Raw genomic sequence first — 140,087 nt, 5'->3', positions numbered from 1 at the left:
TATAGAACGCTAATGGAGTAAGTGGTTCTAGTCTAACTACTGAGGTTATCTCCATTTCAATATTCCAATCATTAATTCAGTTCCTACTTTTCCCACTAATTTATTGTGTTTACTGAAAATGAATTGAAAGAGTCTAGAAGTGGAGAAAAGAATGAAGAGAAGACTTTTCTCTATACCGAGATTTGTATTATTAACCAATTACAAGAAGTTCACATGCAAAAAAAACTCTTCGAAATTAAGTAAGTGAGAATATAAAATATTTGTATATTTGTGAGTATAAAAAATAAGAGAGTTGAGGTGAATATTTCCTTAAAGTTATCACTTATTTATAGGTAATTTTGTATTAAAACAGTTAATAATACATTAAATATTTTTTATGAGATATAAATAAGTTTTATAATAATAACTTCTAATCCCTAGTAACTAAGTTATGGTTATTTTTTTATTAATATCAGTTAATTATTTTTTATGATTGTTTGAACTAAGGGTGTGACTTGATTGTTTAGTTCAAGTTTGATCAATTTTCCCAATGCTTATTTGAACACGGGTTGTGATTTGACCATTTGGTTCAAGTTTGATAAATTTTTCGGATGTTCGTTTAAAATCGAATAATAGTACTTGATCGTTTGATAAAGTTTCTCGATGTTCGTTTGAACTCGGATTGTGACTTGACCATTTGGTTTAAGTTTGATAAAAAAATTCAATGTTTGTTTGAAATCGAATAATATTACTTGACCTTTTGGTTCAAGTTTGATAAAATTTTCCATTGTTCATTTGAACCTAGGTTGTGATTTGGCCGTTTGATGCAAGTTTGATAAATTTTTTCAATATTCGTATGAAATTGTATTATAGTATTTGATTGTTTGATAAAGTTTTTTGTATGTTTGTTTGAATTAGGACAATAACTTGTAATAAGTATAATCGTAAACAATTATGTGTTAAAAAAAATTATTTCAAAAGAATAAGCCTCATTAAAACCTTACCTGGAAAAAAAAACCCTTCTTAAGGATAAAAAAATTAAAGTAAGAAAAAATAGTACTTCATTCAAGTTCAAAAGGAATCATAGGGCTACATCATGTGTCAAACAAAAAGGTGTTTCTCTTGTATATGTGTTGGGGGTGTAATGATATCCCCACATTATGTTGGATATCTCTTTGAACACCTCCCTTTCTTGTTGGGTTGCTTGACCTCACCCTTGAAAACCTTTGTAGAAGCCTCTTTTATGACCTCCTTTCTAGTGTCCTCGACCTCGACCCGACCGGGTTATCCTCCGAAACAAGACTATTTTTGTTGTACGAAGTGGCCAAGAACACCTGATCGGATAAGTACTTCAATCATATCTTGTACCTTCGAGTGTGTAAGGATGAAAACTTTTCAAGTTAGCTTTCATCGTCCCATTCAACAGAGGGGTTGGAACTGCTTATTGTTCAAAGCTCCAAGTCTCCCTCCATGATGATCTTGGTGTTGGGGTGTAGCGAGGGAGACACTTTTCTCGAGTGGATGGTCTAAGGGAGACACTCGTGTACACGACATGATCTCGATTACCCTAAGTAGCTTGATGATCACTACTCCTTGTTGCGAGTTGCTCTTGTAATGCTTGCATTTTCACTTGGTGTTGTTGAGCCAAGTGTTTAATCTCTATTTGGTGTTGCTGCTTCAGGGACTCCATATCCTTCTTGAGTTTATCTTGCATCTTCCCGAGTGTCGTTTCCATTACTTTCTGCATATTCTCCTCATTCCTGCGTAGGAGTGCTTTAACTTGAGTTGTCATTGTGTTGTTTGATGGAGGATTCATCTTGGTTTTGTGAGATGAACTGGGTAGTTGTCTAGCTATTTCAAGATTTTTGTGGACCAGGGAAAATTTTTACCCAATTGCATCAAATGTTCTTACCAAATATGAATTAGGAGAGTTTCGAAGTGGAGAAAAAAAATGAAGAGAAGACTTTTATATGGATCGAATTTTGTAGGGTTGACTGATCACAAAAAGAGAAAGATGTTCGACCTGCAAAAAACTGTCTGACAGTCAAGTCAACAAAAATATAAAATATTAGTGAGTATAAGAGATAAGAGAGTTGATGTAAGATTATATTAAATAATTATTATGAAATATAAATGAATTTTATAATAGTAACTTATAACCGTTAATAATCAAATTATAGTTCAATTGTGTCTTAAATATTATATTAAATAAATGATTATCTGCCTTAATATCATCGAATCTTATTAATTACTTTATTTTAAATAAATTAAATCTGTGATCACTAGTTAAAATTGACAATTCAATTAAGTTCACTTACTTACTTTGCTTGCGAATCCCCTTTCATAAACTCAATTACGCACACAAGTTATATATTCTAAGTTTTAACCTTCAATCGTAGTTTCAATTTAACATAAAACCGATGAAAGCAAGCCATGCTATTTGAAGAATTATAAGTTGCATTACATAAAATTCAAAAAGTTACAAATAGATAATGAATGTTATGATATTAAAACTAGAATGTTATTTTTTTTCACCTTGAGTACCATGCTATAGTGTTTCAATAATGAAAGTTTCATATTTTCAGGTCTTGTAATGTAATTAGAAACTGATCTTTAAGAAAATAATAAACAAAATGCTTTTCCACACGATTAAAGATGTCAGAAAACTGTGAATCAAAACAATATTGGTAACTAAAACTGAGTTTTCATTAATTCTTTACAATATCAAGCAGTTCAGTTGGACATTGATTGCAGCCTGAAATATATTTTTGTACAACTCTCAACTCAACACATTTGTTCTTCTCTTAACAACTTTCGCTCTTACTGACCATAATTTTGACAAACAATACTTTGCATCCCCAACAGATCAAACAAATTCTGGTTTTCCCATTCATCAATTGGGTGGGGAAATTGAATTAGCAACCTTTGATAATATTCAGCAGTTATGTTGCACATTGGTTGCAGCATAAAATATACGACTCTCAACTCAACACATTTGTACTTCTGTTAACAACTTTTGCTCTTACTAACCAAAATTCTGACAAACAATACTTTGCATCCCCAACAGATCAAGTAAATTCTGGTTGTTCCCTTGATTAATTGGGTGGGGAAATTGGATTAGCAACCCTTTCTAATAGCTTTTTACACACTCTTAGATTCAAATGTCAAAGGATAAGAAAACTAATCATGAAATGGTATGTCAGTAGGCCCGAAATATGGCATCAATCAGAATCAAATACAGAAGAAAAAAGGGCAAAAATATTTCAACAGCTTTATTCTTGAATTTTATTGTGTACATCAAAGAAAAGAAGTTCCACTAATTTGTATAAGGAAAATGGGTTTAACAATTTATCGATATTAAAAGGAATCTATAAGGAGAATGGGTTTAGCAAATACAGATAAAGACAAGCATACTGTTTCTCAAGAATACACTGTCTCCTACAAGGGGAAGAAATGAACATAGTATCAGCAGACTACATCGTAGGAACCAATTCTTACTGTTACTGTTATACAATGCAAACTTATGACCAGATGCAGCAGAAAGACAATGGACATGACCTCCTTCATAAATCATTTTATCATCAAAGCCCCTTACGAATGCCAGTCAACTGGTTCACAAGATCTTTTTCTCCAGATTTTATAAGGATATCGATTGCACCATCTTTGTACGGAGGTTGCAGTGGAACTGATTTCTTAAGCATTATCTTGGCCAACTTTGTGGCCTCCGTCAGGTGGTTTCTTTGACAAAGGCCAACTAAAATAATAGAATAAATACCATTGTCAATGGTAGACAAACATCCCTTATTCTCCATTGCTTCAAGCAAGTGGAATCCATCCAATACCTGGTCCTTCATACAGAGCTCCTTCAGCAAAAGGCTAGATGCCAAACTATCAGGTCTGACATCACCAGAAAGCATTTCCATGAAGAGCTTCTCTGCTTCGTCCAGCTTTTTAATCCTTATCAAAGAAATCACAAGTGAACTGCAACAATTACCATAAGAAACACCGTGTTCCACCACAAACTTATCAATCAACTTGTAAGCTTCTCCTACACGACCCTCAACACAAAGTCTATCAACCAAAGTAAAAACAGTAACATGATTTGCATGGCACCCCAAAGCTTTCATTCTATCCAGAATATCCAATGCTTCCGCCCACTGACCTCTCTTACAGAAACTTTGAATCACAGATGTATAAGTAACAACATTTGGACTACAATCCCCACCTTTCTCCATTTCATCCAACAACTCCAATGCCATTTCCATAGATCCAGACCTACACAAGCCGTCTAAAATGGCTGATAAAAGCACCAAATTGGGTGAACATTTATGTACTCTCATAACCTTAAGAACAGAATAAGCATGCTCAGGTCGACCAGCATTACAGAATCCCTCCACTATTGCCATGTACGTAATAAGATCAGGATAAAGACCATTCAAACTCATCTCCCCGGTCAACTTCTCAGCCGTTTCAATGTCGCCATTCTTGCAACACAGCCTAATAACCACATTATACATCACAGTGTCAGCACGGATGTTGAAACTCTGCTCCATCTTCCTCAACACCCACAATGCCACGTCAGCTAGCTGAGCTTCTTTGCACAGCTTCAGAACCTCCCTGAACATGTTGACAGTGACTGAACACCCTTCAGCCTCGTAAGACAGAACGACATCACGAATAATTTGGGGATTTTGTTGAATCCCTAGCAATTTGCAAGCTTTGCTGTAGGTGTAAGCACTGTGCCTGTAGCCAGATTGAAATCCAGCCCAAACGAAGAATCTGACACCCAAAAGAAGTTGCTTGGGATGACAGGAGTTGAGAACTTGGATCACACACCGAGAGTCGAGTTTAGGCTTAACCTTGGACAATGAGTTCTCAACGCCGCCATTGCTTTGGTGGAGATGGGTACAGAGGGTATCGGCCATGCCCATTCGGTGGGTGGAGAAAGGAAGGGTTTTGAGTGCGTGGAAGCGCGGGAAAAGCCGAAAATTTACAAATTGGGGCATAGGGTTTGTGGATGACAACGAAAAAAGACAGAACAGAGGAAGGAGTAATTGATTTGATTACCAGTGGCTGTGCTTCTGTCTCTGAGAAAGGGTTATTTCTTCCTTCTTCCTTCCACACCGCTCCCAAATCCATTGCTTTTTTTTCCAACATCCTCCGAATAATTAATAATATAATCTTAAATAAAAAGGCACTAATAAAATATATTTACTAAGTAAATATATTTGGATGACTGTGTATTTGTCAAATATAGAACATTAAAAATAATATATCATGTTAGGAGTTTCTTTATGGATCTCTATGTTTTCTTCCTGCACCCCCATAATTTTTAAAATTCCAAAATTAGTCATGATTTTTCTTTTATTTGAAAAATAGTACTAGCATTTTTTGAATTACGGATTTTGAAATCTGGAAACATGCTATAAATTTGGAAGATTATCGAACTCATCAATTAAAATATTTACGGATACATATTTGAGAGTTTTACGGATTCAATATTCTGAAAGATAAAAAAACAAAGTGGAAACTTCCTCTTCCATAAACCTAGTAAACTGCATTGTCTAAAATCACAACAAATGTATTGTGAAAATAAAAATCTGCAATAAAAATAGAACTGTAGATTAAAAAACAAAAAAAAAATTTACTTACCTTTTTCTCTGAACAGAAAACCATCAAGAGAAAACCACCAAACCACCACCAAGTCGTTGAAGACACTACCTATCATTACCAAAAGAAATATCCTGTGGGTCCAGAGATGGAGTAGACCACGGTTGAAAGTGAAATGCAGTCTATCTGTATGAAAATGGAAGAAGAAAAAGTAAAGTGTGAGTGTTATGTGCATTTTAGGGTTTTTAGAAAATATAATAATATATTTGTCTTTGCATATTTTGTGGGGTGCAGGAAGAAAAACGAAGGGGTGTAGAAAGAAACTTCCACAGTGTTATATCTCGAAATAAACAATCTTCTATTAAATATTATTAGATTTTAATGGAAAAGGAATTGTAAAAAATTGTAGTTAGCACACGTGTATTATTTATTTTTATTGTAATTATTTAGGATTAATTGGGATAATCCGTAGGAATGGGGAGTAGAAGAGTATTTAAAGTTGAAAGGAGAAAGATGAATTAGGAATTGGGAACGATTTGAATTGGTGGGAGAATGGGGAATTGGGATTGGAATAGGAATTGATAGAGAGAATAGAAGACAATTGATGGCGAAATCGGGATCAACCACTGTCTCTGCCTCTGCAAAGGTTCACCCTTCCAACGATCCCGAACTGGATCCTGACTCTTACGCCCTCGAGAAGTTCAGACTCTACGAAACCAGAGCGGTAATTATCCATTCATTCATCACGCAATACTCTTTTACACAACTGATTGAATTAACCGACTATGGAATTGCAATCGCAATCGCAATCGCAATCGCAATCGCAGAGGTTCTACCTGATCGGAAGTGATCGGAACAAGAGGTTCTTTCGAGTCTTGAAAATCGATCGATCAGAACCGTCGGATCTGAATATCAGCCAAGACCCCGTTCTGTATTCGCCCCAGGAGATCAAGAGCTTGCTCCAGCGGATTGCTGAGGGTAACCGGGCCACTGGGGGTCTCACTTTCGTCGCTAAGGTTTTCGGAATTGCTGGTTAGAATTTCTCCCTCTCTCTCTCTCTCTCATCGTATCTGTATCTATATCTCAATCAATTCCTCTATCATTCACAGGCTGCATCAAGTTTCTCGAGTCTTACTACTTGATTCTCGTTACTAAGCGTAGACAGATTGGTTCTATTTGTGGCCATGCAATCTATAGCATCAAGGAGAGCCAGTTGATAACCATTCCACATGTTTCAATTCAATCTGATTTAGCTCACTCTAAGACTGAGCTCAGGTAGATAACCGTTCCACAACGTTTACCACATCTAACAACATCAGTTTCTTACCATCACCTCTTCTTACTACAGGTACAGAAAGCTTTTGTCTAGTGTCGATTTGACCAAGGATTTTTTCTATAGTTACACTTACCCTATAATGCAAAGTTTGCAAAAGAACGTTTCTCCTAGCGAAGATGGAGGGATGTCGTATGATAATATATTTGTTTGGAATGCATATTTGACACAAGCAATCAGGTCAAGATGCAGTAACACTATTTGGACCATAGCTTTAGTTCATGGTCATTTTAGGCAGGTACGTTGCTTCCTTTCTGCCCTCTATCATTCATGATAGTTCGTTGCCAAGCCTACTTGCTCTTATTTAAAACATGCATTTTTCCTTAAGATCCATGGTAAAATTACTATTATTTATAGAATACCTGCTAGTAGAGCAAGATGAAAAATGTCTGAACTTCACTATTATTGGAACTCGGGATAGAATAACACGTGGTTAGCTTCAATACTCACAAAAGAAGAAGATTGAAACACCCAAACTTAGAACTTTGCTTGTCCTCAAACAAGAAAAATGAAAAAGAAAATAAATACATTTATGATTTTAGAAATATATCACCTCAGCAAGATAAATTTTTAGAAGTATTGACCCCAAATTTCTTTCTGTAGAAATTAAAAATCATGACTATTGACTCGTAGAAATAAACACCACTTATAATTTGTTTTCCTCAACCAAAAAGCATCAGGTGAGTGTTTCACTCAAGTCAGCATAGAAAATGCACAAAACAAATTTGCTCTTTATCGAGGTTGTCTTAAAGTTTTTGGAGACATGAAAATTGGACCCCTTAGTATCTAGGAGGCAAAAAGAAATTACAGGCTAGTAAAAATTTGTGGGTTTTTAAAATCTAGAGGCCCTCAATAATTGGAGGCCTTATGCAAAGGGTCTGCTTGCACGGATTGTTCTATGGGCTCCACCTCTCTTGAAAACACAATAAAAGGTTCATGGAAGGATCACCAAGGTCTTTCTTGACTTGTTATAAGTCCTGACTAACAAACATGGTTTTACACCAGTTGGGAAACAAGATATATATATATATATATATATATATATATATATATATATATATATATATATATAAACTGGGTAGGTTATTGCTTGAGATACCAAATATTTTCCCCTTTTTGGTGGGTGTGATAAACACTCACCCCAAACTTAGAACTCTTACTATTTGAAGTCACACATGCTCTGCTACTCTCTAAGGTGTGGAAAGGATTTGTTTTTCATTAGGCTCAGACGTTCCAAAACAATTTTTTTTCTGTTTGGCTCAATTGGGTAACAAAGTATAATAATACATGTTAGGTTGGCCATTTTAGCTTAGTGGTTATAATTTAAAAAAGCAATGTCTTGATCCTTTCCTCACACAAAATATGTAATCATGAAATTAAAGAGATTGAAGCAAAATAATTTGTATGAAAAACAATGCAAACACTTAGAATTTCAAATTTCAAATCACTATCTCACTTGATTAGGTTGCAAGTGCTAAATTTCTGAAAGATCAAGTCTCATCCATTAATCTCAATGAAAGTCATGTCTCAACTTAGCTTTTGAGTAAATGTATCCACAATTCTAAAATTTCTCATGCTCACAAAATATGAAACTTTTAATAATTTAGAAAAAATTAAAATGAAAAGGAATTAAGAACCTGTGCAACTTCAACGCTCTTTCTCTCTTTTATAATTATTTTCTATTTTTTTTCTCCTTGTACACTCTTTTTCTGTCTCATCCCACTGTGATTTCTTTTTAGGGTATGTTAACTCTTTATCATTCCCAAAGGAGATAGCATTACAAGTCTCTTTAGGCTTGATCTCAAATATTAATAACTAATCTTTCACTTTGATGCTCCGCTAACAACATAGCTAGTTGGTTCATATGTGTCTCCAAATTCTTGATGGATCCTTATGTACTCTTGTAATAAGAAAATTGAGTTAGAGTGTCTTTTTTTCTTGGTAATCCCAATCATATTATCAACTCATTTTTAATTTCTTAAGCAAATGAACTTAAATGCATTGATTTTAATATCAATCTCTTGCAAATTATAATCAATTAATCAACATTATAAAACAAGACTTTTTAAAGATGTCTAATTAAAATCAATCTAGTAGCATTAATTCCAATTAAGTATTCTTTCCACCATTCTCTATTTAAAAGTATTGTCTAATGTCAATGAAATCAAATCCCAATTAAACTAGTTAAAGGTAATCAAATTAATATAAGCATTAAGCATAAAGAAGAATGTGATTGAAATAAATCTTTGATAAATTCAAATTAAGTGTTTCATGAGTGTGTCCCGTTACATCCAACATTGCAGATTGAAAGTTGAACTGTGATGAATGGTTGGAGAGATGCTTTCCAGCCATATCTGTAAGAATTTTTTAGATCTATTTTGCCTATCAAAATTTATGTAGAACCTCTCTTTTAGGTCTTTATCAATAAGAGTTCTAATGGACCCAAGTAATTTATATTAATGGTCTTTCTTATCTTCTCTAGCTTAAGCAAGTTGTTTTCTTCACTTGCTTAAACAAGCATTTTTCCTAGCTTAAGCAAGCTACTCACTTCATTAGCTTCAAGCGATTGACAAGCCTCACTTAAGCGAGTATGATGTGACTTTGTTTAGGCGAGCAAACAACTTACTCAAACAAAAGTCATTCTTCATATATTCTCCTAGGATTGTCCTGGCTTAATCAAGAAGATTTGCACTTTAAGCAAATCTTCGTTGATGTTGCTTAATCAAATCTTCTTTTTTGACCGAATTTTAACTGTTTTATGTCACACTTTCAACAAACCATCAAAATTGCTTTATTTACAAAGATAAAATAGAAGATGGAATCTCTAACGTAATTTTTTTTAAACAATAAAAGTCCAAAAAATAAGAATATATGTTCAATAATCGATGTTGAAAACAAAATTATAACTTGTTGATCTTAATGAGAGAGAAACTCTGGAGCAGAGACATTTTTGTGCCTGTTTGGAATCTGATTGCCATTAACATTTATACAAAACAGCATATACAATCTCAAAAGGAATAAAGAAAGTATTTACAATTGTTGTTTACCAGGTATAGTTTTAAGAAACAAGAGCAAGATGCACATTTTAAAATTAGCAAACCAAGAACAGTTTTTTGTCTTAATTTTTTCCAATCTATACCTAGTGCATGTTGTAATTAAGAAGTTCAATCAATGGTAGTTTGGTAAATTTCCAGTGGCAATTTGGCTTCATTCTCCATGTGTTGGCTTGATCACTTGGATGATAATGAGCTTGGCAGATAGACTATAGTTCTTGCCTCCAATTCTTCTATTTCTTTTGCAGGTTTGTTCATTAATCAGTATCTTAAAGTCTATATCGACCACCCCACCATTGAATTATTTTTGCATTCAATGGCTTGGCTTACTGCTTAATCATATGATAATGGCCTGGTAAAAGCTTGTTTCTGTATGGATCAATTTGACAGAATTTCTGGTTCCTGTATTTGTTTTTAACTTAATGCAATAATGACTGCCAAGTGCTGGAATAACAGTGAGGGATGAAAACAGTATATTTTATTGGTTGATGAGACAGGCACCTGGTTGGTGGTAATTGGAAGAAATGAGAATTGTCATAAAACTTGTTATCCAAACATGTTTTGTTGCTTTAAAACTTACTTTTAAAGTAATTTGCCATAATATATTTTTAAGAAATAATGGTTTTCAAAACCATTTTGAAGTCATTTTTTATGAGTAGTTTTCAATTAATAAAACACAAAGAAAGATTCTTCTAGACTATGTTTGTCTCGTCATTCAATTCCTAACATGATTCTTCTTTAGATTCCATTATGGTGTTTTCCTGTAAATCCATTTCGTAACCACTTTCATACAAATAAGAGAAATTTAATTAGATTCAAATATGAATTCCATTAGAGATAAAATAGAGTAAGTACTACTATAGGGTTATAATATGTTTCAGAACGAGCAAAGCAAAAAAGAAAGGGAAGTAATCAGTAATGCAACAACTGTTGGCAAATTTAGTATTAAAAGGGAGCATAAATTATCAAATTGTGTCTTAGAAATGATTTAATTTGATGAAATTAAGGTTTATATTTCCTAAAATGCAATACATTTATTGAACGAAAACGCAGAAAGGAAAACAATTGTAACATAAGGTTGTGATGAGAGGAAAAATACTGTGGGGATCTAAGTGAACTTAGTGGATATCGAACAAGTTGAGAAGTTCAGAAAGAGAATGAAAGATTATGTAATGAAAGAAGAGTTCTTCAAATGAAACAAAGCAAAGGACCAAAGAGAACAATGAAAATAAGTTTTTAAGCTTACCTAATAAACTTAGGGTGTTTTAGTGATTTAAAACAATTATGGGATGGGCGGGGACGAGACAGATATGCACATACCCTTCCCCGTCTCTCTACCTGATTTAAAAATCAGATATTACCTATTCCCATACCCGTGTCATTTTCAATGTGGGGATTCTCCATCAAAATTTGGAAAGGTTCGACCAATATCTGCGGGTGTGGGTTTATTCGAATACCTAGTATCCTCCATTGCCTTTACCCTCTTTTATTACGTTATTTTGCTGTCCAGTCAATTAGGTTAACTATTCATAACAATTGTTAATTTGTATAATCCAATTTGAGATTTTAAAAAATTGCAGATTCGTCTATCAATTTTTGGAAGGGACTTCAGTGTTTCCCTGATTTCTAGACGATCGAGACATTTTGCAGGGACACGGTAAGCTCTTATTTTGATATTTTATTCATGTTTTCTTACTTTACAATTGATTCAGATGTCATGAATCACTATGATAATTTTAAATTAGATAAATATTCTCTGTTTTTTTTGATTATATTTTAATTTCATCCTTAGGAGTGTTTTGTTAAATTTTTATTTATATATGATTTTTTTTCCAGATACATAATAACTAGATTATTCTTCTCTTTCACAATGATTGATGATTAATGGTAGAACTATCTTGTACATTGAAATTTTTTCCAACTAGGCAACTTGTGTTTTAATTATAGAAATAAGGTACTAATCCTTTATATAAAGGAATATTGAGATTATATACGTATTATTAGGGTTATTTTTTTTATTCCAATATCATATCTTTATTCTGTAGGATAGTTGATTTTAGTGTTTGCAGTGGATTAACACACGGCAATATTATTTGATATCATGAATTTTCTGTATTTTGAATTGATATTTGGTTTTACATTGTGTCTATCTGGCTATAACAGTTGGTTAGATTAATTTTCTGTGTAATGAATTTTTTCTGTGTGCAGTTACTTGAAAAGGGGTGTGAATGATCGGGGGAGGGTTGCTAATGATGTTGAGACAGAGCAGATTGTCCTTGATGAAGAAGCAGGCTCTTGCAAGGGAAAAATGAGTTCAGTTGTGCAAATGCGTGGATCAATACCACTTTTTTGGTCACAAGAAGCATCAAGATTTAGCCCTAAGCCTGACATAATTTGTACGAAATAGTTGAGATTAATATTTATCCTGTTCATTGTTCAATTTTATGCTGTTATAAACTATAATGCAGGAAGTTCTCTTTTGTTGTTTTTTCCCTTTTGATTTCCAGTGCAGAGGTATGATCCGACATACCAAGCAACTAAGTTGCATTTTGAAGACCTTGCTAAGAGATATGGCAATCCAATTATTGTTCTGAATTTGATTAAGGTAATTCGTCAAATAAAAATTAGTTAGTTAGTGCAAAGTTAGTAAATATCTATGTACATGTTAGTTGATTCCTTTTTTCTTTTAGCAAGGGACCTGACTTCTATTTGCATCCTGGTTCTTGTAGAGAAAATTGATTTCTATCCATGTCCCATGCCTCTACCAAATGACTTCCTATTTGAAACTTGAATTTCAATCTAGCAAGTTTTTTTCATTCGTCATATGTAATCATAAATGCAAATGGAAAATGAATAAATATGTAAAAGAATCTGCTAACATACTGCCAACAGTACCAAGCATGCTTGAATTTTTTCCCCTACAGTCTTTATCTGTGAATCCTCTACCGAATATGATTCATTGTTACACGTTTTTGCATTAATGAATTGCTTCTTTTGTAAAATAGAAAATAATTTATAGTTTCTTGTAGCTCATTTAAATGATGAAATGCAGACAGTTGAGAAAAGGCCTCGAGAAATGATGCTGAGGCGTGAATTTGCTAGTGCTGTTGGGTATCTGAACCAAATTCTACCGGTAGAGAACCATCTTAGATTTATTCACTGGGACTTTCACAAATTTGCAAAGAGGTAAGCCTACTTTGCTTCATCTTTTAGCCTCACAGTAGTGATCTTTTCATTTTCCTGCGTTTCAAACTTATATGTGACTATTCTCTATTCTTCTGTGCCGTTTTCAAAGCAAGTCTGCCAATGTTTTGGCAGTTTTAGGAGCTGTAGCAAGTGAAGCACTTGATTTAACTGGTTTTTACTACAGTGGTAAACCCAGTATAATAAAGAGGACCAACAAGAACAATCGAACAAGCACAGGGAGGTATGATCTATCACTGAAATTGTTTCTTGACATATACATTGTTTTTCTTGTTTTTTCATATATGTTTTTTTGGAATTGTAACTCTTAACATGGAATTACATTTTTTGCTAACCAGTATTTGTCTAACCAAGCCCTTTTGTTTTCCAAAAAATAGGAAAGATATGAAAAAAATGCAGGGTCTTGTTACCTTTTCCCCTCATACTTCTGCGATGAGGTTTGAACACCTGCTGCTCTAGAGCCCTCACTGTTAACATATGGTCTTTCCATAATTAAGAGATGTAGAACTAGAAGTCTCAGACGAAAATCATGAAATTAATGAATAAATTCATATCCTTTCTTTTCATGTTTTGATATTACACTTAAGCTTTTGATCTTATACTTCTTAAGCTTTCCTGTGTTATCTATTTTTAGACTTTGAGGAGGAAGATTGCTTCCGGTTATGTCTTTGCTTTTTTTTTTGTTTGTCTTTAGTTTCGGATGATTGAAGAAAAGTTGACTTTATCTGTAATGAATAATGATGATTTCTGATAACAATGGAAAGCTAGGGCTTAGTAGTAATGCCACCCAAGAAATAATAGAATTATACCAGTAGTCATATATGTATGTTATCTCTCCTCTAAGGGCCTTTAAGCCTGGGCTCCATTAGATAAACACATTCTATTGTTACCATATATTTTATTTTGATGGTGTTAAGGTAACAGCAGTTGTGGTGGCAACAGCACCTGAAGAGGCTCTAATTAAAAAAATTTGACAATGTTAAGGAAATGTATTATAAAATCATTTGTCTTCATCTAACTTAAGTTTCTAAGTTTAGTAATTAGAGTCTCTGTGGTCTAGTATTCTAGAATTTTATCCACGTCATCCTTATTCTTCAAACAAAAAGAAGTTGAAGTTCAAGACACAGTAGTTTGTCCTGGGCATTGCTTGTGCTTCAAGTACAAAAAGCATTTTTCTTGAGGGTTGTTTTAGAGATGTGATGCAAAACTTTGGTGTCTTCACCTAACGAAATGCTTTTTGTTCTTCATTCCTTACGTCAGGAGCAATACAGCATAAATAGGCACCCGCCAAGTGTGGCACAGGACTCAGCCCTTTTTGGTGTAAAACAAATTACAAATGGAACCTAAGAACTAACTGCCCAAAATTTTTACTAAGCATAGTAATCTTTGGCTGGGTTTGTCTATGTATTGGGCTGACGGCTAGCAGTTTTATTTTATCATAATTGTAAAAGTGAAAAATGTTGCTTTAGAGAATGAAAGTTCTATTTATATTTTGAACTAATTCTTTATTTTTATAGGGATACTTCACTGAGAGATCTTAGAGCTAGTTCTGGTGATATTGTGAGGATTGGGAACAGTAATGAAATGATAAATTCTGTGGTTAACCGAGAGACTGACTCGAACCATCAGAATAGAAAAGATAATTTTACTAGTGACGCACCACATTTTCAGAGTGGAGTTCTCCGTACCAACTGCATTGACTGCTTGGACCGTACAAATGTTGCCCAGTATGCATATGGTCTTCAAGCTTTAGGACGCCAGCTCCATGCGATGGGTTTGACTGATGTGCCAAAAGTCGATCCTGATAGCAGTATTGCTGCTGCTCTAATGGATATGTATCAAAGCATGGGGGATGCTCTTGCCCAGCAGTATGGTGGTTCAGCAGCTCACAATACTGTATGACATATTTTATGAGATTCTAAATTTATGAAATCTGCTTGACAAATATCTAATCTGCTTATCTGCGACTTCTTCTGCTGTGTTGTTGTAATATATGTGTATGTATTTTGGTGAATGACAGGTGTTTCCGGAGAGGCAGGGAAAGTGGAAAGCAACAACACAATCAAGAGAGTTTTTGAAGTCCATAAAACGATACTATAGCAATGCTTACACAGATGGTGAAAAACAAGATGCAATAAACTTGTATTATTCCTCTGTCCCTTGATTAATCTAGTCTTGAATAAATAATTAATATTTTAAATATATAAGACACTGTTCTTTTGCCAGATTTTTAGGTTACTTCCAACCACATGAAGGGAAACCTGCACTCTGGGAGCTGGATTCAGATTATTATCTCCATGTATCTGGGATTGGGGATGATCAAAGTCCTGAGAAGTGGTGAGTCATCCTAGTTTAAATGACTGATATTAAAATTCCTTACTGATATGCTTCTATGATATGTTATATTCAGCATTGATTTTCTCATTTTATTTTGTATGTAAATACAATTTCAATTGTTTATTTTCCCTATCATTTCTAATTTTCTTCCTGAATTTTTCAGTTCTGAACCGAATCCCAAGCCTTCCGGAAGAGGTGGAATAATATTCACCCCTATACCAGCTTGCAGAGAAGACTTCTTACGGATAAAGTTGACATCATTTGACAAGTTAATCGAGAAGACCTGTAGTACAATTAGAAATGTAAGACTATGCTCTGAACCTGATCAGAGACCAGGTGGGACTTCTGGAAACAGTGGAGTGGCACCTGATGCAGCGTAATTTCTCTTATTCTGAGTTGCTGTTTAATGATTTTATTTCTCGTTTATTGTACTTTTTATAGACTGCTGCCTTTTTGTTGTGATTTTCTGACGTGCATATTTAAATATTGGAATATTTCTTGCCATTCCATTTAAAACCAGATCCTGTAGCTTTGTTCTTATTGTCTCAAGACAACAGTTGCTGACGTGCACATGTAAATATTAGAAATTTTCTTGCATTCCATTTAAGACCAGATCCTGTATCTTTGGTTATTGTTTTAAGACAACAGTGGCTGATTTGTCTCTTCCTGCTTCTTAGTACTTGCTTCACTGAGTTTTATCATTTCTGTTATTATTTCAAAAATAATTTTTTAGGACTGGAAATGTGGGCTTACACTTTGAAAGGAGGCCCAATTTGGAGAGTGTATGAGAGGAGAAACAAGGGTGTGAAGAGAAATGCTGAGGTGGCAAAAGGTGTAACAAAATTAGTTAAGAAGTGAGAGATGTAGTGGAAATATAGGGGGAGGAGAATGAGGAGGGAGGATACAAAAGGATATAGTGAAATTCTGTTATGGCTTGGAGGTGCTAACTTGTCTGGAGGATGCGGTAGTAGGAATCACCATCCTGCTGTATTTTCTGTTTCATTTTGGAAATAATCCATATATTCTCTCATTTTCCCTGTTTATTCTTCTACTTTTTGGGTCTCTGACATAATTGGTCCGCATGCCATGCTGTCCTGTGCTTTTTAGCTTTCAACTAATTTCCGTCAATGCTCAGGAATCTAATTGTGCACTATATAGTTTTCTTTGATTGCTTTATGCATGCCTATTATTGTGATTATGAATAATTCACAGCATGTTTAGTTCAGATTCTAACTAATACAAGCAGCAAAAAGTTGGATTCCTTTAGCTCAACTCCCTCTGATGTCGAACAACATCTAATAGAAGCAAGCCATTAATCATCTTGATAATTTCGGTAGATTGATTAGATGAGAATCTCTCTTGACTGTAAGATTAGAACCTTCATTTCTTGATGAATGTAAATTTTTTGTTTAAACTTGGTTGCCATGTCAGCCACCCCTTCCACCCTAACCATGTACATTATCATTTTGTATGGGAAGTAGTGGGTAGAATTTCTGACTAATGTGAGATGCAAAAGCTATTCTGTGATCTAATTAACTTAAGGTAATTTTGTTGAGTCAATGATTGTTGTTGATCCCCAGTGAGATACAGCTCAAAAGCCCGAATTGGCTTTTCGGGCAGAGAAAGTATGAAGAGGGTTCCTCTGCTGCAGAAGTAGCGTCTCATGAAACTGACGTTGAAGAATCTCATGCTAATGGATTTTGTGACTTGAATTGGCTTTCCTCTGGCAATGATATGAATGAAGAGGACGTTTTCCAAAGGTATGTATCTATCGTTGTGTGACTTCATTGCACCTTCCATTTTTCTGTTGGCTAACGTTTGCAGTGTAGGTTACTACAAACCCATTTGTATGTTTACATTGTGCGTTGTGATTTTTTAGCTCTAGACAGACAGAGCTGCTATGCTGATTAACAGAACAAGCTTGGTGCATTTGAATTTGATCCGTTAAGTTGAGCTAGTGCTCTTAATATTTTAAGTGAAGGATCTACTGTATTCAAAACTACCAAAGTCACCACTAACTATTCTTCATTGGTTGGGAATCCACTGTTGTCTCTACAGGGGCATATTAACACTGTAGACAGTCCCACATTCTTTGTTCTTATTCGGTGCCTTTAGTTTGTTCAGTTTAGTGATGATGCTCTTTTTATACTCTTAATCTGGTAGGTACCTTGCAATGACCTCAGCAAATGAGGCGAATGGCTGGTATGGAGGTAGTCTCCTCGGTGATCAAGATGAAAGCAGTGAGATATATAAACATTATGCTGAGCTATGTCAGGTATGTACTTTAACAGTGAGATATATAAACATGGCCACAGAACTAGTACTTTGTATCTGGACGAAACACTTACCATTGCTTGCTTCAAACAAAGCGCTGTAGCAGGGGTACAGATCTGTCCTTTAGTTTAAGTACATGCTGGGTTAATTGGCATGTTATGTTTCTAATAAGAAATGAAACTTGTATTCAAAATGATAAAGAACACGGAGAGCTGAGCCTTGATTACAATGGAAAAACGCAGAAAGTTGTGGAAACTTTAAAAGAGAGAATACATCTCGGCCCAATGACTACCGTCACCCAGAACAATTAAATATGATGACACTCCCTTCAACATCCCCCTCTCACCCCTTCATACTAGCCCGCACCTTTGCATGGTTCCATGCATTTTCGTTACAAATGCTCTTACATGAGCTGTTAATTGTCCATTCTGTTTGTAGTCTCCACTGCTTCTCAATCAGAATTCCTATTCTCAGTTCAATAGTCATACAAGGACATCCTTTATTTTTAAACCCAATCGACATCTATAACTTCTCTGCATCTCTCTTCTAATGACGTCATATCATCTATAATATTTATATATTTTTTTCTTTGACTGGGTGTCATTTAGCACTTGAGGTGTTCATGTCCAATACCTTTTTCTCTTTACATTGACTGGCCCACTTGTGGGGTTTCCATTAGTTGTCTTTGTGTCTATCTGTAGACAAATTTATAAGTAAACACCTATAAAAGTAATAAATAAGAAAAAGTAAAACAAATTTCTTCATTAATTAAAATTGATTTATGCATAAGTTATAAATAATCTTTATTAATGAGAAAACCTTGCGAAAGTTAATTTTTAACTTATGAAATAGTTATTTATTTTTCTTCTTTTTTTCCTTTTCTAGAAATGTTTATTTTCCTTTTTCTAGAAATGTTTATAGGAAAGTTTATACAAAAATATCTTTTATCATATTTGGGGGAAACCATGGTGTTGGTAGGTAAAAGAAAATATTGTAACTGACCGACCTACTTAGCTGAAGCTATTGTACGATGTTCTGGCACACACGAAAAGTTTTCTAAGAATTCCCTTTTCAGTTTGTATTGTGTATGCATGTTTGCTGCCAAAATGTAGTTTTTACCTCCTTTATCCTTGGCATGCATGCAGGGACCTGCCTTGGAACTTTTCCAAAATGACTCTGAGAGGGAGCAACACTACGCCGATGCTTTAAGCACGAGTTCACATGAAATTGTTAATGATACTACAGTTGCGGCAGAAATGGAAGCAGCTCTAAAGGAGTATGACCAAGTTGGTGCTGACCTTGGGATCATTCCCAGATCTTGTAAATCTTTTGGTGATGATCCGAGTTGGCTTACAAGATGGTTAATTGGGGAAGAAAAAGTACAAAGGATATGATGGGTTATTATTTTGACATGTATAATTTGAACAATTGTTTCTGTACTATTTTAACTCGGATTTCCTTATACAAAAGACGTTATCAGTTTTCTTATCATTGGGCAGGCCTTAGATTTTTTTTTTTTAATTTGAGCACATCTTTTCTCTATAGTTTGCCTTGGTTAGTTCATACTCTAAAACTGTAGATTTTTGTTCCTATACTTTTACTATATTTAGGTTTTAGTTCTTACAATTTTATTCTATTTGTTTTGATCCTTATAATATAGACATTGGTTTTGTTTGGTTTTATTGATTATATCAGATTTATTCTTTAAGATTATTGATTGGAACTGGTCATGGGATGAAGTAGTTGCATATGATCTTCCCGTCACATTCAAGTATGTGCATGATCTAACTGGACAAAAACTACACTATGTTGGTCACGCACAGGTGAATTTCACATTCTACGCTTCCCATTCTTGTTTTTGACTTCTTCAATGTGATGCTCACTGCAGAGTGCTGAATTCCTTTGTAGGAAACTTTGATTGCATTGGCTGCTTTTTCCCAAGACCAATTATTTAACATATTGAGATCAACTTCCTTGCTTAGTCCCATTGCTTAGATGACTTCACCCTTAGCTAAAAATGCAGTTGAAAACATCATTTTTGAGGTATTAGTTATAAAAATGCTTTGATTGTTTGCCAAAAGAAAAAATTCCTTTTAAAATTCAAAAGATTAACATTGAAAATATGTGTTTTTCTCTTTACAGTCGTCATGCAATTTTGGAATCTTTGAATTTAATATGAGAGGGTAAGTAAATCATTATCTATATCATTCATTGTCATTCATTTCTTTGCTCTGTGGTCAGGAATAAGAAGGCTGCAATGTTGCTTCCTCATAGTTCAAACTTTAATGTTGTAAGAAAGTACTAACATGATGTGATTCCACTAGCCATATAGAGAAAGGTTCTTGACCTTCTTAGGAATCACCTTGAGTTGGACAATATAGAGACACTTTTCTTAGAGTTGGATCATTTGTTCTAAGACAAGAACTCACCAAAAACTAGTACCAAATCCCAAACTCATTTGGATGAACCAATTTTAGTCAAATTGAACCAAAAAAGAGGAGAAACTAAAAGGAACCAAACAGAATTGAAATTAAAAGGCAAGAACAGAACATAGGTGCTGGAAAAACAGAAAAACCAAACCAAAAAAACTCAAGAACACAAGACAACATGAACAATTGAAAGAGAAGAAAGGAAGGAGAAGAGAGTGCTCATGAAGATGGAAGAATGTTGGATGAGAGTGATGCCGCCATTTGAGGACTCCAATGATCCATCAAGATAAGACTAGAGAAGAAGGCTCCAAAAGCTCTCCAAAGTTCACTCAAAATTTGAGTAGAGTTTTCTTAGATTAATTCCAATCTGAATTTTACAAAGGAAGCACCTCTATTTATAGCCTAAGGTGCTGAAAAATAGGTGGGAAATTTCAAATAAACTCATTTGAAATTCCCACAAAAAACAAGTCACATGGGAGGTGTGACCTTTTTCTACTATGACACCTCCCAAAAACTACACCTACACCACTCTCCTAAGTCACATGGGTAATGTGACTTTATTTTACATTTTCACACTCCTTTATTTAATAACCACACCTCCTAAAACTATACAAGAGTATTTCAAAGCTTGGCCTTGCCCCTCATGGGATGGACTTGGGCTCTTTGGGCTTTGGCCTTCTTGGGCTTGGGCTTGGGCTTTGGGCTTGGGCCTTATCTTTATTTTATGTCTTCTTTTAATTTTGAGAAGACTAGAAGGAAGAACTTCAAATGTGAGGGTGGATGTCCTCTTCCTCCATTAATAAAACCCTCCTTTATTTGATTCTCATCATACTCCTCGAGTTGGAGAGAATTCGTCCACGAATTCTGAATCCCTGCATATAACAAAGTCAGTTTAGTTTTACAATTAAAAGTGGAAGAAAAATGTAAACATGACTTAGGATTTGTAAATAATGGGATTTCAGAAAAGGAGGTTCTATAAATCGACCAAGTTGGAAAAATTTGTTTGGGAATGATGTGATGTTTTGGAAAAAGACCTCTTAAATGGTGACCACCATTAGGAGGTATGAGCAAATTATCCCTAACAGTTTTTAACCAAGATGGTGGTGAAATAGGAACCTTAGGTAAGGAAAAAGATAAGGAAGGAAAACACCTTGGAGGTGAAAGGATTAGATCCATGTCAACTTGGCCTTCTTTGTCTTTTTCTTTTTTACTTGTGGTAGGTGGGTGAGGTAGGTCTTGTTTTACCTTTTTTATCATTAAGATTTGCTTTTGTGGACAATGAAGAGCTATATGCCCAAAATCTAAACATTTAAAACATTTGATATTTGAAGGTTGGGTAGGTGACTTAGGATTAGAAGGATTTGTAGTAGAAACTTTCTTTGGAAACATGGTTTGTTTGGAAAAATTGGAAGGACAATTTTGAGTAGACATTTTGTTGGCATCCTTCCTAGAAGAGTTGTAGAAATTATAATCATGAGTATTTTTGAAAGTTGTTTTCAAAAGATAGGTTTCTACCTTGATGGCTTGGCGAAACACTTTCTTTAAAGAAGAGTACTCATTTAATTCTACAATTTCTCTAATATCTCTTCTCAAACCACGTACAAACCATTTTAGCTTTGACTCTTCATTAGCATGTATATTCATTTTAGTCAAAGTTGTTTCAAAATCTTTAATGTATTCTTCTACCATCCTATGTCCTTGAGGAAGCCTTTGGAACTTCAACAAGTGTTCCTTCCTAGAAGGAGGAACAAACCTCGCGCGCATACACTCTTTCAAAGCATTCCAAGAAACCACGGGAGGTTTCTTGCGATATATAATGTCCATTACAATTTTATGCCACCATTCTTTGGCATAGCCCAAAAAGGATGAAGAAACTATCCTAAGTTTATCGTCATCTTGGTGGACCCTATACACATGAAAATAATGGTCAACCTCAGTCTCCCAATCTAAATACACATTAGGATCACTATCACCATTAAAACTAGGGACTTTTTTACAAGCAATGTTGAACACTTGGTGATATCTTTGGTCACGGTTATAGCTCTCTTCATGAGAATGATGGTGATGCCTCCTTCTTCTATGTTCTTCTTCACCAAGGACTGAAGCTTTGGAAGGAGAATGCTGTTTGTAAGATGCACCACTTGAATAGCCAGCCATTTTGCAAATAAAAAACAGCAAACACACAAAAACAGCAAACAAGTTAAGAAAAAAAATTAGCAAAAACAGTGAGCTTGGCAATGAAACTGCCGAAGTGAAATGAGGTAGAAAAAAGAGGTCACTCTCAAAGAAATAATGTCCTTGCACCAATCTGATCTTGAGGCCTTGGAATCCTCAAATGAAATATGTCAAAGCAAGCACACCAATCTCAAGAGCAACCACCACAAAACCAATGAAACAATAAAGACAAACAAGAAAAGGTATAAGCAAGGAAAGGTAATTGCAAAAGGAATACTATATGTAAGACAAACTCAAAGAGTAAGAATGAAAGACAATCAAGAAAATAAAGAACTCAATGAGAAAAGTAGGCACACAAAAGAATACTTAAGGAAAAGCACTAGAGTAGATGAAGAAAACAAAAATTTAGCTACTGGAAATTTTTTTTTAATGCAAACTGTGCTTGATATTCACTGATTTAACTGGAATGATGTAGAGCGAACTGGATTATGAAATTTAAACCACAGAAACTTCAAGATGTTAACTCAATAATGGCACTGGAATCAATTAAAAACAGTAAGCCAATTGAGAGAAATAAATTTTTTAAAATCGCTGCCAGATTACCGTATTTTTTTTCGGCAGGAATGTACACTTTTTTTATTTTATTTATCATTTTTTGTGTACTTCATATTTTTGAATGATTCTTTTTTCTATTCTTTTCTAACACTTTGAATATCTCAAATCCAGAATTTCAGAATTTTACAGTACGTAAATCAGTTGAAATAAGGAAAAACAGTAAGCACTTTTTTCAGAAACAGAGGAATCCTAATAGGAATAAAAAACAGGATGATGAACTAGCAAAGACATAATAGAAAATGATGTATTGGAACTTGTATAGGTCTAGAATACAAGTATGAACTCAAATCTAAAAAGAAAATGCACAAAGGATCAACATCAAATCAGAAAATTATATGACACCAAAGCAAGAAACAATCAAAACAATAAAAGTACTACTAGAAGTAATGACATATATGGAATAACATGACTAAGACAAAACTTGACATGATTCAAAAGTTAAAAGACACATCACAAATTGTAACAAGTGAAAGGAAGCTTAAGGTAAACTCTAGGAAGGATAATGCCATTCCAAAAGAGCAACCATACTCATAAGAATTATGAGTGCCATAAACCTTTCCACAAACACTTGGAGCAAAAGAAAAACAGCAAGAATACTCAATTAAAATTCTAAAACAGAAACTTAAATTGCAAGAAATTAAAGAGCTCTTGAAATTAAAGTGCACACAACTCAACAATTAAACAAGAAGAACCTAAGACTCATGATAGAATAAATAAATAAAAAGAATAAAGTGTAATCTCTTTCTTTGTTTTTTTTTATTCCTTGAATGTACTACTTAAAGTTAAAATTTCTTAAAAAGTTTGAAATCATGAATGAATACCATTAAACAAGATGTGTGATTCAAAATTTTGTGATTTACAACACTTTTCTACCAGTTCAAAGAATTGTTTAGAAAATGTGTTGCTAACCTTTCACGTAGAAATAATATTATTTAGAAATGGGAGATACTTTATTATCTTCAACTCAACTCTAGTATTGCTTTTAGGCTTCTGGTTGTGAGTATTAAATTTTAATCTTTAGTTTGTCTTTCACTTGATTTGGTTTTGAAATGTTAAACTAATGGTTTAATGCTATTGTGTATTGGAGTGTGTTGAAGATCATTGTTTTTAGTTTTATTCTCAAGTATACATTTTAGCACTACTATGTGGGCTACTTTTTATATGAACAATCTTTAAAATTTCAATCTTGCTAATAAATTTTATTTTATATTTTTTGGCAGTAGATGATTATTGTTATAGGTAGCATCAAAAGCTCCCAGCTCTTCTTGAAATAAAGTTCACAAAAAAATGATAGATAAAGTTTTTTACTTAATTGTTGACTTTGTAGGATTTGATTGACCAATAATTGTTGTTTTCTTTTACTTATTGTCTTTTCTAAAATTATATAAAAAAAGAAAAATATAAAGTTTCTCTATTGTTTACTTCTTTTTTCTCCACCTGATAATAATTCGTGATATTCTTTTGTCAGTGATATCTCGTGATACATATATGCTATTTTGATTTCCATTTAAACATTTTGATTTCCATTTAAACAAAAATAGTCACACTAGAAAGAATACATAAGTCATAAGAAAATGACTTATTAATTGAAAAATATTAAATCTTTTCAATAACTCACTTATTATTATATTTTTCTATTTCTAATAAGCAGAAGTAGTACACAATAAGCAGAAGTAGTACACTAAGCATAAAACTATAAATAAACATAAAATATAAAAGCTGAACTTTATAAATTAATTTCAAAATTAGTGAACTTAAATATATAAATAAATATAAAATATTAAAGAGTAAGTAGGTAAATAAAATAATATTTTATAATAAAATAAATTATTTAGAGATTAATATATTGACCATTTTCTTGGTATTTATTTAATTTGTTCCTAAATGAGTTTCTATATATTTGGGTCACTCATATTGCGCTGAAAAAAATTCACACAAGTACTTTCATATGTTGTTTGCACCCAGATAAAGAGGCACGTCCATAAACAAATCACAAAAAGAAGATACGGGGAAGAAAAGCCAGGACGTTTTGATTTCGGAAAACCAGTTTTGTTCACTCTGGGTCTGGGACTTACCACGCCTTACTCCTTGGGTATTTTGGTCTGAAATTTTTACCAGACGTTCGTCACTGTGTCTGTCGCGTTTTGGCTGAGATTTGAGCCCCAGATCCGTCCCACAGGATTGACAATAAATTTTTTATTCATCACTGCCAGGGCTGAAAGGAAGGTTTCGTCCAAAATTCAGTGGAGATTCTTACGTGAATTTTCAGGACAAAACTATTTCGGGAGAATTTTTTAGAAATTTTGTGCAGACCAAGGCTATCCTCTACCAAAACTTGTGAAATTTCGCCCTAATTTCTGCAATTTTTTTCCGGGCCCGTATTGCGTTGAAAAAATTCACACAAGTACTTTCATATGTTGTTTGCACCCAGGTAAGAAGGCACGCCCATAAACAAATCACAAAAGGAAAATACGGGGAAGAAAAGCCTGGACGTTTTGATTTCGGAAAACCAGTTTTGTTCACTCTGGGTCTGGGACTTACCACGCCTTACTCCTTGGGTATTTTGGTCTGAAATTTTTACCAGACGTTCGTCACTGTGTCTGTCGAGTTTTGGCTAAGATTTGAGCCCCAGATTCGTCCCACAGGATTGACAATAAAATTTTTATTCATCACTGCCAGGGCTGAAAGGGAGGTTCGTTTGTGTGCGAAACTGTTTGATTTTTTTCGTGGGTGAGTACTCATCCGTTTGACCTGAAATTTGTCGTGTTTCGTCCCAAATTCAGTGGATATTCTTACGTGAATTTTCAGAAAAAAACTATTTCATGAGAATTTTTCAGAAATTTTGTGCAGACCAAGGCTATGCTCTACCAAAACTTGTGAATTTCGCCCAAATTTCAGCAATTTTTTTCAGGGCCTGTATTGCGCTGAAAAAATTCAAACAAGTACTTTCATATGTTGTTTGCACCCAGGTAAGGAGGCACGCCCATAAACAAATCACAAAACGAAGATACGGGGAAGAAAAGCCAGGACGTTTTGATTTCGGAAAACCAGATTTGTTCACTCTGGGTCTGGGACTTACCACGCCTTACTCCTTGGGTATTTTGGTCTGAAATTTTTACCAGACGTTCGTCACTGTGTCTGTCGAGTTTTGGCTGAGATTTGAGCCCCAGATTCGTCCCACAGGATTGGCAATAAATTTTTTATTCATCACTGCCAGGGCTGAAAGGAAGGTTCGTTTGTGTGCGAAATTTTTTGATTTTTTCGTGGGTGAGTACACATCCGTTTGACCTGAAACTTGTCGCGTTTCGTCCCAAATTCCGTGGAGATTCAAACGTGAATTTTCAGGACAAAACTATTTCGGGAGAATTTTTCACAAATTTTGTGCAGACCAAGGCTATCCTCTACCAAAACTTGTGAAATTTCGCCCTAATTTCTCCAATTTTTTTTCGGGCCCGTATTGCGCTGAAAAAATTCACACAAGTACTATCATAGGTTTTTTGCACCCAGGTAAGAAGGCACGCCCATAAACAAATCACAAAAAGAAGATACGGGGAAGAAAAGCCAGGACGTTTTGATTTCGGAAAACCAGTTTTGTTCACTCTGGGTCTGGGACTTACCACGCCTTACTCCTTGGGTATTTTGGTCTGAAATTTTTACCAGACGTTCGTCACTGTGTCTGTCGAGTTTTGGCTGAGATTTGAGCCCCAGATTCGTCCCACAAGATTGAAAATAAATCTTTTATTCATCACTGCCAGGGCTGAAAGGAAGGTTCGTTTGTGTGCGAAACTGTTTGATATTTTTCATGGGTCAGTACTCATCCGTTTGACCTGAAATTTGTCGAGTTTCGTCCCAAATTCAGTGGATATTCTTACGTGAATTTTCAGAAAAAAACTATTTCATCAGAATTTTTCAGAAATTTTGTGCAGACCAAGGCTATGCTCTACCAAAACTTGTGAAATTTCGCCCTAATTTCAGCAATTTTTTTCCAGGCCCGTATTGCGCTGAAAAAAATTCAAAACAAGTACTTTCATATGTTTTTTGCACCCAGGTAAGGAGGCACGCCCATAAACAAATCACAAAACGAAGATACGGGGAAGAAAAGCCAGGACGTTTTGATTTCGGAAAACCAGTTTTGTTCGCTCTGGGTTTGGGACTTACCCAGCCTTACTCCTTGGGTATTTTGGTCTGAAATTTTTACCAGACGTTCGTCACTGTGTCTGTCGAGTTTTGGCTGAGATTTGAGCCCCAGATTCGTCCCACAGGATTGACAATAAATTTTTTATTCATCACTGCCAGGGCTGAAAGAAAGGTTCGTTTGTGTGCGAAACTGTTTGATTTTTTTCATGGGTGAGTACTCATCCGTTCGACCTGAAATTTGTCGCATTTCGTCCCAAATTCCGTGGAGATTCAAACGTGAATTTTCAGGACAAAACTATTTCGGGATAATTTTTCAGAAATTTTGTGCAGACCAAGGCTATCTTCTACCAAAACTTGTGAAATTTTGCCCTAATTTCTGCAATTTTTTTCAGGGCTTGTATTGCGCTGAAAAAATTCAGACAAGTACTTTCATGTGTTGTTTGCACCCAGGTAAGGAGGCACGCCCATAAACAAATCACAAAAAGAGGATACGGGGAAGAAAAGCCAGGACGTTTTGATTCCGGAAAACCAGTTTTGTTCACTCTGGGTCTGGGACTTACCACGCCTTACTCCTTGGGTATTTTGGTATGAAATTTTTACCAGACTTTCGTCACTGTGTCTGTCGAGTTTTGGCTGAGATTTGAGCCCCAGATTCGTCCCACAGAATTGGCAATAAATTTTTTATTCATCACTGCCAGGGCTGAAAGGAAGGTTCGTTTGTGTGCGAAACTGTTTGATTTTTTCCGTGGTTGAGTACTCATACGTTTGACCTGAAATTTGTCGCGTTTCGTCCCAAATTCGGTGGAGATTCAAACGTTAATTTTCAGGACAAAACTATTTCGGGAGAATTTTTCAGAAATTTTGTGCAGACCAAGGCTATCCTCTACCAAAACTTGTGAAATTTCGCCCTAATTTCTATAATTTTTTTCCGGGCCCGTATTGCGATGAAAAAATTCACACAAGTACTTTCATATGTTTTTTGCACCCAGGTAAGGAGGCACGCCCATAAACAAATCACAAAAAGAGGATACGGGGAAGAAAAGCCAGGACGTTTTGATTTCGGAAAACCAGTTTTGTTCACTCTGGGTCTGGGACTTACCACGCCTTACTCCTTGGGTATTTTGGTCTGAAATTTTTACCAGACGTTCGTCACTGTGTCTGTCGAGTTTTGGCTGAGATTTGAGCCCCAGATTCGTCCCACAGGATTGAAAATAAATTTTTTATTCATCACTGCAAGGGCTGAAAGGAAGGTTCGTTTGTGTGCGAAACTGTTTGATATTTTTCGTGGGTGAGTACTCATCCGTTTGACCTGAAATATGTCGAGTTTCGTCCCAAATTCAGTGGATATTCTTACGTGAATTTTCAGAAAAAAACTATTTCATGAGAATTTTTAAGAAATTTTGTGCAGACCAAGGCTATGCTCTACCAAAACTTGTGAAATTTCGCCCAAATTTCAGCAATTTTTTTCCCGGCCCGTATTGCGCTGAAAATATTCACACAAGTACTTTCATATGTTGTTTGCACCCAGGTAAGGAGGCACGCCCATAAACAAATCACAAAAAGAGGATACGGGGAAGAAAAGCCAGGACGTTTTGATTTCGGAAAACCAGTTTTGTTGACTCTGGGTCTGGGACTTACCACGCCTTACTCCTTGGGTATTTTGGTCTGAAATTTTTACCAGACGTTCGTCACTGCGTCTGTCGAGGTTTGGCTGAGATTTGAGCTCCAGATTCGTCCTACAGGATTGGCAATAAATTTTTTATTCATCACTGCCAGGGCTGATAGGAAGGTTCGTTTGTGTGTGAAACTGTTTGATTTTTTTCGTGGGTGAGTACTCATCCGTTTGACCTGAAATTTGACGCGTTTCGTCCCAAATTCAGTGGAGATTCAATCGTAAATTTTGAGGACAAAACTATTTCGGGAGAATTTTTCACAAATTTTGTGCAGACCAACGCTATCCTCTACAAAAACTTGTGAAATTTCGCCCTAATTTCTGCAATTTTTTTCCGTGCCCGTATTGCGCTGAAAAAATTCACACAAGTACTTTCATATGTTGTTTGTACCCAGGTAAGGAGGCACGCCCATAAACAAATCACAAAAGGAGGATACGGGGAAGGAAAGCCAAGACGTTTTGATTTCGGATAACCAGTTTTGTTCACTCTGGGTCTGGGACTTACCACGCCTTACTCCTTGGGTATTTTGGTCTGAAATTTTTACGAGACGTTCGTCACCGTGTCTGTCGAGTTTTGGCTGAAATTTGAGCCGCAGATTCGTCCCACAGGATTGGCAATAAATTTTTTATTCATAACTGCAAGGGTTGAAAGGAAGGTTCGTTTGTTTGCGAAACTGTTTGATATTTTTTGTGGGTGAGTACTCATCCGTTTGACCTGAAACTTGTCGCGTTTCGTCCCAAATTCAGTGGAGATTCAAACGTGAATTTTCAGGACAAAACTATTTTGGGAGAATTTTTCAGAAATTTTGTGCAGACCAAGGCTATCCTCTACCAAAACTTGTGAAATTTCGCCCTAATTTCTGCAATTTCTTTTCGGGCCCGTATTGCGCTGAAAAAATTCACACAAGTACATTCATATGTATTTTACACCCAGGTAAGGAGGCACGCCCATAAACAAATCACAAAAAGAGGATACGGGGAAGAAAAGCCAGGACGTTTTGATTTCGGATAACCAGTTTTGTTCACTCTGGGTCTGGGACTTACCACGCCTTACTCCTTGGGTATTTTGGTCTGAAATTTTTACCAGACGTTCGTCACCGTGTCTGTCGAGTTTTGGCTGAGATTTGAGCCCCAGATTCGTCCCACAGGATTGGCAATAAATTTTTTATTCATCACTGCAAGGGCTGAAAGGAAGGTTCGTTTGTGTGCGAAACTGTTTGATTTTTTTCGTGGGTGAGTACTCATCCGTTTGACCTGAAATTTGTCGCGTTTCGTCCCAAATTCAGTGGAGATTCAAACGTTTATTTTCAGGACAAAACTATTTCGGGAGAATTTTTCAAAAATTTTGTGCAGACCAAGGCTATCCTCTACCAAAACTTGTGAAATTTCGCCCTAATTTCTGCAATTTTTTTCCGGGCCCGTATTGCGCTGAAAAAATTCGCACGAGTACTTTCATGTGTTGTTTGCACCCAGGTAAGGAGGCACGTCCATAAACAAATCACAGAAAGAAGATACGGGGAAGAAAAGCCAGGACGTTTTGATTTCGGAAAACCAGTTTTGTTCACTCTGGGTCTGGGACTTGCCACGCCTTACTCCTTGGGTATTATGGTCTGAATTATTTACCAGACGTTCGTCACTGTGTCTGTCGAGTTTTGGCCGAGATTTGAGCCCCAGATTCGTCCCACAGGATTGGCAATAAATTTTTTATTCATCACTGTCATGGCTGAAAGGAAGGTTCGTTTGTGTGCGAAACTGTTTGATTTTTTTCGTGGGTGAGTACTCATACGTTTGACCTGAAATTTGTCGCGTTTCGTCCCAAATTCAGTGGAGATTCAAACGTGAATTTTCAGGACAAAACTATTTCGGGAGAATTTTTCACAAATTTTGTGCAGACCAAGGCTATCCTCTACCAAAACTTGTGAAATTTCGCCCTAATTTCTTCAAATTTTTTCCAGGCCCGTATTGCGCTGAAAAAATTCACACAAGTACTTTCATATGTTGTTTGCACCCAGGTAAGGAGGCACGCCCATAAACAAACCACAAAAAGAAGATACGGGGAAGAAAAGCCAGGACGTTTTGATTTCGGAAAACCAGTTTTGTTCACTCTGGGTCTGGGACTTGCCACGCCTTACTCCTTGGGTATTATGGTCTGAATTATTTACCAGACGTTCGTCACTGTGTCTGTCGAGTTTTGGCCGAGATTTGAGCCCCAGATTCGTCCCACAGGATTGGCAATAAATTTTTTATTCATCACTGTCATGGCTGAAAGGAAGGTTCGTTTGTGTGCGAAACTGTTTGATTTTTTTCGTGGGTGAGTACTCATCCGTTTGACCTGAAATTTGTCGCGTTTCGTCCCAAATTAAGTGGAGATTCAAACGTGAATTTTCTGGACAAAACTATTTTGGGAGAATTTTTCAGAATTTTTGTGCAGACCAAGGCTATCCTCTACCAAAACTTGTGAAATTTCGCCCTAATTTCTGCAATATTTTTCCGGGCCCGTATTGCGCTGAAAAAATTCACACAAGTACTTTCATATGTTGTTTGCACCCAGGTAAGGAGGCACGCCCATAATCAAATCACAAAAAGAGGATACGGGGAAGAAAAGCCAGGACGTTTTGATTTCGGAAAACCAGTTTTGTTTACTCCGGGTCTGGGACTTACCACGCCTTACTCCTTGGGTATTTTGGTCTGAAATTTTTACCAGACGTTCGTCACTGTGTCTGTCGAGTTTTGGCTGAGATTTGAGCCCCAGATTCGTCCCACAGGATTGACAATAAATTTTTTATTCATCACTGTCAGGGCTGAAAGGAAGGTTCGTTTGTGTGCGAAACTGTTTGATTTTTTTCGTGGGTGAGTACTCATCCGTTTGACCTGAAATTTGTCGCGTTTCGTCCCAAATTCAGTGGAGATTCAAACGTGAATTTTCAGGACAAAACTATTTCGGGAGAATTTTTAAGAAATTTTGTGCAGACCAAGGCTATCCTCTACCAAAACTTGTGAAATTTCGCCCTAATTTCTGCAATTTTTTTCCGGGCCCGTATTGCGCTGAAAAAATTCAGACAAGTACTTTCATATGTTGTTTGCACCCAGGTAAGGAGGCACGCCCATAAACAAATCACAAAAAGAAGATACGGGGAAGAAAAACCAGGACGTTTTGATTTCGGAAAACCAGTTTTGTTCACTCTGGGTCTGGGACTTACCACGCCTTACTCCTCGAGTATTTTGGTCTGAAATTTTTTCCAGACGTTCGTCACTGTGTCTGTCGAGTTTTGGCTGAGATTTGAGCCCCAGATTCGTCCCACAGGATTGGCAATAAATTTTTTATTCATCACTGCCAGGGCTGAAAGGAAGGTTCGTTTGTGTGCGAAACTGTTTGATTTTTTTCGTGGGTGAGTACTCATCCGTTTGACCTGAAATTTGTCGCGTTTCGTCCCAAATTTAGTGGAGATTCAAACGTGAATTTTCAGGACAAAACTATTTTGGGAGAATTTTTCAGAAATTTTGTGCAGACCAAGGCTATCCTCTACCAAAACTTGTGAAATTTCGCCCTAATTTCTGCAATATTTTTCCGGGCCCGTATTGCGCTGAAAAAATTCACACAAGTACTTTCATATGTTGTTTGGACTCAGGTAAGGAGGCACGCCCATAAACTAATCACAAAAAGAAGATACGGGGAAGAAAAGCCAGGACGTTTTGATTTCGGAAAACCAGTTTTGTTCACTCTGGGTCTGGGACTTACCACGCCTTACTCCTTGGGTATTTTGGTATGAAATTTTTACCAGACGTTCGTCACTGTGTCTGTCGAGTTTTGGCCGAGATTTGAGCCCCAGATTCGTCCCACAGGATTGGCAATAAATTTTTTATTCATCACTGCCAGGGCTGAAAGGAAGGTTCGTTTGTGTGCGAAACTGTTTGATTTTTTTCGTGGGTGAGTACTCATCCGTTTGACCTAAAATTTGTCGCATTTTGTCCCAAATTCAGTGGAGATTCAAACCTGAATTTTCAGGACAAAACTATTTCGGGAGAATTTTTCAGAAATATTGTGCAGACAAAGGCTATCCCCTACCAAAACTTGTGAAATTTCGTCTTAATTTCTGCAATTTGGTTCTGGGCTCGTATTGCGCTGAAAAAATTCACACAAGTACTTTCATATGTTGTTTGCACCCAGGTAAGTACTCATCCGTTTGACCTAAAATTTGTCGCATTTTGTCCCAAATTCAGTGGAGATTCAAACCTGAATTTTCAGGACAAAACTATTTCGGGAGAATTTTTCAGAAATATTGTGCAGACAAAGGCTATCCCCTACCAAAACTTGTGAAATTTCGTCTTAATTTCTGCAATTTGGTTCTGGGCTCCTATTGCGCTGAAAAAATTCACACAAGTACTTTCATATGTCGTTTTGATTTCGGAAAACCAGTTTTGTTCACTCTGGGTCTGGGACTTACCACGCCTTACTCCTTGGGTATTTTGGGCTCAAATCTTTACCAGACGTTCGTCACTGTGTCTGTCGAGTTTTGGCTGAGATTTGAGCCCCAGATTCGTCCCACAGGATTGGCAATAAATTTTTTATTCATCACTGCCAGGGCTGAAAGGAAGGTTCGTTTGTGTGCGAAACTGTTTGATTTTTTTCGTGGGTGAGTACTCATCCGTTTGACCTGAAATTTGTCGCGTTTCGTCCCAAATTCAGTGGAGATTCAAACGTGAATTTTCAGGACAAAACTATTTTGGGAGAATTTTTCAGAAATTTTGTGCAGACCAAGGCTATCCTCTACAAAAACTTGTGAAATTTCGCCCTAATTTCTGCAATTTTTTTTCGGGCCCGTATTACGCTGAAAAAATTCACACAAGTACTTTCATATGTTGTTTGCACCCAGGTAAGGAGTCACGCCCATAAACAAATCACAAAAAGAAGATACGGGGAAGAAAAGCCAGGACGTTTTGATTTCGGAAAACCAGTTTTGTTCACTCTGGGTCTGGGACTTACCACGCCTTACTCCTTGGGTATTTTGGTCTGAAATTTTTACCAGACGTTCGTCACTGTGTCTGTCGAGTTTTGGCCGAGATTTGAGCCCCAGATTCGTCCCACAGGATTGGCAATAAATTTTTTATTCATCACTGCCAGGGCTGAAAGGAAGGTTCGTTTGTGTGCGAAACTGTTTGATTTTTTTCGTGGGTGAGTACTCATCCGTTTGACCTAAAATTTGTCGCATTTTGTCCCAAATTCAGTGGAGATTCAAACCTGAATTTTCAGGACAAAACTATTTCGGGAGAATTTTTCAGAAATATTGTGCAGACAAAGGCTATCCCCTACCAAAACTTGTGAAATTTCGTCTTAATTTCTGCAATTTGGTTCTGGGCTCGTATTGCGCTGAAAAAATTCACACAAGTACTTTCATATGTTGTTTGCACCCAGGTAAGGAGGCACGCCCATAAACAAATCACAAAAAGAGGATACGGGGAAGAAAAGCCAGGACTTTTTGATTTCGGAAAACCAGTTTTGTCCACTCTGGGTCTGGGACTTACCACGCCTTACTCCTTGGGTATTTTGGTCTGAAATTTTTACCAGACGTTCATCACTGTGTCTGTCAAGTTTTGGCTGAGATTTGAGCACCAGATTCGTCCCACAGGAATGGCAATAAATTTTTTATTCATCAGTGCCAGGGCTGAAAGCAAGGTTCTTTTGTGTGCGAAACTGTTTGATTTTTTTCGTGGGTGAGTACTCATCCGTTTGACCTGAAATTTTTCGCGTTTCGTCCCAAATTCAGTGGAGATTCAAACGTGAATTTTCAGGACAAAACTATTTCGGGAGAATTTTTCACAAATTTTGTGCAGACCAAGGCGATATCCTCTACCAAAACTTGTGAAATTTCGCCCTAATTTCTGCAAAATTTTTCCAGGCCCGTATTGCGCTGAAAAAATTCACACAAGTACTTTCATATGTTGTTTGCACCCAGGTAAGGAGGCACGCCCATAAACAAATCACAAAAAGAAGATACGGGGAAGAAAAACCAGGACGTTTTGATTTCGGAAAACCAGTTTTGTTCACTCTGGGTCTGGGACTTACCACGCCTTACTCCTTGGGTATTTTGGTCTGAAATTTTTACCAGACGTTCGTCACTGTGTCTGTCGAGTTTTGGCCGAGATTTGAGCCCCAGATTCGTCCCACAGGATTGGCAATAAATTTTTTATTCATCACTGTCAGGGCTGAAAGGAAGGTTCGTTTGTGTGCGACACTGTTTGATTTTTTTCGTGGGTGAGTACTCATCCGTTTGACCTGAAATTTGTCGCGTTTCGTCCCAAATTCAGTGGAGATTCAAACGTGAATTTTCAGGACAAAACTATTTTGGGAGAATTTTTAAGAAATTTTGTGCAGACCAAGGCTATCCTCTACCAAAACTTGTGAAATTTCGCCCTAATATCCTCAATTTTTTTTCGGGCCCGTATTGCGCTGAAAAAATTCACACAAGTACTTTCATATGTTGTTTGCACCCAGGTAAGGAGGCACGCCCATAAACAAATCACAAAAAGAAGATACGGGGAAGAAAAACCAGGACGTTTTGATTTCGGAAAACCAGTTTTGTTCACTCTGGGTCTAGGACTTACCACGCCTTACTCCTTGGGTATTTTGGTCTGAAATTTTTACCAGACGTTCGTCACTGTGTCTGTCGAGTTTTGGCCGAGATTTGAGCCCCAGATTCGTCCCACAGGATTGGCAATAAATTTTTTATTCATCACTGTCAGGGCTGAAAGGAAGGTTCGTTTGTGTGCGACACTGTTTGATTTTTTTCGTGGGTGAGTACTCATCCGTTTGACCTGAAATTTGTCGCGTTTCGTCCCAAATTCAGTGGAGATTCAAACGTGAATTTTCAGGACAAAACTATTTTGGGAGAATTTTTAAGAAATTTTGTGCAGACCAAGGCTATCCTCTACCAAAACTTGTGAAATTTCGCCCTAATATCCTCAATTTTTTTTCGGGCCCGTATTGCGCTGAAAAAATTCACACAAGTACTTTCATATGTTGTTTGCACCCAGGTAAGGAGGCACGCCCATAAACAAATCACAAAAAGAAGATACGGGGAAGAAAAACCAGGACGTTTTGATTTCGGAAAACCAGTTTTGTTCACTCTGGGTCTGGGACTTACCACGCCTTACTCCTTGGGTATTTTGGTCTGAAATTTTTACCAGACGTTCGTCACTGTGTCTGTCGAGTTTTGGCCGAGATTTGAGCCCCAGATTCGTCCCACAGGATTGGCAATAAATTTTTTATTCATCATTGTCAGGGCTGAAAGGAAGGTTCGTTTGTGTGCGACACTGTTTGATTTTTTTCGTGGGTGAGTACTCATCCGTTTGACCTGAAATTTGTCGCGTTTCGTCCCAAATTCAGTGGAGATTCAAACGTGAATTTTCAGGACAAAACTATTTTGGGAGAATTTTTAAGAAATTTTGTGCAGACCAAGGCTATCCTCTACCAAAACTTGTGAAATTTCGCCCTAATATCCTCAATTTTTTTTCGGGCCCGTATTGCGCTGAAAAAATTCACACAAGTACTTTCATATGTTGTTTGCACCCAGGTAAGGAGGCACGCCCATAAACAAATCACAAAAAGAAGATACGGGGAAGAAAAACCAGGACGTTTTGATTTCGGAAAACCAGTTTTGTTCACTCTGGGTCTGGGACATACCACGCCTTACTCCTCGAGTATTTTGGTCTGAAATTTTTTCCAGATGTTCCTCACTGTGTCTGTCGAGTTTTGGCTGAGATTTGAGCCCCAGATTCGTCCCACAGGATTGACAATAAATTTTTTATTCATCACTTTCAGGGCTGAAAGGAAGGTTCGTTTGTGTGCGACACTGTTTGATTTTTTTCGTGGGTGAGTACTCATCCGTTTGACCTGAAATTTGTCGCGTTTCGTCCCAAATTCAGTGGAGATTCAAACGTGAATTTTCAGGACAAAACTATTTTGGGAGAATTTTTAAGAAATTTTGTGCAGACCAAGGCTATCCTCTACCAAAACTTGTGAAATTTCGCCCTAATATCCTCAATTTTTTTTCGGGCCCGTATTGCGCTGAAAAAATTCACACAAGTACTTTCATATGTTGTTTGCACCCAGGTAAGGAGTCACGCCCATAAACAAATCACAAAAAGAAGATACGGGGAAGAAAAGTCAGGACGTTTTGATTTCGGAAAACCAGTTTTGTTAACTTTGGGTCTGGGACTTACCACGCCTTACTCCTTGGGTATTTTGGTCTGAAATTTTTACCAGACGTTCGTCACTGTGTCTGTCGAGTTTTGGCTGAGATTTGAGCCCCAGATTCGTCCCACAGGATTGACAATAAATTTTTTATTCATCACTGTCAGGGCTGAAATGAAGGTTCGTTTGTGTGCGAAACTGTTTGATTTTTTTCGTGGGTGAGTACTCATCCGTTTGACCTGAAATTTGTCGCGTTTCGTCCCAAATTCATTGGAGATTCAAACGTGAATTTTAGGGTCAAAACTATTTCGGGAGAATTTTTAAGAAATTTTGTGCAGACCAAGGCTATCCTCTACCAAAACTTGTGAAATTTCGGCCTAATTTCTGCAACTTTTTTTCCGGGCCCGTATTGCGCTGAAAAAATTCACACAAGTACTTTCATAAGTTGTTTGCACCCAGGTAAGATGGACACCCATAAACAAATCACAAAAAGAAGATACTGGGAAGAAAATCCAGGACGTTTTGATTTCGGTAAACCAGTTTTGTTCACTCTGGGTCTGGGACTTACCACGCCTTACTCCTTGGGTATTTTGGTCTGAAATTTTTACCAGACGTTTGTCACTGTGTCTGTCGAGTTTTGGCTGATATTTGAGCCCCAGATTCGTCCCACAGAATTGACAATAAATTTTTTATTCATCACTGCCAGGGCTGAAAGGAAGGTTCGTTTGTGTGCGAATCTGTTTGATTTTTTTCGTGGGTGAGTACTCATCCGTTTGACCTGAAATTTGTCGCGTTTCGTCCCAAATTTAGTGGAGAGTCAAACGTGAATTTTCAGGACAAAACTATTTCGGGAGAATTTTTCAGAAATTTTGTGCAGACCAAGGCTATCCTCTACCAAAACTTGTGAAATTTCGCCCTAATTTCTGCAATTTTGTTCCGGGCCCGTATTGCGCTGAAAAAATTCACACAAGTACTTTCATATGTTGTTTGCTCCCAGGTAAGGAGTCACGCCCATAAACAAATCAAAAAAATAGGATAGGGGGAAGAAAAGCCAGGACGTTTTGATTTCGGAAAACCAGTTTTGTTCACTCTCGGTCTGGGACTTGCCACGCCTTACTTTTTGGGTATTTTGGTCTGAAATCTTTACCAGACGTTCGTCACTGTGTCTGTCGAGTTTTGGCTGAGATTTGAGCCCCAGATTCGTCCCACAGGATTGGCAATAAATTTTTTATTCATCACTGCCAGGGCTGAAAGGAAGGTTCGTTTGTGTGCGAAACTGTTTGATTTTTTTCGTGGGTGAGTACTCATCCGTTTGACCTGAAATTTGTCGCGTTTCGTCCCAAATTTAGTGGAGATTCAAACGTGAATTTTCAGGACAAAACTATTTTGGGAGAATTTTTCAGAAATTTTGTGCAGACCAAGGCTATCCTCTACCAAAACTTGTGAAATTTCGCCCTAATTTCTGCAATATTTTTCCGGGCCCGTATTGCGCTGAAAAAATTCACACAAGTACTTTCATATGTTGTTTGGACTCAGGTAAGGAGGCACGCCCATAAACTAATCACAAAAAGAAGATACGGGGAAGAAAAGCCAGGACGTTTTGATTTCGGAAAACCAGTTTTGTTCACTCTGGGTCTGGGACTTGCCACGCCTTACTCCTTGGGTATTTTGGTCTGAATTATTTACCAGACGTTCGTCACTGTGTCTGTCGAGTTTTGGCTGAGATTTGAGCCCCAGATTCGTCCCACAGGATTGGCAATAAATTTTTTATTCATCACTGCCAGGGCTGAAAGGAAGGTTCGTTTGTGTGCGAAACTGTTTGATTTTTTTCGTGGGTGAGTACTCATCCGTATGACCTGAAATTTGTCGCGTTTCGTCCCAAATTCGGTGGAGATTCTTACGTGAATTTTCAGGACAAAACTATTTCGGGAGAATTTTTCAGAAATTTTGTGCAGACCAAGGCTATCCTCTACCAAAACTTGTGAAATTTCGCCCTAATTTCTGCAATTTTTTTCCGGGCCCGTATTGCGCTGAAAAAATTCACACGAGTACTTTCATGTGTTGTTTACACCCAGGTAAGGAGGCACGTCCATAAACAAATCACAGAAAGAAGATACGGGGAAGAAAAGCCAGGACGTTTTGATTTCGGAAAACCAGTTTTGTTCACTCTGGGTCTGGGACTTGCCACGCCTTACTCCTTGGGTATTTTGGTCTGAATTTTTTACTAGACGTTCGTCACTGTGTTTGTCGAGTTTTGGCTGAGATTTGAGCCCCAGATTCGTCCCACAGGATTGGCAATAAAGTTTTTATTCATCACTGCCAGGGCTGAAAGGAAGGTTCGTTTGTGTGCGAAACTGTTTGATTTTTTTCGTGGGTGAGTACTCATCCGTATGACCTGAAATTTGTCGCGTTTCGTCCCAAATTCAGTGGAGATTCTTACGTGAATTTTCAGGACAAAACTATTTCGGGAGAATTTTTCAGAAGTTTTGTGCAGACCAAGGCTATCCTCTACCAAAACTTGTGAAATTTCGCCCTAATTTCTGCAATTCACACGAGTACTTTCATGTGTTGTTTGCACCCAGGTAAGGAGGCACGTCCATAAACAAATCACAGAAAGAAGATACGGGGAAGAAAAGCCAGGACGTTTTGATTTCGGAAAACCAGTTTTGTTCACTCTGGGTCTGGGACTTGCCACGCCTTACTCCTTGGGTATTTTGGTCTGAATTATTTACCAGACGTTCGTCACTGTGTCTGTCGAGTTTTGGCCGAGATTTGAGCCCCAGATTCGTCCCACAGGATTGGCAATAAATTTTTTATTCATCACTGTCAGGGCTGAAAGGAAGGTTCGTTTGTGTGCGACACTGTTTGATTTTTTTCGTGGGTGAGTACTCATCCGTTTGACCTGAAATTTGTCGCGTTTCGTCCCAAATTTAGTGGAGATTCAAACGTGAATTTTCAGGACAAAACTATTTTGGGAGAATTTTTCAGAAATTTTGTGCAGACCAAGGCTATCCTCTACCAAAACTTGTGAAATTTCGGCCTAATTTCTGCAACTTTTTTTCCGGGCCCGTATTGCGCTGAAAAAATTCACACAAGTACTTTCATAAGTTGTTTGCACCCAGGTAAGATGGACACCCATAAACAAATCACAAAAAGAAGATACTGGGAAGAAAATCCAGGACGTTTTGATTTCGGTAAACCAGTTTTGTTCACTCTGGGTCTGGGACTTACCATGCCTTACTCCTTGGGTATTTTGGTCTGAAATTTTTACCAGACGTTTGTCACTGTGTCTGTCGAGTTTTGGCTGATATTTGAGCCCCAGATTCGTCCCACAGAATTGACAATAAATTTTTTATTCATCACTGCCAGGGCTGAAAGGAAGGTTCGTTTGTGTGCGAAACTGTTTGATTTTTTTCGTGGGTGAGTACTCATCCGTTTGACCTGAAATTTGTCGCGTTTCGTCCCAAATTCAGTGGAGAGTCAAACGTGAATTTTCAGGACAAAACTATTTCGGGAGAATTTTTCAGAAATTTTGTGCAGACCAAGGCTATCCTCTACCAAAACTTGTGAAATTTCGCCCTAATTTCTGCAATTTTGTTCCGGGCCCGTATTGCGCTGAAAAAATTCACACAAGTACTTTCAAATGTTGTTTGCACCCAGGTAAGGAGTCACGCCCATAAACAAATCAAAAAAATAGGATAGGGGGAAGAAAAGCCAGGACGTTTTGATTTCGGAAAACCAGTTTTGTTCACTCTCGGTCTGGGACTTGCCACGCCTTACTCCTTGGGTATTTTGGTCTGAAATCTTTACCAGACGTTCGTCACTGTGTCTGTCGAGTTTTGGCTGAGATTTGAGCCCCAGATTCGTCCCACAGGATTGGCAATAAATTTTTTATTCATCACTGCCAGGGCTGAAAGGAAGGTTCGTTTGTGTGTGAAACTGTTTGATTTTTTTCGTGGGTGAGTACTCATCCGTTTGACCTGAAATTTGTCGCGTTTCGTCCCAAATTTAGTGGAGATTCAAACGTGAATTTTCAGGACAAAACTATTTTGGGAGAATTTTTCAGAAATTTTGTGCAGACCAAGGCTATCCTCTACCAAAACTTGTGAAATTTCGCCCTAATTTCTGCAATATTTTTCCGGGCCCGTATTGCGCTGAAAAAATTCACACAAGTACTTTCATATGTTGTTTGGACTCAGGTAAGGAGGCACGCCCATAAACAAATCACAAAAAGAAGATACGGGGAAGAAAAGCCAGGACGTTTTGATTTCGGAAAACCAGTTTTGTTCACTCTGGGTCTGGGACTTGCCACGCCTTACTCCTTGGGTATTTTGGTCTGAATTATTTACCAGACGTTCGTCACTGTGTCTGTCGAGTTTTGGCTGAGATTTGAGCCCCAGATTCGTCCCACAGGATTGGCAATAAATTTTTTATTCATCACTGCCAGGGCTGAAAGGAAGGTTCGTTTGTGTGCGAAACTGTTTGATTTTTTTCGTGGGTGAGCACTCATCCGTATGACCTGAAATTTGTCGCGTTTCGTCCCAAATTCGGTGGAGATTCTTACGTGAATTTTCAGGACAAAACTATTTTGGGAGAATTTTTCAAAAATTTTGTGCAGACCAAGGCTATCCTCTACCAAAACTTGTGAAATTTCGCCCTAATTTCTGCAATTTTTTTCCGGGCCCGTATTGCGCTGAAAAAATTCACACGAGTACTTTCATGTGTTGTTTACACCCAGGTAAGGAGGCACGTCCATAAACAAATTACAGAAAGAAGATACGGGGAAGAAAAGCCAGGACGTTTTGATTTCGGAAAACCAGTTTTGTTCACTCTGGGTCTGGGACTTGCCACGCCTTACTCCTTGGGTATTTTGGTCTGAATTATTTACCAGACGTTCGTCACTGTGTTTGTCGAGTTTTGGCTGAGATTTGAGCCCCAGATTCGTCCCACAGGATTGGCAATAAATTTTTTATTCATCACTGCCAGGGCAGAAAGGAAGGTTCGTTTGTGTGCGAAACTGTTGATTTTTTTCGTGGGTGAGTATTCATCCGTATGACCTGAAATTTGTCGCGTTTCGTCCCAAATTCAGTGGAGATTCTTACGTGAATTTTAGGGACAAAACTATTTCGGGAGAATTTTTCAGAAGTTTTGTGCAGACCAAGGCTATCCTCTACCAAAACTTGTGAAATTTCGCCCTAATTTCTGCAATTTTTTTCCGGGCCCGTATTGCGCTGAAAAAATTCACACGAGTACTTTCATGTGTTGTTTGCACCCAGGTAAGGAGGCACGTCCATAAACAAATCACAGATAGAAGATACGGGGAAGAAAAGCCAGGACGTTTTGATTTCGGAAAACCAGTTTTGTTCACTCTGGGTCTGGGACTTGCCACGCCTTACTCCTTGGGTATTTTGGTCTGAATTATTTACGAGACGTTCGTCACTGTGTCTGTCGAGTTTTGGCTGAGATTTGATCCCCAGATTCGTCCCACAGGATTGGCAATAAATTTTTTATTCATCACTGCCAGGGCTGAAAGGAAGGTTCGTTTGTGTGCGAAACTGTTTGATTTTTTTCGTGGGTGAGTACTCATCCGTATGACCTGAAATTTGTCGCGTTTCGTCCCAAATTGAGTGGAGATTCTTACGTGAATTTTCAGGACAAAATAATTTCGGGAGAATTTTTCAGAAATTTTGTGCAGACCAAGGCTATCCTCTACCAAAACTTGTGAAATTTCGCCTTAATTTCTGCAATTTTTTTCCGAGCCCGTATTGCGCTGAAAAAATTCACACGAGTACTTTCATGTGTTGTTTGCACCCAGGTAAGGAGGCACGTCCATAAACAAATCACAGAAAGAAGATACGGGGAAGAAAAGCCAGGACGTTTTGATTTCGGAAAACCAGTTTTGTTCACTTTTGGTCTGGGACTTGCCACGCCTTACTCCTTGGGTATTTTGGTCTGAATTATTTACGAGACGTTCGTCACTGTGTCTGTCGAGTTTTGGCTGAGATTTGAGCCCCAGATTCGTCCCACAGGATTGGCAATAAATTTTTTATTCATCACTGCCAGAGCTGAATGGAAGGTTCGTTTGTGTGCGAAACTGTTTGATTTTTTTCGTGGGTGAGTACTCATCCGTATGACCTGAAATGCGCGTTTCGTCCCAAATTCGGTGGAGATTCTTACGTGAATTTTCAGGACAAAACTATTTCGGGAGAATTTTTCAGAAATTTTGTGCAGACCAAGGCTATCCTCTACCAAAACTTGTGAAATTTCGCCCTAATTTCTGAAATTTTTTTCCGGGCCCGTATTGCGCTGAAAAAAATTCACACGAGTACTTTCATGTGTTGTTTGCACCCAGGTAAGGAGGCACGTCCATAAACAAATCACAGAAAGAAGATACGGGGAAGAAAAGCCAGGACGTTTTGATTTCGGAAAACCAGTTTTGTTCACTTTTGGTCTGGGACTTGCCACGCCTTACTCCTTGGGTATTTTGGTCTGAATTATTTACGAGACGTTCGTCACTGTGTCTGTCGAGTTTTGGCTGAGATTTGAGCCCCAGATTCGTCCCACAGGATTGGCAATAAATTTTTTATTCATCACTGCCAGAGCTGAATGGAAGGTTCGTTTGTGTGCGAAACTGTTTGATTTTTTTCGTGGGTGAGTACTCATCCGTATGACCTGAAATGCGCGTTTCGTCCCAAATTCGGTGGAGATTCTTACGTGAATTTTCAGGACAAAACTATTTCGGGAGAATTTTTCAGAAATTTTGTGCAGACCAAGGCTATCCTCTACCAAAACTTGTGAAATTTCGCCCTAATTTCTGAAATTTTTTTCCGGGCCCGTATTGCGCTGAAAAAAATTCACACGAGTACTTTCATGTGTTGTTTGCACCCAGGTAAGGAGGCACGTCCATAAACAAATCACAGAAAGAAGATACGGGGAAGAAAAGCCAGGACGTTTTGATTTCGGAAAACCAGTTTTGTTCACTTTTGGTCTGGGACTTGCCACGCCTTACTCCTTGGGTATTTTGGTCTGAATTATTTACGAGACGTTCGTCACTGTGTCTGTCGAGTTTTGGCTGAGATTTGAGCCCCAGATTCGTCCCACAGGATTGGCAATAAATTTTTTATTCATCACTGCCAGAGCTGAATGGAAGGTTCGTTTGTGTGCGAAACTGTTTGATTTTTTTCGTGGGTGAGTACTCATCCGTATGACCTGAAATGCGCGTTTCGTCCCAAATTCGGTGGAGATTCTTACGTGAATTTTCAGGACAAAACTATTTCGGGAGGTTTTTTCAGAAATTTTGTGCAGACCAAGGCTATCCTCTACCAAAACTTGTGAAATTTCGCCCTAATTTCTGAAATTTTTTTCCGGGCCCGTATTGCGCTGAAAAAAATTCACACGAGTACTTTCATGTGTTGTTTGCACCCAGGTAAGGAGGCACGTCCATAAACAAATCACAGAAAGAAGATACGGGGAAGAAAAGCCAGGACGTTTTGATTTCGGAAAACCAGTTTTGTTCACTCTGGGTCTGGGACTTGCCACGCCTTACTCCTTGGGTATTTTGGTCTGAAATTTTTACCAGACGTTCGTCACTGTGTCTGTCGAGTTTTGGCTGAGATTTGAGCGCCAGATTCGTCCCACAGGATTGGCAATAAATTTTTTATTCATCACTGCCAGGGCTGAAAGGAAGGTTCGTTTGTGTGCGAAACTGTTTGATTTTTTTCGTGGGTGAGTACTCATCCGTATGACCTGAAATTTGTCTCGTTTCGTCCCAAATTCAGTGGAGATTCTTACGTGAATTTTCAGGACAAAACTATTTCGGGAGAATTTTTCAGAAATTTTGTGCAGACCAAGGCTATCCTCTACCAAAACTTGTGAAATTTCGCCCTAATTTCTGCAATTTTTTTCCGGGCCCGTATTGCGCTGAAAAAATTCACACGAGTACTTTCATGTGTTGTTTGCACCCAGGTAAGGAGGCACGTCCATAAACAAATCACAGAAAGAAGATACGGGGAAGAAAAGCCAGGACGTTTTGATTTCGGAAAACCAGTTTTGTTCACTCTGGGTCTGGGACTTGCCACGCCTTACTCCTTGGGTATTTTGGTCTGAAATTTTTACCAGACGTTCGTCACTGTGTCTGTCCAGTTTTGGCTGAGATTTGAGCCCCAGATTCGTCCCACAGGATTGGCAATAAATTTTTTATTCATCACTGCCAGGGCTGAAAGGAAGGTTCGTTTGTGTGCGAAACTGTTTGATTTTTTTCGTGGGTGAGTACTCATCCGTTTGACCTGAAATTTGTCGCGTTTCGTCCCAAATTCAGTGGAGATTCTTACGTGTATTTTCAGGACAAAACTATTTCGGGAGAATTTTTCAGAAATTTTGTGCAGACCAAGGCTATCCTCTACCAAAACTTGTGAAATTTCGCCCTAATTTCTGCAATTTTTTTCCGGGCCCGTATTGCGCTGAAAAAAATTCACACGAGTACTTTCATGTGTTGTTTGCACCCAGGTAAGGCGGCACGTCCATAAACAAATCACAGAAAGAAGATACGGGGAAGAAAAGCCAGGACGTTTTGATTTCGGAAAACCAGTTTTGTTCACTCTGGGTCTGGGACTTGCCACGCCTTACTCCTTGGGTATTTTGGTCTGAATTATTTACCAGACAATCGTCACTGTGTCTGTCGAGTTTTGGCTGAGATTTGAGCCCCAGATTCGTCCCACAGGATTGGCAATAAATTTTTTATTCATCACTTTCAGGGCTGAAAGGAAGGTTCGTTTGTGTGCGAAACTGTTTGATTTTTTTCGTGGGTGAGTACTCATCCGTATGACCTGAAATTTCTCGCGTTTCGTCCCAAATTCAGTGGAGATTCTTACGTGAATTTTCAGGACAAAACTATTTCGGGAGAATTTTTCAGAAATTTTGTGCAGACCAAGGCTATCCTCTACCAAAACTTGTGAAATTTCGCCCTAATTTCTGCAATTTTTTTCCGGGCCCGTATTGCGCTGAAAAAATTCACACGAGTACTTTCATGTGTTGTTTGCACCCAGGTAAGGAGGCACGTCCATAAACAAATCACAGAAAGAAGATACGGGGAAGAAAAGCCAGGACGTTTTGATTTCGGAAAACCAGTTTTGTTCACTCTGGGTCTGGGACTTGCCACGCCTTACTCCTTGGGTATTTTGGTCTGAAATTTTTACCAGACGTTCGTCACTGTGTCCGTCGAGTTTTGGCTGAGATTTGAGCCCCAGATTCGTCCCACAAGATTGGCAATAAATTTTTTATTCATCACTGCCAGGGCTGAAAGGAAGGTTCGTTTGTGTGCGAAACTATTTGATTTTTTTCGTGGGTGAGTACTCATCCGTTTGACCTGAAATTTGTCGCGTTTCGTCCCAAATTCAGTGGAGATTCTTACGTGAATTTTCAGGACAAAACTATTTCGGGAGAATTTTTCAGAAATTTTGTGCAGACCAAGGCTATCCTCTACCAAAACTTGTGAAATTTCGCCCTAATTTCTGCAATTTTTTTCCGGGCCCGTATTGCGCTGAAAAAATTCACACGAGTACTTTCATGTGTTGTTTGCACCCAGGTAAGGAGGCACGTCCATAAACAAATCACAGAAAGAAGATACGGGGAAGAAAAGCCAGGACGTTTTGATTTCGGAAAATCAGTTTTGTTCACTCTGGGTCTGGGACTTGCCACGCCTTACTCCTTGGGTATTTTGGTCTGAAATTTTTACCAGACGTTCGTCACTGTGTTTGTCGAGTTTTGGCTGAGATTTGAGCCCCAGATTCGTCCCACAGTATTGGCAATAAATTTTTTATTCATCACTGCCAGGGCTGAAAGGAAGGTTCGTTTGTGTGCGAAACTGTTTGATTTTTTTCGTGGGTGAGTACTCATCCGTTTGACCTGAAATTTGTCGCGTTTCGTCCCAAATTCAGTGGAGATTCTTACGTGAATTTTCAGGACAAAACTATTTCGGGAGAATTTTTCAGAAATTTTGTGCAGACCAAGGCTATCCTCTACCAAAACTTGTGAAATTTCGCCCTAATTTCTGCAATTTTTTTCCGGGCCCGTATTGCGCTGAAAAAAATTCACACGAGTACTTTCATGTGTTGTTTGCACCCAGGTAAGGAGGCACATCCATAAACAAATCACAGAAAGAAGATACGGGGAAGAAAAGCCAGGACGTTTTGATTTCGGAAAACCAGTTTTGTTCACTCTGGGTCTGGGACTTGCCACGCCTTACTCCTTGGGTATTTTGGTCTGAATTATTTACCAGACAATCGTCACTGTGTCTGTCGAGTTTTGGCTGAGATTTGAGCCCTAGATTCGTCCCACAGGGTTGGCAATAAATTTTTTATTCATCACTGCCAGGGCTGAAATGAAGGTTCGTTTGTGTGCGAAACTGTTTGATTTTTTTCGTGGGTGAGTACTCATCCGTATGACCTGAAATTTCTCGCGTTTCGTCCCAAATTCAGTGGAGATTCTAACGTGAATTTTCAGGACAAAACTATTTCGGGAGAGTTCTTCAGAAATTTTGTGCAGACCAAGGCTATCCTCTACCAAAACTTGTGAAATTTCGCCCTAATTTCTGCAATTTTTTTCCGGGCCCATATTGCGCTGAAAAAATTCACACGAGTACTTTCATGTGTTGTTTGCACCCAGGTAAGGAGGCACGTCCGTAAACAAATCACAGAAAGAAGATACGGGGAAGAAAAGCTAGGACGTTTTGATTTCGAAAAACCAGTTTTGTTCACTCTGGGTCTGGGACTTGCCACGCCTTACTCCTTGGGTATTTTGGTCTGAAATTTTTACCAGACGTTCGTCACTGTGTCTGTCCAGTTTTGGCTGAGATTTGAGCCCCAGATTCGTCCCACAGGATTGGCAATAAATTTTTTATTCATCACTGCCAGGGCTGAAAGGAAGGTTCGTTTGTGTGCGAAACTGTTTGATTTTTTTCGTGGGTGAGTACTCATCCGTATGACCTGAAATTTGTCGCGTTTCGTCCCAAATTCAGTGGAGATTCTTACGTGAATTTTCAGGACAAAACTATTTCGGGAGAATTTTTCAGAAATTTTGTGCAGACCAAGGCTATATCCTCTACCAAAACTTGTGAAATTTCGCCCTAATTTCTGCAATTTTTTTCCGGGCCCATATTGCGCTGAAAAAATTCACACGAGTACTTTCATGTGTTGTTTGCACCCAGGTAAGGAGGCACGTCCATAAACAAATCACAGAAAGAAGATACGGGGAAGAAAAGCTAGGACGTTTTGATTTCGAAAAACCAGTTTTGTTCACTCTGGGTCTGGGACTTGCCACGCCTTACTCCTTGGGTATTTTGGTCTGAAATTTTTACCAGACGTTCGTCACTGTGTCTGTCCAGTTTTGGCTGAGATTTGAGCCCCAGATTCGTCCCACAGGATTGGCAATAAATTTTTTATTCATCACTGCCAGGGCTGAAAGGACGATTCGTTTGTGTGCGAAACTGTTTGAATTTTTTCGTGGGTGAGTACTCATCCGTTTGGCCTGAAATTTTGTCGCGTTTCTTCCCAAATTCAGTGGAGATTCTTACGTGAATTTTCAGGACAAAACTATTTCGGGAGAATTTTTCAGAAATTTTGTGCAGACCAAGGCCTCTACCAAAACTTGTGAAATTTCGCCCTAGTTTCTGCAATTTTATTCTGGATCCATACTGCATTAAAAAATTCCATAAAAAATCACTAAAGTATACATACGTTGTTTTCACCGAGCTAAAGAAGTTTGTCTATAAACAAATTACAAAAATAATATGATCCAAGTTTGCTTACAAGATGTTTAGCTGGGGAAGAAAAGTACAAAGGATATGATGGGTTATTATTTTGACATGTATAATTTGAACAATTGTTTTGCTTACAAGATGGTTTAACTGGTAAAAAAAGTACAAAGGATGTGATTGGTTATTGATTTGACATGTATAATTTGAACAATTGCTTTTGTACTATTTTAACTCGGATTTCCTTTTACAAAAGACGTTGTCAGTTTTCTTATCATTGGGTAGGCCTTAGATTTTTTATAATTTTGAGCACATCTTTTCTCTATAGTTTGCCTTGGTTAGTTCATACTCTAAAATTGTTGTTTTTTGTTCCTATACTTTTACTATATTTAGGTTTTAGTTCTTACAATTTTATTCTATTTGTTTGGATCCTTATGATATAGACATTGGTTCTAATGAATTGTGTTTAAAGTGCTAATGGTTTTTGCATTTTCAAAAGTTTAGGATATTTAGGGATGAGTGAAAGACTATGAAGGACGAAATGTTCTAAGTTGTTTTTCCTTGATTAAAAGTGAAATGCAAAGATAGGGAATAAACTAACTAAGTAGGACAAACAACGAAACAGAAAGCATGTGAAGATGACAATACGACAGAAGCATGACATAATTAATATAACAAAACTTGTGGTGCTTCTTCTGCTTTGAAGTGGGACAACTCATGGTAGTTTGATATCCCACACGAGTCGGAGGCGCGAAGATGTCATGCAACTCATGATTATGAGGAGGTATTTACCTTCACACGATACCTTAAATATCTGTATGTATTTACTATCTTTTCTACTTCTATAAATAAGAAGTATGTGTGTGTATACCTACCTTAAGTTTTAAAGTAGTGATGATGACAATATTTTTTTAATATTATTCTTCTAAGAAAACTATACAAGATATTAAGCATAACATTCCTATAGTAATATATAAGAGAAGGATATTTTTTATACAGTATTATCTTTATTCTTGCAATAGGGAAAAGTGAATGCATTAAATATGGTAAGAGTTAGAATAATGAAAGAATTAAACATACAATAATATTAATAATTGATTTAGAAGATGAGTAAATGACAAGGCATGGGGAGTTTGAAGAGATGTGAACCACAGAAAATAGAAGAGAGAAAGAAGGCCACAAGGGAAGGGAGAGATAAGTATTTATTAATTTAATAATTGTGAGAAGGAGAAAGGAATTGTAGCCTGAAATGAGAATGAGGGTTTTGCAGTTGTGTTCTTCCATGGCTTTGGCGTGTACATGCAGAGCTCCTCTGCAGGTAGAATTGGGGAAGTTCTGGATTTTGAGAAACAGGAGAAGCTGCAGTAATTTGCAGGTGCAGAGTTCTCGCGGACCCCCGAGAGCCCCCCCTGGAGTTGACACCAGAATCCACTGGGACAACGAGGATGAAGGGTGGATTGGAGGCGGAGACAGAGATAAAAAGAGCAAATCCAGCAACATGTTCGCCGATGATGACTTCTCAGATTTGCTCCTCACCTCTTCTTTAAGCTCTCATTACGAGTGAGTCACTCCCTTCTACTCTGCTACTTTTTCTTATCATCCTTCTCATGCGTCATCATTCACCAGATTCTTAGGAGTATCACCCGATGCGGATTTAGAAGAAATCAAAGTTGCTTATAGGAAACTATCGAAGGAGTATCATCCCGACACAACTTCCCTCCCTCTGAAAAGTGCGTCGGAAAAATTCATGAAACTGAGAGAGATTTACAACGTTCTGAGCGATGAAGAGAGTCGAAAATTTTATGATTGGAGCCTTGCTCAAGAGGCTGCAAGCCGGCACGCAGAGAAGATGAAAATGAAATTAGAGGATCCTCGAATGCAACAACTCAGGAACTGGGAACCTGTTCCTGACATGGTCGATCGCCTCGGTGGAAGGAATATGAAGCTTAGCAATCAGGCAGTCTCTGCCATCACTATTGATGTTTTTATCATTATTTTTTCCATTTTCTGTATCATTTACGTAGTCTTCTTTAGAGAACCATATTACTACTAGATATACATCTTACACAACACAATCAAATATATTACACCATTTCTTTTCTGCTCCAACTTCTCTTATTCTATTCACTCACCTATCAAAATGCAAACATAGGTCACTCATTATAATATAATTAGGAGTTCATTCTTCTCCCTCTTCATTTTATATTTGTTTTGAGTGGCAACATTTACAGGCTTGAAATCTAACCAGTAGAGAATGTTTTACGTATAAATGTTTTTATGTGTAATATAGACTTTAAAGATTATGAGCGTCCAAAGCTTGCAGGTAAGAATAAATGAATTATTTTGTATTACTGGATTATTGATTTATTATGTAATTATTCTCTTTATGATCTTGGTATCTTATGTTAACAGTATTCATTGTTTGAGAGTCAAGTTCTTAACGAACTAATTATATTTTATCCTGTCATTGATCTTGTATTAATTTCATGCTAATACTTTTAGGTGCAACAAACTAATTTCGCTTTTTTTTTCTTATTTTGACGTTCTAAAAACAGTTTTACAAAAATTCATCACAAAAAAGCTTAATTTGTGTATTAACCTTAAATATTTTAAAATATGGAAGGATAGTAAACATGTAAATTCCTAGTAGTAGAGTAATGCAAAGTTTTAAATCAGAATAAATTTGACAAATAAAAAAAGATTGACTGAATTTGTTTAATACCCATTGCCACATTAAAAACTTACACCATTCTCCAATCATATATAAAGTTTTACCACGATGATATACTAAATGCGTATATTATCAAGGTATAATTTTTTTTAAAAGAAAACCAAACTTTCCCTACAATTCCATTCTCATGTATCAATTCCAAAATATTTGATTGGATCACAAGTTCACAGTAATTATGCCACAAGTCATTTGCATTACAATAGTATATACACATTTGTTAATCCATCCAAACGTGCTAAAATCTTTGTCAACAAAAATTTCAACTTGAAATCGTTGTTTGGATCATTTTTCCCATTTTCATTGTTTTAATAATAACGAGTTTACAAACATCCTCTCTCCTCCCCCTTCTTGCCAAAGAAATGAATAAGCATGCATCAAATAAATATGGGAAATTTGATCACTTTGCATTGTTACAAATCCCGAGGTAATATGAACAGTGGCAGATCGATAGACATATGAACAATACCATAAGATCAATAGATATAATATCCACCTAGCACTAGCACTAGCACTAGCCTCTTCTACTACTGCTAAGTAATCTCTGAAGTTGGAAAGCTTCTCCCTGCTCTCCATTCAGTGCTCGTCTCTCTAAGCAGCAAGCAGTGAGCTGTCTAAGTAACCTCTCCAGATAGGACTGCAAGCAATGTTTTGATTCTTTCATATTGGGATTTGTGGACAAAATCATGGCATTTACCGTGTCAGCTACAACTTCTCGCTGCGAGTCTTTTAGAAGATAGCCTACGGAAGATTCTAGAGGCCGTTCATATGCCAGCAAAGCAACACAGTCCTACGGAATCAACAATTCAAAGGCAACAGGAAACAGATGATATATACACAAAAAATTAAGATTCCTCAGTAGGGCTTAAAGCCAATAACAAAGGAGAGAAGAGAAGAGATGATTTAGGATTTAAGGTTTAGGAATTGTTTCGACTAATCTAGTACAATATAATTATTATATGCTGAGAGCACTAATAAGCAAAAAACGTAAAGACATTTGAAATCGACAACAGATATTTGTGAAGCAGAGTAACAATTCCATTATCAGTAAGAAAAATCACCTGAACTAAATCCTTAAAGACAGGCAAGTCATAAAAACTCGACAATTCAATTCTTCCATATCTGACTGCCTCCTCAAGAGCTCCAACCTAAATAATGCATAGAGCCATCAAATACATAATAATAAATTACTCAGCTTCTGTGGCCTATAGGGATTTTGAATCAAAGCTAGAACATCAAAAAGATAAATTAGACATTTTTCAGCAGCAAAAGACAGATAAAAATATCAATTGAGCTTAACTAATTAACAAAATGTGAGGCATGTAACAGGGACTAGCATCTTATGGAATGTGGAAGTTTCACATTAAATAGTATGTATGGAATGTTTGGTTCTCCTTCCTTAATAGTTAGTTTTTAAGGATGGGTTCCTCGAGACTTGGGGGTGCTTATAAAAAATTAAAATAACAACCTAAATCCACATTTACGAATATGTACTAATGAAATACATGAATAAAGTAGGTCAGACTTCCGATAATCACAAAAATAAACATTGAAAGGAATATACCCGAACTAATTCGATAAAATGTTGACAATGAAGCAGAAAGCATGTAGCTGACGTGTTGTCCTGCAGTAACCAGAATTGATTGTCATGATTCCAGAAGTAAATATGAAGAAAGAAGATTCTTACATAAGAGAAATATTAAAATTCCATACATAATTTTATCTGTTATTTGGAACCTTTAAAATAGGGGAAAATTAAATTAGAGTTATGTCTCGAAGATCAAAAAAGTATTTCAAAGAGAAAATCTTAGTCAACTTAGCAATGTACTGTCACCTTGAATAGGTGCAAAAGAAACAATGACAAGGGGCTAGAATTATTGCCAACAGCCAAACTCCTCATAACCACAAATTCTTGGGTAAATACGTTTTCAAATGTGATAAACTCAGAAAGAGTGAACCAAGAGAAATATATCATACCATAACCTCTGTTATGTATGACTCAAACAACAAAACAGAACATGGCAGTTAACAATTTAAGTAAAACTCAGTAATCAAAATTACTTAAAAGAATAAGTTTAAAGCAATTTCCATTATATATAGATTAAAGATGATAAATATGCCATAGCAAACATGATTTAATTTTTTATCAGTTTAATTGAAGTTAGGTTTGCACTATATTATACACAACTGTGACTGAGACAAGTATGTCTGAGAGAACCCACCTCAACAATTTGGGGATACCATTCACGCAATTTACCAAATGCAACATCAAGGTTCCCTTTCCTGATTAGCTTCATTGAAAAGAAAAGATGTAAGCCAATTATGATTCTAAATCAGCAAAACAATAACAAAACAAAGGACAGTAAAACTACCAAATATTTATCACCAAAAACTAAATGTTGACTAGAAAAACTCAACAGGAAAAGAAACTCGCCGGACAAACATTTGTGTTGTATAGTAGTTTCTGAAAAACATCAGCTATAAACAGCAAATGCCGGGGAACATTGGTGGTAAACAGTAATGTTGGTCAGAAATGTCTCTCCTGAATGTCATTGGCAGTGAAGAACAATGACAGGTGGTGAACTATGATGGCAGTGGCAAACAGTGTATTCAGTGTGAATAGTGACAGTAGAGCAAAAACTAGAAACCAGAAATCGTACATAGTTTCTAAAATATTGACTCCTATGAGCATTGGGCTCACAGTTTTAGTTACCTTCGCATTATGTTCTTGATTACTGACAAAAACAAGCGACGGAAATATGGTACCACTCTAGCATCATGTTGAGGACAGAGAAATTGAGAGGGAATATAATGAATTCTTTGTTTCTGGTACACACATGAGTACTCTTATTTATAATGAAAATACAATAATAAGGAACAAAATCAATATCTAATAAAGGGAAATATTTGCAAGATATTTCCCAATCAAACCATATCATATCATATATCCCTAATTAATGTAATCAAATCATATCTCTAAAATAATTAACTCATGTGTAACAATATATCTGCCAGACAAAAACTCTTCACATTGACAGAACATTCATATATAAAACGGAGTGAAGCAAAGAAACAAAGAGTGAAGGTTGTGGGAAAGGAAAAAATTATCTAATGTATAAATAAATTTAGAAGTGATATGAAACAGCTGTGTGCAAGGGGCAAAACAGCACTTTACGTGAGACACAAAGATGGGTGCAGATTTAACAGCATTTTATGTCAGTCAAAAAGTAAAACATATTCACCAAAAAGGAGAGAAAAAAGACGTGGTCATAAAAAAGTGGGTCATCTTAAGCTAAAACCATTTTTTTAATATAAAAAAGTTTCAGAAAATCCCTCCAATACTACCTAGCAGACCTATTTTAGAAGCCTTTTTAAAATTCAGAACATGCTATATCGCCACTATGTTCACAACACTGTAATGCTCAGCTATGGATATGTACATAGCAGCCAAGGGCAACTGTGAGCCACTTAAGCACTATCCCAGCACTAGAGCATGCTATTTGTAAATTTTGTATCCCTAGGCCTTTCTCTTAAAATTGATAAACAGACACCAAAGAAATATCAACAACGAAAATATATTTTGTAGTGTAGTGGATAGAAGGCACACTAACATACATATAAACATTTTAGGTTTGATTTCTTTTTTAGTTTATATGTTTCCACTAAAAGTTAAAAAAAATATATAGTTTTTTCGTCATTATGTTTTCTAATTTAAAAATGTTACCAAAAAACAATGGAAGTGGGGAAAATTACTTTCACTACTACAAAATCCACTGTCATCTTCCTAGTTTTCATTGAAAACAAAATGACTAACTGAACAAGAATAAATCTCATACATATCCCAACTTCAATAGAAGGATCATTTAGAGAGGCAACTAAGGTAACTGCCATGCATACCTCCAAAGTATTGAGGGTTTTACAAGTGAATGAAGTTGACAGAAAAAAATATGACAGTATTATATAAAAACAGAAAGGGGAAAAAAGTGCCCTTCTGGAACAGGTCATCATACTTGTCCAAGGGTTCATCATTTAAAACCTCATGCATTTATGCAGGTGCTTATAACAAGATAATGCAGTTTACATCCTTCCTTTCACAAAATTTTGAGGACAGGAAACAGAAACAAAACAAGGAAACACTTTTGTCATGATTAGAATCTATTTGTACAATGAATTGGAATTGCAGGTCAGAATTGTAATTCCATTTCCAAATTGGACAACATTGGAATTAAGAATTTTGATTTTTATGTTCCGGCAAATAAATATTTAAGATATAAATAACAATTCTAACTTGAATGAGAACTCTAATGGAGGACCGTGGTGCCATCACGGCAATGTGGCAGGTGCCAGTAACAATGATTATTGGCAACAACGATATCCAGAGTATGCCAACTGCAATAGCTTTCTTTAAGTATGCAAGCATGTGACATTGATAAGGAACAATAAAATATAAAATGCTGAATTTAACTTTCAGTTAAAAGGTTCTAAGAACTGAATTTATAATATAAACTAGTTATTTTTTAGTTCCAAGAAAAATATACCTGCCGAAGAGTCTTTCTATGATTTAACGCATATGTAATTTCCTGCTCATCAATTCCACTTTCTTGAGCTATGTATATAGGAGGAACAGTACTTTTACTAGCCACATCAAATGAATTCAATGTATCTTCATAGCCATAGTGCAGCAAGTAGGAGCGGACAATTCTGCAGACAAAAAAAGATATCAAATTTGAGAAATATCGATCACATTTATTTTTTTCTTATTAACATTGGCTCCCATGAAAGAAATGGATGTCTCAGACACCTAGGGTTAAATAGATTAATCTCAACCTTCCTAAACCAGAAAAGCTGCAACTAGTGAAGACCTGTACTTCCTGTAAATTAGTAAACCACAAAAAGGTTTTGTTGTATGTATTGAGCTTAATAAGAGTATCAATCATGTTATATTGTAAACTAATTTACAAATAGTGGACCCTCTATTCTTGCAATTACATTTATCTGTTAAATTTCTCCCAAACAATACAACGGGTATGTTTGAATGGGCTTCTCCATAAGCTCTTCTACAAGAGAAAAATGAGAAGAAGAAGAAGAAGAAAATTAAACAACTTCTCCACAAGCTAAAATTTCATAAGTCAAAAGTAAAAACTTTGGAGAAATTATGAGAGTTTCTGCAAGTTAGTTTAGGCACAAGCCACTTTTAGCTTATGAAGAACCTAGTTTCAATTTTTCTCTCCCAGAGGAGCTTATTATGGAGAAACTCGTCCAAACAAACACAAGATCAGGTCAATCAGAAACAGAAGGCAAAACTGCGGTTCATTCATATACGGTATTCTGCTACCCTACTATATTTTGTTTTCCTCCCTACTAATTCTGGTGCTAGTGGATCTTCTATTATGTTTGTTAGATAAATCACTCTCAATACAATAAAAGTTTGGATAAATTGAAAACAATAGATAAACCAAGTTCACGTATAATAGCAGCTCAATCTATGGTATTATGGTACCCCACTGTTTTCTTCTCACCCCTTCTCAGCTAAAACTAATGATACTGTTTGCCACTAAAGTGCAAAAATTCATCCTATATATAAGCCAGTGGAGACAACAGAGGCGTTGGGTCAGTTCAAGTAGAGTAACCACCAATGAAGTAGTGGGAAACGTGAGTTGCAAATGGTGGCAAAAACAGACCATTTTTTACAGGCTTTTGCTGGAAAAGCCAAAATCTGATCAAGATCATTTTTAACATAAATGTACTCAAACTTGTTAATTTGTCCTTAGTCCTGTAATCTTACCCGGTTACAGACTAGTAACTACAAATACAGACCCAAAAAAATCCTACTTACTAAGGGCATTTATAACTCCTAGTAAGCTTGCACTACTCAGGATTGAAAATAAAGAACATGATCAACTTCAAAACAAGTAATGGAAAGCATAGTCTAACACTGAAGTTATTCAAAGACAATTTCCTCTCACCCGTAACTGACATTTGGTGGCACAGAAATTTCCTCTATTTTCAGTTGCTGCTTCATTCTTTCTTGTGCTTCAAATTCCTAATCCAATAAAATAAATATTTAAGAAAAAAGAATGATAAATAAGTAAATAGCATGTGTAAACTCAGTTAACTTTTAAACAAAAAGGTCACGCGAAATTAATAATTGTAAATGTAGTAAAAATCACATTGAAATAATTTAATCTACCCTTTCATCAAAGTACCATCTTAGATGCATAGCATTTATGATAAGGTTGTCGAAAGATCACGTTTTCTTCTCAAAGTGCTTATTAGATAACCCTAAGGATCAAACTTCTCAAGCATGAGACTAAATATTTGCGATTAATCCAATTGCGAGCAACACAATTGACCTAATAAATATTATTAGGATAGACTTTGATATTATCTTAGAAAGTAGATTGAGATCTAACTCAACCCTACAAAATCGGTTTGTAAGGTAAGGTTTCCACCTTGTTATATGCAATAATTTGATCATATCTTTAGTGAATGTGAAATCTTCAACAATTACAAATATAATTACAACAAATATGTAGAGTTTTCACATTATGAAACGTTATAAACAAGTTTGTATAATACAAATATAAGAACATTGGAATTTTTTAAGAAAATAAATTTATATTTTAAACCATTTTAAATTCATGCTTGCTAGCATACTATGCTTTATGGGGAACAATATCACAGAATAAAAAATTTTAGAACATCTAAGTTTCCCAAATACTAAATAGGTCTCATCCATATAATTTAGCTTTTTTTAAAGTATAGACATCACCAAATATATCAAAACCATGGGATGCAAGGAAGATTGAAAAACATCAAAACCTTAGCCACCAAGTTCTTGCCATGAACACTCTAAGTTATCTTTACGCCCTCCATCTGAACTTATTACTAACATGGCTGTCCAAATAATGTTTCAATTTATAGAATTATATTATTTTTAAGTGTTCAGGAGATCATATAGAGAACTCTAATGATAAACTTACTACACTTATTCTGTGTTAAGTATGTTTAGAGAAAAAGTATGACGTGTTGATAAAAAACTGTTCAGCCCAAAAAACCTTCTTTGCCAAAACTAGGTTAACTAGCAGTATCAGCTTTCCCATCCTCTCCATTCACTATCAATTCCTTGCATTTTCCCTCACTCTGAGCCTCCTGCTACTCCTCATACTGAACACATGCTGAAAAATATTCACATCTGTCACTACATTTGCCTAAATAACTTTCAGGTCAGATGACCACCAAACAATTTCTCAGGAACGTGTCTTATCCTGCTCTGCTAGCTGTGTGTCTTAACATTCTCAATTTTTAAAAATCCGCAGAAGAAAAGAAATTGACGAAGGGTTAAATAAAAAAACGAAAACTAAAGCCAATATTACTATATTGTAACACCTAGCTAGCATCCAATCTGAGGGCAGAAAAAATGAAAAAAGAAAAATAAATATTGCTCAGAACAAGTAGCAAGTAATGCACTGAACAATGAATTCAAACCAGACAAGAACAAACATATAATTTGTCATGATGAAAGGCAACTATTGGATTTAGTAACTGAATTGGAAGTAGATTCAAAGGTTTGACTTGTTGAAAACATACAAATTTAAAAGATGTTAATGTCATTGAATTAGCAAGTAGGGTAACATGCTGAAGTCTAAGGTGAGAAATGTACATAAGAGTAAGGAAAATATAAATACGGCTCTTACTTTTAAGTCAAAAGTAAATGGTTTCTGCCCAAAGTTGACATGCACCCTGTTAGAGATAAATGAAACACACCCCTGAAAAATTAAATACCTCTAGTAACGATGAAAAGAAGGTGCTGTTTGAAAGTAAAGAGTTAGTAGACAACGTTGGCATACTCAAATAAACGAAAATAGGTAAAGAAAGCAGTGGCAGTACAAGTGACATACTCTTCATTTTGGCTATGAACTGCAATAGTAGGAAAAAGGGGACCTTTCCTGTCTTTGGAAACAGAGCCGACAACTTGGCCATTTTTACTGGCACGGAAAGAAAAAGGGAAAAAGTGATATGTTAATAATAGTTTTGCTCTGAAAGAAGAAAGTAGAGGAAGAGTAGAGGAGTAAGTGGTGTACGTGAAAAAGAATTCCTGCGCAGCGTAGTTAATTCCGGCACCAACTACATCACCAGATGTATAGGTTGGGCCAAACGCTTCCCCCTTGCCATGTCCACGGTAAAGAAGACCATCGTCACCATGATATCCGCAGCTATTGGCCTCCCACCTATAAGAAATCAATGGGGTTGGGGTTAGGGTTAGCGGTTAGAAAAAAAATGAAGCACTTGATCAGTGAGTGAGTGAGTGAGCGAGTGAGTGGTGAGTGAGTGAGCGAGTGGTGAGTGAGTGACTGAGCGAGCGAGTGGGTGAGTGACCCTGGCTGCCTTCGCATCTTGAATGTCTCGGAGGTGAAGCCAATGGCAATTTGACCCTTGACGCCGGCATCCTTGACATGAATCTCAAAATAGTAGATGAGGCGTTTGGTAGGAGCAGGCTTGTTGGCCTGAATTACACCGACATCGTGGCCGTGAAGGTTGACGTTGGTGTACTTCACCGACAGCTTGTCCGTGGAGACCACCACGAAGCCACCGGAGCTGTTAATCGTGTTGAGCTCCCTCGGCGGCTCCTCCTCTTCCTCCTCTTCCTCTTTGACCTTCTCCTTCTCCCTCTCTTTCATCTCCCTACCCTTGCACGCTTCTAAGAAGTACAGTCCCAGATCTTGATCTTCAACATTTCGCCTCCTGCTGTTTCCGTTACTCTCACTCATCGCTCTGTCAAAATTGAATTCACGATCACGATCACCTTCACAAACCCTACCACCTTCTATTCTATTCTTCTTTCAATTTCCTTTCCTATTCCGCCACAATATTCTTCCTATCTTTCCTTCAATCCCACACCACCATAACATAATCACTCCTGTTTAACATTAATAACTTATATTCACAATTCATTTTATCATTTTTTATTTTTTAATATATATATTTTTCCTTAAATATATATTTTTTTTTGTCACTTTAAAAAATTAAAGTTTATTCAGTTTGTTCTATTTAAAATTATTACTTTTCTTGTTTGAACAGGTGTCATGCAAGGTTATAAAATCTCAGGATTCTGAATATGAATAAATAAATCTCAAATAAATTAATTTTTTAATCAATCGTATTTTTAAGAATGCTTGCTACAATAAAATAAAATTAAATATTGCAAGTATTTTTCACCTAAATTTTTTTATTAAAATAAAAAATGTTTAATCCAAATAAACCTTGAATGTCAAAGGATTAAACATCCCATCATTCCTTTGAGATTCACATATCCTTCGCAAATTCGGCAGATTTAGATTTTGGTAGTTCAGTTACGGTGGAACACAACAATCAAATACAAACATTTATTTTAAAAATTTAATTTAAATTTAGCCATCCATAATTTAAAAAATATATTTAGAATTTCATAATTCAGAATATATTTAAAAATCATGTAACTTAAAGATATATTTTAAATACTTTTTGATTGTTTCACAATCCAAAAATATAAAGCATGAACTATTTCGATTGTATGGTGTATATAAATTTTTTCCTATTTTATTTTTATACTAATATTTTATTATTTTATTATTTTATTTTGATTATTTTGTATAAATATTTAAATTTAAAATTAGAAAAGTTAGTAATAAATTTGAAAAAAATTGTTACGATTTGTAACCACTATTTAAATAGATACAATTAATTACTGATTTTACTTTTATTAAAACTAACAGAAATATAATTTATAAATTATTTAAATGCTGATATATTGTGAAAACATAGTTAATATATACAAATATTATGTAATTTACAAATGTCAAGCAATATAGTAAATTTACAAATAATAAATTTATTTTTAAGTTTATAAATGCCATACAATTTAATACAATTTACAAATGTCATGTAATATAATTTTTATATCTTTTATTTAATTACATTAAAAAATATATTAAATAAATTTAAATTTATAACACAATAAACATAATTATATTAAATAATTACGTGTTTTATTCTCAAGATTGATAAATAATTAATCTTAATTTGTTGTTACTAATATAAAACTAAAAAAAGAAGAATATAAATAAAGAATTTTGAAAAGAAAAAAAAATTGTATTTTTTTCAATTAATTTTGGTAACTATTTTTTTAAAACTAATAGATTAACCTCGAGAACAAATAAAATAAAATTAAAAAAAAATTTATTTAATAAAGAAGAATATCAGCTTAAAACAGAAAAATAATCAATATCTCCACTCCTGCCAGTTAGGTGACAACAGAATAAAATTTACTTATAATCTCTCCAATCTCCTGTCAATAACAAATAAAATAAATTTTAAATTTAAAAAACTGTTTTATTAACTTATAAAATTATAAAACATCGAAATAGCCAAAATAAATTATTAAAAAAATTATACCAATCTCTCAACTCTCATTTAAGTTAAGTATATAGATAATGTATATAAAGTATTTAACTTTTCTTGTTTCTCTACATTTAGTAGTTCACCCAAACAGTTTTTTATATTTTTCTTCCACTTTCTTTCATTATGTCTTTTTTGTTACTTTTTATGTTTTTATCGTTGTAATTCAATTTTTATATTTCTTATGAAAATCAAATAAATCATAATACTTAACAATCTATTTCTAGAAATAATCTTGATAAGAATAGACAAATTGAAAATTAAATTAAATTTTTAAATTTTTGAAATTAAAGAAATTATTAATGATAATCGCTAATACGCAGAAAAACATGCCAAATATCAATCTTTATTTGATTTTCCCTTTAAAAAATAATTTAATATTTTTTCTTTAAAATACATATATATATATAATTTGATATTTAAAAAATACGAATACACATTTATATTTCATTTAAATTAATATAAATACACATATAATGATAGATATAATAATAATAAAAATAAAATATGCAAGACGCTATTTCAGCTAGTTTATTTTAAAACAGTTTATTTTCTTTTCTTTTCTTTTTTATCTCCAATATCTAAATCTAAAATAGTACTAGGTCTAACAAAATGGTTAACTAAGACAATGTGGAACGTTGTATAAAGCTGTTTAGTTCAACATTATATGTATTTATGAGTATTTTTTATGCTGATATTTATGCGAACATTATCACCACTTTAACCCTTAGTATCTTTTAATGTTAACACGATATCTGAAAGAAACAAAACTTAGGATTTGGTGGCGCGCGTTTACCCACTATCTTCTACACCAAAAACTATTCAATCAACACACCCATGTTGAACCAAACCAAAAACTAGGCAATCTTTTGCCTGTCCATGTAATGCCTCCTCACTCCCTTTTTTTTTTGTGGTACAATCGGTTGGCTGCAATATTATTCAATGAACTTTAACTAGTTCAATGTCATAAACCAACCATGAATTTGGTGGTATTTTGGCAGAGTGTCCTTCACTCTCAGACCTGATACATGCAGATGTTAGAGGTTAAAATAGGAAATTATAGAAAAGAAAATGGTGTTAAATACACACAAGAATTCAATCACGTACGTCAGTGATGGTGGGATAACGAGTCTCCTCTTTTCTCCAACTTGCATGCCTGGGAACCATAAATACGCAGGTATATTTAAATGAGAATAGCCACTAACAATCTTCAAAACACATCCACTACTATTATTGGATTAATTTTATATGGAACCCACGACAACGCGGGCAACCACTCTCATTTTCAACCAATTAATACAGAATTAAGGGGCCTGTTAAAAAAATCACAGGCATTGCTCTAATTCAATAAAACTATAAATAAATGCAAAAACTGGAAATACTGAAGAACAGGGATACAATATCAAAATGACTACCTTCAAGGCCAACATCCCAACCCTCGATAACCTCGCCTTTACCTGAAAAAGGTTAATACTTAATACAAGCATAAATAGTTATTCAGGTAACAAGGTTCAGGTGAATGGTGTTACCAAGGCGAAATTTGAAAGGAGCTTGGCCGGCATTTGACTCAAAGACAGTTCCATTTTCCTTCAACTTGCCAGTGTAATAAATGCTAATCTGTAACCACAAAGTAGTTATTACGTTGGAATCTGCGATGATATGACCTCATGCAAACTTCCCAGACCCCTCATCACTAGCCAAATCCTTGGGGTTTTGCTATTCTTTTGGTTTGATTTATTGGAACTATTATCTAACGTGTTTTAAACCATTTAAATAAACTACCTTTTTTCCTGAAGCAGCGATTTTGCCATCTTTTATCCCCTTCTCTTGTTCCTGAATAACTAGTCCATTTGTCAAAGTTCTAACATGGGAAGGTTTTGCATCTACCCCCTTATTTCTATCCTCCTCCATCATCTCAGTCTCACCACTTCGCTCAACATATACAGCAATATTAGAATTTACAACTTCCCCGTTGCCCTGACTTTTGCTCATTTTCTTCCTTTTCTTAACTTTTCTATTCTCAGATTGATTTCCATCAGGTAAGTCAAAAGCACCATTGTCTACCATCCTGCGCCATAAAAATTAAGAATGTAAGGCTTATAGTATATCTCAGACTAATAGTTGACAATAAACAAAAGAGAGCTCAACATAGATAACTTAAATAGCGAAAATGACAAAGAGATATTACCATTCAGCTAAATGGAAAAATTCATATTGATACTGACCGACAAAAGAACTAGAAAAATTGTCTTAAATGTATTTCAAATCACAACATAATGTGAAGTTGAGTTAAACTTAAAGTCTATTTATTTTCTAAAAAATATTTATAAAAAAAGTTAAAAAGAAGAACAAACAGTAATTACTATCATAATATTAGAGGCTTGTCATGAAATCATATGACAAGGATGAGAAGAAGTGCCTTGCTAGTAGTAGTATTGTTATATATGTAAGAATAATAATTAAAATGAAATCTAATTATTATTCTTACATATATAACAATACTACTACTAGCAAGGCACTTCTTCTCATCCTTGTCAATTTTCTTTCTTTATAATTTATAGCAAGCAGAAAAAGGACTTACTGCTTGCTTCTTAACCAGCCTGTTTTTAATTTTATATAAGAATTTTATTCTAGTTTGCACTTACTTGAAGGGATAATGACACTTTAAGCATAAAAGCTTGAACCAATTCTAGTCGGTATCCAATGATTTATCTACCGAACAGCTAATCTTGGAAATGTTTAAACTTCTTAGTAAGAATTGTTAGTGTACAGCTGACTAGCTGTTTGCCTTTTTTGTCAATGTACATCTGTCTAGTAGTTTGTTTGTATGTTAGTGTACAGCTGTCCAGCTACTTGCTTGTATGTTAATGTAGTCTAACTCAGAATTGTTAGTGTATAATTGCCCATTGTAATATTCATATTGGCCTAAGCAGTAGAACATAGGTGTTAGGCACTGAATAGTGCAAATACTATTAATGTAATATTCATTTCATTGTGTTGTTCAACAATTAACAAAAATTTTCTCATTCAGTTTCTCTAAGAAAACTTGTTCATCTTTTACTAGTTTTTCAAGCTTCTATTGCCAAAATTAATTGTCACCAGTTAAAAAGTTTAGCACAAAGCATGGATTGGTAACAAGATATACACTATTATCTCAGATAGAGAACATAAACAAAACAGATCCATACTTCTCATTAGTTTGCTTCTGATGCTGTTGTTTTTCTTCAGAAAAATTATAAATCACATTTTGTGACCCTGCTGCATCTCTGTTGGTCATGTCCTCCTGGATGGCATTTTCATTATATTCATTGTCACTTTTGTTTACCTGTTCTTTCTTTTTCCCCTTTTTCCTGTTCTTTTTAGGATCCGTCTCAGCAGAAGGCAATGCAACATTGCCTGAAATTTTAACATCCCTGCCAATTTTCTAAAGCATATCAGATATCAAAATTTCATTTCTCTTTTCTGACAGGATGACATAAAATTACAGGGAAAATGGCAGTGGAGAAAATACAGAGTGAAATTATGAAGGCTGGACATTCACAACATGCCATCTTCATCGAGGTAACTACATAAATTCGTTTGTAAGGAGAGATTTCTTGTCAGGTTTTACTTTTACTTCTTTTAGCAGTGAAGGGATTTCATTGAGTATTTAATTGTGAAATGACACACAGACATTAGCAGATGTACTTTCTATATCTGCTATCTAAAGTGATAGGAAAGAACACCTTAGTTGATTTCTACTTGCCAAAATATGGTACAAGAGCACATGTTTATGAACCACTAAATGCATATTAAACCAAGTTAAATTCAATGGGAACCATAATTTCAGATGCTATCCTGTATCAGTATGAAGATATTTAAGACCAACTAAAAATAGTTTTGTTATGTTCGGAAAGATTACGTGTACAATTAAGGGACTTAGCTGTGAGTCTAAAATTTGACAACTCTAGAAGGGTAGTAAGAATGGAATTGTGCAAAGTAATGAAGATGAGGGTGGGCATGGATAGTTAATTACGAGGTCAGGGGTACCTTCTTACCTGGTAAAAGAAATATATTGAAGTGGTAATCAGATGAACATAGCTGATAAAATATAAGGTTTGGACTATAAATTTGAACCTGATTTAAAAACTGACCTTTTTAGCCCAAAGAGACAAAGACCATGTCATAATCAGGCTTGGGCAGGGTTAGCCCGGTTGGTTTTGAGCAACCCACTTCTAGTTTTGTAGAAAATGAAACTACAAACTTTTCATATTAACAATAATTGCACTAAATATCTTCTAAATATAATAATAAATTAACATAGTTATCTGTATTTTATTTATCTGCAACCCACATAAGACCAAGCTTGGGCATTGGTTTAGAACACTAAATTGAATGAACCATTTTAGCCCAAACCAATGTAGCCTATAACCTGCAAATGGACAAGGTAACCCATTTTTCCACCTCTTTCTCATGGCTAGAATTTTTTTTCTGGCCTTTTTCTTCCTTGCTGGTTGGAAGCAGACCAAAGGGTTTGCATCCTCTAAAGAGTCTGTGCTATGGGGATTATAGGGAGAAACTCTTCGGTTCTTTTAATTCAATTGATACTACAGTCACCATCATACTCTACTACACATTTAGTCTCCTAAGAAATTTACTGTGAAATATGTATGGCCTGTATTCTCTAAATAACTTTCATCAGGAAGGCCAACCTCATTGTTCTGCTAACATGCACTATCTAAGGTATCTCGGTTGCAGAAAATACTGGTTTGAGTTGCTGTCATATGTCCAGGTCATAAAGAGTAATTTATCAAATTCTCCATTAACATATATAAATCATGTTGCCGGTTTATGCTATTCAGCAAAAAAAGTATTACTCAGATATATAAACAGAAGTTTGTTAAGAAAAACCTACTCATTAACTGTGTGTTGTTCATTTCTTAGAGGCAGATTAACAAGACTGTTATGATAGCCATCAGTAGCAATTGAATCCATCCCCTCATTAGATCTTTCTTTCCTTTTCTTCTTTGGCTTTTCACCCAGCCCATGATCAACCTGAGAGGAAGACAGTATTTTATCTGTGGTCTCGGTTTCCCTGTTCATAACAAGGACAAAAAAAGATAAACAACCAAACCAGAAACCTTTGCAAATAACACAACAAAAGGAATTACAGTAACTAATCCATTCCTAAACCAAGAACACTTATTTAATATAACAATGAGTTTAATTTTTATGCACTATCAGTGTCAATATTTACACACATTCAATAAAAGAAAAATATCATAGATATGACTATTAAAAGTAGTTATTATAGAAGACGATAAACATAATATGCACAGTAATGTGTGATTAGATGACATGAAACTATATAAAAGTTTTACACTATCATTGCAGTCTAAGTAAAGTCCAACACAAACATATATAAATGGTTGATCTAGTACGTATGAAAGGCTTACATTTCAAGAATGTGAACATTCAAAATTTAGGCCATACAAGCATATATAGATGGTTAATATTAGAAATTGGTTGTAAACATATGATTCCTTATGAAAATCATGTGTATTTGTCTTTAAATATTGATCATTCAAATATTAACTAATGGTCTATATATTACCATTCTCATACATACATACATACATATATATATATATAGAATATAGCATATTCAATATTAGTCTATCAGTTTATTCTGCAAAATGAAAAATATTACACATTCTTATAATACTCAATCATGAATGAAATGCAGGCGCAGTTTTAAAAATCAAGAATTCAAAATACATAATCACTCACTTATCATCAGCATGCTGCTGTTGTTTACCTCCTGCCACAATATCCTGGGTCATCTCTTCCTTTTTTAGCTCATCTATAACATTATCTAGTTTGATAGAATGGCCATTACAGGAGCTCTTTGTCTCTTTTTCCTTTCTCTTCTTTTTCTTTTTTGAATTTTTAATATCCCCAACATCCAGAGATGTGCAAGGATCTACCAAGTGCTTTGATGGCACAGCTTCCCTGTTTCAGCAGAAACATAATTTATGAACAGAGGAGGAAAGAAAAAAATACACATCCCATAACACCTGAGGCTGAGGAAAGCAAGCCTATATTTGAACATTAATTGAGAATTAAGAGGAGTCACCTATGTGTCTGACTATCTAAAAGGACATGCCCAGCCTCTAGATTTGTTTCAAAAGTACTATTTCCACCATCTTCTCCATTCTTGTTGCTGGCAGCACCTGCTCCTATGACAACACTAACATCCTTTTCCTCGTCCACGACCCTTCCGGAGGCTTTATTCTTGTAAAGAGATGAAATAGGTAGGCTATCTTCATTGTCAGTTTCCTGGATTTGGGCATGCATTCTGTCATTGCCAATTATCTTTTCTCCACAACAGCCATCATCATCCGACTCAACTTGGTACCTCTTCCTAAGCCGCCGAAGACTGCCTTTCCTAATTTTTGGTCTGGTGTCATGAGAAGCTTCCTCTGCAATGAGTACAATCAAAACACACAAAAAATACAACATGGTTGAGGTTTTGAATTGGGGCAACTGAAGATAAAATTGCTCGTTTTGTGGAAGGATTGACATTATTATTTGAACTTGCCTTCTTTGGAAATAGGAGATGGTGAGAAAGCCTCTGGAACAATGTCATCATCAATAAAACTATCCTCATAATCCTCTTCATCACTGTAATCAGATCTCTCTGTTTCTGTATCAGCAATATCCTCCCCATATGATTCACTTTGCATTGTAGTAAAGGAACATAAGAGAAAGAAAGCCATTAAAAAAAGTTCAACGGGAACAAGAAAAAAAGATTTATAATTATATTCTCTCTTTTGATAGGCAGATTATGTTATCGTCTAGACTAATCTAATCTAATCTAATACAATACAATACAATGCAAAAGGACACAGAAACACAGTGGAAAATGGAGTATCCAGATAAAGGATGCAATAAAAGTAAAGAATAAGTTTATGTGAAGGATTGAAGGAATAATTTGAATGAATGCAAAATAACGATGGGACATAAGGAGGAGGAAGAAGGGTACGAGTCATCAGCAAGATTGGTGTTGCGGGCAGTGGCAAGATAGTAGCCGCAGAGATGAATGCTCCGAGGGCCAATTACAGAGAGAAGAACTTGATCAACTTCTTCGAGCTCTAAGTTTAATTGCAATGACTCTGAGTTTCCAGGGTAGAGAGAGCAAAGGTATACAGGACTCCTGTTTCCGACATTGCACTGCAGTGTGCTTTTTGTTGTGGCAGTGCCCAACCCCAGAGTGGCCTAAGTTAACATTAAAATCATCAGATTACAGCAATCAAATATGTTGGTTTCTGAAAGATTAATTAACAGCAACACTACCATTACCATTGAAATATGGAGGCGTCCTTTGGAGTCCTCATATTTATGAGTAAAAGGCTTTCCTGGTTTCACTTCCACTCCTGCAGTTCACTCAATGTTAGGTTTCAGACCTAAGAATACTGCAGAAACAACCAGCCAAGGGAAGCTTACCCCAGAAAGCCATGTTTCCGACAATCCCCTCTTCCTCCGCGCCTCCTAAACCCTAAACCCGCTCACAAGGCGTGTCTTTTAGATTTTTGGATAAAAGAATGAATCTTTGTCTTAAAATTTATAATAACAGTAATAATTAATATAATACGTGAGTGATTATTTATGTGCGAATGAAATTAAGTAATATCAATAACAAGTAATTATAACGTCTTTCATAGAGAAGGAAAGTTGAGTGAGCATTTTCTTGCTTACTTATTTAAATGCTACTCATATTCTTCGTTTTCAAGAACTAATGCTGCTTGTCATTGTTACTTTATAATTAATTAGAATGTAAAATGTGAAATAAAATAGAGGACTCAAGTTCATTTTTGTTTTTATAAATTTGAATACTTTTAATTATATTTTTATTAAAATTATTTAATTAAATATTTATTGCTTTTCTTTAGGTATCCTATTTTTTTTTTCTGTAACAGATATAGTAATTATTTCCATCTTTATTTCACTAATCAATATATTTCTTTCTTCTCAATATATAAAAAGATTGAAATAATAATTAATGACAAAATTAGAAAAAAAACTAAAAATATTTTGGACATTGAATATTTAGAATGTAAATAAAAGAATGTTATGTTTATATTTATATTAAAAAATAATAATATGTGGCAGTTTAATGTTTTTGCCTAATATGATAATTAGTAGTAGGAAAGATGGTGGGGTGGGGGATAGTGTAGTGTGGTAGTAAATGGCAACCACAAAAATGGAAAAAGAAAAAAAAAAAAGTGATTGTCCCTGGACGTGACGCGAGAAGAAGAGTAGTTTGTTGAATGATGGAATTTGCATTGAATGTTGGAAGGGTGAGCTGAGAGCGGTGGAGTGGAGTGGTGCATTTGAAGTGTTTGTTGATATAACATCATATCCTATCTTATCTTCTACCTCATACCATGCGCACTCTCTGTCTCTCCTCTTCTCTTTACACTCACACTCACACTCATCTCTCTCGTCTCTCCCCTCATTCTTCTTTTATCCTCACACCCCACACACGCTCTCACTTCCTCACCCCATGCTCCTCCCTCCGACACACACAGAGAGACCCCAAAAAGCAATTGGGGGCCAAGATCAACACTGCCCCCTCCGACTCTGCCTTAAAGCGCTTGTTTAGTCCCAACGACTCCCAAGGAGACGGTGACCCCGCCGACAACACCGACTCCCGCTCTGACTTCCAGGACTCCACCGCCTTCAAGGGCACCCTTTTGGCCGGTTTCTTGCTCCTCGGTGTCATTGGCGGTTTTGCCTCCGTTGGCTATATCTACAGGGACCAGATCAACACCTTCTTAAACCAACTCTCCCTTTTTATTGAAGGTCTCTTTTTCTCTCTTCTTATTTATTTATTCATTCATTCCTATTTCTCCCCCCCAACACCTCTCTGTCTTTTAACCCCCAGGATATGGCCCTGCTGGATATGCATTATTCGTTGCCGTTTATGCTGGATTGGAGGTATCAATTCTTCATATTTTCTTCCATTTTCATTCAACTTCTTACTCTTTACCCAACCCCTCTGTAAGCTTCATGCTACTCACTAAACCACAATAATGCCCATTCACTGTTTGCTTTCATGTTACGTGCCTTCTCTTCTCCAAAACTTCCTTCCCCCTCTTCTGATGTGCATGTGCAATGCTTCTATCTGACTTCGCTTTATTTATGTTGTCCCAGATCCTTGCGATTCCTGCCATTCCTTTAACCATGTCTGCTGGACTTCTATTTGGATCCCTTGTTGGCACTATCATAGTCTCTATCAGCGGAACGGTTAGTCAATCATGTGAAGGGCATGTGGCAATCCTACTTGCACACGAAGTTCATATATAGTTCAATTCAGCTGACTGCATCATCTACGATTTTCTCATTTTATTGATATTTTTTTATGTTAACCAACTACTTAGTATTCTTCGAACTGTAATTTACAGTATACTATTTGGTCATCTACTTGTTAATATTCAACACTTGTAGACTTCAAGTCTAACTTATTTTTGTAAGAGGTTCTCATCCACCTATATGCTATAACATATATATAATTTGGCCATAGCTCTACCTAACTCTAGTTAATGTGATGGGAGATCTCTAACACCTCCTAAGCCAAATTCGAAAATGGGACATCTCAAGCATAAAAATAAATATTTATGATAGCCTTTCTAGGACCATTTTAGAAAATGGACTATAAATGTAACTCAACCTCACAAGTTATAAGGTCTATAATTTGACCATAGAGATCTCCATCATTTAAACATCTATAATTTGGCATGCAAGAGCAAACAATTGCTTATAAGTGAATTATTGGACTGAATAAGATCATATTTTATTTGAAATTGTTATCTGGAAAAGAAATATACAATTTTTTACGGTGTTAATTAAGTCTAGTGGAATGTATATTTTCAATCTAATATTTTTAGGCATTTCAGGTGGCAGCCAGTGTTGCTTTTCTAATTGCAAGATATTTTGTTCGTGAGCGAATTGTAAAGCTAGTGGAAGGAAATAAGAAGTTTCTTGCTATTGACAAAGCTATTGGTGAAAATGGCTTCAGGGTTGTGACCCTGCTTCGTTTGAGTCCTCTGCTGCCATTTTCTTTGGGGAATTACTTGTATGGATTGACATCTGTTAAGTTTATTCCATATGTACTGGGAAGGTACGATGCATATTACTGTCTCTGTAAGATTATCCATGTCTTAAAACTGATGATTGTTGTTACCCAGTTGGTTGGGGATGCTTCCAGGAACTTGGGCTTATGTTAGTGCCGGTGCCTTTGGAAGAGCATTAATTGTGAGTTTGTACTTACTTTTTCTCCCTATTCTTTGTACTCTTGGTTATTTAATCATGATTGGATTACATTTTGCTTTTCATTAGCTTAATGTTTATGTTTCTTTTCCTCCTTTTGTGTTTGTTTTGTGGGAGGGGGTATGAGAAGGTGATAAAGAAATGGATGATGCTTAATTAAAGACATATCAATGTACCGTTAGGTATTGTTTCTAATGAAAATATTACTGTAGTTTTCTATTGGCAATTTCATAAAAACTTTATGCAAAGCCGGTTTTGGGTACCATTGGCAGAAACAATGGAAAACTGAGAAGGTTAGGGCACTGAGGAGGACATAAGTGGTGTTTTAATACAATTTCAGATATTTATGAGTGTCCATCACATTTCATAAGATCAGTGTCAATCTCCTCTCATATGTTGTTTGCATCCATGATTGCAAAGAGGTATTCTTAGTTGGCGTGTAGTGTGAAGAATATGTTAACATTCCTTGGAAAGTTAATTAGTGAGAATAAACTTCCTTTCAGAAATGAAAGCAAAACATTCCTGTGATAGTATAAGGAGCACTCAACAACAAAATGAAACAGTAAGATGATTATAATTTCTGTATGTATTATTATAATGCGGGTATCAAATGCTGAGGAAAGCTGAAGCCAGGGAAGCTTTCAGCTCTTACAGAGATGCTCTATTTTGAGGGACAGTATTTGAGTTAATGTAAAGAAAATAGTTAGGGGCTGTCTTTATATAACTACAGTAATTAGGGATATATATAAATCCTTTTATTTATGAGTCTATCACCAGGTGTGTAATTCAAACACATATATTCTCTTCCATATTCTCTTTTTTTTTTCTCTTTTTCAATGGGAACGTTCACTCATAAATGGTTGAATCAATGCCAGAATCAGTTGTCTAATTCATCTCGTGCTCTTTATTTAACACAGTCTCTATGGTGTGTCCTTGTTTTTTGACAAAAGCCAACTACCAGTGTAGTGCAACTGGTATATACGAAGCCCAATTTGACTAGTGTCATTGTAAGTCTCCTAAAATAATAAGAATCTTAAGAGTGTCTTCAATGCAATAAAACTCACTTGTTAGGTCTTGTTTTACTTTAAATCTTTTGTAAGTTTTGCTTTAATTCAAAAGTCTTACAAGACCCACACTTTTATAATTTTTTATTTACACTCCAATTTTTTACGACTTAAGAACCTAATTTAATTATTATGTTAAGATGGAAAATCCTTCTATACCACATCAGCATCCTTATAAGACCTAGTTCTTAAAATCAAGATTCTGGCTATGATCTATAGATGCTCTAATAATCTTACAAGATGGTTAAAATTATATTGTTGTTTAAGTTATCTGCTTTGTTACTCTGTTTACGGTGTGGGGTCACTAAGATTTTCCTTTGACCCAAAGGATTACCATAAAAGTCAACTTTGAACCTTAGTCTTGGAGGTGCTTGCTGAGTACATCCAAGAGTTGGCGTCACAATGTATGTTTTTTGTAGTTGATTTGGTCCTAGTTGAAAGAGTTGAGAGAAGAAATAAATGGATAGTTATAGAGATAAGCTTTGGAAGTACATGACTTTTTGTTAAGCAGGAAAAGACTTAGAGCATATAGAATGTAAGTTAATCATGAGGTGCATCAAATCTTAGAGGTGAAAATTGGAGACTATACCATAATACAAGTAGCACGGTGAATATATTGGGTCCATCATGCAAAACAATAAATAAAAAGAAAGAGATCTAAAGAATTTAAGCATGGTGGATACACTAATAATCTAAGTAAATCCTAGTGGAGTACAACATGTACGTCCCAGCCCAATCAGACTAATATATTGTAAGACTCCAAAAGCAAAAGGAATCTTTATAGCCTAACAAAATGGTTAAAATTAAGGTGTTGGTTAAATCATCTCCTTTGTTACGTTGCTTACTGTTTTAAAATACAATGTATATTAGCTGGTTTCCTGCAGAATATGTACAAATCTTATATGTTAAACTATATTGAAATGATTTTCTGCCCTTCTCTTTTTCAGTTCATAAATACAATGGTTTTGTTTTACTTTTAATTATGTATGATGGATTATGGAAACAGAGTAACTTCGTTGATTGCTTCTTTAATGTAATTGCTGCTTCTACATTTCAGCAAGATGAATCTGAACTTAGTAATATATTTGGAGGAAACAGTCAGCTTCTAACTCTTGGGCTGGGACTGTTGGCCACTGCATTGGCTGCTACATATGTCACACGACTTGCAAAGGTATCATCCTTTGATTTTTTTAATATTTGATAGCAAACAAAAATGAAAGATTTTCCACTTATTGTCTCGGCAACACTGTCTAATCTTGGGAGTTGGGACAAAGAGTTTAGATTTTGTGTGGTGAAGATGAAAAGAATTTAAGAGTATTATTGACTATTTGGAGCAGTTAGTTTTTTAGATAATTTTTAATTCTCTTGGGAATAAACAGGCATGACTTGTTAAAATTCTATGTGATTGGTCGTACAAATCCCCCCTTCTTTCCACACTGCTGTTATGGTTAATCAAACAAGACACTGGATCACTGCATTAGGATTAGTAACGATAAAACAATAGTGATGTTGCAATTACTTGTTTGTACCGTGTACAAGCTGTTGCATTCTTTTCTCCGTCACCATTAATTAATGCTTTGATCTGACTCACTAATAACTCAACATTTTTAACGTTTTAATGCAGGATGCTATAAAGGACATCGAATAGACCCGCTAGACTGTAGACAAAACCCAGCATTGGGAATGAAGAGAAATTCACTTGAATGATTGGAAACTGATATCTTAGTAAATACACATCGATAATGATAGATGAAAGATAACTAAGGAAAGTAAGTAATAGACCCAGCACGTCCCTTGTAAATTAGAACATTCGTATTGAATTCAGGTAGGATCATTTTGTTTCTTTTGCAATGTCCCCTTCTTCAATTGCACCAACAGTTTGCTTGTGCCATATATAAAATTACGACGCATTAATTTCTTAACGGGCAGCTGTGAATGATTCCATTTTATTTTATTTAAAATGTTTCCCTTTTAATTAGCAACTCAATAGCGATTCATGTAACTGATGAATCATCCCCGATAAGGAAAAATAAGGTGCAGAAATCACGGTGCAGACAAATGGGTAAACGTAAGTTCACAACTGCAAAAAGTCCTAAAAACTCTGAAAAGTTGGTGCATTGTGTTGGTAAAAGCCTCTAATAAAAGGGTGGCCGAATAGTTGTCCTTTTCAAGAAAATAAAAAGGGTGTTGTTTTAATATTTTTTAATTAGTTTGCTTATTTTGGAGTATATCAGGTTTGAACAAGTAATCCATTCTCCAAAGTTTGAATGCACTTAAGATTAATTACTTGAATTTTGTGAAAGTCTAAAAAATCATCCCGTTGTTCCATGTTTAGTTGAAATAAATAATAAATTACGTATACTTATATCCTTATTTATAAGTTCGCTTTTAGTCCTTCAGTTGATTCAAGTGAATATAAAGTCTAATTTTTATTTTGTGAATGTAATTGTTTTTTTTTTATCAAACTGATGGTAATGCAAAACACTCTAATACCAAAAAGTACCCTAAAAAATTATGCAAAACACTCTAATACCAAAAAGTACCCTAAAAAATTACTGACACCGATCGGGACTTTATGTCATGAAGAGCTGGTTAATAACAATCGCGGTTTTTAGACTACATAGATTCATAGTGAAGCTTTACATGAAGTGAATTTTCGAACACAAGTATTTTTTTTCCTGCAAAAATCAGCTGTCAGTACAAGAGACATGGATATACCCTTCCAACAAAGTGGGGTGTTTCCTGCACCCGTCAAAAGTGTTCCTGTATTACAGGAAGAACCAAGGTGTATGTTAGACGAAGCTATAACCGTATTCTCTTCCAAACAAAGTCATCTGCTGCACCACACTAGTTGGCTGCAAGGTCTACCGACCCACTACTTCAACTATACAATAAATACAACTGTATAAACATGTAGTCAAAAAGATTTCTTGTGTTCGGCTTACACCACATTAATTAATTTCCAAAATGCAAGTATCATGCAGCATGAGTTATGTCGTGCTTTTCATATCCCAAGGTCAAATGAAGGAGAACAAAAAATGTCAAGGTTGGGTGAGTGAGATTGAGAGACCGTATCTTGCTTCTGAATGGACAAATCTAATTTCCCTTTTAGAAGCAAAGTTGCTTTCACCTCCAACTCGTCAAGATCGAGCTCATTATAAAACTGATCATCACATAAAACATCTGTAGTTGCATCGACGTCCCCCACTTCTTTCTTTGATTGAAGTGCAAATTCTTGTTCAAGGTTCATACTTGGGAAGTGTTCAGAGTGGTAAAACGACAATCTTCGTTTGTGACTTCTTATCTCTGTCCCATTTCCCATAGGACAACAACTTGAAAACACTGCTTCTGAGGTTATCTGGTCGATGCTAACGGATTCCAAAGTGCGATTTGCTGACTGTTTGTTTGGATCTGTATGGAAATGATTCCATGAAGAATCCCCACTTTCACTAGTACTTGCTGCCATAGTCACACGGTCAGGAGTGAAGGTGGCAGGAAAATCAAGCCCTCCCTTACTCGGTGCTTGACTGAGCAAAGAACGCCTGCAGCAGAGCTAAGTCTAGTTATATAACTTTAACATTAAGATAATAACAGCACTTCATAGTTCAGAATTAATTCAATGTGATATGTGTAAATTCACATAATAGTGGAAGACTCTAACAAAGCTGATGTTCTCACATTTAGATAAAAATGAGAGGAATGAAGCCGTATATGTTACGAACTTTTTTTCTGAAAGATGAATGTAGCAGTTCATTTGCTACCCAATTCCTTTAATCACGAAGACTGCTTCAGAAAGAGACCTACGAATAGGGAAGGACAATGGGAGGAAGATAAAATACCTGTAAATTGCCATCATGTCCATTCTACTAGCTTCAGGCTGACTGGCTGCTGTAGGGTTGGTCCTGTCATCTATGAAACTGTCAAATGAATTGTCATCTTCGCCATCTTCATCATTAGATATATAGGCATCTGAAGATACCCTGACCATATTGAACTGCTCGTGAGACAGGATATTTTCACAAAATGTCGTGATATAGAAGATTATAATTTTTTTAATCAGCAATAAAAGATATGCTAACTATGATACTGAATATTGTGTAAAAAATGCTAAAACAGAATGAGAATGCAGAATTAAGTAAAAATCTTCAGCAAAAGCTTACTCAGCTTCCTTCTCAATGAAGTCTCTCACATTGTATGTTGATTTTCTTTTACCTAAAAAGTAGAAATCAAAAAGCACGGCGCTTAGTTTTCTCAAATACATCCTAACAGAAAATATTTTTGTTAAATATATTTCCAATTTCGTTTCAAAGAAACAAGATATAATCTATAATACTTTCAATAAATGAAGGAGCAAAAACTGCACTAAACAAACCAAAATCACCTCGTCCATGCTTATATTGTGCGGGATTGGAGGCATAAGATGACTTGAGAAAGTTCACTGTTGAATTATTTTTCTGATCCCTATTGCTTTCAGTATCTTCAGCTTTTCGCAACCTTTTAAATCTGCGTGCAGGTTTAATGCTTTCAGACATTTCACCACAATCTGCTGGAAGTGCTTCTTCACTGAGGCTTTGGTCAGAGTTATGCATATGGCCTTCCTCAGTTTGAGAAAGGAAGACTCGTCCTCTTCTAATGATACAATTCTTCAGGTCAAGTAAGGGGCTTTGAGTTTCATTGACAGAGTAAGTACAGACATCCTTATCGGTGCCCTTATCATTGCCAACCATTTGAGTTTCCCTAGATCTTAAAGAACTGACATTCTGTTCTTTGTGGACACTGACAGGTAATATATAGTCACGTATGACAGAATGGTATCCTGATTTCCCTGAAAAAATCAATTTATTTCAGAACAAAATAGTTAATTACACTAAATTATTGTACACAGTCCTTTTATCACCTTGAAGACACCCACCTCTTTCATCAATGGGAGAAGAACTTGATCAACTTCTTCGAGCTCTAAGTTTAATTGTAATGACTCTGAGTTTCCAGGGTAGAGAGAGCAAAGGTATACAGGACTCCTGTTTCCGACATTGCACTGCAGTGTGCTTTTTGTTGTGGCAGTGCCCAACCCCAGAGTGGCCTAAGTTAACATTAAAATCATCAGATTATAGCAATCAAATATGTTGGTTTCTGCAACATTTATTAACAGCAACATTACCATTACCATTGAAATATGGAGGCGTCCTTTGGAGTCCTCATATTTATGAGTAAAAGGCTTTCCTGGTTTCACTTCCACTCCTGCAGTTCACTCAATGTTAGGTTTCAGACCTAAGAATACTGCAGAAACAACCAGCCAAGGGAAGCTTACCCCAGAAAGCCATGTTTCCGACAATCCCCTCTTCCTCCGCGCCTCCTAAACCCTAAACCCGCTCACAAGGCGTGTCTTTTAGATTTTTGGATAAAAGAATGAATCTTTGTCTTAAAATTTATAATAACAGTAATAATTAATATAATACGTGAGTGATTATTTATGTGCGAATGAAATTAAGTAATATCAATAACAAGTAATACCTCATACCATGCGCACTCTGTCTCTCCCCTTCTCTTTACACTCACACTCACACTCATCTCTCTCGCCTCTCCCCCCATTCTTCTTTTCTCTTCACACCCCACACACGCTCATACTTCCTCACCCTTTTGGCCGGTTTCTTGCTCCTCGGTGTCATTGGCGGTTTTGCCTCTGTTGGCTATATCTACAGGTAGCAGATCAACACCTTCTTAAACCAACTCTCCCTTTTTATTGAAGGTCTCTTTTTCTCTCTTCTTATTTATTTATTCATTCATTCCTATTTCTCCCCCCCAACACCTCTCTGTCTTTTAACCCCCAGGATATGGCCCTGCTGGATATGCATTATTCGTTGCCGTTTATGCTGACTTTGTTGAAGTTTTTCTTGGACCATGAGACAAAATATATGTAAATGCTTGGTTCTCTGGTGAAACATAGGATTATCATAATATGTGACTCACAAATGGTGGATGCAATGACATGAGACAATAAAAAGCTTTGGATTTTGCTTCAAATAGAAGAACTAAACTCAAAGTGTTTGGAACTCAATTCCTTATAGTTGGAAGGGATACGATAAATGCGCGTGGGTGTTGGAGTGAGAGGTGTGGTGAGAGGAAGAGGGAGCGATGGGCGTTGGATTGTTGAGAGTGAGACACAGGGAACGGCGAAGGGGAATGGCAGTGACTGGAATTCCCTTCTTCGCATGCACTCCAACCATGGATTGCCCCAAATGGTCCTTGGATGTTTTGCTTCTTTCTTCAACTCCGGGCATTCCCCTGACCAGTTCACTTTCGCCATCACTCTCTCCGCCTGTGCAAAGCTCCAGAATGTTGAGATGGGGAGGGCAGTTCACTGTTGCGTAATTAAGAGGGGTCTTCAATCTGCCTCCTTCTGTCATGGCGCACTCATCCATCTCTACGCCAATTCCCACTCTCTCACTTCTGCTCGCACCCTATTTGACGCCTCTCCCTCTCCTCACCTCCACCCTGTTTCTTGGACCGCTTTAATCTCTGCTTATGTTCAAGCCGGCTTGCCTCGTCAGGCACTCCACATATTTGACAAAATGCGCACCACTGCTTCTCCCGCTTCTTTTCCAATTCCTGACCCTGTGGCACTTGTCACCGTCTTAAACACTTACACCTCTTTAGGAATGCTGGACGATGCGTGCCAATTGTTTTCGCAGATGCCCTTCTCCACCCGCAATGTTGTGGCCTGGAATGTCATGATTTCTGGTCATGCCAAGAGAGGCCACTATCAGGAGGCTCTTGCCTTCTTTCATCAAATGACTAAGCATGGTGTCAAATCCTCGAGATCCACACTCGCAAGTGTTTTAAGTGCAATTGCCAGCTTAGCCGCCCTCCATCACGGCTTCCTAGTTCATGCCCTGGCTATCAAGCAAGGTTTCGACTCCAGTATATACGTTGCAAGTTCTTTGATCAATATGTATGGCAAGTGTGCGATGCTGGATGCTGCACGGCAAGTATTTGATGCTATATCTCATAAAAATATGATTGTCTGGAACACCATGCTCGGAGTTTATTCACAGAATGGCTATTTAAGTAATGTCATGGAGTTGTTCTCGGATATGACAATATGTGGCGTTCACATGGATGAATTTACCTACACCAGCATTTTGAGCTCATGTGCATCCTTTGAATGCCTAGGAATTGGTCGCCAGTTGCATTCAACTATTATCAAGAAAAGATTTACCTCTAATTTATTTGTCAACAATGCATTGATAGATATGTATGCCAAGGCTGGGGCTTTGGCGGAAGCCACTAAGCAGTTTGAGCTCATGACATACCGAGATCATATTTCCTGGAATGCCATTATTGTTGGATATGTGCAAGAAGAAGAGGAGGCTGGTGCTTTCAGTTTTTTTCAGAGAATGAATTTAGAAGGCTTTGTACCTGATGAGGTATCCTTGGCCAGCATACTCAGTGCATGTGGAAGTATTAAGGTGCTAGAAGTAGGACAGCAGCTCCATTGCCTGTTAGTTAAGTTGGGTTTAGAAACAAACCTTTTTGCTGGAAGTTCTCTTATTGACATGTATTCAAAGTGCGGAGACATTGAAGATGCACGTAAAATTTATTCTGGCATGCCTGAACGGAGTGTAGTCTCCTTTAATGCTCTGATTGCAGGATATGCTCCAAAAGACACAAAAGTAGCTATTAGTCTTCTTCATGAGATGCAGATACTGGGACTGAACCCATCTGAGATTACATTTGTAAGCCTCTTAGATGTTTGTAAGGGTTCTGCCAAGGTAATTTTAGGCATGCAGATCCATTGTGTTATAGTGAAGAGGGGTCTCTTGTGTGGTAGCGAATTCTTGGGAACGTCTTTGTTAGGCATGTATACGGACTCACAAAGGCTCGCAGATGCAAGCATTCTTTTCTCGGAGTTTTCTAACCTTAAAAGCATTGTAATGTGGACCGCTTTAATTTCAGGACATACTCAAAATGAATGCAGTGATGTTGCCTTAAACTTGTATCAAGAAATGCGTGGCAACGATATCTTACCAGACCAAGCAACTTTTGTTACTGTTCTTCGAGCTTCTGCTCTCTTATCCTCATTGCGTGATGGTAGAGAGATACATTCTCTAATCTTCCATACTGGTTTTGACTTAGATGAGTTAACCGGCAGTGCCCTTGTAGACATGTATGCAAAATGTGGTGATGTAAAAAGTGCTGTTCAAGTTTTTGAGGAATTGGCTATTAAAAAGGATGTGATTTCTTGGAACTCAATGATAGTTGGATTTGCCAAAAATGGTTATGTAGAAAGCGCCCTGAAGGTCTTTAATGATATGGCTCAATCATGCATTACCCCTGATGATGTCACATTCCTTGGAGTGCTTACTGCATGTAGCCACGCAGGGTGGGTTTATGAGGGTCGTCAAATTTTTTACATCATGGTAAACTATTATGGAATTGAGCCCAGAGTGGATCACTACGCTTGCATGGTTGATCTCCTAGGTAGGTGGGGTTTTCTCAAGGAAGCTGAAGAGTTCATTGACAAACTAGAAGTTGAACCCAATGCTATGATTTGGGCCAATTTCTTGGGTGCTTGCAGAATACATGGGGATGAAAAGAGGGGACAGAGAGCGGCTGAGAAACTTATCGAGTTAGAGCCCAGAAATTCTTCTCCGTATGTACTGCTTTCAAATATGTATGCTGCATCAGGACTTTGGGATGAAGCTAGATCTTTGAGGAGAACAATGATACAGAAAGATATAAAAAAAATGCCTGGCTGTAGCTGGATCGTAGTGGAACAACAGACAAACCTATTTGTTGCGGGTGATATGTCACATCCTAGTTGTGATGAAATTTCACTAGCATTGAAGCATCTGACAGCACTAATTAAAGACAATAGATTCCAGGATGGTGGAATTTCCCGGCTCAGTTAAATGTAGTTATTCTGTGATTGGACGTCAAGTTTAAATCTCATTCAACTTCTTACTCTTTACCCAACCCCTCTGTAAGCTTCATGCTACTCTACTCACTAAACCACAATAATGCCCATTCACTGTTTGCTTTCATGTTACGTGCCTTCTCTTCTCCAAAACTTCCTTCCCCCTCTTCTGATGTGCATGTGCAATGCTTCTATCTGACTTCGCTATATTTATGTTGTCCCAGATCCTTGCGATTCCTGCCATTCCTTTAACCATGTCTGCTGGACTTCTATTTGGATCCCTTGTTGGCACTATCATAGTCTCTATCAGCGGAACGGTTAGTCAATCATGTGAAGGGCATGTGGCAATCCTACTTGCACACGAAGTTCATATATAGTTCAATTCAGCTGATTGCATCATCTACAATTTTCCTCATTTTATTGATATTTTTTTATGTTAACCAACTACTTAGTATTCTTCGAATTGTAATTTACAGTATACTATTTGGTCATCTACTTGTTAATATTCAACATTGGTAGACTTCAAGTCTAACTTATTTTTGTACGAGGTTCTCATCCACCTAACTCTAGTTAATGTGATGAGAGATCTCTAAGACCTCCTAAGCCAAATTCAAAGATGGGACATCTCAAGCATAAAAATAAATATTTATGATAGCCTTTCTAGGACCATTTTAGAAACTGGACTATAAATGTAACTCAACCTCATAAGTTATAAGGTCTATAATTTGATCATAGAGGTGAGATCTCCATCATTTAAACATCTATAATTTGGCATGCAAGAGCAAACAATTGCTTATAAGTGAATTATTGGACTGAATAAGATCATATTTTATTTGAAATTATTATCTGGAAAAGAAATATACAATTTTTTACGGTGTTAATTAAGTCTAGTGGAATGTATATTTTCAATCTAATATTTTTAGGCATTTCAGGTGGCAGCCAGTGTTGCTTTTCTAATAGCAATTTTTTTTTTAGTCGTGAGCAAATTGTAAAGCTAGTGGAAGGAAATAAGAAGTTTCTTGCTATTGACAAAGCTATTGGTGAAAATGGCTTAAGGGTTGTGACCCTGCTTGCTGCCATTTTCTTTGGAGAATTACTTGTATGGATTGACATCTGTTAAGTTTATTCCATATGTACTGGGAAGGTACGATGCATATTACTGATCAATGCATATTACTGTCTCTGTAAGATTATCCATGTCTTAAAACTGATGATTGTTGTTACCCAGTTGGTTGGGGATGCTTCCAGGAACTTGGGGATAGCCTAACAAAATGGTTAAAATTAAGGTGTTGGTTAAATCATCTCCTTTGTTACGTTGCTTACTGTTTTAAAATACAATGTATATTAGCTGGTTTCCTGCAGAATATGTACAAATCTTATGTGTTAAACTATATTGAAATGATTTTTTGCCCTTCTCTTTTTCAGTTCATAAATACAATGGTTTTGTTTTACTTTTAATTATGTATGATGGATTATGGAAACAGAGTAACTTCGTTGATTGCTTCTTTAATGTAATTGCTGCTTCTACATTTCAGCAAGATGAATCTGAACTTAGTAATATATTTGGAGGAAACAGTCAGCTTCTAACACTTGGGCTGGGACTGTTGGCCACTGCATTGGCTGCTACATATGTCACACGACTTGCAAAGGTATCATCCTTTGATTTTTTTAATATTTGATAGCAAACAAAAATGAAAGATTTTCCACTTATTGTCTCGGCAACACTGTCTAATCTTGGGAGTTGGGACAAAGAGTTTAGATTTTGTGTGGTGAAGATGAAAAGAATTTAAGAGTATTATTGACTATTTGGAGCAGTTAGTTTTTTAGATAATTTTTAATTCTCTTGGGAATAAACAGGCATGACTTGTTAAAATTCTATGTGATTGGTCGTACAAATCCCCCCTTCTTTCCACACTGCTGTTATGGTTAATCAAACAAGACACTGGATCACTGCATTAGGATTAGTAACGATAAAACAATAGTGATGTTGCAATTACTTGTTTGTACCGTGTACAAGCTGTTGCATTCTTTTCTCCGTCACCTTTAATTAATGCTTTGATCTGACTCACTAATAACTCAACATTTTTAACGTTTTAATGCAGGATGCTATAAAGGACATCGAATAGACCCGCTAGACTGTAGACAAAACCCAGCATTGGGAATGAAGAGAAATTCACTTGAACGATTGGAAACTGATATCTTAGTAAATACACGTCGATAATGATAGATGAAAGATAACTAAGGAAAGTAAGTAATAGACCCAGCACGTCCCTTGTAAATTAGAACATTCGTATTGAATTCAGGTAGGATCATTTTGTTTCTTTTGCAATGTCCCCTTCTTCAATTGCACCAACAGTTTGCTTCTGCCATATATAAAATTACGACGCATTAATATCTTAACGGGCAGCTGTGAATGATTCCATTTTATTTTATTTAAAATGTTTCCCTTTTAATTAGCAAGCTCAATAGCGATTCATGTAATGTAACTGATGAATCATCCACGATAAGGAAAAATAAGGTGCAGAAATCACGGTGCAGACAAATGGGTAAACGTAAGTTCACAACTGCAGAAAGTCCTAAAAACTCTAAAAGGGTGGCTGAATAGTTGACATTTTCAAGAAAATAAAAGGGTGTTGTTTTAATATTTTTTAATTAGTTTGTTTATTTTGGAGTATATCAGGTTTGAACAAGTAATCTACGCTCCATAGTTTGAATGCACTTAAGACTAATTACTTGAATTTTGTGAAAGCCTAAAAAATCATCCCGTTGTTCCATGTTTAGTTGAAATAAATAATAAATTACGTATACTTATATCCTTATTTATAAGTTCGCTTTAAGTCCTTCAGTTGATTCAAGTGAATATAAAGTCTAATTTTTATTTTGTGAATGTAATTGTTTTTTTTTTATCAAACTGATGGTAATGCAAAACACTCTAATACCAAAAAGTACCCTAAAAAATTACTGACACCGATCGGGACTTTATGTCATGAAGAGCTGGTTAATAACAATCGCGGTTTTCATACTACATAGATTCATAGTGAAGCTTTACATGAAGTGAATTTTCGAACACAAGTATTTTTTTTCCTGCAAAATTCAGCTGTCAGTACAAGAGACATGGATATACCCTTCCGACCAAAGTGGGGTGTTTCCTGCACCCGTCAAAAGTGTTCCTGTATTACAGGAAGAACCAAGGTGTATGTTAGACGAAGCTATAACCGTATTCTCTTCCAAACAAAGTCATCTGCTGCACCACACTAGTTGGCTGCAAGGTCTACCGACCCACTACTTCAACTATACAATAAATACAACTGTATAAACATGTAGTCAAAAAGATTTCTTGTGTTCGGCTTACACCACATTAATTAATTTCCAAAATGCAAGTATCATGCAGCATGAGTTATGTCGTGCTTTTCATATCCCAAGGTCAAATGAAGGAGAACAAAAAATGTCAAGGTTGGGTGAGTGAGATTGAGAGACCGTATCTTGCTTCTGAATGGACAAATCTAATTTCCCTTTTAGAAGCAAAGTTGCTTTCACCTCCAACTCGTCAAGATCGAGCTCATTATAAAACTGATCATCACATAAAACATCTGTAGTTGCATCGACGTCCCCCACTTCTTTCTTTGATTGAAGTGCAAATTCTTGTTCAAGGTTCATACTTGGGAAGTGTTCAGAGTGGTAAAACGACAATCTTCGTTTGTGACTTCTTATCTCTGTCCCATTTCCCATAGGACAACAACTTGAAAACACTGCTTCTGAGGTTATCTGGTCGATGCTAACGGATTCCAAAGTGCGATTTGCTGACTGTTTGTTTGGATCTGTATGGAAATGATTCCATGAAGAATCCCCACTTTCACTAGTACTTGCTGCCATAGTCACACGGTCAGGAGTGAAGGTGGCAGGAAAATCGAGCCCTCCCTTACTCGGTGCTTGACTGAGCAAAGAACGCCTGCAGCAGAGCTAAGTCTAGTTATATAACTTTAACATTAAGATAATAATAGCACTTCATAGTTCAGAATTAATTCAATGTGATATGTGTAAATTCACATAATAGTGGAAGACTCTAACAAAGCTGATGTTCTCACATTTAGATAAAATATGTAATGAGAGGAATGAAGCCGTATATGTTACGAACTTTTTTTCTGAAAGATGAATGTAGCAGTTCATTTGCTACCCAATTCCTTTAATCATGAAGACTGCTTCAGAAAGAGACCTACGAATAGGGAAGCACGATGGGAGGAAGATAAAATACCTGTAAATTGCCATCATGTCCATTCTACTAGCTTCAGGCTGACTGGCTGCTGTAGAGTTGGTCCTGTCATCTATGAAACTGTCAAATGAATTGTCATCTTCGCCATCTTCATCATTAGATATATAGGCATCTGAAGATACCCTGACCATATTGAACTGCTCGTGAGACAGGATATTTTCATAAAATTTCGTGATATAGAAGATTATAATTTTTTTAATCAGCAATAAAAGGTATGCACTATGATACTGAATATTGTGTAAAAAATGCTAAAACAGGATGAGAATGCAGAATTAAGTCAATCTTAAGCAAAAGCTTACTCAGCTTCCTCCTCAATGAAGTCTCTTACATTGTATGTTGATTTTCTTTTACCTAAAAAGTAGAAATCAAAAAGCACGGCGCTTAGTTTTCTCAAATACATCTTTACAGAAAATATTTTTGTTAAATATATTTCCAATTTCGTTTCATAGAAGCAAGATATAATCTATAATACTTCCAATAAATGAAGGAGCAAAAACTGCACTAAACAAAACAAAATCACCTCGTCCATGCTTATATTGTGCGGGATTGGAGGCATAAGATGACTTGAGAAAGTTCACTGTTGAATTATTTTTCTGATCCCTATTGCTTTCAGTATCTTCAGCTTTTCGCAACCTTTTAAATCTGCGTGCAGGTTTAATGCTTTCAGACATTTCACCACAATCTGCTGGAAGTGCTTCTTCACTGAGGCTTTGGTCAGAGTTATGTATATGGCCTTCCTCAGTTTGAGAAAGGAAGACTCGTCCTCTTCTATTGATACAATTCTTCAGGTCAAGTAAGGGGCTTTGAGTTTCATTGACAGAGTAAGTACAGACATCCTTATCGGTGCCCTTATCATTGTCAACCATTTGAGTTTCCCTAGATCTTAAAGAACTGACATTCTGTTCTTTGTGGACACTGACAGGTAAAATATAGTCACGTATGACAGAATGGTATCCTGATTTCCCTGAAAAAATCAATTTATTTTTAGAACAAAATAGTTAATTACACTAAATTATTGTACACAGTCCTTTTATCACCTTGAAGACACCCACCTCTTTCATCAATGGGAGACTCCGGAACTACACCACTTTTAATCAAATTCGTTAAACGTGGACTAAGTTCTTCATCTTTCATGCCATTAATGCATGCATCTGCAACCAACGAAGAAGTCTCGAGCTCCATAGGATTTACCATTTCACCAGCATTATATCCTTCATTTGACACACTTCTCTTAAAAATTGGAGTCTCAGGAATTGCCTCATCACCCTCACATGTTTCTTCTTCCCAAGTTGGATCAACGAAGTCTTTGCTTTGAATGCCCACATGACATGAATCCAGGTCCAGACAATTAACTGAGACTACACTCATTCTCATCGCATGCCTAGAGCATGATTCATTGTCTGAAGAAGACAAATAAAATGGACTTGTTACTGTATTCAGAAATTCGATATGTTACTAGATATTTGCAACATCTTCACAGAAGTAAAAAGGACATTTATTATCAATATCCATCAAGAAGTAAATAATTTTGAAAAGTAAAAGATAAAAACTAAAATACAGCAACTCTTTTCTTCTGCAATGTTGACAATGGAAGTTCTTATTGTTTGGCATTAGAACTTAGGAGAGAAAATTAAACAGATGATATTACCCATATTAGCTTTATCAAGTTTGGTACTGGTGACTGGCTTACTATGTCCCAAGCACAGATCTTCCTGAACCACTCAAACAGACATCATTTTACCAAAAAAGAAAAAAACAGTCATAGTATGACTATGATCATATTTCATACAGTGTAATTAATACCTGAAGTGAAGAAGTTTCTTCATCTTTTGGAAATGATGCTAGCCCTTGCAAACGCTGCATCATGTCTATAAGCATCAATGTTCCAGATGAATGCTTCACCTTATGCACTCTAGAAGGAAAGGTCTGAAAGTGGGGAAAGGCAATAAGAGACGTTCTACAGATGTTTTCTCCAGTAGGCTGAAAATACGTTTCAAGTAAATTGATTTCAGCCACAGTGAGTTTTCCCTTCGATGGAGAAATGTGGAGCTTGTTATCCTTCACATTCTTTTGACGAGGAATAAATTTCTCAATGGACAGCTCAACATATTGAACTTCTGGTTTGAAGACATGAGGAATCTACAAAAATATTTAGTAACATTGGTAAGGATAAAAAGCACAAACAAAAAAAGAAAGGAAGCTATCTGACAGTTTCTGACCATCCTTGGACTAGGATGAAAGGAAAAGCTATTTATGCCCCCATTGCGCATGTGTCTACTTATAGTTTTGCTCTTTGCCTCTTTTCGCAAGTAGCCCTTCAACTCAGACCCTTCACAAGCAAAAACTAGTAATAACTGTTAAGGAACCAATGAAACAAATACTTGTAGCATTTTAGAAATGCCAATAATGTTCATTTCTTTCTCAGAAGTAGCAATTGCCAAGAAACAAATAAACTGAAAATCAAAGGATATCAACTCGTCCATCATGCTTTCTTCCAGTTCTCCCCATTCGCTGAATCATTCTAAGTGGTGAAATATTAGCATCAAAAGATATGACAAGATCAACTTCCATGATATCAAGACCTTCTTCGCCAATTGATGTTGCAACAATGACATTATAGGTGCCAGACCGAAATTTCTGTTGATCAACCATGTAAGCGCATAGAAGGAGTGTGAATCTTATACTAAAGAGAATACGTACCGTCAGCACAGCCTGTTGAACCTTTTGGGACTGACCTTTCATTGTTTTCCCTGTACATCATTAAAATGAAGACTTTCTTTATAAACAACAACATAATCAATTTTCTTCTACAAACAAAATAATGAAGAATGCCAAAAAGGAACAAAAGAAAAGGAAAGAAAAAGAAGAAAATAAACAAATTGGAGGATAAAACATTTCCTACAAATATATGCCCAGAAGAAAGAACTGCAGATGTCAACAATGATTAACAATGATTAAGATTTAAGAATTATTTGAGGCCAGAAAAAAGTAATACTTACATTGAAAAGAGACTAGTTGTTTATGATATCTACTGTCAGATAAAAAGAAAGAAAAAGTCTATCATCTTAATCTTCTCTTGTACTCTTTTCTGCAATCTCTCTATCTATATGTGTGTGTATATGTACGTATACACTACAGTGCTGGGTGAAATACTCACTCGAGCATTGTTCTCTTAATCAAATATTCAAGTTGGTATCAGAGTGGAGTTGATTCCACTCTGTCACTCAGGTGTGATTTCCACTGCTGTTCACCGCCAGCAGCCGTCATCTACCACCAACAGCCACTGCTGACCTCTAACTTTTTCAGGAACTTCAGGCAACTTCTCAAGTTTCACCTTTGATCTTTTACCCCTTTTAGGGTGGCAAGTCAGTTGTCTGAATTCTTGAAAACTCTCCTCTTTTTCTATCAATGTCCTCTGCAAGCCCAACTTTTTCAATTTTGGAACACCCACCATCACTTAATGGTAAGAATTATTTATTGTGTTATGCTTATGTAGACTTGTGGTTCTAGGTTTAGGATATTGTGATCTTCTTGAAATAATATTTACCTAAGTGTCAACTTAGGAACATGCCCAACGGAAGAAGCTTGACTTCCAATTGCGTGTAGAGTTGTGGCAGTCAGCAGAACCAAAATATATTGGAGACTCTCAAAACCTTCAAGATATGAAGGCTCAGCGTATTTTTGCTAATGACATTCCAGGATTTACGATTCTGCTCAACAATTGACCTCTCTTAAACAGAATGATCATGATATGATATATATTGTTCAAGCACAATCAGCTGTTGATGAACATAAAATGTTCCTAGAGGCTAACTGATTAGAAGAGTGGAAGATGAAACTTGACCAATTATACATGGTTCTAGTTCATTGTAGTTTGAATCCAAACTTTGATCATGTGCGTGATTAGATTCTTATAGGTGAAGAGGTTCCTTCAATGGAAAGTTTAAGAACACGGCTTCTTTGTGTTCCTATTAAAAAAAAGTAGAGGTACTCTTCAAGGACACAAGTAGTATTAACGAGAAGGGAAATAAGTAAAGCTCACTTTCAAAAGAAAGAAAGAGAAGTGGGAGCAAAAAAGCAAAAATCCCAAATTCAGCCCTCAAATTCACTCCAGAATAAAATCTGTTTAGTAATGCCGTATATAGAGGCTTATTGTATCTAGAAAAAATTTGTTGACAGCATAGACTTAATGTTGAAAAGCAACCTTAAGCCTACCTTAGTAGCTGCGACCTATTTAGGAGTTACCTTAATTGATTGAAACATCAAGGAAAGTCATTCAGTGTCACATTAATTACTGATATGATCATCATAATACTTTATAGGATTGAATTTCTCAGTAATTTCTAAGAATAAATCATTAGTTTTATGTACAATTTGATGACAATTTATTTTAAAAGATTATATTCTCTTTCATGTTTATATCTAACTCAATATACTGTAGTTTGCTGGTATTTACCTCTTTCGTTGATGACAACCAATATTTTAAGAACTGGGAAACAAAATATGTGATTTAGGTATTTGTGAATGAATGTCAATTCCATAGGTCATAGTGTACCAAATAACGAATGTTTTTGGGAATAACAGAAATGTTACGTTCAGCACTCAACCATAATTCTAAAGCAAAGTATAATCAAAAGTACCTGAACTTTGACCAATAAACTCGGTAGCTCTAACTAATTCCCCAATATCTTCAAGTGCATTCATTATATCCCTGAAGGCATTGAATTAACAGAATATATTTTTTAATTTGGCCAAAAGTTTCCAATAACTGTGTAGAATATGATATTAAATGATTCGAATTAATTTTACCTGACACTTTCTCTGTAATTAGAGAAAATAATTACCCTGGAGTTTTGCGGATCATTGGTTTCTGCAACCACATCCAAAGACATCATCCGCTTATCAGTATAATGATAGTTTATTAACCACATCCAAGAGCATTAATTCAATACATAATGCATCCATTAAAGAGTGTAAGGAACTTTATTAGAAAAACAAAAAATCAAACCGAAATTCAACAGGAAGCAGATGACTGAAATTTTGTACCAATATGTCTAAGACAGTTTTGAAACAGTCCTTTCAGTCAGAAAGAATTCAAAATCAAATTCAGTTTTATAACAGAATAACTATTTTAGAAATGGGAAAAAAGAAATCCCAAAAGCAAAGAAACATATCTTCCCTACATTAGAAGAAACGAAAAAAGAATGGTCTAACATACGCCAAAACATGTCAAAATAATAATGTTCTACTCCTATTATCCTATACAGTTGTCCCCGCCCCCATTAAACAAAATCATTGTTTGTCTGTATACGGTTGGTTAAAAGATAATCTTATTATCCCGTTGAAGTCTCAAAGAAAGGAACTATCTGATGGGAGGAGTTTTTTAGTTTCAAGTCTGAACATGTTTTATGGATCTAACATTTCTCATGCAGGGTTTACAGCCTGCTCCAACACATCAAGCAAGTCTCTTTCCATTGAATTCCTCTAGGATTTAAAACTCCAAGAAACAGCAAAAGTTTCTACATGACACCGTGAAAAAATGTTTACTCCAAGCCTTAAAACATATTACTCATACCTATTTTTACATGTGTTATATACCTTCCTTTGTTAAGAAAATGAATGGGAGAAAGAAATGAACAAAGGTGAATTCTTCTCGCTTTCTTTATTTTTCTATAAAGGAGAATTGTAGAATCAAATTGTATATATATCATAGTTGAACATATGCTGTGGTAGATGTTTAGAACTTCAAAAATATACTCCACAGTTGACACAAACAACCTCCACGAACATGATAAAATAGAAATGTAAAGGCTACAGAAATACAGCAAATCTGAGCACTAGTAGTAATTTGACATTTAAATCTTAAAATAATGTAAATCACGAACATCGTTTCATATTTGTAGATAGAACCTGCAGTACAAACCCAGACACTTGGCCACAGTCAGAGAAGACCCACAATATGGAGGGTTTATTCTAGTTGGAGATTAGAGTTAGTTAGCAAAGGAGGTAGTTGGGACAGGGATGACATGGAAAAAGGAAAATTTAGTAAGCCCAGTGGATAATAGATCTGTTACGGAAATCATAACTTGTTATGCATTTTTCTGGGCAGATACTATCTTCTCTGAGGAGCTTAGGCTCTGGTTTCTTTCTGTTACTTCTGTATTTGCAATAGCTTTGAGCTCTCTCCATTTCAATAAAACTTATCTTCTTGAGAACTTTATTTTTTGGTTTCCCGTCATTTGTACTGACTGTACTCTATGATGGGAACCCACCGGAAATTTTATACATCTATACTCTAATTCTAGCACCTCGTGATAATACTAGAGTATATGTGTATAACTATTTTCATCTTTAAAACACAGTATATTTACCTTCTAACCTCCAGAAAAAAACTCAGCCTTGAGTCCATGACATAATATAACTGCCCAAATCATAAAGGATAATAGCATCCTAAATACACTGTTGGGATATCTCATAATATCAATATTTTAACTTTGAATATTTTAGAGTATCTTAAAATTTTTCTCTTAAAATTAGTTTTCTTATATTTGATTATTTGTTTCTTTATTTCGTTAGGATTATAGCATGTAGATGTGAGTGCTTTAAGTTTTATGATCACATTATCTTATCATTATACAACACGATACACAAGTAAATATTATTCCAAGTGTCTATTTTCTCTATTCTTTTCATAGAAGCTCTTCTAAACACCCCTAGGTCAAACTAAAAAAGCATAACGAACATCATTTTAAAATCCATAATTAGCCTCTTCATCGGAATTTAAAGCATTCAAAAGTGAAAAAATAAAATTGCTATAAATTTACATCAATTCCCTACTTCAATTAACTGGAGGCACAATTAATCTTATGTCACAGCTTGGTTTTCTTTGGTATAATATGCTGTGAGAACTAAGACCAATGTCATTTACCTCAAGAATTCAAAACTTCCTTTACATAACATTACAGTAAGAAGGTAGTAGCAAATACTAACACCTTTTGACAAACGGAATAATACTTACTGAAATGCTCCAGCAATACTTCTAGCATTTTGGACAATTTTGGACTCGACGCTCCATGAAACAAAGTTTGCTGCATTAGTTGCCTTGCTTTCAGAATAACTTCACTTTTACTCATAAATTTTGCAAAATATCTGAAAGTTATCGTTATAGAATCATTTTTCAGAACTTAAATGTATATAAATATGTAATTCATAAATGTTGGCAATAACATAATAAAATATTCCTGCAAAGCCTTTAAATAAATTAGATATCAAAAGACAAGCATAACATGGTTACAGAAGTTTCTTAGATATTCTGCTCTCAGCTATATGAACTAAGAGCATAAAGCTAAATGACTTTACATGTAATAGAACATTGACCTTCTATTCAACCAAAGACAACCAAGTATCAGTTACCAGTCAGTGATCACTATTTTCCAAATCTAGTTCAATAATGTATACACCGAAATATTACAAATCAGTGGTCTAAATATGAATAATTTACCACAAAAAAAATGCATTATATAGACATCCCTATTGCATCTAGAAATTAATCAACCAAGCTATAGATTTTGACACATCTATTGGCAATGGCGACTGACTAACATGTTTTGTTGTTTTAGGTTTTGGTTCAGCTGTGTTAAATTCATAACAAGTAGACAACATGACGAGAGGAATCAGCAATGCATATTTAACAATCAAATAAAGACTCCCAATATCCCCCTATATATTCTGCCCTCTGCCATTTTTAAAGATACTTTAGAGTTTAGATATTCATCCTTTTAATGCATCTGACATTTACCACATGTAATAATGTAAACAGAAAATCTAAACATATCCTATCAATTTGTTGACTAACTTATAGCTTATATAAACTGTATATAGGAAGTATACCCTTGCTTTAATTTTCTCTCAAGCATCTCGTGTGCTGGCCTTATTCCATGGCTTGAAAGTAACTTATGGATGTAATAAAGAGTGATGAGAACTCCAAAATACCCTTCAACATCTTCATAGTTGACAGGAGAAAGATCTTGCCTATGCCGTTGACGAAAACTTTCCCTAATTTCAAGTAATTGACAAGGGCTCAACTGCCAAACATTCAAAAGAAAGATACTTAATGATTTGCTATATCATCCACCCGAAGTAATTTTGGCTAATCATAGGCCAGACCAAAAGGTAAGATAGCTAACAACTAAAAGTTAATAAATCTTAAAAACAATAGTTAAGAAAATTATAAAAATTAATCATGTTTGAAAATACTATTCATGCAAAACATATAATAAAAGAAGGCCCAATAATCTTATAGGTGAAACTATAAATAGAGGGGGGAAAGAAGGCCTGTCTGCCACTACCTAATCATTTATATAGATTTAATAAATATAAAGTACTCTGCTTGAGTTAAAGTGAATCTTGGATTTTATTAACCTCCAATTATTTATCGAGGTCCTTGAAACATTATGTTTTTGAATCTGTAGCAATTACATAATTTGATGTTCAAACCCAACTTTATGGATATGTCGCTATTCAAAATATAGGATGTATGTAGCACAACGCAGTTTCCTTAATTTCACAATGCGTGTGTGACAAATTGAATGCATCTTATGAACAAAAGAAATCACAAATTATTGTTACTCTTTTACTAAATGTATCTCAACTCAAGAATTATTTTCTCTGGTTCAGTGTTCAGGTTACAACAATTAACCTCAATAGATGATGAAAGAAAAATTAAGGGGGGAAGGAGAGTGTGATCCTTACTCAAATATTTCTTTTCAATTATTTCAATAAAAATCGCTAATAAGTCATGTATTTATTTGCTGACAATAGGTAGAGCAATCTGAAACTGGTAAAAATGAAAACAAAATAGAAGCAGAGAACCTTACAGTACGGTAATCTCTGTTTTGAATGACACCAATTTTTGTAAGCCTCGCTACTATAGGGCGTATTACTTCCATAAACATGTTATTTATTTCTACAGCTTCTGGGCCCATCGCAACCTGGTAAAATTGCAACAAATATCTCTAGAAAACGCAGAAAGTATGAATTAGATTTCAAATAGGCACGCATAGACTACCTGTATCAATTCTATCTTCCTATTGTGAACATATGAGATAACATCATGGTCAGTTTCGCCGCGATATTCAAGTCTGGAGACATGCAGATTATTAATGACAGCCTGGACTGTCTGTTGCTTTGCTGAATATCAAACTTAGAATTACTGACACAATATTGTTCAAGGTTAAAGACTGAAAAGAACACAAGATACTCAAAAACTTACATCCTGGTGTTGCAGTTAAGGCTAATATTCTCAGCTGTACCGGTACAGCCATTAACTAAAAACCAGATAAAAAAACTAACAGGGATGAATGAATTATATGTAATAATGACGAAACATACTCTATCAATAAAGTCCAGTAATAAATAAAAGCCTCAAAAGAATCAAACCTCACGAACTGCTTCACAATAAGCGTAATTTCCCATTGCTCTGTGAGCTTCATCAATAACCAAACATACCAAGTACTTCACCAAACATGTACCTGAAACAAATTAAGTCGTGCACAAAATAAAGATATTGAGCCATATCAGATAATGCAAAGCATGGTATATGACACATAAAAAATCAATATCCAGACAAGTTATGGAATTAAAATGACATTAAAAATCACCAGAATGAATATCCTTTTCCAATACTTGAGGAGTGACAAAGAATACTCGCTTAGTTTTCCAAAGTTGAGCCCTTTTGGGAGGACTTAGATGACCAGTCATATCAACTGTCCATTCCTGCAATTAAATTTTTCCCCAATATTTCAAAATTTTCAAGGAAGAAAAGAAAAAAGTGAATAAGAAACAAGAAAAAGTTGCTACTTGAGGTATTCCAACAATATTGTGGCAAGCTTCAATCTGCTGCGTGACGAGTGGCCGAGAAGGAGCAGCAAAGACTATTTTGCCTGTTGTTAAAGGAAGCATCAGATGATTTTATCGGTTAAAAGAGTATGTAGCATTGAAACTGTAAAACTTGTGGATACATAACATAAGGCAGCACAAGAAATTACCTTGAGGAAACCATCTGAAGTAGTTATACATGACGACTGCAGCAATGAGTGTTTTGCCAAGTCCCGTTGGCAAGGCCACCAATGTGTTTGAGAAGAGTGCGGACTGGGAAATAGCAAATTGATAGTCACGGAGAGGAACATTAACTGCAACGCAAATTGCAAAAGGCGATTGATTAAAAATCTTCAAGTGTGAACGAAAGTGTAGTCTAGGGAAATCAACAACTGTACCCGGATATATCCAGGTTTTAGCTGCCTCCGCATCAATGTGGTGGACGAAGGTAGGGTTTTCGTCATCTTCTTCCAACTGCGGTGTTGGTGTAGGTATTGAGGATTCCTTCTTGGCGTTGGCAATAGACACGAACCTATCGAGAGTCGTTTGCTGCTTTCCCTTTTCCTTTCCCTTTTCCTGTGCGTCACTCGTCATCTGACAAACAACGTCGATTTCTCTAGCAGCTGCTTCCCAATCAAATTCCTAAAATTGCATACATTAACAGCCCAGAGAATAAGACTTGGTCCGAGTTTGTAAATTGCAAGAAGCTATTTTTCCATTTTCATACCTCATCCTCCATGATATCCAAAGGATTATTGGATGCCATTGGATAATTCAGATGCCTAGAGGAAGATAAATATGAGCACACAACAAAATTAATTTAATTGATTTCAAGATCCTTATCGCTCTTTGTGACTCACTCCCACACACCGACGCCAAAAAGAAAACAAATACAGATTGGCGCCAAAATGTTCACGGAAAATACCCTTTCAAGCCGTGGGCTATCTACCCTGCTATCCTGCACCCCATATCTTTTTTAATGACGAATTTGTCCTTTCTATTCTATAACTGCCATATAAATGGAAGGGATGGATAAATCTTTAAGCTAATTTAAGTTTCTTCTTTTAATTTTTAATTTTAACATTTCTTAATTAAGTTTTAATAAATATGTTATTTTTAAATAAAACAAGAAAAATTAATTTTATTTACTAAAAATATAAAAAAAAAGTAAATGTGTATTTCAAAAAACTAAAAGAAGCTTTGATCTCGTCTAACACTATTTAGAAAAAAAGTACAATTTCCACTTTTTTTTTGACGTATGTAAAATGTACAATAATTTACGATAAATGAATACTTTTAAATATGTAAACTATGTTTTTATTTAACGATAAATATTTTATATTATTAAATAGAAATAATTTAAATGGTTTATTATTTTCTGAAAATATACTATTTTTTTAAAGAAAATATGAAAACTAATATATTGTAAAAGATGAATGCTTATATTTCTTTAAACCATCTTTGCTGAAACTCCAAAAAAAAATCCTTAGAAGCTTGATAAAGATGAAAAATAATACATTATTAAAGATGAATGATTATATTTTTAAAAATACTTGAAGAAGAAAAGTTTTGAAAAAGTTAGATACAAATAGCTATTTTATTTTATATGAAATAAAATCAACCGTGTAACTTTTATTAAATATTATATTTTTTTGTTAATTAAATTAAAACTTGAAAGTTTCATTCTTATGAATTATTTTTATACACAACTTTATATTAATTTAATATCTTATCTACATCATAAAATTAAAATAATGTATATTTCTCATTATACATTTAATTAAACACTTCTTCAATTTTAAGCAAGTTTCACATACAATATTTGTAAAATCTTATTATATATATAGCCAAAATTCTGTTCTTCTTGGTGGCAGTGTTGTGTTGTACTCAGTCTGTTTCCAGAGGGTTTGTTGAGGGTTTGTTGTTTGGAAAAAAAGGCTCTTCCTAGAGGTTAGAAAGTGCAGTTCTACTTTCTGTTATGGCGATTACTGTATTTATTTATCTTTCTTTTTTCCTCGGCCGAGGATGATTCTATAGTTCAACTCTTCTAACTTTCAGTGTTTCATCATTTACATCAGCCTTTAAGAGAGTTCGTGTTTTGTTTTGTTTTGTTTTGTTTCAAAATATTAAACACTACTGTAAGACTTCCGTCAGGGTCTGTCGTGCTGGTTCTTTATTAGTATAAACCTTGTTTTCCTCACATGTTTGATTTAAAGGAGGAAGGGCTTTGGTTTAAAAATTTAGAATTCTGAAGAAGAAAAAATGTTTACGGACTAAAATTCCTTTCAATTTATGTTCGTCTTTTAATATTGGAGGATTTGGAGAGAAGAAAAAATTATTTTTATTTTTTTGGACGTACTGAGCAAATTAGTCTAAAATCTCTTGTCTTATCCCTTTCACCAACATACTTTAAAATTGGTTTCATTAAGCTTTTTTTGTTAATTTTTGTTTCAGTTACCTGGATTAACAATGGGTGGAAATTCTATTGATGATGATTGGGAGCTCACTTCTTCCTCGTCTAATGAGGTTCGGACAGTTGTCTTAGTTGGACGAACTGGTAATGGCAAGAGTGCAACGGGTAATTCCATTCTCGGAAGGAAGGTCTTCTTATCAAGGGCTAGCTCTTCTGCTGTATCCACCTCTTGTGAATTGCAGACAGCAGAACTAGATGACGGACAACGTGTTAATGTTATTGACACCCCAGGTAAAGGCTTGATAACATTAATTCAGGAGCTTATGTGATCGTGATAGCAATCACACTCCTAATCTCCTATTAGCATACTCCTGTGGGCCCCAATCCCCAAGGTTATGGCCCAATACAGCCCTAGGCAAGAATTAATGGGAGGGGCAGAGTTGGTTATATACAGAGAGCATATAGATTCTATTTGGGGTGTAGGGAATATTGTTGTTAAGTCTAGAGCTTTCATACTTGGGGCTACGGCTCTTATCCTTCCCTGTTTTTTTCCCCTTCTATTATGAATAAAACAATGAATTATTCAATATTATATAGAAATTCCTGTCATTTGTGTTTTCTTTGAGATTTTGTATGCACACTTTGATGATGTCGGGAGGATTGGACACTAAAATGAGTCTTAAAACTTGGTATTGATATGAATCCTTATGAGTCTTAAAGTTTGCAAATCCTTCGTGAAGTAGTTGATTTAAAAGAATGAACTTGGTATTGATATGAATCATACTCCTACGCCCTTTTTAGTGTGTTTTTGTTGGCCCAAGTTCCCAAGGTCAGGGGTCCAATAAGAATTAGTGGGAAGGGCAAAGTTGGTTTTGGAAAGGGTAGAGTTTATTAGGGATGTGGAGAATATTAATGTTAGTGAGAGTCTAGAGATTCCTGTCAGATTGTTTATCCATTTCTTGTGTTTCTTGAAAGCTTGAGTCACATTCATCTGACCTACAATGTTTCACAGGATTATTTGATTTGTCCTCTGGATCCGAGTTTGTTGGAAAGGAAATTGTCAAATGCATTGATTTGGCTAAGGATGGGATCCATGCTATCGTTGTAGTGTTCTCGATTAGAACACGGTTTACTGAGGAAGAAGAAACTGCTCTACGGAGCTTGCAGAGATTATTTGGAAGCAAAATTGTTGATTACATGATTGTGGTCTTCACTGGAGGAGATGAATTGGAAGAAAACAATGAGAGTATTGAAGAATATTTAGGTCGTGAATGTCCAAAGGCTTTAAAGGTTTTCTCTCTGAGCATTGCAATCTAGATTAAACTTTTTTTTTTCTTATATTCATTGGATTTTAACCTTGTTGTAGTGGTTACTGTGGTCTAGTTTTCTGGTTAAATTGAATGATGCGCTCACAAATCTTTTGAACATATTATACCTTTAGGTCAAAACTTTGACAAATTCATTTGATCTTAGTGGAAATTTTAAATTTACAAATTGTAAGTTTTGCAAATGTGAACATCAATTGTTTTTTGACAGATACATCCAATTTATTTATGCTCCTCAGTAAGTGATTACCTAAACCTCAAGTATGTATTTTTTTTATCTCATTTTCCTGGTGCACAAATCTTTATGCATGTTTGGATATGCTTTAAAAAAGCACACATTTATTCCATAACCTTTTTTCGAGTTTTCCCTCCTAGAAGCTGCTTTTTTTAACTTATGAGAAAAGTAATAAAACTGGTTTTATTTTGGGATCTTATATTTTTCATCGACTACAACTTATCTAATTATAAGTAAATTAAACAATTTTTTTAATTAAAATATTTTTTTCTTATGAAAATCACAAATAAACAGGTTCAAATGCCCAACTGATGCCATTTGGATTAAAACCTGTGCATGCAGAAAGATTGGTGCAATGGTTTGGCTTTGTCATCTGCTCTTGTATTATGCTTGGCAAATAAATTATTTGGAATTCACTTGTATTTGTTATGAACTTTCTTATGGGTATATCTTGTAAGAAAATATATAAATAGCCAGAGTAGCATAATTCTTAAAAGTGCTTCACTTGCCTTGTTCACATGTTGGATTAACTCTTGTAAAAAATGTCAATGAGACTCTAATGTTGGTGGTTTTATTTCTCATATTTATTGAATCTCTCTCTTGATTTAGATGTGAAACTCATCAAAATTTGTAATTTTCAATAATTTCCAGCCAATAAAATGTTATTTTCTGCTTCTTTTAGTAGCATGATACACTTATGTCCTGGCTGAATATATCTTGAATTATAGGAAAGTCCATCTGCCAAATCTCAAATGGGAAATTCCTAGTTTTGTTGATCGTCAACTGAGATTTTGAATTAACTGTACTGTAGGAAATTCTTGTTCTGTGTGAGAATCGTGTTGTACTTTTTGATAACAAGACTAAGGATGAAGGGAAACGTTCTGGACAAGTTCAACAACTTCTCTCTTTTGTAAACATTGTTCTATCACGAAATGGTGGACGACCTTATACAGATGAGTTGTTTACAGAACTGAAGGTGAAGCTTTTTGCAAACATTAAATATTGGAAAACATTATATTATATCAGTTAATTCATCATTTCATTCATTTGACTGCAGAAGGGAGCAATGAAGCTGCATAACCAACAAAGAAAGTTTGATTCTTTAAAAGGACATTATTCTGAAGGAGCAATATTGGAGTTTGAAAAGCAAATGCAGCAAACGTATAATGATCAATTAAAGCGAATTACTGAGATGGTACTTTTTATGTCCATGTTTTTTTATATTACTGAGATGAATAGATAAAAGGGATGTAGCTGTGTTTCTTTTTCTTTTTATGTTGGACTGGGAGTGGGAGTGTTATAGGTTGTATAAGAATAGGATGCATATAGGCATATGAACATGAATTAATAGCAAGAGCTGAATCTCCTCATGTGTTACTATCATGATATACTTTCATGATCACCTTTGAGTCAAGGATTCCAATCACAATTTCAGATTAGAATAAGCACAACACTAGAAAATAGGAACAAGAATTGAACTAGCTATGGATGAATGAATTAAAGGTAGAAAAAGAGGGTGAGAAGACTAAGGAATGGTGTGCCATTTGTAAAAGAAGAGGACTCCATGCTTCTCTGAGATAAGCACCAAGTATTGAATAACTACTTGATTTCTTGGAATCAAAATAAGATTCTAAGAAACTCTTCATACACTCAATGCCAAGAATCACACTCAATTCTATATATTTCAAAAGTGTTTTTATAAAGGCTAGGCATGGCAGGACAAGCCACCCTCAAATGTAAATGCTAATTATAATGAAATAAAATGCAAACTCCTATTTTAGGACCAACCAAAGGTGTTGACCAAAAGTCAATAGGAAAATAAGAGGGAAATTTGAATTTAAAATTCAAATTCCTAATCAACTGCAAACCACCAAAAATCAAGTGGCATGGGAAGTGTTTGGCCATGCTTTCCTTGCCTCTTTTAGAACATGTTTTCCTTGCCTTCTCTTTGCACCCTTGGAGCTCTAAATGCACTCTCCTCTTGGCTGTACCACTAGCTCCTATTTGGGCTTGAATAACCCAATTAAATCCTATTTTACCAATTATTATTTGCACTAAACTTACAAGAAAAGAACTCCCAATTTTTACAAGTCCAAGAAATACAAAACAAAAAAATTAAAGAATTATTTTGGTGAGCAAGAACATCTTGTCTTGACATGCTTTTAATTATCCTCCTTGGAATGATGTGTTTTTGTTCTTTTTCTTTATCCTCATTCATGTACTTATCAGAGTGGGACAGGAGCTATAGGTGCTAAGAAAGGTGTATTTGAATATCAAACTTTTAAAAGAATGGGCAGCTTATCTTCAAGTTGTACTCAAGTAGAAGCGGGAAGCTGTTGCTATCTTTTAGAAGAAAATGACAATGTAAATCTGATATCATTAATGATTTTTATTTCATATATCAAATACGGGAGGCCTAGAATATTTGTGTGGTAAACCCTAAACTCTAAATCCTAAAGATAATCCAAAACCAAAAGCTTTATCAGTTTTTTTAAAGAGAATTTGGATGGGATCGTAGGCCAAGTTAACTGAAAGGGTTGAAGAGTTTCCTTTTCCCCTAGACTATCAGATATTTTAGCGTAGCCCCGGCCACCAGTTGGTAGATTTTATGGGGAAGAATATATGTTTGGCTAGATAATTCTCAGCTTGCATGTGGCCGTGCCATTATTCTAATGCATTTTAATTTTTATTGTTACGCGCTTATACTCTTGAAGGTCCTGACTCCCATGAGTACACGTGGCCAAACACTGAATATAGTATTGACATAATAAATGGAGCGTTACCCCCAATATTTTTGTTTTGGATTAATTATATGGATTTTTAGGTTGAATCAAAATTGAGTGAGGCAACTTTGAGGCTTAAGCAACAGTTAGATGAAGAGCAAGCTGCAAGACTTAAGGCTGAGGAGAAGGCAATGTTAGCTCAAATGAGATCAGATGAAGAAATACGTAAATTGAGAGAACATCTTGAGAAGGCCCGTGAAGAACTTCGCCAGCGAGCTCAGAGTCATTGTGCCATTCTTTGATAGTAGCTACTTCGAACTTCAGAGAATTTATTTATTATTTTTCTCTTGGATGGTGACATCAAATAGCTGTTGCTCTTTTGCAGTGTTAAATACTTGTGCAAGTGCCATGACAATTATGCAATTACTTTTATTCCATGTTTGACAATCATGCATTATGGGATTGGTGATCTTTTCTGATCTGGTTTTGATACTTAGTAATTTCAATGCAAATTCACTGTTTTCTGTTAAATTGTAAGTGCATGTCACCCCCTCAATAAGTATAAGTACTTCTACCCTTTGATAAAATCTAGTGTATTTGTTGATTGGTTAATTTCTTAATTGCTATAAACCAGGAAACCTTCTATTATGATTGCTAGCTGCTGCTTCTTAAGTGAGATTTCGGTTGTAGTCTCTTGCTCTGTTTGCTTTAGTACGAGTAAACCGGATTATGAGTCCATGTTAAGAGTCAAGAGAATTGACTCAGTTGGGATCAATTGTAGGAAACAGGCAGTATCTTTCATCTTGTTCCTAGCTTTTCTCCAACCAACAGCTTATGCCAGGCCTGGGAATTGGAAGCCTCGTATAGGATGAGAAAATAATCCATTTATTTATCATTCATTTAGTTTTATCTACAAGTAAATTGATAAAATCCATCCAAGAAAAATATAGAAAAATTAATTGGATCAAATCCATCTATTTAATTCTATGAATGGTTAATGGATAATCCATTACTTTTCAAAATGCAATGGACCAATTCATTGATATCTAATGTATCAAAGTTAATCTAATCAATTTTTTTATAATTATTTTTTAAAAGTTTTAAAAAGAGTATATTGTTAGATTGTTTTATAAACTATTTTTTAAGTGAATTTTTCTTTTGAAATTACATTTGAGATCTCAATTTTTAATTGTTTTTTCAAAAGTCCTCCATTTCCTTTGAAAACATTAGATTTACGTTCTTCAAAATGAGCACAATCGTACAAAATACCAACTAAAATAGTAACATGAAAAGTGTAGAGGAGGAGAGGAAAACCTAGGTCTTATTTAAAAACTAATGAGAATAATTTTTTTATTTTAGATCAATCATGAAATGCAAGTCCAAATTATGGAGTAGAAGTTAAAATTTGATGGATGAAGAAAACAAAATCCTTCACTTACTCATTCTCTAGAACATTAAAATAATGATACAAATTATTAGTTTTTGTTATCTTTTATTTATTATAACTTTTGCACCATTATTTAAGTGAAATAGTTTTTTTATAATGTAAATTTGGAAAAATCTTAAGTGTAAAAGAATAATTGTTTCTTAAATAATAAATTTCTTTGAATGTTACATGTGTATATGTTGATATATACTTTAATTTTATAAGAGTTAAATATATGATATAACCTAAGGAGCATGTTTATTGTAGTGTGACAGGAGATAGTACCTTTGGGTTTGATTGCTCAGATTCAACTAAATTATTGGAGTCTGCATTTTTGTTCATGTAGTTGCATCAAACATTCTTTGGGTATCTGTTTTGGGTACCAAGACCAGGAGGAACCCTATCTAGCAAGGGGATAATGAAACATATTTTTGGGATGTAAACAGTCCTTTTGCTTATATTTTAACAAGATGTCATACTTCTATTGGATTTGTCTAACATCTCACTTTTAGTAGTGCATCTAGTAGGAAACAGAAAGAGTATCACCTAATGTACGCATAATTGTTTATATGACTAAAATATTATTAACGATTCTTAATAGAAAACCAATGTTCTCAACGAAAGATAACTAAAAGATTTAAATGTCACCAAAATTCTTGTAAGGATCATTTATTACCTTTCATATTTTTTTGGACCAAAATGAATATTTACTCACATTTTAATCTATATTACAAGAAACCATGAGTTTAGACCATGGCAAACTGGGTTTATTCTATCCAGACTAGTTTTTTTTATTATTTAATATCTTTGATGGTATGGCATATGGTTGCAAAGAATAGGACTCAAGTCATAACATTTATAATTCATAAAAGAAAATACTGCCACTTTTACATGGGTTGAGCCTAGCACCTCACTTTTGGGAAGTCTCCGTACCGGACGTGCAAAAAAATGCAACATAGAGCCAGTGTGTGTGTTATTATGGCAGGAAAAAAGTTCAAACAGAATACTCACATCAGATAGTTTTTTTATTAATTGACATCACCTTATTAAGTAGAACCAATATATGATTTACAAATAAGTATACAAGAATAAAATATAAACTTGCTTCATCTTGCTCATATCAAGTGAGAAGACGAGAATTGAACCCTAAATCTCCCCGGCTAAACCAGGAGACGACCAAACTGGTGACAAGCAAATGCCTGATTTCAACTTTTCAAAATAACCATGCCAGATTTGAATGGTAAAAGATCACACAGCCTTCTTGACATGAAAATGAAGTTTTCTATATAGAAGGAATGGGATAAAATGTCAATCCCGCATACCAAGTTCTACCTCAAGTTCATCATCATCTTCAAACAGCTTCAGAAGACGAGCATGCTGCTCTTCTCTCTTCTTCCTTTGCCATAATTTGAAAAGAAAAACACAGAATGCTATGACTGTCGCCATACCAAGGAATATAATAATTATCTTGAGCCCCACAGAGCTTCTTGAAGCATGATGATTCACATCTTCATTCTCAATTTTAGCATCTGAAGGGTTGTTGTCTAGGCCTTCAAGGACACAAAATTTTCATAAGCCACAGATATAAGAGGCGGGGGGTGGGGGTTGGGATCCACTCCTGCTTTCTTGTAAGAAATTAAAATAAATTAATGGATAAAAATATTTGTTATTCACAGGTGTATCATACATAACTTTACAAAGTAGTAACACAGGCCAAAGGCTTAGTGCTCAAGACTGAATCGTTAGGTTTAATTAACTTGTAAAAGTGGGGGAATTTTAAAAGCTGTTAATATTTGATTCTCCTGTCCTCTACCATACGCAGCCAGCTATCCAAAATGAACGGAAAGGATTTCTTATCAGCGTATTTAAGACGCAAAATCAAAATGCCAGAAATAATTTCTTCGTAAGCCTAATAACTATCTGAACTTTACCTCGGTAGCATTACTAGCAGTAATAAGTAAAGGATGCAAGTCGAACAACGTGGCGGTTAAGCGAGCATAATTAGATCAAATATGCAAATTATTAGAATCTCCACACAGACCACTTGTTCTGTTTGGTTTTATTGAACGGAAAACCCTAAAAATCAGATATTGTTCTATACCCTAAATCAGCATTCATGAAATTCTCTTCCAAGACACAAATTCAAGGAAAAGAGTAAGAGATACCCGAAAGGAGTTGCAGATGCAGAGTGATCAAGACCAGGAGAAATGGGTATCGCAGAGATCTTCGGAGTAGCATCGTGACTCACTTCTGTTCTCTTCTCTCTGCGCTTCTCTCTCTCAACAAATCTAGTTGAGGTGTAACTTCAACTATTTCAATTTTTACAACTGCGATCTAACATCGGACCGTCAGCTAACGTTAATTTCCTTTCCACCTTCTCTTTACCACCTTTACCTAATTTTCTAACCCTATGAATTTTGTAATTTCTCTTTACATATTCTGCCATTAGCAATGCTATATAGGTTTTCTATGTTATGTTTTATATTGTTATAAATGTGTGCTAAAAACTTATTATTATTTATAATGAATATAAAAGCTATTTTTGTATTTATTTCATTTACAAATAAATTATAATTATTTGTATAATAATTTTATTATGTGGAGATTTTATAATTATACAAGTAATTCACATTAGATTTCTTTTTGAATTTGTGGTATCTGATACAAAACTAATTATTAATTTATTTAGGTATTTAAACCTATTTAAAATATTAACATATTTCAATAAATGTTTTTGCAATAATAATCATATAGGAATAATAATTAATTGAAAAACTTCTTGGCTTCTTGATACATCACATCCTTTTTATTCCAACTACAAGTAGACTAAAATATGTCACTAGGACAAATCACACGCTAAGTACTACAAATCATGATTAAGAAATAGTTGAGTCGACTTAATTATCCTACAAAACTTTGAATATTAAAACAAAAACATTGAGAAACTTAAAAAGGAAATACTTTTGTTAAAACAAAGCCTTGGTAAAAGACTTATGGAAGAAGAAGATAGTAAGACTATAAATAGTCTAATATAAGAGAATCTTGCCTGAAGGAAAGTCATATCTCAATTTAATATAGGTGGAAAATCCTTTGATCTTCTTGTAAAGAATTTCAGGAAATCTCATGAAAAAATCGAGGATAGGATACGAAGGAAATGTCTCAAATGAAACTAAAAGCAACAAATTTGATGAATTTTCAACCTATCTATAAGTGCATCGTCTAGTTGCATTCTTAAAAAGGAACCACTAAAGAAGACTAATCATAAAGGACTCAAGTAGACACAGGTACCCCAAAAAATAAAAGAATTTCTCTAACAAATGTTCTCAATGCAAACAAGAAGATCACAGTTAGGTACTTGGACAATGAAAACATAGCGTCACATGACAGGAGAAAGGTCTATGTTCCAAGATCTCTATATGAAGAAATGAGGAAAGGTCATATTTAATACTTGTTGCATGGAGAGGAGTATAATACTCGTAATTAGAGAGGTGGAGAATACTTATGTACTTGGATAGGTGGAGAATACTTAAGTTGATAAAGACTCTTGAGTAAGTTGCTTAAGGGGATTGGACATAGCCTAGGCTGTGGGTAAACCGATATAAATTATGTGCGTATTTTTCTCTATATCCTTTATATTGTATTTTTCTCTATATCCTTTATATTTTAGATAATATTTTTGCAGGTATCAAATTTTAGTTTGTGCTCCATTCAATTCTCCTTTAATAGTCCGTTATACCTTCATCGTCTTCTTTGTGTGGACTACGCAACACATGGACTTGAAGTCTTACTTTCAAGATTGGATGCTCTTTTGAGACAACTTTAAATAAAACATTAGAGATACTAACTTTAACAATTACGAGGATTTAACGTCGTTCTAACCGATGTTAATCACGTCTTCTATATTGAAGTCCACTCTACATCATTAACTTCCATTCATTTAGTGGATTATGTGTTGGACGCTAATTACGGGTTAGCGTTCACTTTCTTTTCTTTCCATTTTAACTTTGCCCCATTCTAAACACCATGTTTTCAATCAAAAGACACAAAGATTAGTTAAGATGGAAAAAAGATATACTTTTACATTTAACATGTTGTTCACTTCCCTCACTTCATTGGTAATTAAACGAAATTATTTAAAAACCTAAATGCCTAAAAATTTTTATTTAGAAATTTACCCATCGCTTTCTATCTCTTCAAAGATGAAAATAAATATTCACTCTTCGATTTACTGTGATAATAAACAACTATTTATAATAAAATTATCATAATCAACAGGAAGTCTACTTACATACTCAACGACATTCAATTTTAAGAAGCCAAATGCTACAAATTTTATTAAGGAACTTATCCATCACTTCCTATATCTTAAAAGACAAAAATAATATTTACTCCCCGAATTACTGTGATAAAATACAACTTATATTAAAATTATCATAATCTTAATGTTTCGATCACTAGACTGGAGTATTGCACTTGATATATTTATTCACTTTGAAACCTTTTGTGACTTTTTCTTTAGAAAAAATGTTTTGATGAGTTGAGAAAAAGATACATACTTGATCTCAATATCATGTGATTGACTTCGAGATTGTGATTCCAGCAATACTCGAGTAATCCATGGAATGTAGTAAATCAAACAAAACAATGCGTTGATAATAATTTGCATTACCAGACTTCTGAATCACGTATTGTGCAATACTAACTATCATGGATCTAACAATCCTGACTTGATCTTGAAATAGATATCATTTAAAGGTTAATATTTCTCATCTTTCGAAAAAACTACTAGGAATGGGAAATTAACATTACAGGCTCCTTAAGAATGCAAGCAAGCTTCAAAGAAGCCTAATTTATTTGATTTTTTTTTACTAACAACAGAAAGGTCTGTTTGGATTCAAAGTAAAAATGCATCGATAGTTTCTCTACTGAAAAACACATATTTTCCATAGAAAAGCTCTCAAAAACACTTGTACTTGTATCAAAAGAGGCCGTAAACTGCATTCTACAGTTTGTGTAAAATGATGTGAGCCCCACGCTCAGGCTGCAGAGTAATAATAAAGGACGGGGCATGAGCATAAGACGGAGAAAACTCGAGGGAGAAACGTTGCAGGATCATTGACACAGCTACTTTTGCCTCTAACAAACCAAAGTTTTGTCCTATGCATATTCGAGGACCCCATCCAAATGGCAGGTATGAAAGCTTGCCTTTTGTTGCCTTCGAGACACCTTCCGAGAATCTTTCTGGATTGAATTCCCCGGCATCATCGCCCCAAAACTCCCTTTCCTGGTGTAAAATTGACACAGGTACTACAAGCTCAACTCCTGCGGGAATTATAAGGTCTCCAAGTTTTGTATCTTTACGAAGATACCGAGCGAACATAACTACTGGTGGATATAATCTGAGACTCTCCTGTAGAATCATTGACACCTGTTCGATAAAGAGTGAACAGAAATGTTATCCCTCTTCAAATGAATGAAGTCAAGACATTATCTTACGTTAATTATATCAAACTTACAATTTTAAGCTGCCCAAGCCTCTCATAATCTGGCTTTTGATTACCGAACACCTGGAAAACCTCCTCCCTCGCCTTTGCTTGCCAATCAGGATGCTTGCTTAATAATAACAAAGTCCAGACCAGTAGCTCTGCATTCGCTTCCTGCCCTGCCAAGTAAAATAGCTTCACTTCTTCCACTACTTCCCTTAAACTCATTCCTCCACCACTACTTTTTTCAGATTCCCTGTAATTTGATTCCAACAGTATGCCTAACAAGTCATTGTTCGCAGGCTCCCCTGCTTCGATTGCTTTTAATCTTCTGTTTATGATACCCATAAGTGATGTTCTTATTTCGTTGTCAATTGCTTTCATCCTCCTGTTGGTACGCGTTGGCAGAAACCTACCACATATGAACGATTAAAAGTGTCATTCATCATAATACCACCACCAAATCTCTACACGCCCAATTGAAGCCACCAATTGCTTTCTCCTGGAACGGATTTGCTTTGTATAACCAAAACATAAATGAATTTTAGTTCCAAATGTAGTATTACCTGTAACCTGGAATGAAAGCAAACTTAAAGAGCGTCATTGTGAGTTGAAGCATTTCCCTTTGAAGTTCGAATACCCTTTTTCCTTCTTCGAAGCTACTTCCAAAGCCTGCACGAGCAAGGACGTCGCTTGACACGTTTTGGACAAAAGGCCACACGTCTAACTCACACGACCCATTGGACGAAGATAACGCACTCTCCCATTGACTGATCAAATCGTCGCAACTCTGGCAAAATATCGGTACTAAGACCTGTGGCAATTTTTCATGAATCATAAAAACAGACCATGTCATAGTGTGTTAACGTCACTCGTAAAGAAACATAAGGGTTTATCATGCATAAAAAACGACCAAACAACACTAGAGATGTGAATGGCTTCTCTTGTGGAAAAGAGGTAATGTCATACTAGTACCATTCTTTAGAAATACTTTCAACGTTTAACACGCTCCACGATATTTTTAAATGTCATAGTGGAAATTTCACACGAGAGGTTTCATTAATTCCCTATGGAAGTAATGTAGCCAATTCCTTTTGTTTATTTGACCTGTTTGCATGCTAATGCAAGTCATTTTACGAGATAACCTGCAGATCATACAAGTGCACAGATATAAACGACAAACTACTAACCTTCAATTTCTCTACATTAAATGCTGGACTCACGATCTTTCTGTGTTTAGCCCACTTGTCACCGTCATAATTTGCAAATCCTGATGCTAGGAGCTTGAAAAGTGGACTCATGTCGGGCTTTTGAAAGTCATAGACCTTTGTAGCCATTTCTTTGAATTTGTCCGGATCCAAGATGAATACCCTTGGTCTTGGTCCAAGCCACATAAATGAATTCTTACCTGTATTGAATAATATTTGTTAGCAATTTTTATTAGGTGCTGTTCATTCCGTTTTGTTATACAAAGCGAATTTCAATTTGACAACTGAGTGGATAAAGGTTTGGCATTAAAAGGTTGACGAAGTCACAGGGAAGTATAAAAGGGAGCATGACCAAGTGGCTGACGTTGTAGTTAAGTAATGAGGTTCCAGTCTAATGACTGAGTACGGAGATACAACAAAAATTTCATCCAGGTGATAGGTTACAAAAAGAAAAGAGTAGTATGAGAATTCATGTGGTATGTGAGTGACTCACCGTATTTAGCGATGGTGTGGACAACGTAAGGCAATACACGAGGTGCAATGTCATTAGAGTGAGGATCCATGGGTTTGGATTTGGCTTCCTTAATCATTTTAATCATATCTCTGATGTCTCCAACCAAGGGACGGTAGGAATTTCCTTGGATACCCTGCTCCTTTAGACGCCTCTCTATCCTCTTAGGTCTCAGCCATATCCAGTTGAGTGCATTCCAAAACCACCATATCAGCACCGTAGCAATCAAAGTAACGATACCACATGTAAATGGGGTCAAATTCAGAGATGATATTCCTAACACTCTCATGGTGAACACCAGCTCTGTGCGACTAAGTGTTTCTGTGCCAAGGTCAGAGATAGACAAGAATGTAATGGCTGAGATGCAGCTAGCTGGCTATCTCACACTCATCAATCCCGCTTCCAGTATAACAATATAATGGAAAACATAGAAGGCGTCCCACGAGGACCACGCATGTTACAATATAATAATGAAAAAAAAGACCGGTGAACACAACTTATAACATTAATATACTTTTCATATGAAAACGAGGACACCCTTCCTTATTAAAAAACACAAAAGTATGGTAGCATGACATCCTCGCTTAGAGCGTGCCATAAATAGCTAATTACAATCTGGGTTTTGCTTCTGCAACCCGATAATTCCTAACTGCACTTCCATAACTTTTAAAATACTCATTGTGTGTGTAAAGTTTTTTTTTTTTTCTAATTCAATACTCTTCTGTTGCTTAAATTGAAATTTGTCACTTTTTTTCCAAATTTTGTTGAGATTATTACATAGAATTTGAACAAAAATTTCTCCTAAAAAAATTTATGAGAAATTTTTTTCACTCAAAGGCTTTCGTATTGTCTGTGATTTGTGAAATTTTGTCTTAATTTTCACGAATTTATTCTAAATTCATAGTATGTTGAAATTTTTTTAAATATATAGTATTTTCATATGTTGATCGTATCAAGTTAAGGATACACGTTCAGAAACAAAACATAAAAAATAAATATAAGGAAAGCATGAATGTTTTGTTTTTGAAGGTTTTCTAGTCGGTCTCAGAGTTATTAAGCCTTGTTGCTTGGGTGTAGAATTTAGGATGTAAGGTTTAGGGTGAGAGGTGTAAGATTTAAGGTGGGGGTGTAAGGTTTAGGGTGAGAGGTGTAAGTTTTAAGGTGGGGTGTAAGGTTTAAAGTATAGGATATAGGATTTGGGGTGTAGGTTGGAAGGTTTGGGGTGTAGGTACAGTAAAACAACAAAACGCAAAGAAAACTCTTGAAACAATATTATTAAATATGTTTTAATATGAAAAAAAAATTAAAGTGGATCCTATTTATAAGTATTAAAACATATTTTAAACCGAGTGTTGTTTTGCATGGAGGGTTCGAGTATATCGGTTAAATAATCGATATGATCTTAAATTAGATATAAATTCGATGTGAGGTAATAGAGAAAATGATAAATAATCGATATGATCTTAAATTAGATATAAATTCGATGTGAGGTAATAGAGAAAATGATTGTTACATTTTAATTCGGTATATTTCTGATAGAAAAATGAGTTTTTTCATCATTTGTTTATCTTTTAAAATTTTGTCAATATATCATAGATTCTTTATCTATTAGTTATATGAAGATAGAGAAAAACTAATGAAATATTGATTGATAATTCTTTATAAACTCATAAATTGATGTATAAAGATACAATATGTGATTGTTATTATTTAAATCTATTATAAAATTATTCTGAAAATAAAATATATGATTATTATTATTTAAATTTGTTGTCATATTTTCCTGAATAAAAAATAAATAAATGAGAGGACATTAGAAAAAAAAAAAAACTCTATAAATATAGCACATATGTAAAGACGTTCAGAGATTGCAGTGATAAAGGGATTATGTCATAGTTACAAAAAAGATTATGTAGGAGTCCACCTCTAAACACCATACCTTCACAATATATATAAAATATTTGAATATTTTTGGGTTATGGATCTGAAACCGATCCTTGGTCATTTAGGTAGGAGACCGATGTAAATGAATAATGTAAAGAAAATAGCATAGGACGGAAATTTGAATTAATTAACATTAATCAGACAGTAAAGAGAGAATCATAATGGCAGACACAAGATTAAGACTGACTCCATATATACTAAGTAAAAACTCACAGATAAACAGATCTAAGATACTAAGTAATACCATACTATCGTGAACTTCTTAAAAACATTTAATGGTGAATTCCAGCACACATCACATTACATATCACACATTATCTCACAAAAAGATTTTAACTGTACAAATTATACATAAGATTTTTTCTTAACCAATCTCCTTTATTTGATGAAAATAATTTCTCGACCCCCAAGTTCCACAACCTATTTTTGTAATGTAAGGTGTAAGCAAAGCATCTGCAAGTGAAAATCAGTTTCAGGAAAAAAAAATGATACAATGTGCTTAACTTTCTTAAAACTTACAAATGTCTCGAAAACCTTGCTGATCATCGTGACACAAGAAATTATCAGAGTCACTCGATTAAATGCAGGAATGAGATGCTCCGTTTCTATAAAACCACACTAGACTACACTTTATGGCATTTGCCAGAACTCGTTCAAAACAAACATTAAATAAATTGAAAAGGGAAATGGAAATTGTATATAATTTTTATATGGATAGGAAAAAAATTAAAAGACTCAACAATCAAAATTGCGTTTTTGCTATAGTAGTTTTCTTCTGTCCATAAAAACAGTAAATACAACTATTGTACCACCCTCTGTCTTTCATCAGCATCCTCTTGCTCAACCTGAGACCAAAGAAAATCAAGGTTACAATATCAGATTTTGAACCAAAAACTAATTTAAGTATTTCATTCATCTGTAAACTTTTTCGAGATCACACATGGACAAGCAATATGTCACATTCCAAGCCAATTCTGTAGAGTTCATTTCTAAGATGGTAGTAAAGTCTATCCTAGGAAAATTTGTTAGACCTATACTCTTACCCATTATCGGACCACTTAAAAGTATTTGTACATCCTAGACGAGAGGTGTTAGAGATCTCATTAACTACAGATATATTTAAATTATAATATGTAAGTAGATGCAATTCAATTTTCTAAGCCAGTTCTATGAAATTGTTAAGTTATGCTTAGAGTTCACCTTCTAATAAAACTCAATCAACGTCAATAGTGAAGAAATTCTCTCTAAAATATGGAATGCACTGAATTCAACACTGTTTGGCACTCATACAGTTCGCTTTAGCAGTTTCTTGCAACTAAACGTTACTTCTAAACTTCAAAGATGGAATGGAACTAATGAGCCGTGCTTTTTAAACTTAAATGCATGTTAATCATAAAAAACACAACATGTGTCAAAATCATCGTCATAACTTTTAGAATGGCTTTGGCAAACCAAAACCAACAAAAACTAGGTAATATCAAGCAAGAAGGGAAAATATCGACAAAAGACTTGATTGACATTATTGTCTGTAATCCTCATCACATAGATTAGACATGCCCGTATAACATTATTGAAGAAAAAATTGGATTAGCTTTGTTCATAACTAATTTCCAAAAATAGAGGCATTGGCTCTATTTTCAGCCTCGGAAGAACAAAAAGGTTTCCACTTTCTAACAGTCTATCTTGAAAGTCCAGAGTAATGAAATTGCAGTCGGTGGCATCATTTGTTTGAAAACAACATTGAAATTATTGTATGCAAAAGTTCCTCTAGGGTAAGATGTTCACAGACAGCAATTCATAGAATTACTATATCAAATAGCATTTAAAGTGCTGATATTCTTTTCATAGAAGGAAACATTGTATAATTACCTCAACAAGGACCCTTGTCTTCTTTGATTTAGAATCTAGGCCGTTCTTCTCAAGTTTCTTGGAAGCTAAAATCATTTTCCTTTTTGCTCTACTCTGATCAACTGCTTCATCATCTTCCTCTTCATCATCCTCTTCATCATCAGTGCTTCTGGCTGCATAGGTAAGTACACTATCATGCTTTTGCTTTTCTAATGTTTCAGTTTGGAACTTTTTCTAAACTCATGAACTCACAGATTCCTTCTCAATAAGAAAGGCTCTCATCTAACAAGTAGTGAAATAATCAACACATAACACAAACATCACACGCAACTGAGCATTTCAAGTTCTAGCCAAGCAGAAACCAGCATTGTATGTGACAGCTAATTATTGTTTCTTCTAGGGCGGGACTTAAGTTTGTAAAGATGTGATTGTAGATCAGTAAACATTGTATTAAAAAAATTCCTTTTATCATCATAATTACCATAAGTTTGTGATTAAAAATGAAAAAGAATTCCAAGATCTTATTCCTGCCTCAAAAGACAAAATGAAAACAAAAAAGTTATTAAAAAAAAATTATGAAGCCAACAAAATTCTAATCTGAAATTTTCAGTACTTCGAGTTGAAATTAAACTAAAGATTATACTATCCTATCATACCATGCATGTCAGAATCCTTGAATTTGGGTTTCAATCAGGCAAAAGCAAATTCCTTGTGTAGTAAGCAAATTTTTAAAACAAAAATGGGAACATAATTCACTATTTGAACATGTCAAAAATAGTCAATGCATGTTCCAAAGCTTCTAAACTAAATTTGACCATTTTCTTCATCACATAATTACCCGGTGACTTATGAGTTGCAAAACCACCAAAATCCTCAATATCTTCTTCCTGTTCAAGTTCATCATATCCTTCTACATATTCTACCTCTGGTTCCTGTCCATTCCAAAAACAAAAAATAAACAAATTCATAGATTATATACATTAGAAAGGGTTCAATTTGAAATAGTTTTTTACTGAAACATGATAGGTAGCAGAAAAAAAATGGGTTGGTAGATAACCTCTTCATCAGCTGGTTGAAGATTCTCCATATCAAGAACTTTATTGTACTCTTCAAGCGGATAATTGTATATATCACTTTGTTGATAAACTCCTTTTTGAAGGCGTTCTAATAGCTCTTTTTCAATAGACTACATAATATTGAAAAGCAACAATGAGTAAAGTGAAAACAACATACAATTCAATGTGTATGGGTAACAGTAGGATTAACTATAACCTTTTCTAACAGAGCTGCTTTTTCAGCCTTCTCTTCTCTTCGAGACTCTCTCTTTTTCTCTTTCCTTGGAGTTGTCATTATTTTCTCCCTGTAAAACAGCAACCACGATAAATAATATGATAAATTGCTATGAACATTTAATAGAGACATCAGCTTAAATATAGAACTATAGTTAAAAGATAAGAAAATTTGTCGCATGAATATAACACAATGTATGATCGCACCTTAAACATAAAATCGTATTCAAAATAATGCATACATACATGTGCATAAATAACAGACAAGAAGAATATGTTAGGACACAAAATAAGGGAAGGACTTGGAAGGTATATTATAGGAAAAATGTTAAGAATAAAGGGTAAGGTAACAGTGCAGGGTTGGTCTTTAAATAAAGACCAACCGGTTTAGTAAAGGGGTTACGTTTTTTTTAATACAGTTTTGTAGACAGGGAAAGTCTTGTGTAAAAGGAATAATCGTTTTCTTTGTGGATGTTCCGAGTGTAAAGTTCAGTAGAAATAATACAGAGGTTATTCAGTAGTTTTTCTGTGTTGTTGGCTTATCTTTGGGTGCGTTTTCTTGGTTCGTAACAGAATACATATGAAGTCACAGCATTCAAATGAACTCCAATTTAAATTCTGGAAAAAGGAATTTATCCTCAAATAAAATGGGATTACAACTAACTAACTAATTTTGCTGTTGAAAATTTAGCGCTCAAAAGATGAGAGATAAAAATAGAATAATTTATTACTAAATACTCAAAATGGTTCAATACAAAAAACAAATCCCATGGGACCTATATTTCTAAATACATAAATTGACTAAATAAACATGGTTTGGTTGGTGCATTACAATATACAAGTAAATGATTTCTTATAAGTGTTTCATAATTAAACAAATATGAGGAACTAAACAGAGAGAAGAGGGAAAAACCTGAAAAACAGAAATCAATAGCAATTAAGAGTATAGGGCGACAGTTTCTTTCTAGTGTGATTTGCCTCTCATTAAGCAGATAAGCTCCCCTCTTTTATAAACTTATCATCTAAGAATTAATTTTCCACAGAATTCATTTTGAAGAAGTTTGGAATGCAATTACATGTCAAACTACCAAAATCATAAAAAACATTTTAAAATATTGGGTGAAATTAAAATTAAGAAGGTTATAAAATTAGATCTACAGGTGGAAGATCCATTTTTTTCCCTAAGCTGAAACAATGTGTTATTTTCCCTAAAATGGATTTTCAGCAGCAGAGTTAAGCATGATGACAGCAATAGCCAAACATTTGCTTTCCTAGTCTGGTTTCCTTTATTTCAAGAAACAAACCAAATTTAGCCCAAAATCTATACAATCAGCAACACATTTAGTGAAAATCACATGTAATACGGAAGGGTATTGAGGTTTTACTCCATGTGATAAAATTCTTCTATGACAATTTTATTCCTTCACGGAATTAACTTTCCTTCACACATGCAAAAATGCATTTATCAGACTAGTTATTCAAGTGATACGAAAATTAGAGCATCTGGAGCACAATCTACTTATATAAAAAATATGTACGGGTAAACATGATAAAACAAACTAAATATGAGAATATGATTTCAAACCTCGTCTTCAAAGCAAGTTTTCTCATACGTATCCGCATTTGGGTCATTTTAGTCAATCGTTGCTTTATCTTGTGTATAAGAAGCTTGGGCCAATACATCTGCCAATTCAGAAAGGTCAAACACACATTCATTCTTGACAACCACTAACCAGTAAAATGTTGAATACTTAAATATCCGAAAGACTACATATATCATCAGTACCAGATGTTTGTCTATGACTTCAAGTGCCTTCTCATAATTCCTCGGCAGCTTTACTCTTTCCCACAAATCTTTCGGCATGTGAGCTCGTTCTATAGTTTTCATGTAAAGATAAAACACTCCTGCAACACCCAAAGCAAAATTATGATTCTTAGCATATTTTGTCTTTTCATGAATTCCCCATTTATGGACTTGTCATTGATGAAGATAGCCATTTAGGGGTGTTCGGAGGAGCATATATGAGCTTAGTTAAATTTATCTTTGGTAGTTATGCAGAAAATTGAAGCTATCTGGTTAAAATTATGAAAGTGGCTGGCACAAACTCTTTTTAACAAATTTCAATACGCTTTACGGTGAAGCTTTCTATAATCTATAGAAATGTTTGGATAAACTTCTCAACAAGTGCTTGCCAGAGAAGAAAATGAGAAAAAAAATCAACATTCAACACACTACAACTTTCATAAAAACTCTCCTATCTAACTTCACCATAAACCGAAGTACATAAGTCGATTTTACCTTCTGTAAATTCCAGAAATTTATCCAAACAGGACTATAAGACATTATAGTACCAACAAAATGATAACTTAAGCGACTTAAAGCACTACTACATAGTACATTGCATCAATTTCTAGCGAAAACAAAACCTAGCCTAAAGAGACAAAAAAAATGTTTGTAAATAAAAGTACCATTGTCATCTCGAATAGTGGCATAGCGACTATTAGCCAAAGGGCACGAACTTCTGTTACAAACCCCAGTAACGTTGTAAGGGTTTCTACAAAAATTCCCCGTCGTAATTCTACAAGAAAAAAAAAGTGAACAATTAGTTTGAGCTCGTAACAGCAACATTAATAAAACAAAATCATATATCTGAAAGAAAATCTTGAAAAAAAGTTAGGGAACTGTTTACTTGGCCAAGAAACTGCAATGGTTGTGCCTGATAACTTGCCATATGACCTCGTCGTGCTGCATCGTTACCCTGAAGTTTTAGGGTTCAGCTCCAGTGGTGTAGTTTCACGGTATGACGGATGTCGTTTTGTTGCGGAGTGAGAGAACTGGCGGCGTCGCTGTGAACTAGAGTGGAAGGCACCACTGCGATACCTAGCATTTTCAATCACAAAATGTTATGAAAACCTAGGTTAAGTGTCCAATTCTATTTCTATAATAAATAAATTAATTGTGGGGGCAATCACCAATTCAAATAGAGTGGAATGTTAAACTAATTAAAAGATATTGCTATTTGGACACGGCAGCAAGCTAGGTGCAGATACTCTCAAAGTCCCTAACTAACACGAACCTGAATGTGTTGTTTAGGGAACATCAGTAGGAGGACAGTGGATTTAAAATGGAAGAAAAGAATTCAGGAAACGGTGTAACACACACAAAGATAGCGCACAGTAATAACACCACATGCTTACTTGACCAACTTTAGAACAACCAAAACTGCTTGGGTTTATTCCTTGACCACTGGGTCCAGTGAGCATCAATCAAAAAATTAAAAGCAACAATAAGCATCAACACACACAATAAGAAAAACAATAAGCCTCATCCAAACAAAATAGGACCTTAGCAGCTCAACAACTATTTAAATTTACCGAAACAAGAACAAGAACATGAGTAATAAAATCAGCAGCAGCTCAGCAAACTTTGTGAGACCGACACCGTCGTAAACATAGGAGAGAATATAATTATTTCATTCAAACCTGGTACAGTAAAAATATAAATGTTGCTTTCTCCGTATCTCAGCTATTTGTACTGTGCCTGCACTAATCAAACACAAGATAAAAGGAAAGGAGATTATTAGACGTGAAAATTAGAGAGAAAAGGAAAAGGAGAGCGAAAATTGCCCCCTTAAACAATGTGAAACCAAGAATCAGAATCAACGAAAATCAGAATCTAGTAACATACACGGTGCTTTGGGAGAAAAGTACTCAATCGACGAGAATCAGCGATCAGTTTTAGTGGAGTTAGCGTCCTTCAGAGTGAAGACGAAACTGGGCGGCGCAGCTCTAAAACGGTGCAGCTTTTACACCATTTCAAAATGGGCCTGATACATTAAGATGGCAATTTCTACCCGCACCCAAAAAATTCAACTTACACCTCCTTCTCATTAAACTTTGCATCACGCTTACACAAAATTTGTTCTATATTTCAAGCATATTTATTTATATTTTTAAGAGAACTTTATTATTAAATTTAGAAAAAAAAATTGTAATTGCAATTTTTTATTTTTAATTTGCGATTTTAGATTCTATTTTTTTCTCGATTTTAGATAATTTGTAATTTTTGATTAAATCTTTAAAATTCAGTTGAATAAAAATAAATAAATATACTGTATATAAACTTCAAGATATAATAAAAATTATAAAACATAAAAACGTAGAAAAAAAAATAGATATTCAATTATTAGAGTATAGTAAATTGGATTTGGTGGGGGCTGCGGTGACGATTGTTGTTTCATCCACAGTGGCGCCAACTTTTGGTTTATTAAAGAAAAACGAATACTAGTGACTTATAGAAACATTCTTAATTAATAATTTGCGTGTTTTTTTTAATTATCAATTATTTTTTTTTATAGAGGAAAATAATTGGGTGTTTTTTCTACTTATCATTTGTTTTTTTTTTATAGAGTTATAGAGGTGAATAACCTTTATTTATTTTGTCTTTGTGTGTTATAATTTTAATATTTAATTATTGATTCTTTCCCTCTTTAGTTAAACAAAAAATGAGTGTACTACTTGTATATACTAAGACAATTTGTTTTGATTTTAATAACAAGAAAGAATAAATATTTATTCTCATATCCTTTGTCTTCAGTTTACTTTTTTGTTCATATTTGTTCTTTTTTGTTCATCTTTGTTCTATTTTGTAATATGGTATCAAAGATCTGATCATCACAATAAATTCACCAACGATAAATCACCCACAATAAACTCACAAACAATAAACTCACCCACAATAAACTCACCCACGATAAAGTCACCTATGATAAAATCACTCACGATAAAATCACCCACAGTAAAATCACTCACGATAAACTCACTCACGATAAACTCACCCATGATAAAATCAACCACAATAAAATCACTCACGATAAACTCACCCACGATAAAGTCACCCACAGGAAAATAATCAACGATTACTCATCCACGATAAAATCACCCACGATAAAGTCACCCACGATAAAATCACTCACGATAAACACACCCACGATAAACACATCAACGATAAATTCACCTACGATAAACTCACCCACGACAAACTTACCTACCATAAAATCACCCACGATAAAGTCACCAACGATAAACTCACCCACGCTAAAATCACCCACGATAAACTCACCCTTCATAAAATCACCCACGATAAAATAACCCACGATAAACTCACCCTTGATAAAAACACCCACGATAAACACACCAACGATGAACTCACCTACCATAAAATCACCCACGATAAATCAACCACAATAAATTTACCCACGATAAACTCATCCACGATAAACTCACCAACGTTAAACTCACCCACGATAAAATCACCCACCATAAACTCAACTGCGATAAACTCACCCACCATAAAATCACCCACCATAAACTTCAAACACGATAAACTCACCCAAAATAAACTCACGAACGATAAAATCACCCACAATAAACTCACCAACAATAACCTCACTAACAATAAACTCACCAACGATAAAGTCACCCACGATAAAGACACCTACGATAAACTAACCCACGATAAACAAACCCATGAAAAAAATACCCACGAGAAACTCACCCACGATAAAATCACCAACGATAAAGTCACCCACAAGAAAATCATCCACGATAACTCATCCACGATAAACTCACCCACAATAAACTCACCCACAATAAACTCACCTACGATAAAATCACACATCATAAACTCACCCATGATAAATTCACCAATGATAAATCACCCACGATAAACTCACCCACGATAAACTCAACCACAATAAACTCACCCACCATAACATCACCCACGATAAACTCACCCATGATAAACTCACCCATGATAAACTCACCTACAATTAACTGACCCATGATAAACTTACCCACGATAAACTTACCCACAATAAACTCACCCAAGATAAACTCACCCACATAAAAATCAACCACAATAAATCAACCATGAAAAACTCATTCACGATAAAATCAGGCACGATAAACTCGCCCACAATAAACTCACCCACGATAAACTCACCAACAATAAACTGACCCACGATAAACTGACCCACGATAAACTCATCCACCATAAACTCACCCACGATAAACATACCCACCATAAACTCACCCACGATAAACTCACCTAGGATAAACTCACCCACGATAAAAGCACCCACGATAAAATCACCCAAGATAAAATCACCCACGATAAAATCACAAACGATAAAACAACCCACGATAAATTCACCCACGATAAACTCACCTACAATAAAATGAGCCACGATAAACTTACCCACGATAAACTCAGCCACGATAAACTCACACACGATAAAAGCACCCATGATAAAATCACCCAAGATAAAATCACCCACGATAAAATCACAAACGATAAAATCACCCACGATAAATTCACCCACAATAAACTCACCCACGATAAACTCACCCACGACTAAATTACCAACCATAAACTCACCCACGATAAAATCAGGCACGATAAACTCACCCACGATAAACTCACCCACATAAAAATCAGCCACAATAAATCAACCATGATAAACTCACCCACGATAAACTCACCAACGATAAACTCACTCACGATAAACTCACCCACCATAAACTCATCCACCATAAAGTAACCCAAGATAAAATCACCCACGATAAAGTCACCTAGGATAAAATCACCCAAGATAAAATCACCCACGATAAAGTCACCTAGGATAAAATCACCCACGATAAAATTACCCACGATAAATTCACCCACAATAAACTCACCAACGATAAACTCACCTACAATAAACTGATCCATGATAAACTCACCTACAATAAAATCACCCATGATAAACTCACCCACGACTAAATTACCAACCATAAACTCACCCACGATAAAATCAGGCACGATAAACTCACCCACAATAAATTCACCCACGATAAACTCACCCACATAAAAATCAACCACATTAAAACAGCCACGAAAAACTCACCCACGATAAACTCACCAACGATAAACTGACCCACCATAACTCATCCACCATAAACTCACCCACGATAAACATACCCACGATAAACTCACCCACGATAAAAGCACCCACGATAAAATCACCCAAGATAAAATCACCGACGATAAAATCACAAACGATAAAATAACCCACGATAAATTCACCCACGATAAACTCACCCACGATAAACTCACCTACAATAAAATGAGCCACGATAAACTCAGCCACGATAAACTCACACACGATAAAAGCACCCATGATAAAATCACCCAAGATAAAATCACCCACAATAAAATCACAAACGATAAAATCACCCACGATAAATTCACCCACAATAAACTCACCCACGATAAACTCACCTACAATAAACTGACCCATGATAAACTCACCCACAATAAACTCACCCATGATAAACTCACCCACGACTAAATTACCAACCATAAACTCACCCATGATAAAATCAGGCACGATAAACTCACTCACAATAAACTCACCCACGATAAACTCACCCACGATAAACTCACCAACGATAAACTCACCAACGATAAACTCACCCACCATAACTTCATCCACCATAAAGTAACACATGATAAAGTCACCCACGATAAAGTGACCTAGGATAAAATCACCCACGATAAAATTACCCCACGATAAATTTACACACGATAAACTCACCCACGATAAAGTCACTTATGATAAACTCACTCACGATAAACTCACACACGATAAAATTACCCACGATAAACTCTCCAACGATATACTCACCTACGATAAAATCACCCACCATAACTCACCAACTATAAACTCACCCACGATAAACTCACCCACCATAAACTCACCAACGATAAACTCACCCACGAGAAAATCACCCACGATAAAATCACCAACGATAAACTCACCCACAATAAAATTACCCACAATAAAATTACCCACGATAAATGGTACCACGATAAACTCACCACCGATAAATTCACCCATGATAAAGTCACCACGAAAAATTCACCCAATATAAAATCACCCACGATAAACTCACCTACGATAGACTCACCCACAATAAACACACTCACGTTCAATAAACCAACAATAAACTCTCCACGATAAACTCACCCACGAGAGACTCACCCACGATAAACACACCCACGTTAAACAAACCAACAATAAACTCACCCACCTTAAACTCACCCACGATAAAATACCCCACTATAAAATCACCCACGATAAAATCACCCACTATAATCTCACCCACAATAAACTCACCCAGGATAAACTCACCCAAGATAAAATTACCCACGATAAACTCACCTACGGTAAAATCAACCACCATGAATTCACCTACAATAAACTCACCCACGATAAACTCACCCACTATAAACTAACCCACGATAAAATTCCCCACGATAAACCCATTTCTTAGGTGGAATTTTAGGAAAAAACTATTTCGGGAGAGTTTTTCAGAATTTTTGTGCAAACCAAGGCTATCCTCTACCGAAACTTGTAAAATTCCGGCCTAATTACTGCAATTTCATTCTAGGGCCGTATTACTCTGAAAAAAATTCACACAAGCACTTTCATATGTTGTCTACACCCAGGCAAGGAGGCACGTCCGTAAACGAAACACAAAAAGAAGATACAGGGAAGAAAAGTCAGGACGTTTTGTTTTCGGAAAATCGGTTTTGTTCACTCTCGGTCTTGGACTTACTACGCCTTACTCCTTGGGTATTTTGGTCTGAAATTTTTACCAGACATTCGTCACTGAGTCTATTGAGTTTTGACTGAGGTTTGAGCACCAGATTCGTCCCACAAGATTGACAATAAATTTTTTATTCGTCACTGTTAGGGCTGAAAGGAAGGATCGTTTGTGTCTGAAACTATTTGATTTTTTTCGTGGGTGAATACTCATCCGTTTGACCTGAAATTTGTCGCGTTTTGTCCCAAATTCAGTGGAGATTCTTGGGTGGAATTTCAGGAAAAAACCATTCCGGAAGAATTTTTCAGAAATTTTGTAAAAACCAAGGCTATCCTCTACCGAAACTTGTGAAATTCCGGCCTAATTTCTGCAATTTCATTCTGGGTCCGTACTGCGCTGAAAAAAACTCACACAAGCACTTTCGTGTGTTGTTTGCACCCATGCAAGGAGGAACGTCCATAAACGGATCACAGAAAGAAGATACGGGGAAGAAAAGCCAGGACGTTTTGTTTTCGGAAAACCGATTTTGTTCACTCTCGGTCTGGGACTTACTGCGCCTTACTCCTTGGGTATTTTGGTCTGAAATTTTTACCAGACATTCGTCACTTGGTCTATTGTCACTGCCAGGGCTGAAAGGAAGGTTCGTTTGTGTGCGAAACTGTTTGATTCTTTTCGTGGGTGAATACTCATCCGTTTGACCTTAAATTTGTCCCGTTTTGTCCCAAATTCAGTGGAGATTCTTGGGTGGAATTTCAGGAAAAAACCATTCCGGAAGAATTTTTCAGAAATTTTGTAAAAACCAAGGCTATCCTCTACCGAAACTTGTGAAATTCCGGCCTAATTTCTGCAATTTCATTCTGGGTCCGTACTGCGCTGAAAAAAATTCACACAAGCACTTTCGTATGTTGTTCGCACCCAGGAAAGGAGGAACGTCCATAAACGGATCACAATAGGAAGATACGGGGAAGAAAAGTCAGGACGTTGTGTTTTCGGAAAACCGGTTTTGTTCACTCTCGGTCTGGGACTTACTGCGCCTTACTCCTTGGGTATTTTGGTCTGAAATTTTTACCAGACATTCGTCACTGTGTCTATTGAGTTTTGACTGAGGTTTGAGCCCCAGATTCGTCCCACAAGATTGGTAATAAATTTTTTATTCGTCACTGTCAGGGCCGAAAGGAAGGTTCGTTTGTGTGCGAAACTGTTTGATTCTTTTCGTGGGTGAATACTCATCCGTTTGACCTGAAATTTGTTCCGTTTTGTCCCAAATTCAGTGGAGATTCTTGGGTGGAATTTCATGAAAAAACCATTCCGGAAGAATTTTTCAGAAATTTTGTAGAAACCAGGGCTATCCTCTACCGAAACTTGTGAAATTCCGGCCTAATTTTTGCAATTTCATTCTGGGTCCGTACTGCGCTAAAAAAATTCACACAAGCAGTTTTGTATGTTGTTTGCACCCAGGCAAGGAGGAACGTCCATAAACGGATCACAAAAGGAAGATACGGGGAAGAAAAGCCAAGACGTTTTGTTTTCGGAAAACTGGTTTTGTTCACTCTCGGTCTGGGACTTACTGCGCCTTACTCCTTGGGTATTTTTGTCTGAAATTTTTACCAGACATTCGTCACTGTGTCTCTTGAGTTTTGGCTGAGGTTTGAGCCCCAGATTCGTCCCACAAGATTGGCAATAAATTTTTTATTCGTCACTGCAAGGGCCGAAAGGAAGGTTCGTTTGTGTGCGAAACAGTTTGATTCTTTTCTTGGGTGCATACTCATTCGTTTGACCTGAAATTTGTCTCGTTTTGTCCCAAATTTAGTGGAGATTCTTGGGTGGAATTTCAGGAAAAAACCATTCCAGAAGAATTTTTCAGAAATTTTGTAAAAACCAAGGCTATCATCCTCTACCGAAACTTGTGAAATTCCGGCCTAATTTCTGCAATTTCATTCTGGGTCCGTACTGCGCTGAAAAAAACTCACACAAGCACTTTCATATGTTGTTTGCACCCAGTCAAGGAGAAACGTCCATAAACGGATCACAGAAAGAAGATACGGGGATGAAAAGCCAGAACGTTTTGTTTTCGGAAAACCGGTTTTGTTCACTCTCTGTCTGGGACTTACTACGCCTTACTCCTTGGGTATTTTGGTCTGAAATTTTTACCAGACATTCTTCACTGTGTCTATTGAGTTTTGGCTGAGGTTTGAGCCCCAGATTCGTCCCACAAGATTGGCAATAAATTTTTTATTCGTCACTGCTACGACTGAAAGGAAGGTTCGTTTGTGTGCGAAACTGTTTGATTCTTTTCGTGGGTGAATACTCATCCGTTTGACCTGAAATTTGTCCCGTTTAGTCCCAAATTCAGTGGAGATTCTTGGGTGGAATTTCAGGAAAAAACCATTCCGGAAGAATTTTTCAGAAATTTTGTAAAAACCAAGGCTATATCCTCTACCGAAACTTGTGATATTCCGGCCTAATATCTGCAATTTCATTCTGGGTCCGTACTGCGCTGAAAAAAATTTACACAAGCACTTTTGTATGTTGTTTGCACCCAAGCAAGGAGGAACGTCCATAAACGGATCACAAAAGGAAGATACGGGAAAAAAAGCCAGGACGTTTTGTTTTCGGAAAACCGGTTTTGTTCACTCTCGGTCTGGGACTTACTGCGCCTTACTCCTTGAGTATTTTGGTCTGAAATTTTTACTAGACATTCGTCACTGTGTCTATTGAGTTTTGGCTGAGGTTTGAGCCCCAGATTCGTCCCACAAGATTGGCAATAAATTTTTTATTCGTCACTGCTACGACTGAAAGGAAGGTTCGTTTGTGTGCGAAACTGTTTGATTCTTTTCGTGGGTGAATACTCATCCGTTTGACCTGAAATTTGTCCCGTTTTGTCCCAAATTAAGTGGAGATTCTTGGGTGGAATTTCAGGAAAAAACCATTCCGGAAGAATTTTTCAGAAATTTTGTAAAAACCAAGGCTATCCTCTACCGAAACTTGTGAAATTCCGGCCTAATTTCTGCAATTTCATTCTGGGTCCGTACTGCGCTGAAAAAAACTCACACAAGCACTTTCGTGTGTTGTTTGCACCCAGGCAAGGAGGAACGTCCACAAACGGATCACAGAAAGAAGATACGGAGAAGAAAAGCCAGGACGTTTTGTTTTCGGAAAACCGGTTTTGTTCACTCTCGGTCTGGGACTTACTGCGCCTTACTCCTTGGGTATTTTGGTCTGAAATTTTTACCAGACATTCGTCACCGTGTCTATTGAGTTTTGGCTGAGGTTTGAGCCCCTGATACGTCCCACAAGATTGGCAATAAATTTTTTATTCGTCACTGCCAGGGCTTAAAGGAAGGTTCGTTTTTCTGCGAAACTGTTTGATTCTTTGCGTGGGTAAATACTCATCCGTTTGACCTGCAATTTGTCCCGTTTTGTCCCAAATTCAGTGGAGATTCTTGGGTGGAATTTCAGGAAAAAACCATTCCGGTAGAATTTTTCAGAAATTTTGTAAAATTCAAGGCTATCCTCTACCGAAACTTGTGAAATTCTGGCCTAATTTTTGCAATTTCATTCTGGGTCCGTACTGCGCTGAAAAAAACTCACACAAGCAATTTCGTGTGTTGTTTGCACCCAGGCAAGGAGGAACGTCCTTAAATGGATCACAGAAAGAAGATACGGGGAAGAAAAGCCAGGACGTTTTGTTTTCGGAAAACCGGTTTTGTTCACTCTCGGTCTGGGACTTACTGCGCCTTACTCCTTGAGTATTTTGGTCTGAAATTTTTACTAGACATTCGTCACTGTGTCTATTGAGTTTTGGCTGAGGTTTGAGCCCCAGGTTCGTCCCACAAGATTGGCAATAAATTTTTTATTCGTCACTGCCAGGGCTGAAAGGAAGGTTCGTTTGTGTGCGAAACTGTTTGATTCTTTTCGTGGGTAAATACTCATCCGTTTGACCTGCAATTTGTCCCGTTTTGTCCCAAATTCAGTGGAGATTCTTGGGTGGAATTTCAGGAAAAAACCATTCCGGTAGAATTTTTCAGAAATTTTGTAAAATTCAAGGCTATCCTCTACCGAAACTTGTGAAATTCTGGCCTAATTTTTGCAATTTCATTCTGGGTCCGTACTGCGCTGAAAAAAACTCACACAAGCAATTTCGTGTGTTGTTTGCACCCAGGCAAGGAGGAACGTCCTTAAACGGATCACAGAAAGAAGATACGGGGAAGAAAACCCAGGACGTTTTGTTTTCGGAAAACCGGTTTTGTTCACTCTCGGTCTGGGACTTACTGCGCCTTACTCCTTGAGTATTTTGGTCTGAAATTTTTACTAGACATTCGTCACTGTGTCTATTGAGTTTTGGCTGAGGTTTGAGCCCCAGGTTCGTCCCACAAGATTGGCAATAAATTTTTTATTCGTCACTGCCAGGGCTGAAAGGAAGGTTCGTTTGTGTGCGAAACTGTTTGATTCTTTTCGTGGGTGAATACTCGTCCGTTTGACCTGAAATTTGTCCCGCTTTGTCCCAAATTCAGTGGAGATTCTTGGGTGGAATTTCAGGAAAAAACCATTCCGGAATAATTTTTCAGAAATTTTGTAAAAACCAAGGCTATCCTCTACCGAAACTTGTGAAATTCCGGCCTAATTTCTGCAATTTCATTCTGGGTCCGTACTGCGCTGAAAAAAGCTCACACGAGCACTTTCGTATGTTGTTTGCACCCAGGCAAGGAGGAACGTCCATAACCGGATCACAGAAAGAAGATACGGGGAAGAAAAGCCAGGACGTTTTGTTTTCGGAAAACCGGTTTTGTTCACTCTCGATCTGGGACTTACTGCGCCTTACTCCTTGGGTATTTTGGTCTGAAATTTTTACCAGACATTCGTCACTTGGTCTATTGAGTTTTGGCTGAGGTTTGAGCCGCAGATTCGTCCCAAAAGATTGGCAATAAATTTTTCATTCGTCACTGCCAGGGCTGAAAGGAAGGTTCGTTTGTGTGCGAAACTGTTTGATTCTTTTCGTGGGTGAATACTCGTCCGTTTGACCTGAAATTTGTCCCGTTTTGTCCCAAATACCGTGGAGATTCTTGGGTGCAATTTCAGGAAAAAACCATTCCGGAAGAATTTTTTAGAAATTTTGTAAAAGCCAAGGCTATCCTCCACCGAAACTTGTGTAATTCCGGCCTAATTTCTGCAATTTCATTCTGGGTCCGTACTGCGCTGAAAAAAACTCACACAAGCACTTTCGTGTGTTGTTTGCAACCAGGCAAGGAGGAACGTCCATAAACGGATCACAGAAAAAAGATACGGAGAAGAAAAGCCAGGACGTTTTGTTTTCGGAAAACCGGTTTTGTTCACTCTCGGTCTGAGACTTACTGCGCCTTACTCCTTGGGTGTTTTGGTCTGAAATTTTTACCAGACATTCGTCACTGTGTCTAATGAGTTTTGGCTGAGGTTTGAGCCCTAGATTCGTCCCACAAGATTGGCAATAAATATTTTATTCGTCACTGCCACGGCAGAAAGGAAGGTTCGTTTGTGTGCGAAACTGTTTGATTCTTTTCGTGGGTGAATACTCGTCCGTTTGACCTGAATTTTGTCCCGTTTTGTCCCAAATTCAGTGGATATTCTTGGGTGGAATTTCAGGAAAAAACCATTCCGGAAGAATTTTTCAGAAATTTTGTAAAAACCAAGGCTATCCTCTGCCGAAACATGTGTAATTCCGGCCTAATTTCTGCAATTTCATTCTGGGTCCGTACTGCGCTGAAAAAAACTCACACAAGCACTTTCGTGTGTTGTTTGCAACCAGGCAAAGAGGAACGTCCATAAACGGATCACAGAAAAAAGATACGGAGAAGAAAAGCCAGGACGTTTTGTTTTCGGAAAACCGGTTTTGTTCACTCTCGGTCTGGGACTTACTGCGCCTTACTCCTTGGGTATTTTGGTCTGAAATTTTTATCAGACATTCGTCACTTGGTCTATTGAGTTTTGGCTGAGGTTTGAGCCCCAGATTTGTCCCAAAAAATTGGCAATAAATTTTTTATTCGTCACTGCCAGGGCTGAAAGGAAGGTTCGTTTGTGTGCGAAACTGTTTGATTCTTTTCGTGGGTGAATACTCGTCCGTTTGACCTGAAATTTGTCCCGTTTTGTCCCAAATTCAGTGGAGATTCTTGGGTGGAATTTCAGGAAAAAACCATTCCGGAAGAATTTTTCAGAAATTTTGTAAAAACCAAGGCTATCCTCTACCGAAACTTGTGAAATTCCGGCCTAATTTCTGCAATTTCATTCTGGGTCTGTACTGCGCTGAAAAAAGCTCACACGAGCACTTTCGTATGTTGTTTGCACCCAGGCAAGGAGGAACGTCCATAAACGGATCACAGAAAGAAGATACGGGGAAGAAAAGCTAGGACGTTTTGTTTTCGGAAAACCGGTTTTGTTCACTCTCGGTCTGGGACTTACTGCGCCTTACTCCTTGGGTGTTTTGGTCTGAATTTTTTACCAGACACTCGTCACTGTGTCTATTGAGTTTTGGCTGAGGTTTGAGCCCCAGGTTCGTCCCACAAGATTGGCAATAAATTTTTTATTCGTCACTGCCAGGGCTGAAAGGAAGGTTCGTTTGTGTGCGAAACTGTTTGATTCTTTTCGTGGGTGAATACTCGTCCGTTTGACCTGAAATTTGTCCCGTTTTGTCCCAAATTCAGTGGAGATTCTTGGGTGGAATTTCAGGAAAAAACCATTCCGGAAGAATTTTTCAGAAATTTTGTAAAAACCAAGGCTATCCTCTACCGAAACTTGTGAAATTCCGGCCTAATTTCTGCAATTTCATTCTGGGTTCGTACCGCGCTGAAAAAAACTCACACGAGCACTTTCGTATGTTGTTTGCACCCAGGCAAGGAGGAACGTCCATAAACGGATCACAGAAAGAAGATACGGGGAAGAAAAGCCAGGACGTTTTGTTTTCGGAAAACCGGTTTTGTTCACTCTCGGTCTGGGACATACTGCGCCTTACTCCTTGGGTGTTTTGGTCTGAAATTTTTACCAGACATTCGTCACTGTGTCTATTGAGTTTTGGATGAGGTTTGAGCCCCAGATTCGTCCCACAAGATTGGCAATAAATTTTTTATTCGTCACTGCCAGGGCTGAAGGGAAGGTTCGTTTGTGTGCGAAACTGTTTGATTCTTTTCGTGGGTGAATACTCGTCCGTTTGACCTGAATTTTGTCCCGTTTTGTCCCAAATTCAGTGGATATTCTTGGGTGGAATTTCAGGAAAAAACCATTCCGGAAGAATTTTTCAGAAATTTTGTAAAAACCAAGGCTATCCTCTGCCGAAACTTGTGTAATTCCGGCCTAATTTCTGCAATTTCATTCTGGGTCCGTACTGCGCTGAAAAAAACTCACACAAGCACTTTCGTGTGTTGTTTGCACCCAGGACGTTTTGTTTTCGGAAAACCGGTTTTGTTCACTCTCGGTCTGGGACTTACTGCGCCTTACTCCTTGGGTGTTTTGGTCTGAAATTTTTACCAGACATTCGTCACTGTGTCTATTGAGTTTTGGCTAAGGTTTGAGCCCCAGATTCGTCCCACAAGATTGGTAATAAATTTTTTATTCGTCACTGCCAGGGCTGAAAGGAAGGTTCGTTTGTGTGCGAACTGTTTGATTCTTTTCGTGGGTGAATACTCGTCCGTTTGACCTGAAATTTGTCCCGTTTTGTCCCAAATTCAGTGGAGATTCTTGGGTGGAATTTCAGGAAAAAACCATTCTGGAAGAATTTTTCAGAAATTTTGTAAAAACCAAGGCTATAATCTACAGAAACTTGTGAAATTCCGGCCTAATTTCTGCAATTTCATTCTGGGTCCGTACTGCGCTGAAAAAAACTCACACGAGCACGTTCGTATGTTGTTTGCACCCAGGCAAGGAGGAACGTCCATAAACGGATCACAGAAAGAAGATACGGGGAAGAAAAGCCAGGACGTTTTGTTTTCGGAAAACCGGTTTATTCACTCTCGGTCTGGGACTTGCTGCGCCTTACTCCTTGGGTGTTTTGGTCTGAAATTTTTACCAGACATTCCTCACTGTGTCTATTGAGTTTTGGCTGAGGTTTGAGCCCCAGATTCGTCCCACAAGATTGGCAATAAATTTTTTATTCGTCACTGCCAGGGCTGAAAGGAAGGTTCGTTTGTGTGCGAAACTGTTTGATTCTTTTCATGGGTAAATACTCGTCCGTTTGACCTGAAATTTGTCCCGTTTTGTCCCAAATTCAGTGGAGATTCTTGGGTGGAATTTCAGGAAAAAACCATTCCGGAAGAATTTTTCAGAAATTTTGTAAAAACCAAGGCTATCCTGTACCGAAACTTGTGAAATTCCGGCCTAATTTCTGCAATTTCATTCTGGGTCCGTACTGCGCTGAAAAAAGCTCACACGAGCACTTTCGTATGTTGTTTGCACCCAGGCAAGGAGGAACGTCCATAAACGGATCACAGAAAGAAGATACGGGGAAGAAAAGCCAGGACGTTTTGTTTTCGGAAAACCGGTTTTGTTCACTCTCGGTCTGGGACTTACTGCGCCTTACTCCTTGGGTGTTTTGGTCTGAAATTTTTACCAGACATTCGTCACTGTGTCTATTGAGTTTTGGATGAGGTTTGAGCCCCAGATTCGTCCCACAAGATTGGCAATAAATTTTTTATTCGTCACTGCCAGGGCTGAAAGGAAGGTTCGTTTGTGTGCGAAACTGTTTGATTCTTTTCGTTTGACCTGAAATTTGTCCCGTTTTGTCCCAAATTTAGTGGAGATTCTTGGGTGGAATTTCAGGAAAAAACCATTCCAGAAGAATTTTTCAGAAATTTTGTAAAAACCAAGGCTATCATCCTCTACCGAAACTTGTGAAATTCCGGCCTAATTTCTGCAATTTCATTCTGGGTCCGTACTGCGCTGAAAAAAACTCACACAAGCACTTTCATATGTTGTTTGCACCCAGTCAAGGAGAATCGTCCATAAACGGATCACAGAAAGAAGATACGGGGATGAAAAGCCAGAACGTTTTGTTTTCGGAAAACCGGTTTTGTTCACTCTCTGTCTGGGACTTACTACGCCTTACTCCTTGGGTATTTTGGGGTTTAGGGTTTAGGGTTTAGGGTTTAGGGTTTAGGGTTTAGGGTTTAGGGTTTAGGGTTTAGGGTTTAGGGTTTAGGGTTTAGGGTTTAGGGTTTAGGGTTTAGGGTTTAGGGTTTAGGGTTTAGGGTTTAGGGTTTAGGGTTTAGGGTTTAGGGTTTAGGGTTTAGGGTTTAGGGTTTAGGGTTTGGGGTTTGGGGTTTGGGGTTTGGGGTTTGGGGTTTGGGGTTTGGGGTTTGGGGTTTGGGGTTTGGGGTTTGGGGTTTAGGGTTTAGGGTTTGGGGTTTGGGGTTTAGGGTTTAGGGTTTAGGGTTTAGGGTTTAGGGTTTAGGGTTTAGGGTTTAGGGTTTAGGGTTTAGGGTTTAGGGTTTAGGGTTTAGGGTTTAGGGTTTAGGGTTTAGGGTTTAGGGTTTAGGGTTTAGGGTTTAGGGTTTAGGGTTTAGGGTTTAGGGTTTAGGGTTTAGGGTTTAGGGTTTGGGGTTTAGGGTTTGGGGTTTGGGGTTTAGGGTTTGGGGTTTGGGGTTTGGGGTTTGGGGTTTGGGGTTTGGGGTTTAGGGTTTGGGGTTTAGGGTTTGGGGTTTAGGGTTTGGGGTTTGGGGTTTGGGGTTTAGGGTTTAGGGTTTAGGGTTTAGGGTTTGGGGTTTAGGGTTTGGGGTTTAGGGTTTGGGGTTTAGGGTTTGGGGTTTGGGGTTTGGGGTTTGGGGTTTGGGGTTTGGGGTTTGGGGTTTAGGGTTTAGGGTTTAGGGTTTAGGGTTTAGGGTTTGGGGTTTAGGGTTTGGGGTTTAGGGTTTGGGGTTTAGGGTTTGGGGTTTAGGGTTTAGGGTTTAGGGTTTAGGGTTTAGGGTTTAGGGTTTAGGGTTTAGGGTTTAGGGTTTAGGGTTTAGGGTTTAGGGTTTAGGGTTTAGGGTTTAGGGTTTAGGGTTTAGGGTTTAGGGTTTAGGGTTTAGGGTTTAGGGTTTAGGGTTTAGGGTTTAGGGTTTAGGGTTTAGGGTTTAGGGTTTAGGGTTTAGGGTTTAGGGTTTAGGGTTTAGGGTTTAGGGTTTAGGGTTTAGGGTTTAGGGTTTAGGGTTTAGGGTTTAGGGTTTAGGGTTTAGGGTTTAGGGTTTAGGGTTTAGGGTTTAGGGTTTAGGGTTTAGGGTTTAGGGTTTAGGGTTTAGGGTTTAGGGTTTAGGGTTTAGGGTTTAGGGTTTAGGGTTTAGGGTTTAGGGTTTAGGGTTTAGGGTTTAGGGTTTAGGGTTTAGGGTTTAGGGTTTAGGGTTTAGGGTTTAGGGTTTAGGGTTTAGGGTTTAGGGTTTAGGGTTTAGGGTTTAGGGTTTAGGGTTTAGGGTTTAGGGTTTAGGGTTTAGGGTTTAGGGTTTAGGGTTTAGGGTTTAGGGTTTAGGGTTTAGGGTTTAGGGTTTAGGGTTTAGGGTTTAGGGTTTAGGGTTTAGGGTTTAGGGTTTAGGGTTTAGGGTTTAGGGTTTAGGGTTTAGGGTTTAGGGTTTAGGGTTTAGGGTTTAGGGTTTAGGGTTTAGGGTTTAGGGTTTAGGGTTTAGGGTTTAGGGTTTAGGGTTTAGGGTTTAGGGTTTAGGGTTTAGGGTTTAGGGTTTAGGGTTTAGGGTTTAGGGTTTAGGGTTTAGGGTTTAGGGTTTAGGGTTTAGGGTTTAGGGTTTAGGGTTTAGGGTTTAGGGTTTAGGGTTTAGGGTTTAGGGTTTAGGGTTTAGGGTTTAGGGTTTAGGGTTTAGGGTTTAGGGTTTAGGGTTTAGGGTTTAGGGTTTAGGGTTTAGGGTTTAGGGTTTAGGGTTTAGGGTTTAGGGTTTAGGGTTTAGGGTTTAGGGTTTAGGGTTTAGGGTTTAGGGTTTAGGGTTTAGGGTTTAGGGTTTAGGGTTTAGGGTTTAGGGTTTAGGGTTTAGGGTTTAGGGTTTAGGGTTTAGGGTTTAGGGTTTAGGGTTTAGGGTTTAGGGTTTAGGGTTTAGGGTTTAGGGTTTAGGGTTTAGGGTTTAGGGTTTAGGGTTTAGGGTTTAGGGTTTAGGGTTTAGGGTTTAGGGTTTAGGGTTTAGGGTTTAGGGTTTAGGGTTTAGGGTTTAGGGTTTAGGGTTTAGGGTTTAGGGTTTAGGGTTTAGGGTTTAGGGTTTAGGGTTTAGGGTTTAGGGTTTAGGGTTTAGGGTTTAGGGTTTAGGGTTTAGGGTTTAGGGTTTAGGGTTTAGGGTTTAGGGTTTAGGGTTTAGGGTTTAGGGTTTAGGGTTTAGGGTTTAGGGTTTAGGGTTTAGGGTTTAGGGTTTAGGGTTTAGGGTTTAGGGTTTAGGGTTTAGGGTTTAGGGTTTAGGGTTTAGGGTTTAGGGTTTAGGGTTTAGGGTTTAGGGTTTAGGGTTTAGGGTTTAGGGTTTAGGGTTTAGGGTTTAGGGTTTAGGGTTTAGGGTTTAGGGTTTAGGGTTTAGGGTTTAGGGTTTAGGGTTTAGGGTTTAGGGTTTAGGGTTTAGGGTTTAGGGTTTAGGGTTTAGGGTTTAGGGTTTAGGGTTTAGGGTTTAGGGTTTAGGGTTTAGGGTTTAGGGTTTAGGGTTTAGGGTTTAGGGTTTAGGGTTTAGGGTTTAGGGTTTAGGGTTTAGGGTTTAGGGTTTAGGGTTTAGGGTTTAGGGTTTAGGGTTTAGGGTTTAGGGTTTAGGGTTTAGGGTTTAGGGTTTAGGGTTTAGGGTTTAGGGTTTAGGGTTTAGGGTTTAGGGTTTAGGGTTTAGGGTTTAGGGTTTAGGGTTTAGGGTTTAGGGTTTAGGGTTTAGGGTTTAGGGTTTAGGGTTTAGGGTTTAGGGTTTAGGGTTTAGGGTTTAGGGTTTAGGGTTTAGGGTTTAGGGTTTAGGGTTTAGGGTTTAGGGTTTAGGGTTTAGGGTTTAGGGTTTAGGGTTTAGGGTTTAGGGTTTAGGGTTTAGGGTTTAGGGTTTAGGGTTTAGGGTTTAGGGTTTAGGGTTTAGGGTTTAGGGTTTAGGGTTTAGGGTTTAGGGTTTAGGGTTTAGGGTTTAGGGTTTAGGGTTTAGGGTTTAGGGTTTAGGGTTTAGGGTTTAGGGTTTAGGGTTTAGGGTTTAGGGTTTAGGGTTTAGGGTTTAGGGTTTAGGGTTTAGGGTTTAGGGTTTAGGGTTTAGGGTTTAGGGTTTAGGGTTTAGGGTTTAGGGTTTAGGGTTTAGGGTTTAGGGTTTAGGGTTTAGGGTTTAGGGTTTAGGGTTTAGGGTTTAGGGTTTAGGGTTTAGGGTTTAGGGTTTAGGGTTTAGGGTTTAGGGTTTAGGGTTTAGGGTTTAGGGTTTAGGGTTTAGGGTTTAGGGTTTAGGGTTTAGGGTTTAGGGTTTAGGGTTTAGGGTTTAGGGTTTAGGGTTTAGGGTTTAGGGTTTAGGGTTTAGGGTTTAGGGTTTAGGGTTTAGGGTTTAGGGTTTAGGGTTTAGGGTTTAGGGTTTAGGGTTTAGGGTTTAGGGTTTAGGGTTTAGGGTTTAGGGTTTAGGGTTTAGGGTTTAGGGTTTAGGGTTTAGGGTTTAGGGTTTAGGGTTTAGGGTTTAGGGTTTAGGGTTTAGGGTTTAGGGTTTAGGGTTTAGGGTTTAGGGTTTAGGGTTTAGGGTTTAGGGTTTAGGGTTTAGGGTTTAGGGTTTAGGGTTTAGGGTTTAGGGTTTAGGGTTTAGGGTTTAGGGTTTAGGGTTTAGGGTTTAGGGTTTAGGGTTTAGGGTTTAGGGTTTAGGGTTTAGGGTTTAGGGTTTAGGGTTTAGGGTTTAGGGTTTAGGGTTTAGGGTTTAGGGTTTAGGGTTTAGGGTTTAGGGTTTAGGGTTTAGGGTTTAGGGTTTAGGGTTTAGGGTTTAGGGTTTAGGGTTTAGGGTTTAGGGTTTAGGGTTTAGGGTTTAGGGTTTAGGGTTTAGGGTTTAGGGTTTAGGGTTTAGGGTTTAGGGTTTAGGGTTTAGGGTTTAGGGTTTAGGGTTTAGGGTTTAGGGTTTAGGGTTTAGGGTTTAGGGTTTAGGGTTTAGGGTTTAGGGTTTAGGGTTTAGGGTTTAGGGTTTAGGGTTTAGGGTTTAGGGTTTAGGGTTTAGGGTTTAGGGTTTAGGGTTTAGGGTTTAGGGTTTAGGGTTTAGGGTTTAGGGTTTAGGGTTTAGGGTTTAGGGTTTAGGGTTTAGGGTTTAGGGTTTAGGGTTTAGGGTTTAGGGTTTAGGGTTTAGGGTTTAGGGTTTAGGGTTTAGGGTTTAGGGTTTAGGGTTTAGGGTTTAGGGTTTAGGGTTTAGGGTTTAGGGTTTAGGGTTTAGGGTTTAGGGTTTAGGGTTTAGGGTTTTTAGGGTTTAGGGTTTAGGGTTTAGGGTTTAGGGTTTAGGGTTTAGGGTTTAGGGTTTAGGGTTTAGGGTTTAGGGTTTAGGGTTTAGGGTTTAGGGTTTAGGGTTTAGGGTTTAGGGTTTAGGGTTTAGGGTTTAGGGTTTAGGGTTTAGGGTTTAGGGTTTAGGGTTTAGGGTTTAGGGTTTAGGGTTTAGGGTTTAGGGTTTAGGGTTTAGGGTTTAGGGTTTAGGGTTTAGGGTTTAGGGTTTAGGGTTTAGGGTTTAGGGTTTAGGGTTTAGGGTTTAGGGTTTAGGGTTTAGGGTTTAGGGTTTAGGGTTTAGGGTTTAGGGTTTAGGGTTTAGGGTTTAGGGTTTAGGGTTTAGGGTTTAGGGTTTAGGGTTTAGGGTTTAGGGTTTAGGGTTTAGGGTTTAGGGTTTAGGGTTTAGGGTTTAGGGTTTAGGGTTTAGGGTTTAGGGTTTAGGGTTTAGGGTTTAGGGTTTAGGGTTTAGGGTTTAGGGTTTAGGGTTTAGGGTTTAGGGTTTAGGGTTTAGGGTTTAGGGTTTAGGGTTTAGGGTTTAGGGTTTAGGGTTTAGGGTTTAGGGTTTAGGGTTTAGGGTTTAGGGTTTAGGGTTTAGGGTTTAGGGTTTAGGGTTTAGGGTTTAGGGTTTAGGGTTTAGGGTTTAGGGTTTAGGGTTTAGGGTTTAGGGTTTAGGGTTTAGGGTTTAGGGTTTAGGGTTTAGGGTTTAGGGTTTAGGGTTTAGGGTTTAGGGTTTAGGGTTTAGGGTTTAGGGTTTAGGGTTTAGGGTTTAGGGTTTAGGGTTTAGGGTTTAGGGTTTAGGGTTTAGGGTTTAGGGTTTAGGGTTTAGGGTTTAGGGTTTAGGGTTTAGGGTTTAGGGTTTAGGGTTTAGGGTTTAGGGTTTAGGGTTTAGGGTTTAGGGTTTAGGGTTTAGGGTTTAGGGTTTAGGGTTTAGGGTTTAGGGTTTAGGGTTTAGGGTTTAGGGTTTAGGGTTTAGGGTTTAGGGTTTAGGGTTTAGGGTTTAGGGTTTAGGGTTTAGGGTTTAGGGTTTAGGGTTTAGGGTTTAGGGTTTAGGGTTTAGGGTTTAGGGTTTAGGGTTTAGGGTTTAGGGTTTAGGGTTTAGGGTTTAGGGTTTAGGGTTTAGGGTTTAGGGTTTAGGGTTTAGGGTTTAGGGTTTAGGGTTTAGGGTTTAGGGTTTAGGGTTTAGGGTTTAGGGTTTAGGGTTTAGGGTTTAGGGTTTAGGGTTTAGGGTTTAGGGTTTAGGGTTTAGGGTTTAGGGTTTAGGGTTTAGGGTTTAGGGTTTAGGGTTTAGGGTTTAGGGTTTAGGGTT

At 36.3% G+C, this 140,087-nt stretch overlaps 13 protein-coding genes and 1 pseudogene across 22 annotated transcripts; 6 read left to right on the top strand and 8 right to left on the bottom strand.

The window, feature by feature from the left end:
• Positions 1–3,229: 3,229 nt before the first annotated feature.
• Positions 3,230–5,139, bottom strand: LOC137827993 (Tetratricopeptide repeat (TPR)-like superfamily protein). The gene has a single exon (XM_090297871.1). It carries the CDS (start codon positions 4,983–4,985, stop codon positions 3,561–3,563), a length of 1,425 nt encoding a protein of 474 aa, XP_090153997.1. The 5' UTR covers positions 4,986–5,139; the 3' UTR covers positions 3,230–3,560.
• An 830-nt stretch (positions 5,140–5,969) lies between these two features.
• ATSAC1 (Phosphoinositide phosphatase family protein) lies at positions 5,970–19,281 on the top strand. Of its 2 annotated transcripts, none has more exons than XM_068633092.2 (16): positions 5,970–6,313; positions 6,417–6,621; positions 6,699–6,864; positions 6,938–7,160; positions 11,556–11,632; positions 12,184–12,371; positions 12,483–12,580; positions 13,028–13,161; positions 13,271–13,402; positions 14,697–15,075; positions 15,200–15,321; positions 15,406–15,516; positions 15,680–15,892; positions 17,097–17,276; positions 17,680–17,791; positions 18,936–19,281. In XM_068633092.2, exons 1-16 carry the CDS (start codon positions 6,194–6,196, stop codon positions 19,182–19,184), a joined length of 2,709 nt encoding a protein of 902 aa, XP_068489193.2. In that variant the 5' UTR covers positions 5,970–6,193; the 3' UTR covers positions 19,185–19,281. The 2 variants fall into 2 exon arrangements, 1 of the variants encoding a protein (XP_068489193.2); XR_016517127.1 differs by having other exon boundaries at positions 6,060–6,313; positions 14,440–15,075.
• Positions 19,282–49,918: 30,637 nt separating this feature from the next.
• Positions 49,919–50,867, top strand: NDHT (Chaperone DnaJ-domain superfamily protein). Its single transcript, XM_068633070.2, has 2 exons — positions 49,919–50,318; positions 50,385–50,867. The coding sequence occupies exons 1-2, from the start codon at positions 50,008–50,010 to the stop codon at positions 50,809–50,811; spliced, it is 738 nt and encodes a 245-aa protein (XP_068489171.2). The 5' UTR covers positions 49,919–50,007; the 3' UTR covers positions 50,812–50,867.
• A 982-nt stretch (positions 50,868–51,849) lies between these two features.
• LOC137826901 (ran-binding protein M homolog) lies at positions 51,850–60,439 on the bottom strand. The gene is made up of 10 exons (XM_068633062.2): positions 59,866–60,439; positions 59,571–59,717; positions 59,388–59,474; positions 59,184–59,229; positions 57,453–57,529; positions 56,025–56,187; positions 53,709–53,777; positions 53,051–53,110; positions 52,548–52,634; positions 51,850–52,276 (listed from the first exon to the last, which is right to left on the bottom strand). Exons 1-10 carry the CDS (start codon positions 60,255–60,257, stop codon positions 52,001–52,003), a joined length of 1,404 nt encoding a protein of 467 aa, XP_068489163.2. The 5' UTR covers positions 60,258–60,439; the 3' UTR covers positions 51,850–52,000.
• A 2,122-nt stretch (positions 60,440–62,561) lies between these two features.
• LOC137826893 (peptidyl-prolyl cis-trans isomerase FKBP43) lies at positions 62,562–70,142 on the bottom strand. The gene is made up of 13 exons (XM_068633052.2): positions 69,409–70,142; positions 69,265–69,338; positions 68,948–69,180; positions 68,504–68,640; positions 68,039–68,384; positions 67,693–67,914; positions 66,818–66,997; positions 65,112–65,336; positions 63,706–63,991; positions 63,453–63,540; positions 63,339–63,380; positions 63,031–63,079; positions 62,562–62,944 (listed from the first exon to the last, which is right to left on the bottom strand). Exons 1-13 carry the CDS (start codon positions 69,419–69,421, stop codon positions 62,863–62,865), a joined length of 1,977 nt encoding a protein of 658 aa, XP_068489153.2. The 5' UTR covers positions 69,422–70,142; the 3' UTR covers positions 62,562–62,862.
• Positions 70,143–70,349: 207 nt separating this feature from the next.
• Positions 70,350–75,220, top strand: LOC137826876 (SNARE associated Golgi protein family). Of its 2 annotated transcripts, none has more exons than XR_011083611.2 (7): positions 70,350–70,767; positions 70,850–70,902; positions 71,119–71,211; positions 71,862–72,085; positions 72,153–72,416; positions 74,356–74,469; positions 74,923–75,220. XR_011083611.2 is itself a non-coding variant. In XM_068633033.2 (7 exons), exons 1-7 carry the CDS (start codon positions 70,350–70,352, stop codon positions 74,944–74,946), a joined length of 993 nt encoding a protein of 330 aa, XP_068489134.2. In that variant the 3' UTR covers positions 74,947–75,220. The 2 variants fall into 2 exon arrangements, 1 of the variants encoding a protein (XP_068489134.2); XM_068633033.2 differs by having other exon boundaries at positions 72,153–72,219.
• Positions 75,221–75,866: 646 nt separating this feature from the next.
• On the bottom strand, positions 75,867–78,743 carry LOC137826855 (DEAD-box ATP-dependent RNA helicase FANCM-like). Its single transcript, XM_068633007.2, has 7 exons — positions 78,607–78,743; positions 78,463–78,536; positions 78,211–78,378; positions 77,680–78,123; positions 77,459–77,510; positions 77,138–77,278; positions 75,867–76,840 (listed from the first exon to the last, which is right to left on the bottom strand). The coding sequence occupies exons 4-7, from the start codon at positions 78,023–78,025 to the stop codon at positions 76,303–76,305; spliced, it is 1,077 nt and encodes a 358-aa protein (XP_068489108.2). The 5' UTR covers positions 78,026–78,123; positions 78,211–78,378; positions 78,463–78,536; positions 78,607–78,743; the 3' UTR covers positions 75,867–76,302.
• A 63-nt stretch (positions 78,744–78,806) lies between these two features.
• Positions 78,807–84,605, top strand: LOC150022934 (uncharacterized; annotated as a pseudogene). The gene is made up of 7 exons (XR_016517314.1): positions 78,807–79,044; positions 79,127–79,182; positions 82,437–82,529; positions 83,145–83,356; positions 83,441–83,498; positions 83,748–83,861; positions 84,315–84,605. The product of XR_016517314.1 is annotated as an uncharacterized LOC150022934 (transcript).
• LOC137826846 (Pentatricopeptide repeat (PPR) superfamily protein) lies at positions 79,181–82,529 on the top strand. The gene is made up of 2 exons (XM_068632996.2): positions 79,181–82,278; positions 82,437–82,529. The coding sequence occupies exon 1, from the start codon at positions 79,382–79,384 to the stop codon at positions 82,205–82,207; it is 2,826 nt and encodes a 941-aa protein (XP_068489097.2). The 5' UTR covers positions 79,181–79,381; the 3' UTR covers positions 82,208–82,278; positions 82,437–82,529.
• Positions 84,606–85,186: 581 nt separating the features above from the next.
• Positions 85,187–97,352, bottom strand: FANCM (DEAD/DEAH box RNA helicase family protein). Of its 6 annotated transcripts, XM_068632985.2 has the most exons (24): positions 97,284–97,352; positions 97,086–97,140; positions 96,757–97,000; positions 96,529–96,672; positions 96,341–96,423; positions 96,142–96,256; positions 95,921–96,012; positions 95,754–95,808; positions 95,550–95,671; positions 95,359–95,472; positions 94,373–94,566; positions 93,501–93,631; positions 91,292–91,352; positions 91,123–91,193; positions 89,183–89,232; positions 88,954–89,119; positions 88,702–88,829; positions 88,286–88,621; positions 88,131–88,194; positions 87,535–87,882; positions 87,003–87,446; positions 86,782–86,833; positions 86,465–86,605; positions 85,187–86,161 (listed from the first exon to the last, which is right to left on the bottom strand). In XM_068632985.2, exons 2-24 carry the CDS (start codon positions 97,122–97,124, stop codon positions 85,624–85,626), a joined length of 3,732 nt encoding a protein of 1,243 aa, XP_068489086.2. In that variant the 5' UTR covers positions 97,125–97,140; positions 97,284–97,352; the 3' UTR covers positions 85,187–85,623. The 6 variants fall into 6 exon arrangements, with proteins under 6 accessions (XP_068489086.2, XP_090153786.1, XP_068489079.2 ...); XM_090297660.1 differs by lacking the exon at positions 97,284–97,352 and having other exon boundaries at positions 95,550–95,622; positions 95,754–95,828; positions 97,086–97,274; XM_068632978.2 differs by lacking the exon at positions 97,284–97,352 and having other exon boundaries at positions 97,086–97,274.
• An 830-nt stretch (positions 97,353–98,182) lies between these two features.
• Positions 98,183–103,585, top strand: LOC137824238 (immune-associated nucleotide-binding protein 9). Its single transcript, XM_068629782.2, has 6 exons — positions 98,183–98,308; positions 98,813–99,062; positions 99,784–100,061; positions 101,143–101,307; positions 101,389–101,526; positions 103,156–103,585. The coding sequence occupies exons 2-6, from the start codon at positions 98,828–98,830 to the stop codon at positions 103,354–103,356; spliced, it is 1,017 nt and encodes a 338-aa protein (XP_068485883.2). The 5' UTR covers positions 98,183–98,308; positions 98,813–98,827; the 3' UTR covers positions 103,357–103,585.
• A 1,888-nt stretch (positions 103,586–105,473) lies between these two features.
• Positions 105,474–106,860, bottom strand: LOC150022933 (uncharacterized). The gene is made up of 2 exons (XM_090296894.1): positions 106,646–106,860; positions 105,474–106,030 (listed from the first exon to the last, which is right to left on the bottom strand). The coding sequence occupies exons 1-2, from the start codon at positions 106,716–106,718 to the stop codon at positions 105,789–105,791; spliced, it is 315 nt and encodes a 104-aa protein (XP_090153020.1). The 5' UTR covers positions 106,719–106,860; the 3' UTR covers positions 105,474–105,788.
• Positions 106,861–109,207: 2,347 nt separating this feature from the next.
• On the bottom strand, positions 109,208–112,165 carry LOC137826793 (cytochrome P450 72A15). The gene is made up of 5 exons (XM_068632932.2): positions 111,665–112,165; positions 111,154–111,371; positions 110,530–110,777; positions 109,997–110,375; positions 109,208–109,908 (listed from the first exon to the last, which is right to left on the bottom strand). The coding sequence occupies exons 1-5, from the start codon at positions 111,969–111,971 to the stop codon at positions 109,483–109,485; spliced, it is 1,578 nt and encodes a 525-aa protein (XP_068489033.2). The 5' UTR covers positions 111,972–112,165; the 3' UTR covers positions 109,208–109,482.
• Positions 112,166–114,203: 2,038 nt separating this feature from the next.
• Positions 114,204–120,675, bottom strand: LOC137826803 (uncharacterized). Of its 2 annotated transcripts, none has more exons than XM_068632941.2 (11): positions 120,452–120,675; positions 120,247–120,309; positions 119,454–119,644; positions 119,233–119,342; positions 118,550–118,668; positions 118,349–118,446; positions 116,747–116,834; positions 116,532–116,660; positions 116,313–116,406; positions 115,496–115,647; positions 114,204–114,471 (listed from the first exon to the last, which is right to left on the bottom strand). In XM_068632941.2, the coding sequence occupies exons 3-11, from the start codon at positions 119,513–119,515 to the stop codon at positions 114,427–114,429; spliced, it is 897 nt and encodes a 298-aa protein (XP_068489042.1). In that variant the 5' UTR covers positions 119,516–119,644; positions 120,247–120,309; positions 120,452–120,675; the 3' UTR covers positions 114,204–114,426. The 2 variants fall into 2 exon arrangements, with proteins under 2 accessions (XP_068489042.1, XP_068489050.1); XM_068632949.2 differs by having other exon boundaries at positions 120,247–120,304; positions 120,452–120,585.
• Positions 120,676–140,087: the final 19,412 nt, after the last annotated feature.

This window comes from Phaseolus vulgaris, chromosome 11 (assembly GCF_051622355.1).
Source record: "Phaseolus vulgaris cultivar YP4 chromosome 11, ASM5162235v1, whole genome shotgun sequence".
NCBI lineage: Eukaryota > Viridiplantae > Streptophyta > Magnoliopsida > Fabales > Fabaceae > Phaseolus > Phaseolus vulgaris.
The sequence above is the reverse complement of the archived record's forward strand: the minus strand, read 5'-3'. Positions and strand labels throughout refer to the sequence as shown.

Excerpts from the sequence above, each read along its gene's own strand:
- FANCM (XM_068632985.2), bottom strand. The coding sequence starts at position 97,124 with ATGGCATCCAATAATCCTTTGGATATCATGGAGGATGAG. Across the intron at positions 95,809-95,920 it reads ATTGTGAAGCAGTTCGTGAG|TTAATGGCTGTACCGGTACA; the intron begins GTTTGATTCTTT and ends TCTGGTTTTTAG. Across the intron at positions 89,120-89,182 it reads TTCAACAGGCTGTGCTGACG|AAATTTCGGTCTGGCACCTA; the intron begins GTACGTATTCTC and ends GTTGATCAACAG.
- LOC137826803 (XM_068632941.2), bottom strand. The coding sequence starts at position 119,515 with ATGCAGCACGACGAGGTCATATGGCAAGTTATCAGGCACAACCATTGC. Across the intron at positions 118,447-118,549 it reads AAGTCATAGACAAACATCTG|ATGTATTGGCCCAAGCTTCT; the intron begins GTACTGATGATA and ends CTGAATTGGCAG. Across the intron at positions 114,472-115,495 it reads AGACAAGGGTCCTTGTTGAG|GTTGAGCAAGAGGATGCTGA; the intron begins GTAATTATACAA and ends CTTTGGTCTCAG.
- LOC137826876 (XM_068633033.2), top strand. The coding sequence starts at position 70,350 with ATGCGCACTCTCTGTCTCTCCTCTTCTCTTTACACTCACACTCACACT. Across the intron at positions 72,220-74,355 it reads CCTTTGGAAGAGCATTAATT|CAAGATGAATCTGAACTTAG; the intron begins GTGAGTTTGTAC and ends TCTACATTTCAG. Across the intron at positions 74,470-74,922 it reads ATGTCACACGACTTGCAAAG|GATGCTATAAAGGACATCGA; the intron begins GTATCATCCTTT and ends GTTTTAATGCAG.
- LOC137826901 (XM_068633062.2), bottom strand. The coding sequence starts at position 60,257 with ATGAGTGAGAGTAACGGAAACAGCAGGAGGCGAAATGTTGAAGATCAA. Across the intron at positions 59,230-59,387 it reads GTTCATAGCCAAAATGAAGA|GGTGCATGTCAACTTTGGGC; the intron begins GTATGTCACTTG and ends TATCTCTAACAG. Across the intron at positions 52,635-53,050 it reads ATTTTATCGAATTAGTTCGG|GTTGGAGCTCTTGAGGAGGC; the intron begins GTATATTCCTTT and ends TGCATTATTTAG.
- ATSAC1 (XM_068633092.2), top strand. The coding sequence starts at position 6,194 with ATGGCGAAATCGGGATCAACCACTGTCTCTGCCTCTGCAAAGGTTCAC. Across the intron at positions 15,517-15,679 it reads GATCAAAGTCCTGAGAAGTG|TTCTGAACCGAATCCCAAGC; the intron begins GTGAGTCATCCT and ends TGAATTTTTCAG. Across the intron at positions 17,277-17,679 it reads GAAGAGGACGTTTTCCAAAG|GTACCTTGCAATGACCTCAG; the intron begins GTATGTATCTAT and ends TTAATCTGGTAG.
- LOC137826855 (XM_068633007.2), bottom strand. The coding sequence starts at position 78,025 with ATGGTTGGCAATGATAAGGGCACCGATAAGGATGTCTGTACTTACTCT. Across the intron at positions 77,511-77,679 it reads ACAATATAAGCATGGACGAG|GTAAAAGAAAATCAACATAC; the intron begins GTGATTTTGGTT and ends TCTACTTTTTAG. Across the intron at positions 77,279-77,458 it reads TTCATTGAGAAGGAAGCTGA|GGTATCTTCAGATGCCTATA; the intron begins GTAAGCTTTTGC and ends CAATATGGTCAG.
- LOC137826893 (XM_068633052.2), bottom strand. Across the intron at positions 67,915-68,038 it reads TTAGATAGTCAGACACATAG|GGAAGCTGTGCCATCAAAGC; the intron begins GTGACTCCTCTT and ends CTGCTGAAACAG. Across the intron at positions 63,080-63,338 it reads TTGGGATGTTGGCCTTGAAG|GCATGCAAGTTGGAGAAAAG; the intron begins GTAGTCATTTTG and ends TATGGTTCCCAG.
- LOC137826846 (XM_068632996.2), top strand. The coding sequence starts at position 79,382 with ATGCGCGTGGGTGTTGGAGTGAGAGGTGTGGTGAGAGGAAGAGGGAGC.
- NDHT (XM_068633070.2), top strand. The coding sequence starts at position 50,008 with ATGAGAATGAGGGTTTTGCAGTTGTGTTCTTCCATGGCTTTGGCGTGT. Across the intron at positions 50,319-50,384 it reads TCTTTAAGCTCTCATTACGA|ATTCTTAGGAGTATCACCCG; the intron begins GTGAGTCACTCC and ends ATCATTCACCAG.
- LOC137826793 (XM_068632932.2), bottom strand. The coding sequence starts at position 111,971 with ATGAGAGTGTTAGGAATATCATCTCTGAATTTGACCCCATTTACATGT. Across the intron at positions 110,778-111,153 it reads TTAATGTAGAGAAATTGAAG|GTCTTAGTACCGATATTTTG; the intron begins GTTAGTAGTTTG and ends AAATTGCCACAG. Across the intron at positions 109,909-109,996 it reads GGCTTGGGCAGCTTAAAATT|GTGTCAATGATTCTACAGGA; the intron begins GTAAGTTTGATA and ends TTTATCGAACAG.
- LOC137824238 (XM_068629782.2), top strand. The coding sequence starts at position 98,828 with ATGGGTGGAAATTCTATTGATGATGATTGGGAGCTCACTTCTTCCTCG. Across the intron at positions 99,063-99,783 it reads TAATGTTATTGACACCCCAG|GATTATTTGATTTGTCCTCT; the intron begins GTAAAGGCTTGA and ends AATGTTTCACAG. Across the intron at positions 101,527-103,155 it reads TAAAGCGAATTACTGAGATG|GTTGAATCAAAATTGAGTGA; the intron begins GTACTTTTTATG and ends ATGGATTTTTAG.
- LOC137827993 (XM_090297871.1), bottom strand. The coding sequence starts at position 4,985 with ATGCCCCAATTTGTAAATTTTCGGCTTTTCCCGCGCTTCCACGCACTC.
- LOC150022933 (XM_090296894.1), bottom strand. The coding sequence starts at position 106,718 with ATGCTACTCCGAAGATCTCTGCGATACCCATTTCTCCTGGTCTTGATC. Across the intron at positions 106,031-106,645 it reads GCATCTGCAACTCCTTTCGG|GCCTAGACAACAACCCTTCA; the intron begins GTATCTCTTACT and ends GTGTCCTTGAAG.